Here is a 106652-nt window from a genome sequence, read left to right as displayed (position 1 = left end):
TCCAGTAAAAAAATGCTTCAAGGAAAGGCAATTTGCAATGACTCACACCGCTATTGTCGCCCTAGCGTTCCACCTGTACCCAAGCTCCTTTTTATAGTTTCCGAACAAACGGCATACTTGAAAGGGGGGGAGCCAGTGCCAAAATCAGGCCTATTCACCCAAACAAATGCCCATCGCAGCATCAGTTAGGCAATTTCCATGGTTTGTTCTTCAGCTCAGCAGTCTAGTCCTCTTGATCAATTTGGAACCCTGGCATCCTTTGAGACGAAACTTTAACAATAACCCAAAAAAGAGAGACCCTTTCCACCCTTTTTTCTCTGCCTGCCCTGGTTCCTTCCATTCAATGAAACCAGAATGGGACACCTGTTTGTCAAGCTGTGTTTTTCAGCAGTTGGACCATTATGGACACTCTGTGTGTGTGTCTCTGTGTTAAAAGGAACTAGAGAGAAGAACAAGAAAGTCACTCCAGTATGGGCAGGTAAAGATCTTTTTTAAAAAGGAAAAGGAAAACTTGGAATGAATCAGGCATTTAATGAGACCAGAGGGAGATGAGCAGCTTCCTGACAGATTTCAAGCTACTAATGAGCCGGACAGTCATTAATGTCATTTCACGCTTCCCATAATCCTCCCCTTCACTCAGCATGATTTTAAAGTTCATTTTAAATGGCCACCAATTTCCCCAAAGACAGAAAGAGGGGACTAAATCTCAAGCCACAGACTCAATCAGACATTGGTGTTTTTTTTAGCAGAACGATGCAAATGACCTCAGTCACACAATCCGGGATTGTTATTCACACTATAGAACTATGTCTATGTGCATCTCTAGGAGTTCAGCTGATCACATGTGCCAGCACTTGAATAAACAAGGAGTTGACAATGCAAATGTATTTGGAACACATTCAAGGCGTGCAGAGTTTAATCCCTAATTATCCCGGTTCTGTTCACATCAGTGGAGATTATCGCACTGCGTTCTGAGAACGTTCTCATCACGTGATGAGAACGGAACACATTTGAGTATACCGCACGTATGTGTTCCAATCGGGTTCTCAGAACGTTTAAATGTGTTCGAAATGTGTTCCAGGAGGGTACAGATATGAATGTGTTCCCAGAGAGCTGAAACGTGATGAGAACGTTCCAACAGAGGTGTGTGCGATATTCTTATCTGTTCTCAAATCCGTTCTCTCATTCCTCCGTCTCCTGATTGGCTGAAAGAATGACAGGCAGGGAGGGAGGCAGGCAGGTGAGCGACTGCAGTGAGGGAAGGTGTGTGTGTGTGAGGGGGGAAAGAAGGAGGGAGGGAAGGGAGGAAAGTTGGGACAAGTGAGAGAAGAGGAAAGAAGGGAAAGAGAGAGAAAGAGAGAGGGAAACAGGGGGGCCAGAGCAGAGAGCAAGAGGGAGAGGGTCTGGCTGCTTCTGCAGGGGCCTCTAGTGTCATGTCCAGCGGGGCTCCTGTGCTGGCAGCCTGCAGGAGGCAAGGATGGCAGGGATGCCCAGGACCTTCTCCTCCTTCCCTCCAGGAAGGAACCCACAAAAGCTCCTCTGTTTGGAGGAACACACAAAAGCAAGCAAACAACTCCCAGAATTCCATAGCAAAGAGCCAGACAAGAATTAAAGCGGGGAGGGAAGCTCACAGGCCCCACCTGGAATATTGTGTCCAGTTCTGGGCACCACAATTCAAAAAGGACATTGAGAAACTGGAGCGTGTCCAAAGGAGGGTGACTAAAATGGTGAAAGGTCTGGAAACCATGCCCTACAAGGAACGACTTAGGGAGCTGGGGATGTTTAGCCTGGAGAAGAGAAGATTAAGAGGTGATATGATAGCCCTGTTTAAATATTTGAAGGGATGTCACATTGATGAGGGAGCAAGCTTGTTTTCTGCTGCTCCAGAGACTAGGACCCGGAGCAATGGATGCAAGCTCCAGGAAAAGAGATCCCACTTCAATATTAGGAGGAACTTCCTGAGAGTAAGGGCTGTTCGACAGTGGAACACACTCTTTCCTCAGAGTGTAGTGGAGTCTCCTTCCTTGGAGGTCTTTAAGCAGAGGCTGGATGGCCATCTGTTGGGGATGCTTTGATTGTGATTTCCTGCATGGCAGAATGGGGTTGGACTGGATGGCCCTTGTGGTCTCTTCCAACTCTATGATTCTATGATTCTATGAAGGCACACATTACATGCGCACACACACAGGAGGCAAAAGGCTGACAAGCAGCCAAAATGGGGAATTGGGATGACAGCAGAGGACTCTTCTTTTCTAACCGGTTTAAAGAGCTGCTATGGCTGCCGGGGCTCTGCCCTTGGCCCAGTCCCCTCCCTGGCAACTTGCTTTTCTTCAGCTTGAAGAGACCTGCATGGAGCTCCTCCTTCTTCCCAACCTTGCAAAGGAGGTTTGGGATGTAACTTGCAAGGCTCATCTCTCCCCATTTCTCTTTCTCCCTGCCTTCCTCCCGATCCCTCCTTCTTCCCTCCCTTCCCTCCCTCCTCCTTTCCCCCCTCTCTCTCACACACAACACCCCTTCCCTCACTGCAGTCGCTCGCCTGCCTGCTTCCCTGCCTCCCTGCCTGTCATTCTTTCAGCCAATCAGGAGACGGAGGCGGCCTTGGTGGAATATGTTCTCGGAACGGTTTCAGGAATCGCTGTGCGGTAAAATGCAGTTCTGATCACGTTCTGATCACGTTCTAGTTTACTAATGCAGTAATATCTGTTCCAGGAATGTTCTCATCACGTGATGATATGGAACGTTCTCAGAACGCAGTGCGATAATCTCCAGTTATTCACACTGCCGACAATGCAAATCTTTTTTTAAAAAAACTTTGGGGAAAACCTGGTATGAATTATCCCGGATTAAGTAGGTTTTTGAGGGCAACTCCCCAAATAATGTAATTGGGTGCATTCAGGATGCACGTGAACAATACAGGGGTTATTCACACTGTGAAAATAATTCAGGATGAATCTGGGTTAAATCTCCATTGTTCACACACATCCGAATGCACCCAAATTAAATATGCGGGAACTGCCAAAAAAACTACTTAATCCTGGATAATTGATATCAGGGTTTCCCCCAAGTTTTTGTTAAAAGATCCGTATAATCAGTAGTGTGATGTGAATAAACCCGAGATAAAATACTGCATACCAAAATAGGACTCCATTTGCACTGTCAACTCCATCTTTATTCAAATGTTTGCATGTGTGAGCAACTGAATTTGCAGAGATGTGGATCGATGCAGTTTCACAGTGTGAATAACAAACCCAAAATGTGTGAGTGAGATGATTCGCATCACTGCTCTAAAAAAAACGATGGAGCTTATTGCTTGGTGTTTTAAATCGGCTCCAGCCTTCCAGGCTGCAGCCACAATGCGGGATGGAGGCAGGAATTATCGCACACTAAATTGCTGCTGAATCGCCAGCCACCATAAGCCCAGGTCCAAGCCATGTTCCACCAATACTTTTCAGAAGTCGGAAAGCTTTCTGACTTCTAAGACGTGCTGGCAGAGCATGGCTTGGACCCAGCTGGGACCCGGGCTGATGGTGGCCAGCGATTCAGCTGCGATTTAGTATGCAATAATCCCTGTCTCCATCCCACATCACACTCTCTCACCCTAAGGAAGTCAAGGATAACCCCCCTCTGAACAAATTCGGCCAAGAAAACTCCATAATAGGTTCACCTTAAGGCCACCATCGGTCAGAAATGACTTTTAGGCACACAACAACAACACAATCCCTTTTGCATTTGATGTGGCTGGAGCCGTGGCTTAATCTCCCACTTTGAACAAATCAGACTCCATTTCCTAGCTAGCTAGCTTTCTCCATCTTTGGAAAACAAAGCATTTCACCACCTCTGAAACACAAAGAATCCCCTCCAGTAACAAACACACTCTGGTTATCTCCATTTTATCATATCTCCCAGCCCACTACACTCCCTGCCGCAAATTCTGCCCCAGAGAAGTGAGGAAGTTCTGATATTTCCTGCTCCTCCCTTTCCTTGCTGAATCACAACAGAAGAAGAAAGCACCCCATCCCACCCTAGGCATGTTATGGCTGGTCCTTTCTCCATGCTTTCCTTTCCAAAATAGGAAGATACCAAAGAAATGCAGTCCTGCCAAGAAAGGGGTCAAGTCATCTGACCCCTGAGTCTAACCACTTTTGCAGATCACAACGAAGATGCTGTGGCTTATTCAGCATTGAGGGAAATGCACTCTGCATGTGCTCAGAGGAGAGTTTGGAAGTCACTTTTAAAAAGTATAGTCAGCCCTCAGTATCCACAGACTCTGCATCCATGGATTCAACTATCCACAGCTGGAAAATATTCAAACATTTAATGAAGAAATTTAGACAGCAAACCTTGATTTTGCTATTTCATACATGGGACACCATTTTATTATGCCATTGTATATATTGGAATATTAGCAACCATGGATTTTGGTATCCATGGGAGGTCCTGGCACCAAACCCCAGCAGATACCAAGGGTCTACTGTAAATAGTTCTTTTTGCATTGTTTGAAAAATCATCCATTGTAACATTACAGTGTTGTAAAAGGAATAACCTACGTCACTTGTTCCACTGCTCATACATTTTCTGTTTCCATTATCTATTAGGAAACCAAAAGCCTTCGGATAGATACGAGAACCGCCATCACTCAAAAATGGGCTCTAAGTCTGCATCTGTACGGCAGAAATAATCCAGGTTGACCCCAGTTTAACTGCCATAGCTCAGTGCTACGGGATTCTGAGAACTTTAGCTTGTTGTGGCACTAGAGGTCTTTGATAGGGAAGACTAAATATCTCACAAAACTACAATTCCCAGAATTCCACCACATTCAGCCATGACAGTGACATCAAAGTAGATTATTTTTGCTGTGTGGACGCAGCCCAGAAAAGCAATATCCTTAGAAAGTAATCAGAAAATGACAATACTCATTTGTCCAGGATTCTCCTCTTTGGAGTTTCCTGGCACCTGCGGCCCCATTCACACTACAAAAATAATCTGGGATGAATCCAGCTTGACTCCTTGGTATTCACACATGCCCAGAATCCACTCGGTGCACTTTGGGGGGGAGGCTACCCAAAAAACCACTTAATCTGGTTTATTGGATACTATTTTTCTCCCGAGTTTTCCTGAAAGATCTGCATCATCGACAATGTGAATAAGTTCTTGAATCAATTCAGATCACTCTGTATCGTTCAAATGAAGGGAGGGGTTCCATTTTATCCCAAAGTGATGGCATGTGTGGATAACACAAGAGTTAAAATGACTCAGAGAGATTTAGAAACCCAATGTGAACAACAATCCTGATATGCATCAACGCAGCAATCCACATCTCCTTGAGTAAAAAAAAAGATTGCGAATGCCCCCCAAGAAACACATTTTTCCAACCATTTGTCAGATGTTTCTGGATAGTTTTCCCATCCCCAAACCACATCTGATAGCCTAAGAAGCACTGTTTAAATTAGAAGAGATCAAAAATGTCAGTTACGAATATGAGAACCTTTATAATAGGAATAGAATTCAAAGATGTAGCCGGATTAGTCTGTAGAATCAGTACATAGAGAGTTCTTGTAGCACCTTTGAGACTAACTGAAAGAAAGAAATTGGCAACATGAGCTTTCGTAAACTTCAGTCTACTTCCTCAGATGCATTAGTCTACGAAAGCTCATGCTGACAATTTTTTTCTTTCAGTTAGTCTCAAAGGTGCTACAAGATCTCTCTACATACTTTAAAATAGGGGTGGGCAAAGCACTTGGGATCCCTAAGTGTGACCCTTGAAGACTGCCAGAAGCCCCCAATCCCTCAAACCACCACCACCCCAAAAGTTGAGAGAATCTGAGGAAATGGGGCTGGCAGATGATGCCAAAATCCATGCTACTCAAAATCCATGGGGCTTCAGTCCTATGGCCCCTGGCTGCACTACACCATGGAGGATCCAATACCATAATCTGTTTATGTGTCATGAACTCCTTTGAGTCCACAAAAAAGCATCATGGATTGACTAGTCTCTATGTAGCCAGAGGACTCTATGGTGTTCATGCTGAAACCTTAAGTGATGCCATTCCCCAATGGTCTGAGTGGTTTGACGGATGGCTAAAGTGAGATCCTGTGTAGTGTATTGGTTTGAGCATTGGACTATGACTCTGGAGACCAGGGTTCAATTCCCTGCTCGGCCATGAAACCCATTGGGTGGTCTTGGGCAAGTCACATTCTCTCAGCCTTTAGGGGAAGCCAATGGCAAACCTCCTCTGAACAAATCTCGGCAAGACAAGCCCATGATGGGTTTGTGTTAGGGTCACCATAAATTGGAAAGGACTTGAAGGCACACAACAACAACCACCACCATTCCTGGAGTAGTAATAGTAAACGGTTGTGGGAACAGAGAGGCAGTGTAGTGTGGTGGTGTGAGTGCTGGACTTTAAATCTGGAAACCAAGGTTCAGTTCCCAGCTTGGCCATGAAACCCCCTGGGTAACCTTGGGCTAATCACATGCTCTCAGCCTCAGAGGAAAGCATTGGCGAACCTGCCTTGAACAAATCATGCCAAGAAATCCTCGTGCCTTAGGGCCAAGGCAGACGACACACACCCAAAGTCGAGGGAGAAGCTTGGTGGCAGAAGTCTAAGATCTACTGGAGAATGGTCTTACAAGGAAAGAAGGTAACCCAGTGTCTGTTCCCGGTGCATATTCATACCTTCCACCTCCATGTTCCAGCCCTCCCCCACCATACTTCTATATTCACCTAATGCTCAATTCTTTGTCTTTGCCTGTTCCCTCACTTGCCATTCCGATATATATACGCACATACACTATAAGCTCAGCACAGTCCATAAACACAGGCATTTGCACAAATGCCATTAGGAGCTTGGCAGAGACCCAGCAAACTCATTATTCTCTTAGCTCCAAGAAAGTCCTAGAGGAGCAGCTCAGGCTGCAAAAGATATCTGCTCTTAGCTGGAGACTCTGGAGAAGTTGGCCTGGAGGCAATAGAGAAAGTGGAGGGGGCACTGGACAAATGTACAAAAGAGGTTGATGGGAAAGGTACTACCTTGGGGAATTCTGTAACAGAACAAGGTGTTGTTTCCTTCTCCTCCTCTTTTTTTTCCGACCTACAGGATAGGGGAGCAATTGGCCCAGCAACATCTGAGTGTGAACAATTTTGCAAAAAAAATATTAACTATTATTATTATTATTATTATTATTATTTCCCACCCTTCTCCCAAGACTGGGACTCAGGGTGGCTTACAACATTAAAAAACATTAACAAGGAAGAACACACACCTAAGAGAGGCTGCAGCATACTCTCCAACCATCTCAGGTCTGATCTGCACTGCAGAAATAATGTGGTTTGATCTTGCTTTAGCTGCCATGGCTCAATGCTATGGAATCTGGGATTTGCAGTTTGTGGTGGCATTAGACTCTCTGACAGGGGCTGCATTCGCACTGCGGAAATAATCCAGTTTGATCTTGCTTTAACTGCCATGGCTCAATGCCCTGGAATTCTGGGAATTGTAGTTTATTGCAGCACCAGAGTTCCCTGACAGAGAAGGTTAAACGGCTCACAAAGCTACAGTTTCCAGAATTCCATAGCATCAAGCCATGGCAGTTAAAGTGGGGTCAAACTGGATTGTTTCTGCAGTGCAGATGCAGTCAGCGAAGGTTAAATATCACACAAAGCTACAAATCCTAGAATTCCATAGCACTGAGCCATGGCAGTTAAAGCAGTGTCAAACTGCATCAGTTCTGCAGTATAGATGCACTCTAGATCAGCTTACATGAACACTTCACACTGCATTTTGAGCTGACGGTAACCAGGGCAGGTTGGAATACAAGATTCTCCTTTCTTCCGAATTTTAGCAGAACTCTTTCGTTTTGGGCCCTGCCAAGACATTTTGCTGCTTGAAGCAAATAAGGATCATATGCTTCCCAACCTCCCATTCTTGATGGTTGAATCTACTTCAGCGCTGGAAATGAGGCAGCGTCCTCCATCAACTGGAGAGTAACAAATTTGTTAAAGTGTTTCAGTTGTGGTAACTAAGCATAGCAGTAAGGGGCAGTGGTAGAGCAGTGACTGAAGCCAAGCAAAATAAGGACTGCTGCCACACTGCAGAAATCAAGCAGTTTAACACCACTTTAACTTCCATGGCTCAAAGGGGTGCTATTCTGGGATTTGTAGTTTGGTGGGGCACCAGACTTCTCTGACCAGGAAGGCTATATATCTCACAAAACTACAAATCCAAGAATTCTATAGAGATTTCAGAGATTCCAGAATTGATTTTTTAAAAAAATATATATTTATTTTTCAAGAATTTTTAAAGAATTTAAAAATTTGTTTGTTTTAAATTTTCTTTAAACAATCATATCTTACCAGATTTTCACTTTAACCACATGTAAATCCATTTAGGCTGTGTGTTTCATATTGTAATGTAAAGGTAAAATTTTAATTTTGCTAGTTGTTTATGTCACAACTATTGCCATTACATTCAGTGATATAAAGCAATTATGCTTTATGAGGAACATTAGTACAAAAAACATTGCTAAGGATTCTGCATGGTGTGGTATGCGATGAAATCAGTGCGCAGGGGGTGACACCTTGAATTACTGCACTGAACACAAAACCTAGTGACGCCACCGAGTTGGTCGCAGATTACCATTCAAACACACACACACACACAGACACACAGACACACAAACACACGAACACACATTTTGCTGTTTGGAAATTAAGACAGAAATCTTAGCTAAATGGGCTGTTCCTGAGTTAAGATGAAATGAGGACATTATTCCTTCTTACCTACTAAGTCTAGTAGGAATGGGGCAATACAGACTGGCATTTTGTGCCAGCCTGTAGGCAGAGCCATGGCACAGCATCCACACATTGGACACCATGGCTCCACCCCTTCACACCATGACACCACGCACTCTTCTAGAAGGCACGCTGCATCATGGCACAGCCCTGGCACTGCATCTAGACGATGCAGCACTGAAAGGGCATCAAAAAGCCACCATGGCTATGATGCCCTTTCTGGGGCAGAAAAAGAGCCTGCCATTTGCAAACTAACCAAGGGTGCATCTACACTGTAGAAATAATACTGTTTGATGCTACTTTAACTGCCATTCTAAAGAATCCTTGGATTTATAGCTTTGTGAGGCATCAGCCCACTTTGGCAGAGAAGGCTAAAGACCTCCTAAAACCACTGATCCCTGGATTCGATCAGAGAGTGCTGCAATACTGAAAGTAGTGTCAATCAATCAATCAATCAATCAACTTTATTTCAGCCAACAGGCCATTAGCAGCAAAATATATGAAACATATAAAACATTTAAAACATTTAAAACATTAAAATACGTGAACTTGTTAAGATAAGCCCATGAGAAAGATGTTCATGTCGTGCTCATAGAGTAAACATTTATATATAAACTAAAACATTCTCAAATATATTGGATAATACTAAACCTTGGATACAAAATCTAGGTGAGTATTTATTTAGATGCACCAAGAGCAAAAGGCAAAACAAAACTGTTCATTTAGATTAACTCATGATCTTACGTGTTTTAACAGCGGAGAAAAGAAACTTAGCCACTGTTTCCGTTTTGCTTTTCTTAGCATCATTCAACAAATATTCCATGTACCAACTGTATGATCTACCCAGGAACTTGCACAGGAGGGGAGAAATTAATCTTAACCTCTCATCTTTATAAAAAATACAAAAAAAATAAAACATGTTCTAAGGACTCAACGGATCCTTCACCACCAGGACAAACCCATTCATGGTAGGGGGTTCCCTTGAAACGACCCTCAAGGAGCGCTGAGGGAATTACATTAAATCTAGCTTTTGAAAACACAGCTCGGTACTTTGGAATGGTCAAATTTTGCAAGTAAGAAGCCTCCCTCACTAAATTAAACTGCAGCCCTAAACTAATAGGAGAACAGGTGGTGCAGGCTAGAGATAAGGAATGTTGGATATCGATATCTTTTATGCGACGTACCATAAACTGCTGGGCTCTCGATAGATCTTGTGTCATTAAAAAATTACTTGAGAAACCCATTCTCAGCAATTTCTCCTGATTGCTTTTAGACCAGAGAGTAGTGTAGTTATCTTTCCTTACAAGGTACCAAAGTCCTGAATCAGAGCCCGCATGAAAGTAGTGTCAAACTGCATTATTTCGACAGTGCAGATGCACCTTGAGTAAATCCACAGGACACCCCTCCCTGCACCAGAGTCGTTGCAAGTTGTAACACCAAATCAATCAAACCACTAAAATTGTAGCAAGTTACTGCTCTGCTACTGAGCTGGAGGTTTGGACACAGACCTTTTCCTCTTGCCCAGAGCTAAGACCTCCAAAACTGAAGAATTTGCTCCCACCAGATTACCTATAAAAACTGGAAAATCCAGCTCAGGCCCTGAGATCTGGCAACCCTACTCCCACCCCACTTCAACAGAATCCTCCTCTCAAAAAAAAAAAAAAAAACCCAACAAGCCACCCTCAATCCACCTTCTCACCTTCCGGTCCAGCTTGGTATTTCCACTGGGAATGTAGGAGGACTCCTTGAGGCCACCTAATATAATCGTCCCATTCCCTTTCATCCCTCCTTCTCCACCTTTGTCCACAACAGCATTCCTTCTCTTCTTGTCCCTCTGTGACCGACCTTGATTCATCCAAGCTAGACAACACAAAATACATGTTCCAGCAAGCAAGGACTAGGAAACAGGGGGAAAGTTTCCGCATTGACGTACTCCCCCAGCCTGCCTTTGCCCCTAATTGTAGGAAGTACCAAGGAGGCCCAAAGTTCTGCAGATCCTGTTTGACCAGTTACAGTCATAATGGACAAAGGCTGGAGGGTTCCTACACAAAGGAAAACCTCCCCTCCCCACAGTCACAAGACTGGGCAATTTCGTCTCAAGGCAGAGTTTAAAAGATGCCTGGTGTAGCGACTCAACTGAAACTATGTAGGTTTCTCACACCCTACAGCACTTCACAGATAAAAACCAGGACATGTCTTTGGCAAAGCCACATCAGAGGGTGGTCAACATGTTATTTGGCAACATCCTTTTATTGTGTTGTTGGTGTGTATTTTTTAGTTTTGTGTATGTGTGTGTATGTTTTTCTAGGGATATAGTATGTTTCATGTTGATTAATTGTTTCCTACTAAATATGGGACCTTATCGCACTCACAATTTTAAATGTTCTGGGGACTGGAGGATGTGCGCGCGCGTCCGGCAGAAAACGGAGTTTATTGCACACGAAGACGTCCTCCAAGAGGCCCCGTTCCGTCCCCCGGCACGCACCCATTCGCGTCCAGTCCTGACGGGTGTGATTTTTGCCTGACGGATTACCTTCCGTTAGCAAAAAATGGCGCCCGTCAGGACTGGACGCAAACGGGTGCACCCCAGGGGACGGAACGGGGCCTCTTGGAGGACGTCTTCATGTGCAATAAACTGCGTTTTCTGCCGGACGCGCGCGCACACAAGCCTCCTCCTCCAGTCCCCAGAACTTTAAAATTGTGAGTGCGATAAGGTCCTATGTTCTATGTGTTTTATGTGTGTGATAAATCAAGAGATATTATATATAAAAAGATGGCAAAGGGTCTACACTAGCCAGAATACTCCAGGCTGCTCCTGGAGTATTCAGGAATTTTGGCAGCATTGGGATCAGAATACTCAACATAGTATATGAACAAAAATATTTTTCGTTATTTAGTATGTATATTTTCCTTTGCACATTCATGTATAATCATATTTAACACTTTATAAGGAAAGAATATTGTTCAAATGAGAGCAGTTTTATTTAAGTAAATTCAGTTATTTAAATCAATGCATATGTGAATTCTACAAGTAAAAAAGTTTGGGAAGAGGCGGAGGAAGAGGAGGGATCAGAGACTCCAAGTCTTGCACCCCCTTGAGAAACTCTCATGCCCCCCAAGGGGTCCCATCCCACCATTTGAGAACCACTGGTTTAACAAATGGTGTGACTGTTAATGGTTTAGTGTTGAGGTGATGGTGGTGATGGTATTATTATTATTATTATTATTATTATTATTATTATTATTATTTGTTTTCAATCTTGAGTTAAGTCTTGGGAGGCTGTGGCAACATAAAATAATTAAAGGGGGTCCCTAGTAAAGAAAAGGTTAAGAACCAATAAGGCAGAGCACTCCCACTTAGGTGGACTCATCTCAAACCAAAGCCGTGAGGAGCTTTGTGGAAGAGAAAGAAAAGATATACAACTTTCCTGCAGTCCAGGACAACTGCCCTAATTGTATTTGGTCATTTTTTAAAATTCACACTAAAACCTAGAACAGAGTCACTATCCCACTGACATGGAAGCCCCCCACTGGCATGGCATTTCTTCCATCTTATTGCTTTTGCCACCAGCACCCCTCTATTCAACTCTAGATTTGAAAATAAGGAAACCCAAAACTATTGGAGAGGGGGGAATAGCAGTGTATCCATTGCTACTACCAGCTGAAGGTCTAGTAACCTTTCCCACTTCTTAGCCTTTGCCACTCATTAATTGATGATTTCTGCCTGAAGGAGTGACCTCACATACGAGGAAATAATCCTTGTGTGATTAGAACGATGCAATCAAACCCCAGGTTCCGGATGGATAAGCTTCATAAAGATTAGATTTATCGAGATTTATTAAGCCGCATGTCAGTTTCACCTCCTTTATGGAATCACTCTGAAGCTGAACGAAACTGACAAGAAGCTGTTTTCCACCACTGCATTTCCATTCCAGCTCCTATGCAAAACCTCTCTTTATTGTTGCCATTGTTGTCTGCTTGCAAGTTGTTTCTGACTTATGGTGACCCTAAGGCCATGGTACTTTCTTGGCAAACTTGTTGAGACAGTTGTCGTCACCTCCCTCTGAGGCTGAGAAAGTGTGACATGCCTAAGGTCATCCAGTCCAGGGCTGAGTGGGGATTCAAACCCTAGTCTCCAAAGTCATAGTCCAATGCTCAAGACACTATACCACACAGACCACAGGCAGGCATTAAAATACTGGTGAGGAACATGTGTTCCTCTCAGTATCACTGGGCTTCAGGGCCTTTGTTCCCTTACTGTTGGCTCTGCTGGCCAGGACTGCTAGGAGCTGCAGTACAAGTCCATTCCTTCATTTAAAAGCCACAGCATTACACAGACAGAGGAAAGGCTGCTGTATCATGATCAATGTCACAAGCACTGTCCAATAGATACCCAGCCCAGCCTCATCCAAAACCACATTTCCAATTGCTACTTTAGCCTCACTAAAATGGAAAAAAGGACCACATTTTCCCAGTATTGCTGACTTTCCCTTCACTCTTGCACTCTCAGAATGTTGTTGGGGATTCTGGGAGTAGTAGTCCAAACCAGAAACTTTGCTAGGTTCTGCTGTGCAAAAACAGATTATCAGAAGAGGAAAAGGATGTCCTTGTCCCATCCTTTTCCTGTCCTTATAGCACAATTGTGAAAAGATTTTCATATACCATCACGCTTATCCTGTCAGTGTCCCATCTCTGAACTGCAATTCACCACTATCACACAAAAGATTTTCATACAGCATCATGCTTATTCTGTCATTGCCCATCACTGAAGTGGAATTGTCATGTCATTTTGTATTAGCAGGAGTGTACGTTAATACAATTCCACTTCAATGACAAGATAATGACAGAATAAGTGTAGCGTCTATGAAATGCTTTCGCGTGATTGCGATGGGGATGGGAGAGCAATCTCATCCCTATCTGATCATCTCTGGAGAACAAAGAAAGAACATGCTAACGGATCTGGCCCAGAACTATGGGAAGGTATATTTCTTCTAATAAATCATGCAAATAAGGCACACGTTTGTGAAGAAGGGAAGCTGTGGAGGGTGGGGTGCTGGAGGTGGCTATGTTGTACAACCCCCTGCCTCTTTCTTTCCTTCCTTCTCTCCACCCACGCTCCCTCTTTCCCATCAATCACCCGTCTACCAACATGGCTAATTGGCTTCCTTTCTGCCCACACAGAGACTCCAGAGAGTTCCCCTTGCCTGCCCTTCCATGGGCTAATGAGCCTTGCTAATGAACAGCCTTTCACTGGCTGGCAGATATTGCCAAATCAGCCACAGGGAGCCCAGCCAACTCAGGAGTTAACCATCTAATTGCTGCAAAACCTTCCAATATTTCACAGATGAAAACCAAGACAGGTGTGGACAAGTAACATCAGAGCATGGTCAAGTTGGCTGTTGTTGTTTTTTTAACGAGGAAGAACAAGCAAGCTAGGAGAGGCTGCAGCAGTTTGCTTTTGCAAGGGACTGCAGGAAAGGGCCAGATTCTACCACCTCTTCTCCTCTCCTTCCTGCGGCATTAAGCACAAACCATGTTTGCATTTTGGACTGATTTTGCAGGAACTGAAGTGAGCTGAAGACAAAGGGGGAACATGGGAAGAGGGAAGACAAGGGGACAAGTAGAATAAACAAATGCTGGGCTGAATGGCAAGCAGGAACCGGTAGACATCAATGTGATGTATGGAGAACATATAGGGAGCATGTCTCCATATATATATATATATATATATATATATATATATATACACCTGTAAGTGAAGTCTGTTGGAGGGGCACTCCTCTGCAATGTTGTTGTGTTCCTTCCTTCAAGTTGTTTCCGACCAATGGTAATCCTAAGGCAAACCTGGCACAGATTTTTCTGAGGCTGAAAGTGTATGACTTGTCCAAGGTCACCCAGTGAGTTTCCAAGGCCAAGCAGGGATTCGAAACCTGGTCTCCAGAGTCATAGCCCAATACTCAAACCATGTTGACTCCTCTTCTACCCTCCAACATTCCACAGATGCAAACTGGGACAAACATGGCCAAGCAACATCAGAGTGTGGTCAAGGAAGCCAAATGGATTAACAAGGAAGAACAGAGATATGATTTGCACCAACACTGGAAAAATATGACTTTTCGCTAGAGGCCTTAGTACTTGAACTAAATGGTCTTGAACCATTCTAACTGGCTTTAAACCATTTTCTGTGAACATCTCAGATTGCTTAATATGTTTTTCATCGATTTAATTATGTTTCCTGTTTTACACTGTTAAAATTGGTATTATCTTACACCATACTGAAATACTTAGATACAGGTTAGAAAATACATAAGTAAGTATTCATTTATTGCCCAGTACAAGAAAATCATGAAACAGGAGCAGACTCTTCCTTCGTGTCAGTATAGTGAAGGGTAATCTATACCTGTTGAATTCCTGCCTGCAAGGCAATTGAAGCTTTCCACTTTGAGGTACAACATTGGAATTGGAGTGAATTTCTCTGTTTCCATTGGTGTGTGCTTTCAAGACATTTCTGACTTCTGCTGAAACTTAGGTGACGCTATCAAAGGCTTTTCCTGGCAGGATTTGTTCAGAGAGGATTCATCTTTGCTCTCCTCCAAGGCTGAGAGAGTGTGACCTGCCCAAGGTCACCCACAGGCTTTGCATGGCCAAGCGGTCATCTGATCCCTGATCTCCCAGGGATCTTAGTCCAATGCTCAAACCACTACACCACGCTGGCTCTCTTTGCTCTATCCTTCTGCAAAATTCATTGGGTTGAGATTCACTGTCACAGCAAACACATGTGCATTCTTCCTCACCGCATCCTGCACTTCCATCACAGGAAAAGGCCCAGTCGGGTGATAAGGCCACTCTCTCCCTTCTGTGCAATGTTGGTGCAAAGAAGGCTTTGGTGATGTAGACCGAAGGCTCCACAGTTCCTTCCTGTGGCCCAGCCCAACACAAGCTGCAGGCTGACCCAGACCCTGAGCCGAGAAGCCAAGACAATAAATGCTTTCCGGTCTGCACAGCCAAAGTGTCGCTGAAGCAGCCAAGAAGAACCCCCCCAGCCCAAACCATGCAAGGCAGGCGTTCCAAAAGACAACAAGTGCATTTCCCCTGTCCTCTCTTCTGTTCACCGGGTCAGATCCTTATAAAGTATCACACTGGCTCCACACTGAGGCATAAGTGCTAAGATGGCCAGATCAAATCCTTAGAGGTCAGATCCAAAATATAAAGGGTTATTCACACTGTGAAAATAATCCAGGATGAATCTAGGTTGAATCTCCATTGTTCACATGCATCCTGAATACACCCAATTAAGTTGGGAAAGGGCTGTCAAAAATCTCACTTATTTCTGGATAATCAGTATTGGGGTTTGTCATGAGTTTTTAAAGAAGATCCACATTTAGTCAGTAGTGTGAATAACCAATGCAAATAGACCCGGGACAAAATGCTGCATGCATTGTACATGTTCCAAATGCATTCGCAATGTCAACTCCATCTTTATTCAAATGTTTGTACATGTGAGCAACAGAACTTGCAGAGATGTGCATCATGCCGTTTCATAGTGTGAATAACAAACTTGAAATGCGTGAGTGAGATGGTTCATATAGTTTGGCTAAAAAAAAACATCTAAATTACCCCTAAAACTTGGGGTTGAGCTCTTGGGATGTCACAGAAGGTGGATCCTGTTGATGTTTGAAGGGTGACATGACAAGACGCATCCCCTGGGGATCATGCTAAGCCTTTTGCATTAAGTATCATCCATGATTTAATGGCATGAAGTCTGCAGCAACTGAAGTACACTAAAGACTGAAGGTGAAGTAGAAGGAGAACAAACTGGGACCCTTTAAAAAGCAGCATAGATTATGCCATTGACATAATAAAAAGACCAAAGCTGTATCTGCACTGCAAAAATGACCCAGTTTGACAATACTTTAACTACCATGGATCAATGCTATAGAATTCTGGAGTCTGTAGTTTTATTAGTCATTTAGCCTTCTCTATCAGAGAGCTTTGGTGCCACAACAAACTTAGGCCCATTACAAACGGGCCTTAAAGTACGTGACAAGCGCGTACTAGGGTTAGGAAGGGGTGGTGCTTCCACACACCCCTAACTCTAGTACGTGCTCTGCGCGTAGAAAATGGCAGCGGCCGTTCCACATGGCCGCTGCCATCACTACGTCACGACCATGCCACCTCCAAACGAGGCGGCGCGGTTGTGACGTATTGGGGCTGCGACAGGGCGCCTAGGGTGCCCTTTCCACGACCCTGGAAGGAGCTCCGTTTCAGAGCTCCTTCTGGGTTTGCATCGCTGGGCGCAGTCTTCAGACGGCTGCGCCAGTGATGCAGAGGAGAAAGGGGCCAAGCGGCCCCTTTCTCCTCCTCCCCGCCGTTGCCGGGTGTCCTTGGGGCTTGAAGCCCCAAGGACACCCCTTTCCAGGCCACAGGGAAGCAGCCGTTTGCAGCTTCCCCGCAGCCTGGAAAGCGGCAGATCGGGGCCTCAAAGGCTGCCGGTCTGGCAGCTGAGGCCCCGATACAGCGGGGAAAGGGGCAGGTGCATGCCACCCCAAACGGGCAGTCTGTAACCCGCCAATAATTCCCAGAATTGCATTGAGCCATGGCAGTTAAAGGTTAAAGTGGTGTCAAACTGGATTATTTCTGTGGTGTGGATGAAGGCAGAAGTTTTTTCACAGCTTTTAAGTTTCCCTCTCCTTCTTCCATTTTCACCCTCAGTCTTCAGCTTACTTCAGTTGCTGCAGACTTCGTGGAATTAAGTCTACAGTGCATGGGGGGGGGGGGGGGAGGATCTTGCCCTTCTCAGTAGATTCAGGCAAAAACAAGATGCTGCAGTCTCTGGATGTTAATAACTTTTAATATTTTTTTCATCTTAACCATGCTCTGATGTTGTTTGGTCACAGTTTTCATCTGTGAAATGTTAGAGGCTAGACAGACAGACAGACAGACAGACAGACATATATATGTGTGTGTGTGTGTGTGTGTGTGTGTGTGTGTATGTATTACGATACACACACAAACATGTGCGAGAGAGAAAGAGAGCGCGCACCAGCACCATGGATTCAATTCTCAGCTCAGTCATGAAATCCACTAGGTAACCTTGGGCAAGTCACATGCTCTCAGCTTCAGAGGAAGGCAATGGTAAACCTCCTCTGAACAAATCTTGCTACAAAACCCCCAATGATAGGTTCTCTTTTGACTCTAAGGAGAATTTATCATGGAAGTTTTGTAGCAAGATTTCGTAGCAAGATCACCATAAGTCAGAAATGACTTGAAGGCACACAACACACACACATATGTATATTCTTCACATTTTCCAAGGTAGCACCTCAATCTCACCCTGAGAACCAGACAAGAGGAAGCATGAAATCTAAGAACTGTAATAGGGATCTCCTGACAAAGGAGCGGACACCCCCTGGCACCATCATTTCCATGCTCCCCTCCAGCCTCCTTCAATGTTACACAGAAATTTGAGGAACTTTACCAAATAAGGTGAACTTTGATGTGTGTGTGAGTTCCAGAAAACTAGCCAGATGTCCCTCCTATGAACAGAGCCTTTTGCTCACAGGGTCCAACCTAAGACCATTGGAGGGGAAATGACAGCAGCCAGGTACAAGCCCTCCTATACCTACCAATACTTCATGCGCACTCCACAGGCTCACACTTCATTTGGCAGGCAGTTGAAGGTGAAACTGCATGCTATGTGGGTTAATGATGTTAACCAGCAGGTAAAGGTCCCATCTTTCCTTTCTTGTTTACACAGAAGCAGTGCACAGCCTGTATTTTCCATTTCAGCGAATCTGTGTGGGATTTAAGTATGTATTTGAAAAGGAGCTATCTAAGGTGCTGAATTTTATGTTTTTTAAGGAGGGTAAAATTTGTGTCCCATGGATAGCAGTTTTTAATGTATGGACTGAAACCCACCATACATTTGCCACACATTCTTGCTTCCTAGGGCATCACTTGATCAATGGCCAGTGGGACATTACTTATGATCCATTCAGCTGGTTATGTATCAGAAAGCCATGTTAACGTTATTCAGATGCCTGGATTCTTAAAAAGAGACCCTTTGGTGCATATCAGTCTCAAATACATAGGTACATGGACATATTTAATGAATGCAAAGCTTTGGAATGCTTCTGCATGTCCACTCGCAGATCCTAGGTTCCCTGACCTTTGACCATGATGGCCAAGGCTTCTAGGAGATGAAGTCCAAAACATTTGTATTTGGACCAAATGTCCACCCAAGCCAAAGAAAGGGAATTGTCCATTAAAAAAAAGAAAATTCATCCACACTCTGCAGATGTTGGTTATTGCTTTTTCCCAGGTTTCTTCTCAACAGTATGTACAACATGCATATAATTATTGTCTCCAAATTGGACTCCTGAGATGTCATGACCATGGATATGGATGCCACCACCTGGGGAAAAGAGAAGAAATTGTTCTCAGTATTCTACATAACAGGGAAAGGTAACTTCAGCTGAGGATGGGGTAGAAAATCTATCTTCAAACAAAGCCAGTATTTTTTTAAATAAACTGGGTCTATATTATCCCATAACTCGCTAACATGGCTAACAGCTCTTGTTTCCAGGACAGATTCAACAGAGATCAAGCAAGGGAATGAGAAAAGTTTGTACACACACACAAAAAGGTGATCCTATTCTTTAACTAGTATAATATTGCTAAAGCACTTTAGCATTGACTAATGCTGGATAATATTAAATTGTCACAATCAATTTCTGAGATGTTACATTAGACTGGATGTGACAAATAATTGGGGGGGAGGGGTAGGAAACACAAGAGAGGCTCAGAAGGGAAACCCAGAACCTGGTAGAACCAGTTCAGATGACATATGACTAGTTTTGCACCAAAACCACTTCCTTTAGCCTTTAAGCCAACTTAAGAAAACCCACAGGTTACTCCAGAGCTTCAAGGAATCTCCAGTGTGACCTTTATGTTTTAGAAGCATAGACAGCTGGATCAGATTGAATTTGGGACAATCCAGTTGACGGCATGTCACAAACACTCATCAGGACAGATTGGTGCAGGCAGGCATCACCATTCCCCCCCTCCCCCCCCCCCCCCACACACAACTGATTAGTACTGGAAAGGCTCCTCGGGCCTGCCACTACCTTGACAGCCAAGCAACCATGATGTCTTGTCACTTCAGGTATGTCAAAATGTGCTGGAATGTCCCATCTGGAATGCACAGGGAGCAAAAATGGCCCTGACCCTCCTGCACAGTTGTCCACCCCAATCTAGAACTACATTGTTCTATTTCTAGAATTGTATTGTTTTAGATCAGTTGTGCCAATGAATGTGGTGCCTAATTTGTTTTTCGGCAAGATACTCACGTGAAGCCCTATGGCCGAACTGTGGCAGGAGGGAGTGATCCGGGGCTGTCAAGCCAAAATCCCTTTGGTGGTGAGGCCCATAGAAATACTGTAAAAGTATGGTGGGGAGGGGATGAAGAAAGGACAAGAATAAACAGATAGACACTTATAGAGGAAAATCAGAAAACTATATTCCATGCAGCCATATCTATTTAGGCATATACTCCAATTGTTCCAATCTGACAGAGACTGTCCTGATAAATTCCCTGTCATCCTACTTTTTCAGCTGTTTTAAAATGCCCCAATTTCTCTTTCCTCCTCCCATTTTCCTGCTTCATTTTCTGTGTACAACAACTGCTTCAAACTCAGTTCCAAGTGCAAAAGTAGCAACTGGACTCAATTAACTCAGCAGCGAAAAGAGTAAAAGAGGAGGGAGAGTAATGCCCTTCCTGGTAGATTCTGGCAAAAGCAAAATGCTGTAGCCTCTCTTACCTTGCATCCTTAATAACCTTTGCCCTCTTGACCAAACTCAGATGTTGCTGGCCCAAACATGCCCCAGTATTCATCTCTGGTATATTGGAGAGTATGCACAAGGTCATGCTTACATTTGAAACTGAATCCAGCATGAAAATACAGTTTTGACTCACTGTGAGTGAGCAACTATGTAGGTGCTGGCAAATGATTACTGTATTGCTGTCTCAAGCATCTTTGGGAAAGCATCAGAAGGCCCATTGCCAATCTTGATTTATTGATGAGCTCTTTCAAGAATACATCCATTCTTCCTGCTCCTCCTCCTCTTCCTCCTCTGCCCCACTCTCCCTTCCTGGATCCTATCAGTGACCTAACATCTATCAAGTACATGATGATGAACTCCATATCTCTCAGAGATTTTGTTTCTAAGTGATGCTAACTTTGGTATGTTACAGACCGCCGAGAAGCGGCAGTCTGCCGCCGCAGCCGGTTACAGCATCCGGGAACCGCAGTAGCCAAACGGCGTGGTTCCCGGATGCTGCAAGAAGGAGCGCGAAAATTGCGCTCCTTCTTGCGGCCTGGAAGAGATGCCGTGAGGCGCTAGTCGCGCACTCGCGGCGTCACTTCCACCACGTGACATGCGGATGCACAGCGTCCACTACGTCAAAATGGTGGCGGCCGTGTGGAACAGCCGCTGCCATTTGTTACAGACTCTATCCGTAATAGGAGTAGGGGCGCCTAGAAGAGATGCCCCTTTTTCAAACTGGGACGTCCTGAGGACGTCCGAAATGGCGGTCTGTAACCCACCTTTATGACACAGCCTGACCAGCCAGAAGCCAAAATGTTCTGCCCCTGGTCTTCTGCTGGAAGAAAATATTAACCTCTGAGAATACAGACGTTGGACATCCTGAGCTAACTAAACAATCTTTGCCTGTGCATAACAGTATGAATCAGGAATGGAGAATATAAGGGAATATGTGCAGATAGTCTGAAGTTCACACCCTTGTCGAATTTAAAAGCAATAACAGTGTGATGTAGTGGTTTTAGCGTTGGACTATGATGCTGGAGACCAGGATTCAGTTCCCCTCTTGGCCATGGAAACCCATTCGATGATCTTGGGCAAGTCACATTCTCTTGGCCTCACGGGAAGGCAATGGCAAACTCCCTTGGAACAAATCTTGCCAAGAAAACCCCATAATAGGATTGCCTTAGAGTATCCATGAGTTGGAAATGACATGAAGGCACACAACAACTACAACAATAAAACAACAACAAACAGAGGCCTTATCTACATGGGTAATTCAACCTGAATTCCCCCCGGATTTGCTGCATCTTGTTTACATGTCACAGGATCCTGAATCAGATCCAGACTATTCTCATGATGCCCACACCCAGTTTGGGGCTTCCTTCCCCTAACTTGCATTTGATAACACATTTTTGATTTGTGTTTTTGGCCCTCTTTGCAGCAATAATGGCTGCTGCCTTTTTATTTGCAGTACCTGAAAGCTGCACAGCTGCTGTGGGTGCAAGTCATTCTGAGATCTTGTTTTGACCTTAGCAGTAGTACCAAATGGAGACCATGTGGGAAGGCAACATGCAAGAACTTAAAACCCACAGCAAAAGAGAGCAAGTAAGGGGCAAACACAGGGGGAATTTGGGGCCAGAATACTCCAAGGGCAGCCTGGAGTATTCTAGCAAGTTTAGACCATAGATGGGAAAAGGCTGGCTGGATGGTACCACTCCAGGCAAAAAAAAAAAAAAAGCTCTGGATGAGAAGACTAAACATGTGTGCCATCATGCTGCTGTTGTCATTCTGCAACTCCAACCTAGGGCAGTATAACAATATCTGGAGACCTATAGCTTGACTTGAATCCCTAGAATAAATGCATCAGTAATTAAAGGACACCAGCCAGGTCTGCACCACTAAGAGAAATATGGCTCACAAACTATGCATAGTAGATTAGTGTGGGCTTGATCCAACTTCTGGTTTTGCTGCCTTGATAAATTGTTCATCAAGAATACATGAGCAGCAATACCCAGTGATGAGGTGGGGGAGAGTTTAACTTTTGCTATTGTGCTTAATAAGTCAAATGTTGCAAGAGAGCCAGATAAGTGTGGTGGGAAGACTGCTGGAATGGGACCTGGGAGATCAAGATTCCCACTCAGTCATGAAACTTCTTGGGTGGCTTTGGGACTTGCTCAACCTGTCTTAGCTCACAGGGCTGTTGCAAGGATAAAGTGGGAAGAGGAAAGACATGTATGCAGCTTTCAGTTCTCTAAAAGAAATACAGGAATTTGTGATGTAGTGGTTTGAGCATTGGACTGGAGACCAGGATTCGATTCCTGGTTCACCCAAGGTGACTGGCCAAACCACACACTCTGAGCCCCAGAAAACCCTGTTATAGATTTGCCTTAGGGTCACTGTAAGTCAGAAACAACTTGAAGGCACAAAACAAGAACAATTAAGAGCATAGCTCAATCCCAGTTTTGTCTTCTTATCTGCCAAAATGTTATAAATTTTATTTGCCCAAAATCTCAGGTTTGCAGTCCTTGGGAGGTTCATCTTCCCTCCCTCTGTCCCCAGACATTACATCCCAAGAGTGAAGAACAGAGAGTGTTTGAAGGCATTTGTTTCCCAACAGGCTTTTGCTCTTGTTTTAGACACAGATGCTTTTAATTCTGTCTCTCTGGTTGCTTTTTAATGCAATTGTGTTTTGTTGCTAATTTGTTGCACTTGTGCTTGCAGTGATCGGACTGCTATTTCTTGGCTTATATTATCTGGCTAACCACTTTGAATGTCTCCTTCCTGAGAAGACAGTGAGAGATAGACCCCTTGCAAGTGCCTAATCAAATTTGTTTCAGTGCAATAAATGTGCATTGTTCCAGCAATCCTGAGCCCTCAGGTTTGATATGACATACATTCATTCATTCATTCATTCATTCATTCATTCATTCAATGCATATCCCACCTGCCTCCCAAGACAGGATTCAGGGTAGCTGATTGGTTACATAACTCTGTAATAGAGAATGGTGATACAATATAATGTAATTCTGTAACAGAGAATGGAACCAGGGACAGGGCCTGCTCAGTGGCTGCTCCTAAACTCTGGAACTCCCCCGCCTCTAGAGAGACCACAATGGCCCCATCCTTACTCTCCTTTCAATAGCAGGTAAAACAAAATTGTGTCACCAGGCTTCTTCAAACTGACAAGGCTTAGGCTTTTAAATGATGTGCATTTTAAAAGCCCAGATTCATGGGCCAAGGTTTGTACATGGTTGTTAATACATATTAATAGTTTTAAATGTGTAATGCTTTTAACTTTTCAAATTGTTTGTTTTTAAAAATACAATGTGCCCACATCATACATGGGTGCATTATACGGAAAAAGCAATGCCACACACCAGAAGGAACAATGGCGCGTCTGCCCATGGCACGTGCGCGCTGCCGCACCACCACACCACCGCAAGCACGAGCCCCATTACTTTTAATGGGGCTCAAGCATACATGCAATTTCATTTACACAGGGGAGTCTGAAACAGATCCCCCACGTAAAAGAAGGGCACACAGTATATATTTTACCATTTTAATGCTTTTATATTGTTTTTAATTTGTACTATTATAAATTTCTCATTAGATGCCAAATTGAGTCTCTATATCGGGCGAAAGGTGGGATGTGAATAAATAAATAATATCGAAAATGATGAAAAGCATTTTCTGTAAATAAAAAGCAGGCTAGAATTCCTCACTATTCACGGAATGATTGTGGGACACTCATGACGTTGGGTGACGTCGTGTGATAATCATAGCATCATTGCATGATATTTATGGGAGCATTTCACTATCTTTTTTGTCGGTGTGATAATCTCCAAGGTTTGAGCCAATAGATTAGTGGTGGGCTACTGTAAGAGACTAGTGGGGACACATTAGCCACCTAGGAGATATTGGGGGACCATACCTATCCACCACATCACCCCTGAAAACCCCCAATTGTTTGCTCCCAAATGCTCCCCAGTGCCTCCTAAGGGCTGGTGGGGGACATTTTGCTATTTAAAAAAAACTCCAGCCATTTTAGGCCCAAGAGAGACTTTTTTCAAAACAGGAAGTGACTTCAGATGTACTTCCTGTTTTTTAAAAAGTTCTTTGTTGGGACTAAAATAGCCTGGGGGAGGTGAGGGAGCTAAACTTGTTGTGAAAATGTCTTTCATAAGCCCTAGAGGACATTTGGGGACACCTGACGTCAAAAATTTGACACACACACACACCCAGGAGACCTTGGTTTACCACAAAAATGGCTCAAGGGGCTACATATGTCCCACGGGGTGCGCTATGCCCACCTGCAGCTTAGATGATGAACTTGGCAACTGGTCTCCGTCTCCATAAATGACTCTGTGAGAACACTGAAACATCATTCAATGAATAACCTCCCAATTCCCATGCCACAACTATTACCATCTGTCTCTGTATTTGCCTCTGCATGTGGGTGCTGAAGGTATGGTCAGAAGACTACCTGTGGCCTCCAGCTCCATTTTATACAAGTCCTAAATGTCTTTAGAAACCATTACACACACATTTAAGTTTTTTTTCCCCCCAAGATGATTTTCAGGAAATTTTAGGCTCCCCTAATTACCCAAAATACATAAACATCTCCCACAAATGTGCTGGTTTGTCTCTCCCCCCACCCACCCACCAACAACCTCCCCAATCCTCCAATAAGTCTCCAAAAACCCCAACTAAGAAATAGAAGTGGTGCCACATCACTTCCAGTTGGTCACTAGCATGCTGATGTGGCCTGTCAGAGCTGCAGAGAGGTGAAAATTGGTCCATATCATCATATCTTTACCCACCCTTTATCTATTTGTTGTTCGTGTTGCATGCCTTCAAGTCGTTTCTGACTTATGGAGACCCTAAGGGCTATCACAGGGTTTTCTAAGGGCTGAGAATGTGTGATTTGCCCATGATCATCCAGTGGGTTTCCGTGGCTGAGTGGGAATTTGAACCAATAACTCCTGATCTACAGAGTCATTCCACACTCAAGCCATTATGTCACACTGGCTCTCACACTTGATCTATATATACTGTCTATCCTGCTGTCGATAATCTGAACTAGTGATGGCCAATTTTCCATCAGGAGGAGGATGGGAGGAAAAGGAAGAGGTGGATGGGGTGGGGTGGGGGTTAAAATCTGGCTTAGGCATCATGGTGGCAAGGTGGAAACTGGAGAGATGGGTAGGAGAAGAGACCGAGAGGAGAAGGGGGAACAGAAGAAGTGGGACAACAAAGTGGGTTGGCCGGGTGCATCTTGAAAAGGTGGCTGAGGCACTGAGGTAGCAAGATGGGAAAGTGAGGGACTTTGATGGAAAAGGAAACTGTAACATTCATATTGGGGGGTGTATGATATTTGCAGTTTTTCCAATTTTATGGGGATCCACTCCTAAACCATGTAAATGTTGAATGCCAACAGTATTTCATGCTGTACCAGGGACCGAACCCCACTCCAATAAGAACACTTGGGCAGTCTTTCACAATGATCACCCAGTCTTCTGCTGTTCTCCTAACCTTGTTAACCCTGATATTCATAGAATCATAGAGTTGGAAGAGACCACAAGGGCCATCCAATCCAACCCCCTGCCATGCAGGAACATATTGTACCCCAAAGTACTCTTACCTGTGGATAGGGCAGGTATCCAGGGGGATAGTGCGGGAATGGTGGAAAGATGTAAGTGTCTGAATAGGGACGACGTGGTTTGCCATCTTTAAGATGCAAGTAAGAGAGAAGAGGAAAGAATTACAATTCCTCTCCCAAACTGACATTTCACATGCTAGAATCTTCAACATTAGCCCTTGGAGCAACGTCCTTGCTAAGAATTCAAAGATACAGCCATGTTAGTCTGTAGAATCAATATGTAGAGAGATCTTATGGCACTGTTGAAACTAACTATAAGAAAGAAGAAAGCTCATGCTGTCACTTCTTTCCTTCAGTTAGTCTCAAAGTTGCTACAAGAGTTGACTATAGCACAGGGATAGGCAAGAGGTAGCCTTTGGGCTACTTTTAGCTCTTGGCTTGATTTTACGGGGTAAGATTCTGTTAAGTTGTGGCAGAACAATATGTCTGACCTTCTTTGCTGGCACATACCATCTTGATGCATACTTGAGGACGTTTTTTCCCCCCGGGAAGTCAAACTGGCTGACAGATTGAATCGGTAATGGACTGGATGAGGGAAAACAAACTCAAGTTGAATCCAGGTAAGACAGAGGTACTAGTAATAGGGACTCCCAATCCGGGAATGGAGTTATGTCAGCCAGTTCTGGATGGGGTCACACTTCCCCTGAAGGTCTCTGTCCGCAGTTTGGGGGTGCTCCTAGACTCGTCTCTCCATCTGACGGCTCAGGTGGATGCAATGGTCAGGAGCACTTGCTTTCAGCTTCGGCTGATACGCCAACTGTGCCCCTTTCTGGAGCAGGAAGACCTTGAAACAGTAGTATATGAACTGGTAGCCTCTCGGCTTGACTTTTGTAGTGCGCTCTACATGGGGCTACCTCTGTGTCAAGTTCGGAAACTTCAACTGGTACAGAATATGGCAGCCAGGCTGGTTACTGGCACATCTAGATTTGCCCACATTACACCAGTTTTAAAATCGCTTCGCTGGCTGCCTGTTAGTTTCCAGGCAAGATACAAAGTGTTGGTTTTAACCTTGAAAGCCCTACATGGCTTGGGTCCTGGCTTCTTGCGGGAATGCCTTCTCCCATATCATCCTCCCCGCACTCTTCGTTCTGCTGGGAAGAATCTGCTTCAACCAAAGAGGACTAGACTTTTGGCAGTGACCCAGCGCTCCTTTTCAGCAGTTGCTCCTAAACTCTGGAACGACCTGCTGGATGAGATCCATCAGATTACCACCTTGGAAACCTTTAAGAAGGCTATTAAGATGGATCTCTTCCAGCAGGCCTTTCCAGACTAGGTCCACCTCTATTTTCCTGCCTCCCTCCCCCCCCACTTCTCTCACCTTTTCACCATCCCTTTTTCCATCCTATCTGGTCCATGCTATACATTTCTTTCTTTCTTTCTTTCTTTCTTTCTTTCTTTCTTTCTTTCTTTTACAAATCTTCCATTGATTTTAACTGTGATTTTATACTACTGTTTTAATATCTGTCTGGTTTAATCTCTTTTTAATATTACTGTTTTTATACTGGGGGGGGGGGGGGATAGGGGTTTTAGAATTTTAACTGTATTCTCTTTTATTGTTGTAATCCGCTTGGATTCCAAGAGATTAAGCGGAATATAAATTATTATTATTATTATTATTATTATTATTATTATTATTATTATTATTAGATTGGGTCCAAAACCTTACTTCATTCTTCATTTAGGTCCCAATAGACAACACACCAAGTTCAGTGACCCTGTGATCAAGTATGTGGATTTGCACAGCTTAACAAACTAACAAAACAGACTGGCACACCAATTCTATGAAAAATGTGCTTCTCTTTCACCTTCTCCCCCCCCCCCATTTTTCCCTTTCTTTTGGTACTTGCAATGAAAATAGCCCCCTAAATGTTCATCCCACATCTGTTCATCTCCTGGCCCTCCAAGTCATGGGAATGCCCATCACACTGCCCTCGCCTCCAATTTCATAGCCTCTGAAAGGTGTGCAGGGAAGGGAATTTTGTCCCTGGTCTAAAACTGACATTTTAATTATGGCATTACTGTACCCAAAAAGAAAAGAAAACCTCCTTTCCAGCAATCTCAGTCCATTTTTTGTTTGAAATCCTTTTTGTTTTTTAAAACATGGAAATGTTCAGATGCACTTAATTTTATGAAAGAGATCAAAAAACAACAATGAAAAAGGCTTTACTGTCAGGCAGTGATGTCCTGGAGACTGCAGTGATAATTGAAAGGAGAACAGCTAGCCAGCCTATGGTGATGACAGATAGCCTTGCCACTAGAAGAAGAAAATGTGTTTTCCCCCCTTCTGTTCTGAGTGGATGCCTGCTTCCCTTTATTTCTTTAATGGCTCCCCAATTTCAGAAGACATTTTTAACCCTGTTTCCAGCTTCATTGTAAGTTTTGACTTTCTTTTGTTCAACCTTTTTTTCCTTTCAGGCAGCTAGAATGTTTATCTATTGAAGTATTTATCTGGAACTTTTTAATGGTATTCTGCGTGTTGGCTTCTTGCTAGGGCTTTATTTTTAAGCATGCTGGCAAATTGTGTATGTCACACAATTGCAAAAAAAAAAAATGTGCCTGTATGCCTTTATCCATCAGAGTACCATGAAGGTGAAACAGAGGCTGAATCTACACTGCAGAATTATTGCAGTTTGACACCACTTTAACTGCCACAGCTCAATGGTATGGAATTCTGGATTTGTAGTTCTGTGAGATATTTAAACTTCTCTATCAGCAAGATTTTGACATTACTCACTCATTGCCACTATATACATACATACACATACTCCTACAGATCCCAGGATTCCATAGGATGGAACCATGACAGTTGCAGTCGTGTCAAACTGCATTAACTCTGTAGTATGGCAGCAGCCACAGACATCTTACACTTGACATGAGGAAACCTTGATTGTGTTTCAATGCATCTTGGGATTACTTTCTTTTTAAATTTGTCTAAATTAATTGTAGTTAATTAAAATCTCTCTGTTGCCTGCAGGGCCCACCATGAAAAGATAATCTATTCCCCACTGGAGAGAGGCATGAAATACCTGTGGGCTTAAGCCGATTCCGGATTTTCACCTCTGACTGCTGAAACTCTTCATTGCATGCCTCCTCGGTTCCCTTGAATAATAAAACATTAGTTTCAATGGCTATTCTAACTACAGAGGTTATCACACCAGGGCTAACTGCACAACAATCACGCTATTTGAAGATAATGGAAGCATAGCACAACAGCAATATTTTCACACAGTCACACATTCTGTACATCTACAGCACTTCATAAATAAAGTTTAATAATAATAATAATAATTCAAGTGATAATAATGATATAAAAACAAAGGAGAAACGCAATTGCATTCCGCTTACGTCCATTCTTGCATCATTAGTAGGTTATTATTGAATGTTTCATGCATGCTCCACTTTCATGCTACTGTCCATGTCTGAAAATCATTGTTCCATCAACAACAGAAGAACATAAAACTTACATATAGTGCACTCTTTCCTTATGCAAGGGATTGGTTCTGGACCCCCATGTAAGGCAAATACTGCATATGCTCGAGCCCCAATGAAAACAAGGGGGCTCATGCATGCGGCATGATGTGCACGCCATTGCTTCTTCTGTCATGCAGCTTTCATCATAAGCTGAAAGCCACGTATTGTGCACCCACATATGACACGGGAGCACTGTATTTAACAACATTATTTTTATTCATTTGAAATAAGATCATGCCCTTAAAATAAGAGAGAAATCCACCCTAAAAACAATGCTAGCAATAAGAATGGATTGTCAGTACCAAAATGCACTCTCAGAAAAGGTCCTAGATTGCTTCGTGATAGTGAGAATGAAATGTTGTTGGCTTCCTCATCTTTGCAATAGCGCAAATTGAGCTTATTTGTCATTCATCTTTTCTTATGGCAATTCGGATCAGTCGCTTCTCACTGAGATCCCCATCATATTGCCCTTTCTCTCTCAGAACTATCCTCATCTTCAAAGACTGATGTTATCATGATCCTGTCTCTTTGCATGTGAGGATGGATAATGGTAGTAGTTTTCTCCCAGCTGACGGAGAAAACGAGTATAAGAAATGCAACATTTTCTCTGTATTCAGATGCTCTGAAGTGTTGTCAAGGAATTATGCTGTGTAGAAAAACATGGGATTCTCTGTACAGAAAACAGTTTCTGTTCAACTCTGACATGTTTCTCTATGCAGAATAATTTTTCCACAATACCTCATAGAGTTTCAGTATCACCAGAAAATTGCTCAAAATCTTTGCTAGCCTTCTGTTCTTTCAGATGGGTTTTCCAACTTTTGAGAAACACACTTTTTGGCCTAAGGGGATATAGTAATAATTACAAATATTCTTTCCCTCCGTAGTTTGTAATTACCGTATTTTCCGGCATATAAGACGACTGGGTGTATAAGACGACCCCCAACTTTTCCAGTTAAAATATACAGTTTGGGATATACTCACTGTATAAGACTACCCCTCTTCCAACGCACACCGAATTAAAAAAAACATCAGATTTGATTTCAATATGGAATTTTAATTAAATTTTAATTCAAATGCTTATGACATACAGGTATTTAGCAGGAAACTTTGTCAGCTCTCCCTGCCTGCCCTGCTCTCCCTGTCTCCAAGACTATCAGAGCAGTAGCTGCTTTCATACGATCGCCGCATACGGCAGGGATGTGCCCACGGCCATTTTTGAGCTCCCCCCACCATATGCGGCGACCACAGATTCTCCAGTCTGCCCTATAAGATGACACCCGGCGTATAAGATGACCCCCGACTTTTGAGAAGATTTTCCTGGGTTGAAAAGTAGTCTTATATGCCAGAAAATACAGTACTCATGTTCTTACTTTTTCGATGTATGCACTTTGACTACGCTGAAGAGTAATCGGTGGTGAAGATTTCTCTTGAACGTTTGTTTTGGAAAAAACCTCTGGGGGCACAGCCTCTGAAAGGAAAGAAAGGAGAGGGGAAGCTCAGTGTATACATTTTGAGAGATCTTGGAAACACTACTTTTTTGGACTACAAGTCCCATGAACCCCATTTTCTTTGAAGAGAATGTGGCATTGTTCCATGTATATATGTTCCCTATATTCTGCTGTTGTGTGCCTTCAAGGCCTTTCTGACTTCTGATGATCATAAAATGGCCCTATTGCAGTGTTTCCTTGGCAAGATTTGTTCAGAGGAGGTTTTCCACTGCCTTCCTCTGAGGCTGAGAGTGTGTGACTTAGACAAGGAAGATTATCGCACTGCGTTCTGAGAACGTTCTCATCACGTGATGAGAACGGAACGCATTTGAGTATACCACACGTATGTGTTCCAATCGGGTTCTCAGAACGTTTAAATGTGTTCGAAATGTGTTCCAGGAGGGTACAGATTGAATGTGTTCCCAGAGAGCTGAAACGTGATGAGAACGTTCCAACAGAGGTGTGTGCGGTATTCTTATCTGTTCTCAAATCCGTTCTCTCATTCCTCCGTCTCCTGATTGGCTGAAAGAATGACAGGCAGGGAGGGAGGCAGGCAGGCGAGCAACTGCAGTGAGGGAAGGGGTGTGTGTGTGAGGGGGGAAAGAAGGAGGGAGGGAAGGGAGGAAAGTTGGGACAAGTGAGAGAAGAGGAAAGAAGGGAAAGAGAGAGAAAGAGAGAGGGAAACAGGGGGGCCAGAGCAGAGAGCAAGAGGGAGAGGGTCTGGCTGCTTCTGCAGGGGCCTCTAGTGTCATGTCCAGCGGGGCTCCTGTGCTGGCAGCCTGCAGGAGGCAAGGATGGCAGGGATGCCCAGGACCTTCTCCTCCTTCCCTCCAGGAAGGAACCCACAAAAGCTCCTCTGTTTGGAGCAACACACAAAAGCAAGCAAACAACTCCCAGAATTCCATAGCAAAGAGCCAGACACCACAATTCAAAAAGGACATTGAGAAACTGGAGCGTGTCCAAAGGAGGGCGACTAAAATGGTGAATGGTCTGGAAACCATGCCCTACAAGGAACAACTTAGGGAGCTGGGGATGTTTAGCCTGGAGAAGAGAAGATTAAGAGGTGATATGATAGCCCTGTTTAAATATTTGAAGGGATGTCACATTGATGAGGGAGCAAGCTTGTTTTCTGCTGCTCCAGAGACTAGGACCCGGAGCAATGGATGCAAGCTCCAGGAAAAGAGATCCCACCTCAATATTAGGAGGAACTTCCTGAGAGTAAGGGCTGTTCGACAGTGGAACACACTCCTTCCTCAGAGTGTAGTGGAGTCTCCTTCCTTGGAGGTCTTTAAGCAGAGGCTGGATGGCCATCTCTTGGGAATGCTTTGATTGTGATTTCCTGCATGGCAGAATGGGGTTGGACTGGATGGCCCTTGTGGTCTCTTCCAACTCTATGATTCTATGATTCTATGAAGGCACACATTACATGCGCACACACACAGGAGGCAAAAGGCTGACAAGCAGCCAAAATGGGGAATTGGGATGACAGCAGAGGACTCTTCTTTTCTAACCGGTTTAAAGAGCTGCTATGGCTGCCGGGGCTCTGCCATTGGCCCAGTCCCTCCCTGGCAACTTGCTTTCCTTCGGCTTGAAGAGACCTGCATGGAGCTCCTCCTTCTTCCCAGCCTTGCAAAGGAGGTTTGGGATGTAACTTGCAAGGCTCATCTCTCCCCATTTCTCTTTCTCCCTGCCTTCCTCCCGATCCCTCCTTCTTCCCTCCCTTCCCTCCCTCCTCCTTTCCCCCCTCTCTCTCACACACAACACCCCTTCCCTCACTGCAGTCGCTCGCCTGCCTGCTTCCCTGCCTCCCTGCCTGTCATTTTTTCAGCCAATCAGGAGACGGAGGCGGCCTTGGTGGAATATGTTCTCGGAACGGTTTCAGGAATCGCTGTGCGGTAAAATGCAGTTCTGATCACGTTCTGATCACGTTCTAGTTTACTAATGCAGTAATATCTGTTCCAGGAACGTTCTCATCACGTGATGATACGGAACGTTCTCAGAACGCAGTGCGATAATCTCCATGGTCACCCAGTAGGCTCCCACAGTGAAGCAGGGATTCGAACCCTGGCCTCTAGTGTCATAATCCAATGTTCATACCACTACACCTGGTGGATTATAGAAGAGGAAATTTCAGTGGGTGTTGCTTGCTACCTGGTTATGTGGATGGTTGGTTAGTTACAGGAGCCCTCTCTAGTTTTCAAGATGGGAACACTTTCCATCCATCCCAAAAAACTCAAGACCCTAGTCAACTTACACATTCAGTCAAATACAATATAGCTAAAAGACACAAATGAGTGACATTGAAGTGTAATATGGTTGCATTAAAATATAACTAAACTGTCAGTGACATTAAGAGTACATCTATACTGTAGAAATAATGCAGTTTGACACCAGTAAGGGCTCATTCCCACTGCAGTTTGCTCCAAAGCAGGATTCAGGGTAATTGACTCTCATTCCCATTTGAAACCACTTCTGGTCCTCATTGGACAGATTCCAGGAGGAAAGAAGTGGGGCAAACATAAATAACCCGGGGTTTCCTGACACTAATTTTAAAGTGGATTTTTTGAGAAAAATTGATTCTGAACCATGCCCAATAAGTGGGAATGCTAGATCAGAAGTGATTTTTTTAAACAATAGAACTGATAAAAAAATCAATCTATTGCTAAAGCAACTACTTGCTTTAGCAATAGATTGATTTTTCATAGAATCATAGAGTTGGAAGAGACCACAAGGGCCATCCAGTCCAACCCCCTGCCATGCAGGAACTGTCAGTCAAAGCATCCCCAACAGATAGCTATCCAACCTCTGTTTATATTCTGGCCTCAAAAAGAAGAGCCCTGCCTCCACCCCAACTGTCATCATCAGACCTAGGAAGGAGTGAAAAAGACAGGTCCAATTTCCATCAGGCCTAACTGCAAATTTACTGTAACTCATGTTGCTCTGTTTTATTTTACTGTATTTTATTTATTTTTGTATTTTATTGTCTTTATTTTTATTGTTGTAACCCACCCAGATTCTTTGTGATTGGGTGGGCTATAATTAAATCATCATCATCATCATCATCATCATCATCATCATCATCAGTTTAGCAACTCTAGGAAAGGAATTCCACCATTTGGGAGCAGCCTCCAAGAAGGCCCTATCTTCCATCCCCACCAGTAGTGCCAGTCAGGTTGGTGAGACAGAAAGATTGCCCTCTCCTAAGGATTTCAGGGCCTGGGCAGTTCATACACGAAGATGAGATCTTTCAGATGTGAAATGCTGCATCTGCACTGCAGAAATAATGCAGTTTTACATCACTCGCTTTAACTGCCATGACTCAATGCTGTGTAATTCTGTGGTCTGTAGCTTTGCAAGGTATTTAGCTTTCTCTATCAGAGAGCTCTTGTGTTACAACAAATTACACATCCCAGGATTCTATAAGATGGAGCCATGTAAATTTACAGTGCTATATAAATAAAGTATAATAATGATAACATGCAGTTGAAGAGGTATCAAACTGGATTATTTCTGCAGTGTAGATTCTGTACTTAAAACTAGAAAATAAACTTTCCCCTTTGCAGTGTTTTCATTCAGTTAGATACAGTTTGGACTAAAGTTACCTTCTGATCATTACATCCCCAGAAACAGTGGCATTGGGAAGAACTCTGCATTCCCCTGCCCCACAACTTACTCACCATTTTGTTTTGATGGAGAGTCTTCAAACCGCCAAGTTTTGAAACGCTCTTCTAATTCAGAAGATGCGGTGACCATTTGCTGGTTTTCTACCTTCTCCAATCTCAGAGGAGCTGCACTGGCTCTCTTGAAGGTTGTATATGAGGGGGATGAGTTTTCCTTTAAAGGAGAACTCTTCCTCTGCACCTTTTAGGAAAAATAAAAAGTATTATGTGCGCAAAAGGCTGAAAGGAGGAGTAAGATGTTAAGATGGTTTTTGTTGACTCAAGCAGGCTTTAACAGGTGAAGGATAAAATCAATATCTGTGCTGTAAAATGATAAAGAAGGGCGCCTTACAGACGGGCCTAAGCGGCACCGTCGTTGCGCCAGGAATATGCGCGAGGGGCGGCGCTTCCGGACGCGCCTTGCCCCTCGCGCGTATTCCGTATGGCAAGATGGCGGTGCCCTATACAGACGGCCGCGGCCATCTTGACGTAACGGACGCGCAGCGTCCGGATGTCTAAATCCGGAAGAGCCATCGCGAGTGCGTGCTTTGGCACTTGTGGCGGCTCTTCCGGGTTGCCGGAAGGAGTGCGATTTCTGCACTCCTTTTTTGCAGCGCGGAGGAGTCGCACGGTTTGGCTGCTGCGGCTCTTCCGCGCTGCAACCGGCAGCGACCCAAGACCGCCCCTTTTGGGTGGTCTGTAACGGGCCAAGGTGCCCTTTTTCTTGACCTCTTTTGTTTCTTGTTTGGCCTTAAACATCTTGGGCATTGAAAGAAGACAGCTGTATTGGCATTGGATGTCAAGGATCATTCAGACTAAGTTGTCCTTTTATGGCTATACAAAAAATCTCACTCACATAGGTTTGTTATTCACTATGTAACTGCATCTATGAACATCTCTGCAAGTTCTGCTGCTCACACATGCCAGCACTCCAATAAAGATTGAGTCAACGATATGAATGTATTTCAAGCACATTCAAGGCATGCAATTTGCATCAGTTACTCACATTGCCGACAATACAATTAAAAAAAAGTCAAGAAAAATCCCAATATTGATTTTTCTGGATCAAGTGGTTTTTTGGCACACACGCCCAAGCTTAATTGGGTGCATTCAAAATTAACAACAGAGATTCAACCTGGATTCATCCTGGATTATTTTCTCCCTCTGAATTGGGCCTCAGTTGCTATGCTAAAACAACTGGAAAGGAACAATAGTTTCTTGTCACACTACACATATTCCAACTATTTAAGACCACAGCCTTATGAGAATGGTCTTAGACAGTTTGTCACATCTCCTTTCTGGCTCCCAGCTTACATACACCTCATTCAAAACTCTCTTCACCATTCTGTCCACCCTGGTCTTTGGCAGGATCTTGAAGAAACTACTTTAACCAAAAAGGCTATTCCCCCTGGAGTAGGTCATTTATTTGTATGGATTGTTTTAAAAGACATTACATACAGATATGTTGTAAAACCATTGCCCCACTGATGCTAAATAACAGGAAAGGAAAACTAACACTTCTGTGAAAAGGGATAGTTAGAGGACTCCTACCACCTGGTGGCTGGCTATAAAAGTACACATGAAATTTCAGTTGCTTTTCTTCACCTTACCAAAATATCTTGAACTTTGCGGACAGCAGTGTTTATCTGCTCTCGATGACAGGAAAATACACTCTCCATTTCTTGGCTGCAATCTGAGCAAAATGGGGAGGAAAGAAGAATGGGTACATAGCACATCCATCTTCCCGCACAATCCTCAGTCAATTTTCCGATGGAAGTTTTGTATGTTCCAAATTGCCCCACAGTTATGAATGATGCAAACTCTCATTCACATGGGCAAACAAACAACAATACAATGCAAGGAAAGCTACAAAGTACAAGGCCACTCAGAACAGCACCATTTCACATGTGTTTTGAATCTCTTGAAGCCATTAGATAAAATTGGGTTGTTGCCTCAAATGGCACATGGTTACAGCTGGCAGCTAAGTAGCCTAACTCCTAACTCCTCTCAGCTGGCCTGCTGTCCTCAAATATGGTAAAGGATAGATGTCAGAGCTGAAATAGATTCAGTTTCCAGCCTAGTTGGATTTTCTGCATGGAAATGGAGGGGATGAGAGCCAGCGTGGTGCAGTGGTTTGAGCGTCATTTCCCTCTAAAGATTTTTTTTATATGTCTGAAAACCTTGGTATTTTCCCATGCCTTTTATACTTGCTCTTTGAGAGCCATTTTGACTATATAAGATTCAGTACTTATTCAGAGAATGCGTTAGCTAATAATATATGCCAGTATACATCATGGATGGAAAACCTGTGTCTCTCCAGATGTTTTGGGATTCCAACACCCATCAGTCCCAGCCATTCCAATATCTTGGGGTGATGGGAGGTACCAATCAAAACCAACCTGCAGATTTCTAGATTTATGACCCCTACTGTACAGGATCCTTATAGAACTGTTTTATAAGAGCACATCCTCAAAAGTTTGCTTTATTGGGATTTGCAATAATGATCAGTAATAGTATGGCTGCATCCACACTGCAGAAATAATCCAGTTTGATAGTACTTCAACTGACATGCTCAGTGCTATGGAATTCTGGGAACCATAGTTTTGTGAAACATTTAGCCTTCTCTGTCAGAGAACTCTGGTGCCATAACAAAAAACAATTCCCAGAATTCCATAGTATTGAGCAATGTCAGTTAAAGCGGTTTCAACCTGGAATATTTCTGCAGTGTGGATGTAGACTAAAATGGAGTGGAATAAACAGCCAGTAAGCCAAACTTCCCAGCAAACTGAGAATGCCCCAGAATTAAGGAGGATCAGAGAAACCTGCAGAACAATATAGGAATTAATGGAGAAAACACATGTTTATCCATTTGGGTCTTAGATGAAACTGCTTCTCCCTGGCTCAGAAAGTTTTAAGTTCTAGAACAATGCAAACTCCTTTCACTTTTTGGACAGGGGGAAATGCTGTTGCCTCTGCTTGGAAAAGTGTCACTTCCATTACCTCGAAAGGAAGGCCTTTGGAGTTTTTCATTATGCCAGCACCGTTTCATGAGCCTGATCCCATCATCCAGCTTTGGCACATTATCTGTCTTCTCTAGATCTTCTGTACTTGGCCTTTGGCCTTGAGGAATGAGCCTACTGATGAGAGAACTCATATTGCTGGGTGGGAGATCTGGATAGGAACAGATAGGTCATCAGTAAAATGAACAAGCAGCCTGGTGTAGTGGTTTGACTATAGAACTTTGATTCTGGAGATCAGGGTTCAAGTTCCCATTTGATCATGGAAACCCTCTTGGTGACCTTGGGTGAGTCACACACTCTCAGTCCCAGAAAACTCCATAGTTGGGTCACCATAAGTCAGAAAAGGCTTGAAGGCGCACAGCAGTAACAACAACAATCCACAGAAGCACACAGATTTGTACATTCCTAGGCTTGTATATTGGTATATCCCTAAAAGCCAGTGTGGTATACTGGTTTGAGCATTGGACTACAACTCTGGAGATTTGATTCCCGCCTTGACCATGGAAACCCACTGAGTGACCTTGAGCTAGTCACATACTCTCAGCCCCAGCTTTGCCCTGCTTTCCTCCCACCAAGGCAGCCAAGGCAGCTTACAAAACATAAAATAGAAGCTGGCTAAGATGTACATTACAAAAGTAAAAAACAACAACAAAACTATTAAAAGCAGATAGTTAAAACCCATTTAAAATACATTTAAAACACAATTAAAAACAAATGGGACAAAAATACATCACACCTCTGTCAACACTATTTCACCATATGATTTAAAATTCAATCAAATGCCTGCCCAAATAAGAAGGTCTTAAGGTGCTATGGGAAAGAGTAGAAAGACTATTCTATATTGCACAAAGAACATTTATTCAATTTAGTTGAGGAAAGAAACTTGGGGAAGCTATTCCCAGTATCCCCAGTGAAATACATTTCCCGGGACTCTTGAAGAAAATAATATCCATGACCATTGAATGATGCAAAAACAGTCTAAGAGCACCTCTGGACTGTCTGAAAGGTCCATAGTTTTGTTCTTGTTCTTTCCAATTTTACACTGGGTTACAATAAACTGACCTGGGCAGCTGGTATAAATATATATATAATTTTTAGAAAAAATCTCTGACTGTACCAGGAGCTTGCAGAAAATATTATGGGATAAACAAAACATGTATGGATCTCCAAAACAAAATTGGAAAGAACGGGAACAAAATCTGGGATTTTCTGATCTTTTTAATCAGCCTGGATGTGCCTTCAATTTTCAGTGCACTATACACTGTGTATCCTAGGTAATCCTACATGGTCACTAGATAGTCATGATCATGGTTCTCTTCTCAGGCCTCAATGGGGTACATTTGAAAGTGCAACAACAACTATTTCTTCCCAACAACTATACTCTCAGGCCTGTCTGATTGTGGAAACTAAGCAGGGTCAGCCCTGATTAATAATAATAATAATAATAATAATAATAATAATAATAAATTTTATTTGTATACCGCTTTTCCGTAGATCAAAGCAGTTTACAGACCATATAAAAACCATTTAAAACATCTCATAAAATAGATAAAATCCACTAATACAAATTATACAAAATCTGAACACAATCATTCAACAGGGTAAGGCAGAGAATCAATGGGAACGGGAATACACAGCTTCATTTTACAGGGGGGAAGGCTTAACAGAAGAGGAAGGTTTTGAGCCTCTTTTTAAATGTTACCAGGGAGGTCACAAGACAGAGCTCCTCGGGGAGACCATTCCAAATTTGTGGGGCTGCCACTGAATAGGCCATCCGGGATGTAGAAACATGTTTGGAAGATGGAATTTCCAACAAGTTCTTCCCGGACGTCCTGAGTGTGCAGGGCGGATTATATGGGGAGTGCGGTCCCTCAAGTAACTCAGGCCCAAGTCATTAGTACTTGGATGGGAGACTGCCAATGAATAATAGGTGCCATAGGCTATATTTCAGAGGAAGAAACTGGCAAAATCACCTCTGAGGATTCCTTGTGAAAGAAATCCCTATGAAAGGAATGGGGTCACCATAAATCAACAGGCAACTTGAAGACATGTACATACATGCTTTATGAATAACACTCCTACCAGGAAGAAAGGAACCACAAGGGAAGGAGCAAACTCACTTGAATAAGGTTCTTGGCCTGATAACAATGACCACATGAGGATCCCATAACTGAAAGAGGGAGAAAAAATGGATTAGAGACAGAAGAGAATACCTCACCCTCAGTAAGGGTCTCTCTTTTCTTCCAGAATGCCATTATCAATGGTTTCACCAACTGAGCTTCTAAAGTGTTCAAAGAGGTAGGGAGACCCAATGCTACAGGTTGTGCACAAAGGAAGACCCAACCCTTGGAGTAGAGTTGACAATTGTGAGGCAAATAGAATGGGGCTGTTTGCTGATATGGTGATTTTTACTGGATCTACCTTGTGGATCTTCTGCTCCTTAGTGGTGGCCTTTGAGTGGGAGGTGACATTAAGGACTTTTTTACATCAACCTGTTGTCTCGCCACTATCATACTAATTAAAGAATGGAAGCATACTGGTTTGGCATAATTTCTTATCACACTTTTCCCCACAATAGCTCTTTCACACTTCATGGTCATGTGATCTGTTTTCTACACTGCTAAATGACACCTTCTGGGAAGAATGGATGGACAAATGATTGTGACGCCAACCATCTCCTAAAGCTGGCTGCAGTATGAATGTGCACACAGTGGCCAGCTTCGTGAAGGTGTTGGCCATCACAATCACTGCAAGAGGGAGAGGGACAGTGGGAGAAAAGCAGAATCATGCCCACTCACAGCCTATTGCATTAAAGCAATGACATTGAAAGTCCATCGACCAGTTTTCCTGTCAATGAAAAAGTGCACTATAGTAACAAATGGAATGCAAGGCAGCAGCAATATGGACACAACATTGTATGATAAGTACCTGCCAAGATGCTTTTATCCTGTTAAATTTCCACTATTCTACCCTTGTTTGATAAAGTCCTTAGGTTGCCAGAGAGGACTCCTGTACCTTTATTATTTATGCAGAAGAGATAATTTTAGCAGCTGTTACTTGTTATCTGCTTGTATGACACACTATGCCTGCTGAAATCCCCTCTCCCACACAATCAATAAAGTTACAGGAGCCCTCTCCAGTTTTCAGTCTGGCAACCCTAGGTGGGACTATCCCTAGATTAATGGTACAGTGCGGCCACCTCATATGCAAACGCATATGCTGAAAGCCACGCTGGAAGAAGCCTCGGCACACCCCAAAAAGGGGTAATGGTGCACGCGCCGTACCACCAGCACAAGCCCCATTATTTTTAATGGGTCTCAAGCATACAAAGAATTCCCCTTATGTGGAGAGGTCCGGAAAGGATCCCCCACATAAAGGAAGGGCCCATTGTACTAAGGATAAATGTACCTACAGTCGGCCCTCCTTATAGGTGGGCTTGCCTTCCGCAGCTTTGAGCTCACAGAGAAGGTATGCCAAGGCAGAAATAATGGGGCGCATACTCAGCCTGTGCACCGCTGTGAGCATTATTTCCTATGGTGCTTGAGCATACGCTCTTTTCCCCATACGCGTAGAGGTCCAGAACGGATCCCCCGTGTATGGGAAGGGCAGACTGTATAACTAAATAAACCTATAACTAGCAGCCTCAGTGCAGAACACAGTCCTCCTCTCACCTGTACACATCTGTACCAGGCGTTGGCCTATAGTTGAGATCAGCAAAAGCCTCAGGTGGCAGGTATTCCAATGTCCCACCATATCCATCTTTTTCCCCAGAGACATGACTGGCACGCTGAGTTGTTCCACGTTTGAACTTGGATAGTCCAAAATCAGCCACCTGAATGGAGGAGGAGGAGGTTAGGATATAAGCAGCAGTTAGAGAATGAAAGATACCTGTTATACAAGCTTAATTATAAGTCACATTGAGTCTCAGTTTGGGGGAAAAGGTAAGCTATAAATAATGATCACAGCAATGATGATATAGGGACAATGCCCTCTGCTGCTCCCCCACATATAGCTACACCCCTTCCTGACTTAAGGAAAAGGGGTGAAGCAGCTCACCTTGGCATGCAGATCTGCATCCAGTAAGATGTTGCTCAGTTTGAGGTCGAGATGTAATAACGGAGGGCTGAGGCTGTGCAGGAAATTCATTCCCAGTGCCACTTCATAGAGGATGCGAAACCGGAGGGCCCAAGGTATAGAGCTGACTTGGCCTATTAGGGTTGATAGGCTACCGTTTTCCATGTATTCCATCACAAGGCCTAGACTAGGACCATCTGGCTGCAATTTGTCTACAAAGAGGCCAAAGAGACGCAGAACGTAGAGGAAACGTGCTTCATCCATGGCCCGAGCTTCGTTCAGAAGTTCCTCTCGAGTGAAGCAAGTGCTGCTGCAGGACAGTATAAAAAGAAAAATGTGAACAAATGGTAAAAGCACTGGACAGTCTTGAGACTGCACTGTCTCTGATGCTGACTTCAAGTTGGGGCTCTCCGCCTGACCAATCTGATGACCCTGAACCTGCTCAAACGGTAGTTCCACAAGGGGGAACTTTCACTGACTATAACAAGGATGAACACACCCAAGACTTTGGTGTTTTAGGCCCGATACAAACGGGCATGAAGCTCTGTGCTCGCTCCGATTTTAGGGTTAGGGACCGTGCACCAACCTCACGGTCCCTAACCCTAGTACAGCGCAGTGGCGCAATAATGGTGGCGTCCTGTCCATATGGGCATCGCCAATTTGATGTAAGCAATGTGTGGTGTCTACACGTTGCGGCAAGTCACTTACGTCACAAGTGCACCACTGGCGCACTCGCTATGTCACTCTGGCACCACAAAAAGAACCCGGAAATACCGGGTTCTTTTTACTCTGGAGTGACAGCGAACAGTTTGTAAAAATGAGCGCCGGCAGGCCGTCGTTTCTTGGCGGTCTGTACTACACCTTAGATGCCAAGTCCATGACTGACTATTACCCAAGATTATCCACTTGCTGACATCATGTTTGTGGTCCATTCCTTGATCCAGGTCAAGTTTTTTTAGAATGCCCTGGTCTAAGGATAGACAGCTCACCCCAAGTTTTCTCTTGGGTTTCTAGGAAGACTAGGGTTCTGTCCATATGGGCCAAGTAAAATGTCCTTCATCTGTTCCCGCAGCAAGTAGTCTTGACAAAGTAAACTCAACCCATGGTTCTGGTGAACTGTCTCAATGACATCTGGCCAGCTCAGCATGAAACTCGCCATATATCCCCTCTTAAAAATAGTGTAAAACCTTCACTGTTTGCTCTGGAGCTTCCTTGAAATTCTGGAGCCTTTCATTGGCCCCATACAGACAGGCCAAAATAAAGCTGCTTCGGGAAACTTTGGGGATATGCTGTTTAAATGATGCATGCGTCCTAAGAGGCCGGAAGTTGCACCGAAGCTGTGCTCCTGTCCTTATGACTGGATTGTGGCTTTGGCATGGCTTCCGGACTCTTAGGACACATGCATCATTTAAACAGCACATCTCCAAAGTGGCCCGAAGCAGCTTTATTTTGGCCTGTCTGTATGGGGTGATGCTGGGCAACTGTTTACAACACTTCCCACTGTGCCACCCAGTGCTGCCACTGCTGTTGCAAGTTGTTCACTATAAGGTCAGAACAAGGTGCCCACAAAACGAGTGACTAAAGGCAACAGTGACAGCATCATGTGGCACAGCAAGACACACGTGTGAACAGCTGCCTAATGTTTAAGAGAAGTGCCCAAGGTAACAAGGGGATGTCAAGGTAGCTCCAGAGCCAGAATGCTCTGGGCTGCTCCAAGAATTACCATGGAAATGAGAAACTGTGGATAATAGCAAACCCTACTGAAATAAATGATTTCTGGTAGAAATTAACCATAGAGTTGCACTGGAGGACCTTGAGATTCCTAGATAGAACACCCCTCTAGGTATTTCTAGGTCCCCCTGCGTAACTCTGTGGTCACCTTCTGCCAAAAGCATAGCATAGAATCACACACACCTAGAAAATGTCTAGAGAGAATATATATATTTTTAGACATGAGTAAGTGAAACCATGAGTACCAGTCCTGCAGATATGGGGGGAAGTCAAACTATAATTTACTCTTTTCTGTACAGATGGTGCTGTTTCTGCTACATAAGGACTGGCACTTTAAAAAGGGTTTCCTAGTTGCCCTGGTGGAGCAGTGGTTAAATGCCAGTCATACAGCCACAACATTGTAAGTTTGATCCTGGAGGGCTCCAAAGACAACTCAGCCTCCCATCCTTTCATAGGTCAGTGGGGGCAATTGGCTTACACATTGTAAACCACTTAGGATGTGCTAGTTCGCTGATAAGTGGTATAGAAATGTACTTGCTATTGTTATTAATATATAGAATTCTCAGTAGTGATTGGTGGCTCCAATGCCAATAGGGTGATGAATCTGCTCTGGATTTTAGTCTCAATTTTAGTGGCAGAACGCTAACCTCAAAATGAGTTCCTCACATTGGATATAGTCCCAAAAACACAAAGCAGATTTCTTACTCTATTGATATGGGAGCCATTGGCTATTACCAAGGAAGTCAAGCCCTCTCATTGTTGCAGAATTCAGCTATGGCTGGAACAAAGAATGCAACATTTAGCTAATTCTTTCTCAGCTAACCCACCCAACCCTCCAACCCTTGCCACTACCGGCTAAGAATCTTTACTGCCACATCAATCCCCCAGTCTTGGTGCCGAGCCCGGTAGATGTCACCAAAGGCCCCTCGACCGATGAAGTAGAAGTCCTTCATGCGCTCGCAGCTGATCTCCTCATAGAACTTATTGGGAGCTGCCATCTTTCCAAATAGCCCTCTGCCAGCAGTGAGGGATGTCTCAGTTTTAAATCATGCTGAAACCTGTCTCAAAAGAAAAGAGGTAGCTTTGGTGTCACTAGGAAGAGAGAAATCACCTGTGAAAGTGAAATGCAGAGGCTGACAAACATGACAAGATATAGAGAAGATATGTCTGGGTTAAGATCCCTTTCTCAAGTCAACCCTGAAGATCATTCAGGAGCCACCCCTAGTAGATTTGGCATCATGTACCTCAAGTATGGGTACAGCTCTGCAGAAACAATTAATTTGTGTTTAGTGACATTGCCTGCATCTGCACTGCAGAAATTATGCAGTTTTGCCCCTTTAATAGCCATGGCTCAATGTGGTGGAATTCTAGGATTTGTAGTTTTATGAGATGTTTTGCCTTTCCTGTCAGAGAGCTCTGGTGCCACAGCAAACTACAAATCTCAGAATTTCAAAGCCACAGCAGTTAAAGTATTGTCAAACTGTGTTATTTCTGTAGTTCAGATGCAGCCCATAATGCAGAAGAAGAAAATTAGTGACAACAATGTTGAAGCTCCATTCTCTGCCTGGCTCAAAATGGCACAAGCACACACATCTTCACTCTCTCCTGGTATTTTTGTGTGCTGACATTTCACAAGGACAAAGCACTTCACATTTGTGAAGATCCAGTGAACCCCAGTGCCAGTTAGGAATGGATGCACAGGCTTCAAAACCACCACATTACTTAGAGTTGGCAGATCTCCAGTTTTCATGGGTCATCTCCAAGGAGGAGATGAGGGATCAAATTCTCCCGTTTTGGTGGACTCGACTCTGAGCAAGAAGAAAGGGCTGTGTGCAGAACTCCAGTTCACCTAGTGCACAACAGCTTGCTATACTGTAATTTTGCAAGGCACCATCAATTTCTTGCTGCAATGAGCAAAGACTCTACAGTGAGTTCAATGTATTTACCTAACTTTTTCTCCTCCCCACCCCTCATAATTGTTGTGGTGCCAGGGCTCATCCTCTACTCTGCTCTGTATCCACTTTTAGGCTATAAATAAGTAAGCAAATTAAACAATCCTTATCCTGTCTCCTCAAGCAGGCAAGCATTGGCAGGTGGTATTTAATGCATAATGCTTAATGGCATGACAGGAGGCATCCCTAGGTGTCAGATTTTGCCTCTGAAAACTCAGGGCCTAGGACAGTCATGAACTGGCAATCCTATTCTCTCTCACACACACAAATAAATCAAGCTTTCTCCTTTGACAGGGCTGCTCAGCTTGGGATTTGTCCCCCACCCTGGGAGAAACATAGCCATTTTCTGACACATACACTGGTCCCCTTAGACCTGGCTACCCTAGCAGGACAGTCTGCTCAAACCTGTTGCCATTCAGATGCCGCTAGAACTAGCTGAGGATGATGGGAGTTGTAGCCCAAACCATCTGGGGGATGTTATGTTAAGTAAGGTGTGACTAACCCATCTGAAGCTTTGAAGGCTTTATTTATTCCTTGCACCCTGAAAATAGCAGATTTCATCTCATTTTGGATGGTAAGCAGAATCACGCCTGATTAGTACTTGGATGCCAGACTATTAGGGAATACCAGGTAGATGTGGTGGTAGGGAGGATTCTGCTTAAACCATGGAGAGAAATTGCTGCCATTGAAAATTGATTATACTAGTCTAGATAAACCAATGGTTTGACCCAACAGAAGGCAGTCTCTTATGCTCTTATATTTTGGTGGGTGGAGGAGAGGTGGAGATGATAAGTTATGCGTGATAAGGAGTAAAAGTAGAGGAATTTTGGGGTTTCAGAGGTTTTGGAGCTCAACTCCTAGAAGTCCCAGTTAGCATATCCAATGGTCAGGGGGGTTGTCCAAAACATCTAGAGGGCCTAATTTTGGTATGTAAAGGAGGGTAGTCTTAAGTTGGTCTATTTTCCTCCTAATATTGGGGGGGGGGGCGCTCAATCAGATTCTTCCCTACAACATCATAGCATTTTGGCTGAAGGGCGGAGTATAAATAAATAAATAAAATAATACCTGTCAAGCAACCCAGTTTGGTAGGGACAGGCCTCATTAGTCCTCTGCCATCCCACTTTGTCAGATGCTTTTAAAATGTCCCAGTTTCTCTCCCCTCCCCTGTTGCACCCTTGTCCTCAGCTTACTTCAGTTTACTGATGCAAACTGAGTTCAAAGTGCAAAAGTAGTCTGCACTCAATTAATTCAGCAGGGAAGAAAGGAGAGGAGGGGACCATGTTGCCTTTCCCAGGTGGCTGAAACAAAAGCAAACTGCAGCTGCCCCTCCTAGTATTTCTGTTATTCCTCATTAAAAATGTCTGCCATCTTGACCACCTCTGATGTTGTTGGCCACATGTCCCCTGGCTTTCATCTGTGAAATACTGGGTCATCTGCCAGCATACAATTCATGAGATGTCGGTGATGGCTGGTGACTAGCTTGGGTAACAATTAGATCAAGGATGGGCAGATGTGAAGCTTGTAGCATCCACTTTGTTTTTCACTCCAATCCCAAAGGTTATCCCAGTTGGAGCCACGGGAAAATTAGTGACTCAGCAAGTCAGGCTGAGAAGGGAGACAGAAATTGCCTCTTGCAAAACAGAAATTGCTTCTCTGAGCTCTTCCACAATTCAGGAATGTGTTTTGAGGACAAGAAATGGAGCATGCAGTCTAATCCTTTTATGTGCACATGGTTTTCAGAACCCTGGAGCCATCTTGATTTCACCATCTAATTTAGAAGGGGGGTGCTATTCTTAATAGAAATGGGATGAATAATAATTATTTTTTGCATTGTTGGTGGGGGGGAAAGGGTGTCCCAGGACAGGAAACCCATCCAGATAAAGGATAACAGCTGTGAGTTATTCCACAATTTTGCAGTTTGCGGCTTCTTTCAGGACAATTCATTGGCCTGGAAATTCATGTGGTTTCTTGCATGCAGAGAAAAATGTTTATTATGCAGAAACCAGTGTGCTTTATACAAAACAAAACTCCCAAACAAACACCAATTTCTGAAATTCTGCAGCAAAACCACATGTATTTCTGCACAAATAATGAGTCCCAAAGGTGTCTCAAAGTGTAAACAGTGAGATCGATCAGTGCATACAATCACCAGTATTCTCTTTCAGTGGGGAGAAAGCAACAGGAGTTTTTCAGACCTGCATGCAAGGGTGAAATAAAAGGAAGATTTGCAGCCCATATTAAGCAATTGGAAATCACAGGAGCCTAAATACCTTTAAAGCCCCAGTTCCTGTCTGATCTTGGAAGCTTAGCAGGGTTGACCCTAGTTAGTACTTGCATTAGAGAATGCCAATGAATGCCAAATTCTATAAGTTATATTTCATAGGAAGGAACTGGCAAAACCACCTCTGAGTATTCCTTGCCAAAGAAAACCCTAAGAAATAAAGGGGGTTGCCATAAGTTGATGGGTGACTTGAAGATATATACATCTACAAGCAAATCAGAAATCCTTGTGGATCTACTGAAAATCATCTGTATATGGAGCAGTAGTTCTCAATCTCATTACCCAACCCCATGATTGATTAAACAAATTAATGGAGAAGAAAAGGACCTCCTCCAATCCACAATAGATTCCACCTAAACAATAAGAACTTCCTGATGGTGACAATGGAATATGCTGCCTTGGACTCATGTGGTGGAGTCTCCTTCTTTGGTGGTTTTAAACAGAGGCTGGATGGCCCTCTATCAGAGGTGCTTTGATTTTGAGTTCCTGCATGGTCGGGGTTGGACTGGATGGCTCTTGGGGTCTCTTCCAATTCTATGATTCTATGATAACTGAATTAAATATAAGTGTTTTGAAGCAGTCTACCAATCATTCTTAACACACACCGTTCCAGATGTGTTGTACTACAACGTCCATAATCCCTACCAAGCAGGTTCATTGTCATGAGGGGAACTGTGGCCACAACAGATCTGGAGAGAAGCAGATTGGATTGAAAAATTCTGCAGGATATAATTTATTTCAACCTGCTCTATTAATTGATTTTATACATGGCTTTCCTTATCCTTGCTTCAGCATCACAACTGTCCTGTAAGGTAGATCAAGCTCAGAGAGTACAACTAGTTCACAGGCAACTTGAAGGCACATATGTACACAAACATAACAGTAAATAGTTACTCAGATTGTAGGGTTGCCAGGCCAGGACTATTCCCCATCAAAACCTAAGATCTGGACTGGCTTGCTATGATGTCACAGGGGGAATGCCCTGGTAATGTCATATGGTTGATATTATAAGATGGGGCCCCAGAGAGAGCCACCATGGTGTAGTGGTTTGAGCGGCAGACTGACTGTGGGTAGCAGGTTCAAATCCTCGCTCAGCCATGGAAACCCACTGGGTAACCCTTGGGCAAGTCACACTTGCTCAGCCACAGAAGATGGCAATGGCAAAACCTGTCTGACGGAAAAAAAAACCTCTGTCGAGAAACCCTGTGATAGGTTCATCCTAGGGTGGCCATAAATCAGAAACAACTTGAAGGCACACCATCACCACCATCACAACAACAACAGTCTGGGTGAGATCATTAAGCATCATCCACAGTTACACAGAGTATAAAATTCAAGTTACACAGAGTCTCAAATTCAATTAAAACACCACCACTAAGAACTGAGGAACACACACACACACACACACACACACTTACATACACAAGTGTGTATGTGGGAACCTTGTCTTGAGAGGACTCAGCTTCACCCAGTGAACCATTGAAAAGTGTTCAAGCCCTGACAATCAGCACCAGGCCTGTAGATCTGGCAATACTCATGCAGCACCTTAATATTAACTAATTTGAAGTCGAAGGCTTTCACAGCTTGCATCCGTAGTTTTTTGTGGGGTTTTCGGGCTATGTGGTCATGTTCTGGAACAGTTTATTCCTGATGTTTCACGAGCATAAACTCTTCCAGAACATGTCCACATAGCCTGAAAAGCAAGCAAAAAATGATTAATTACTTCTAAGAGTAACTTCCCAAACTCTGCTTGGAGCCCCGACTGATCATGATGGAAAAGAGAAGACAGGGCAAGAGAGGGGCAGGAAAAGCAGCTGGCTCCTTCATTCCCTGGCCTACTAGAGCAACGAATCTTGGAAACGCTCTTTCCTTTCTGATTTCTAAATCTGGCCACCGCAGATGCCCATGACTTTCCCAAAGTGACATGGGCCACCACTGTCAGAAACCCTGATGTGGTGAGATTTCCGGCGCCAATGGCAATTATGATGCGCCTGAGCTATGTGGGGAGAAAGCCAATAGATGAAGTTAAGGCTGCCAACACTCTTTCCCTCCTTCTCACCCATCCATACACTTTCCCCATAGTTCTACACCACACTGTCAATACCTCTCTTTTTCTCTCTCTCACAGTCTTCTTTTCAGGGCACCAGAGTTTTGACTTCAGGCCTGGGAGAGCATGGCTGTCTTTTTCTCAAATTCCGCTTCTCTTCCTGCTGAAACACCCTCCAACACTGCCAGGAGTTTCCTCCCATGGCTTGGTTTCTCTTTCACAACCTCTTTGTATTTTTTTTAATGGTTTCCTCCCTTCCCAGCCAGTTGTAGAAGATAAGGCTGAGCACATATTCTTTCCACAAAGCTTTGAGCCAGTTAAATGCCTTCAACTCCAATCTGTGGTGACCCATCCTCAATTAGATTGATTGAGAGCCATAACTTTCTCTGCAACACTCTGTCGCTGAGCTTGGAAATACTACTTTTGACCGGGCTAAAACTCCCAGCCTGTACCAAAGATTCTGGGGACTTCACTCCACAAAGAGGATCCCCTGTCCCTACTAATATCTCAAATAAATCGTAAGTCACAGTTCTATAGGCATTCATCTTGGGGTTTCCTCACAAGCTTGGTGGGAAATTCCTTGTGTAAAGGGATGGTGTTGTTTTGGCTGCAAAAAAGGAGCACTGTTCAAAACAAAAGCAGTAGAGAGATGGCCAGCCGATTTCCACATTTTCTACATTTTTTGAACTTCCCTTTCTTTGAGCTCTCTCCAGCAACCAAAAATGAACACACACGCACAAATACACAAACAGTTGCACAAGACACACCATTTCCTTTACGCCTTTTATGCATTTAATTACAAAAGAACATTCCCACCACTCCATCAAATACATATAAAAATATACATATACACATTTTTATATATATATATACTGTATATATAAAACACCAACCATCCCTCCCTTCAAGAAAACATTTTGGAGCGTTTTGATAACCCAGTTTCCCAGCCCTACGGCTTCAGTCCAGAGCTTGGAAAAAATCCTGGTTTTGGACTACAACTCCCAGAAGGCCTCAGCCAGCTGTGTCAGTGAGGCTGGGGGATAATGGGAGTTATAGTTCAAAGGGGATTCTTCTTTGTCCCCTACAGACCTTGGAAGCACTGATTGACAACTAACATTGTCACCTTTGTGCTGAAGTTACGTTTCAAAAGTAATGGTAATATAATTCCCTGTACCAAGTTATTACCTGGAATGTATGTATAAGGGTCTAAAAGTCATGTCAAAAATAAAGCAAGGAATGCAAGCAAAGTTGCCTTATTGGTGTAATGGTTTCTAGTTACTTTCCAATGCTCCTTTTAAAGGGCATTTTAGAATTTTTCATGGTTTACGTCATTTTATTGCCGATCCTGTTGTAGTAGCTTTCTCCAGCTATGGCCCCTGCCCTGCCACATGAGTCAACTAGTAGTTATTTTCAAAAGTAACAGAAAAGTAACAAGCAGTACAAAGTAACACAACAGGTTACTTCTTCAACACTGCCACAAGCAATGAAGTTATTATTAATTATTGCAACGTATAATGAGAATTAGGTACTTTTCAAAGGTAACTTTCCAAGTTCTGAAGGGTTTTTCTCTCTCTAAGCTCTGTTCCTATCACCATTCCAAGGGCCAAGATCCTGGGAGGTGCATTCCCCAACTTCAAAGCACCTTCTTCCATAGCGTGGCACATTTCATTCCCTTCTTTAGGGTTCCCTCATCTTTGCCAGCCTCATCCCAAGATGTTCATTTAAAAAGAGCAAGCAAGATTAATATCTTTAGTTCAGGTAGAATCATAGGGTTGGAAGAGACCCCAAAGGCCGCCCAGTCCAACCCCTGCTATGCAGGAACCCACATTCAAGGCACTCCTGACTCATGGCCATCCAGCCTCCCCAAAAGGAGACTCCACATTTTCTTTTGATTTGATGGTGATTTTGCAGCTTTAGCTATGAGGCGCAAAACAAGTGTTGATTTCCAACAATTCCTCTTCTCCAAGATAAATCCAGAGGGTGAATCAATCTTCCACCCTGCCCTGGAATTCTGAAACCATTCACACTATACAGTTAATAGCACTTTGATCCCACTTTTTACCATTCTTGCTGCATCCTGGGGAATCTTGAGGCTTGTAGTATGGTAAGGGGCTAAGAGCCAGCATGGTGTACTAGTTTGAGCATGACTTTGGAGAGCAGGGTTCCAATCTCCATTTGGCTATGGAAACCTTGGAATCTCTCAGCCTCAGAGGATGGCAATGGCAAACTCCCTCTGAGGAAAGTTGCCAAGAAAACCCTGTGATAGGGTCACCTATCATAAATTGTCATAAGCTGGAAATGACTTGGAAGTACACAACAAAAACAACAGGCTAAAGCTCTCTGGGTGTGAATTCTAAATGCCCCTTCTTAAACTGCTAATCCCAGGATTCCATAATTGCCATGGGAATTAGAGAGGAATCATAGTGCCATTACAGTGTAGTGTGAAAAGATGCAGCCATAAACAGTTAGAAAATGATATTTCAAGCCATTCAGTCAAGGCACCAGAAATATGGTGGTGATTGGAGGTCCGTATGTCAATGAGGTGGTGAATCTGCTCCAGCTTTTAGTCTGAACTTGAAAGTGAGGTGCTCAAAAGCTATTCTGGGGAATAGGGTCAGCATTTGGATAGCTCCTTTAAAGTTTGCCCAAAGATGCAGAGGATTACACACTCCACTGACATGGTGTTTGCCAGAATACTATATTCCTGGAGTATTGTGGTCTCTTCCCCCAACAACAGTGTTAGTTGCCTTCCCACACATGGTCCCCATTCAGCACCTGGTGCCACCGCTGAGGTCAAAACAAGGCACCTAACCATGGTATTGGCACTGGGCACCTTGTTCTGACCTCAGAGTGACTCGCACCCACAATAGCAGCACCAGGTGATGAACAAGGACCACAAGTAGAGAGGCAGCCACCCATTGTTGCTGAAACTCCTCTGAAAACCTTCAGCAAAGGGGGAGTTATTAAAATATGGCTTATGGGGAGGAGGCCCCAAATTAGGTGCAGACATCGTGAAGACAGCCCAGACCTGATTTGGGGGTTTGATCCTGCATCTTGTAAGCAGGATGCAGCAAACCTGGGGGGAACACAGGTTAAGTTGTACTAAAAAAAAAAAAAAAAAGTAAGTCTTGGTAGCCACTGGGGGTTGGTTTTAGGACCCCTGTGGATACCAAAATCCATGGATGCTCAATCCCATTAAATACAATGGCATAATAAATTGGTGTCCCTTATGTAAAATGACAAAATCAAGGTTTGCTTTTTTGGAATTTATATAAATATTTTTATAGATATGGAGGGCTGACTGTAACAGTTTTGTGCTACCAGATGGTGATAAAATTCCACCCACTTACATGCTTGTATGCCTAAACAAAAAGCCAAAAATGTTGGTCCAGTTCCTTTCCTTCTGGTGTCAAATCTTTCTTTTACTGACCAACAGATTATCTTAGAAAGAACACCCTCATGTCAAGGCGACTCAAGCACATCTGGAACAGTGAGACTGGCAAGGATGAGGACAGGAGACTAACTGCAATTGTTTTTCAGAAGGATCAATGCACCACAAAAGATGGCACAGTAGAAGGGATCTGTCAGGGTGAAAGTGCTGTATGAAGTGAAAAACAGAGGTTTAAGCAATCATTTCCAAACAGAATCGCTACCTAGCAGTTTCAAGGTATCAGCCAAGGAACACAAGCAAGAAAAAGATGCCAAGATGTGTTCCAGTGTGTATGCTTCGTCAACATAAGTCACTTAATGTGGGAAAAGAGAAATGCAAGAAGAATTAAAGGGTTCTTCCAGTCTATTGTAAATTTCAAAGCACTGTCCAAGGGGCTGAACCAAACCACCTCAAAAGCTTCAGTACCTGGGACAGTGCCCTTAAAATTTGGACTAAAAATCAGATCAAATTCTTTGTCCTGCGGGCATGGAGACACAATCCCAAAGCAACTCACCTGATTTGCTTCTCTCGAGTTCATGCATGAATCGATTAGGAGCAACTTTGCTATGTGCACCTCTCAGGTTGCCGAAAAGATGGCCCAGTGGCCCACACACTGAATTTCTCTTTCAATTTTATGGTTATTACTACAGGCTGAGTTTTCTTCATCTGAAATGTGTGAGACCAGACGTATTTTGGATGGGAGTGGATGGGTTGGATTTTGGAGTACCTGTATTTGCATATACGTACATAATGAGATATCTTGGAGATGGGACCCAAGTCTGAATGCAAAATTCATGTATGTTTCCAGTACACCTTATCCACATAGCATGAAGGTAATTTTTAAAAAGTATTTTGAATAATTTTGTGCATGAAACAAAGCTTGTGTACACTGAACAATCAAAAGGCAAAGGTGTCACTACCTCAGCCACCAATTAAGAAGTTTTGGTTTGGGGGGGATTTCAGATTTTGGAATTCTGGATGCGGGAGACTCAGCTTGTATTTACCTTCACAAGGTGTTAACCTAATGTGGTGTGGTGACCCTGGATTCTCAAAGGTTATGCTAGTGGAGCACAAACTATTCCAGATTCTGCCAAGCTGGCAAGGCTGGCAAGATTTTTGACTAGTGCAGGGATACACTGATAGACTGCATGTCTGCCATCTGAGGACCATCCTAGCTAAGCATGGAGAGGCTTCCAACAGAAATCTGGCTATGGTGACTCACTGGCCACAGCAACCACTAACACATGATCACAGTGGGAACGGTTGCAATGTACATGGTTGGAGGGACCATGTGCACAGATGAAATCACACATCTTTGAGGTATTATCTTTTACAGAAATGGGCTGCTGAAGCAGGTAGAAAGTACTGTCCAAATCCTCCAGAAACCATATACAAGCTATCAGAAAAGTGACAGACCTTCAGAGACATATCAATATTTTCAACATGTGTACTAGGAGCTGTGCTTTCTACTTGCATTGGTGGCTAGTTTCTGTTTTTAAAAACTAGAAGAAACTCAGCTGTCAGAGTAATCTTGTAAACCTTTTTCTTTTTTTAAAAAAAAGTTGCTAAATTTGTACTTACATTTAGGGCAATTTCCTATAATCTGCACAAACAAGAGAACATATTCAGCAATGGTGGCCATGACTACTCATTATTGTTCTATGTAGGGATGCAATTCTTTCTGCTGAAGTTTTTGAAAACCATTTACAGTTTGGAACTTGTTCTGTGCAAATTTAGCACATGGGATTCTTGCACAGAAAATAACATCCCTGTGCATGAAACAGAATTGTCCGTGCAGAAAATGCTATAGTTATGATCATATTCTGGGAAAAATTCACCTTTTTTTAAGCAGAAAAGCTATTTTCTGTACAAAAAACCCCAACATTAATTTTGTGCAGAATAAAACTTATGATAGTTGATCATTTTCTCAGCAGAGCTTCTCAATGTGTCAACACACTTTTTGTCACTGGGGGCTAGAAATTTTGCAAATATTCTCAACATTCTTATCAAGGAGCCAACATTGCAAAGACCCCAAGGGCCCCACCATTTGAAACACAGCTTTTAGGCACAATGGCTTACACCACCAAGAAGAACTTGCCAAGCTATGATAGTGGAAGATGAAACCCTCAATATTACAGAAAAGGCCAAATAAAAATGAAAGGTGGTTTGGATGGAAGGACACAGTGGATGGCATGGTGATAATGTGTGGGAAAGGATAGAAAAAGGGAGTAGCAGAGAAAAGGCCCGATAGTTATACAGATAGATGCAACAATCCTGTGGATGGAAGGTTTTACTCAGGCAACCATGCTGGGAATGGTTAGCACTTGAATCCACTGTCATATGATATAGAAGGATTTAAAGGGGATGATGACTGAAGGGGTTGGAATAAAGACTCAGGTACCATAAGAGTCAGTTGTGCAAACCCACTTTTGGTCCAGAAACCAGCATCTCTCTTGATGCTCAGATGCTGTAGAGTGACAACGGGTGAAAAATATGGAACAGAACAATGGTGGCTCTTAAGAGCTCTGTTGATGGAGGACAGAAGATTTGGCAAAGGGAGCCCCTGCTTTTATCCATCCTGGTTATTCTGAGATATGCTACATTTTATGAAAGCACCAGCAGAAACAAAAAAGAAGAACACATGAAAGAATAAGTAGAAAACTCATGTATAAATATCAGGGTCCCCATAAACCAGCATGATAGTTGTTTAGGGTAATCTCTCGATGTCGCTGACTTTCCTCTGGCAAGACAAGCTTCCAATTCATTTGAAGATATGAGAGTCCTGGGATGCAGTGGTTTTTCAACTCCGGCCTCCTTCACAGGGCGGCTCGGGGAAGTCGCTCAAGTCCCTGCCGATGATCTCGGTTACTGTGAAGAAAAAGCAAGGCAACCAGCCATGAGACGGAGATTCTGAAAGAAATCTCATTATGTTGGTGCAAAGTGTGGCCACTCAGGGCTCAAAGTTTTGGACTCAAACTGCACCTGAGATCTGAACTTGCTAGGTGGTTTTAGATAAGGAGTTCATAATTATAAAGCCTTTGCCCCAACACTTGGAATTGCAAGATTTTCCTACTAGTAATATTGCTGAAGGCATATAACTCAGGGAGCACTTGATGTCTGGCAGTCTCAGAACTTGGAAGGAATTAGTTACATATAACAAGTTAATTATGACTACAAATTGTTTGCCATCATCTTAGCAAAAAGACTAAAGAATATACTAATCTCCATTATCCATAAAGACCAAAAGGGGTTTATCCTGAAAAGACAACTGAAAGACAACATCAGGAACATTCTGAATCTAATTGACTATCACAAACAGCACAATGAAAAGAAACTAGCTTTGTTTTTTTTATATATTGAAAAAGCTTTCGATACTGTAAACTGGAATTTAATATTTAAAATCTTAGAAAAAATGGAGATGGGTGAAAAATCTGTAGAATGGGTCAAAACAATTTACACAAATCAAACCGCTCAGATACTTATTAATTATTCAAAGATTTAAAAAATAGATATTAATAAAGGAACGAGACAAGGGTGCCCATTGTCACCATTACTTTTCATAATAGCATTTGAAATATTACTACAAAATATAAAAGTGAATACTAAGATCAAAGGCATAAAAATTAAGGGCACTGAATACAATACTCTGGAAATCTATCAACTCTCACTTGACCCTCGCCACCCATGATGGGCTAGGCAAAGTATGACCTCCAGTACCTCTATGTCCTCTCCCAATGTTAAAATACAAGTCTAAAAACTCTATCTCAAGTCAAATTTGGGAAACTGGAAGGGTATTGGTGGCAATTTCTTCCTCCCTCAAAATGAAACTTGTAGGGAAGGGGGTTTAGAAATCTTCACACTCCTAGCTTTACCTTCCTCCAGCGTGATCCCATGGATGGGCAAATTATTCTGGAAACCACCGCCAAACCCTGACTTCTCCTTGGTGCCATGTTCCTCAGACCTTGGTTCTGGATCTGTCCATTCTGAAGTCCTCTCCCTGCCACATGTTTCTGCCTGCCCTGGTGGTTGAGGGGCAAGCTGTGAGCTGGGGGGCTGGAAGTGAGGTGGGCGGCAATCCAGAGCATGGAAGTGGGGCAGGCTTGGTGGAGCGAGGAGGGGAACAGAAAGATTAGGCCCCCTGTAGGCCTCATTGGCGGGGAAACGGAAGGTAGGGCTGTAGCGAGGTGGTGCTGGGAATGAGCATGAACTCCACTCAGAACCATAAGGAGAACAGGGTGGAGAATGGTCAGGGCCATAAGGGAAGGGTGGCCCAGAGGGGGCAAAATCCATAGGTCCCTGGCCTGACTGTGGTGGGAAATGAGCGCTTGGAGAGACATGGGAGAAACTACGGTGTGCGGAGTCTTGCAGAGGTTCTTCTTTGAAGATCACTGGAGAAGAGAGAGAAAAGAGTGGGGTATGAAAGGTGAAAACAGCAATGGGACACCTGATCCTCACCACACTCTGCATTCTCCTTTATCTTCCATATGTGCATCCACTTACCAGGTAAGTATTTGAATGCCTGAGCTGGGCTCCTTTTCCGGCGTCCATTGGAAACGTAAAAATACGCCTGAACAGGTCGTGACACTCGCTTGTTGTTGTATTCCGGGACTGTGAGGGTCAGAGAGGCCTATGGGAGCAGAGGAGGTTGAAAAAGAATAACTGAAAATCATCACATTAACCTTTTGTTTATCTGGAGAAGAGACTATGTATACTCCTCAGCTGTGTTGCCCAGGTAATGGGACAGCCTATTATCACAAAAGTTCAAGCTGGAAACCAGAGCAGATTAACCACCTTATTAATATATTTCCTATGTCGAAGATATGTTCCAAAACCTTGGATTGCTCTTTTAAAGTTTGACTTAACCCAGGAATAGATTCACGTCTCACTAACACGGAAATCACCAATCACCACTCTCTTTCCATCATCCCCCTTAACTAAAAGGCATTCCCTTTTCTCCATTCAATACTCCACACTGAAAGCCTCTCAATCACATTCCTAATAGGTAAATCTCGACCATAGTTTTCCTGTCAGCATCTTGCTTTCATGGAAATGCCCCAGTCCAGAATTCTCACCTCTGTACTTTTCAACCGATTCACATTTGCCTCCTCTTCCCATTGGAGTTTTCCATCTAAAACAAGCAAACAAAAATGACTGGTTCACTGCCATAGATGGGAAGGGGCTAGAAATGAGACCTCAGACAGCAATGTTGAGATGGGAAAAGGCTTAGATCAACTTAGTACATAGATCTCCATCTTCTATACATGCTTCTACCTACCAGGAAAGTATTTGAAAACCTGAAACACGCTCTTGTATTTAGTACAAAGAGACTACTGCGGGAAGCTTACAACTGCTGGAGATCAGGAATGTATAGGTTTTCCTTGTTTTGTTCTGGCATGTGAAATGAAAAACATTTTCCCCCAAGCAAGATTACAAGCATTTTTGCACATTTTTCATCAATCTTTTGCATTTTTGTCCCCCCCCACCACCCCACACTTTTTTCGGAAAAAGGATTTTTGTGTATGCTCGTTCTTGTTGTTGTGTCTCTTGTGGGAAGACCCACAGTTTGGGGGCAAAGTACATACTGTATTTTCTGGCATATAAGACTCCCCCCAACTTTTCCAGGTAAAGTTTCCAACGCACACCAAATAAAAAAACATCAGATTTAATTTCAATATGGTAATTTTAATTCAAATGCTTATGACATGCAGGTACTTAGCAGGAAAACCTATTGTATACAAAGCCTGCTTGGATTGGATTGTATACAAAGCCCGCAGATGCTCCAATCTGGCTCAGTCATTCCAGCACCCGCCCTATAAGACGAAAGCCGGCGTATAAGATAACCCCTGACTTTTGAGAAATTTTTCGTGGGTTAAAAAGTAGTCTTATACGCCAGAAAATACAGTATATTTTTTCATACCAAACCATTTCCTGAAACAGTTAAGGATTTGTAAATATTAAGCAAAAAAAAAAAAAAAAACCTTTTGCAAAATTCTCCTATCTGTGTTATTCTTCCCAGTTGGGTTTCCAGAGTGTCAGGGAAACCATTTCTCAACTGGGAAATGAACAGTGAATATTCCTAACAGCTACCAGCAGGCCACATACCTACAGTTTCAAAGCAATCAAGGTTCCAAAGTGAGCCAAAGGCAAGTCGGAAGGGTAAATTATAATTATACATTGCTTACCGGGGCCTCGTTCAATGAAGACAACCTTGGATTCAGGCAGGAAATTTGCACCGGTGACCACCATCTCCTCCCCACCGTGGACAGTGCAGGCACTAAGGTTGTAGTTTTCCACTTGAGGGAGCTCTTGAGCTGAGCGCTGGGCTATAAGGAAAAAGCAGAGGAGGCAGCAGGTGAGGACAAAGGGAGCACCTTGTCTCAGGAAGACCCAAAACATTATGCTGCCTGAAGTAGAGTTGTCAGGTTTCCAAAGAAGCAATAAGAGACAGTCAAAAGTCATGATGAAAGAGCTTATCCAGGTGATTTTTAAACTGTGAATTTTAAATGATGAATTTTAGATGTGGATTTCTTTAATGCATGTACATCCTATTTGTCCTTTTAAATTGATTTGTGTTTTAACTGATATTGTTTGTTTGTTAATTATTGATGCTCTTGACCTTGATCCATGGAGAGAGGTGCATAAGAAATAATAATAATAATAATAATTATTATTATTATTATTATTATTATTATTATTATTGCTACTAGTAGTAGTACTACATGCAGGGTTGACAGTAGGGAAGCAGCAAATCTGTGTTCTTCAGTATCAGATGGAAGTATTGACTTTGAATTAAATTAGCCATGTGTGTTGCTGTAAAAGTTAAGATATTGCTTTCAGTGAGCCTGCCACATTCGCTGGGGTTAGGGATGCAGAACTCCCATGAAAATGGGAAAACAGCAAATAAAAAACAAGAAACACTGTTTCTTTTAACCTGAGAGAACACTACTCTAGGAACCTTTAGGTCCTCTAGTACAACTCTCTGCTCAACATCCACCAGAAGTTAGCTAGAGAAATGTGCTGGAGGACCAACAGATGCATAGAGAAGTATTCTCTGTAGGAATCTCTCATAGATCCTCCAGCACAACTTCTGTTGAAAGTTGGCCATACAGTTGTGCTGGAAGACCTAGAGATTTCTAGAGGAAACATTAATCAAATTGGTGAATAATCAAATCTGAAAATGTCAAAGCCACAAATGTGGAGGGCTGTATATTCAAAAATTACGTGAGGCACACTTTTCTGTCTTTGTGAAAGACCACACCCCAAAATACAGTGGGGTTTGCAGGGGTTGGGAGGAATCTTGTTAAATCTTCATAAAAGGAAAAGCTTTCCAACATTTCAGTCTTCATGAGGGGGACTGTATCCCTAAATATGGGACTTTTTAATTTAGAGGAAGGAAATCTTGCTTAGCTTTTGAACCTTCACAACCCTTAGGATACCTCCCAGGCCTGCAAAGAGACTAGCTTTCTGACTATAGTTGGCTAGATTAAACCAAGTTGGTTTAAACTAAGTGACACTCAAGGGCTTTTTAAAATTTATTTTATTTCAAAGTTTGGCTATTTTTACTATTTTCCAACCTTCCTACTTCGACAACAATGACTGTTTGAATTTAAACATTTTAACCTTAACAGTTTATTGGCAGTTGTTCATTGTGAGACCAGTATCTGGTGTCAGTTGCTTCTTTTTAATCACTTTAATTTTTTTAGTGCAAGAAATACCATTCAGAAACAAATCCTAATGAGCTAATGAGCATAAGTTCAACCAAAACAATGTGCTTTAAAAGAGCATTTTTAAAAGAACAGTTATTATTTAAACTAGTGGCCATAACATCTGAACTGAATTTTGCTACTTAATTTTCTGATTTAGTCATATATTAGTGTGGTCCCACACGTTACTGCAAAAAGAAAAAACTGGTTTAACCAAAAACAGGTTTTTGATTTGATTTTGTTTTTAACTGTTATATTCCAGCCCTCTTTCTCACTCTCAAATAAGAGACATCCCTTAAAATAAGGGAAACCTGGACCCCATAATTTCTAGCAAATAATAGTGTTAGCTCTCTCAATCCCTCAATTCCTAGTATTTTTTAAAGTTGACTGTACTGGTTGTTAAATCTCATTTCCATACTAGAGACAAGAACATCTTTCCTTGCAACTTTCACAATTCTCAGATCTAGCACCTGTGAAAATTGCCCTATAGTGCCCAATGGTTGAGCACAACAACATTTTGTTTTGCTGAGGTCTTTGGAAAATTAGTTTATTCATTCAAATTATATCCCAACAGTTGCCCTTTGCAAGATCCAAAGTTTTTTGTTCTTCCTTTTTTAACTACAGTACATCACAGGTCTAACTGGAGCAGTCTGGTAACCGTGGCCCAAAAAAAGTGATTCTTTGCAAGCATTATGGATTTGGCAGGCTAGCAGTATGTCGGACGAGGAATTGGGTCCAGTGTGATCACTGGCTGCATGGTATGTGAGCAATGTCTTTCACAAAGCTTCGTTCATGGTGCCCCCTTCCACTTTTTCCTTCAAAACCTATCTTTCCTATGATACTATGAACCCTCATCCACTGTTGAAACCAAGCCTAAATACACATACCTGAACAAATTGCACACCATGAAAGTGCATATACACTGTAGAAACAATGAAGTTTGACACCACTTTCACTGCCATGACTCCATCCTACAGCATCCAGGGATTTGGATGCTGTATCGCTCCTAGACTATGAAATGGCCTGCCGGATGAGATCCGTCATATAACCTACCTCAGGCGCAGTACAGACTGCCCCTTCAGAGGCAGCCTGCATCCGCCCATTTCCACGCTGGATTGGGAGCAGGGCAGCCTCACTGGCAGCCCTGCGGCCCCAATCCAGAGTTTTTTGGGACCACAGAGAAGCGGCAAAATGCAGAAAAGGGGTGTCCTTCGGGCTTCATGCCCCCAGACACCCCAGGAGCCATAGCCATGGGAGAAAGGGGCCACCCGGCCCCTTTCTCCTCGGCATTGTTCATGCAGCCGTTTGGTTGCTGCAGGAACAATATGAATGTGCCAAAAAGGACCTGTCTAGAGCAGCTCCTTCTTTGCGGCGCCGTAATCAGGAAGTGGCACCCTTATGATGCCACTTCCTGTGCGCGACGTATAGTTGCTGTGTGGCACTGCCGGCATCGTGGCAGCCCCAGTGTGGACAGGAGGCCATTATGAAGATGGTGCGGTCACATTCTAGGGTTAGGTACCATGCGATTGCTGCACGGTCCCTAACCCTAGAACTGGCACCGGTACGCTGCATTTTGGCAGCTTGTACCACACCTTAGACAACTTTTAAAAAGCTGTTAAGATGGATTTCTTCAGGCAGGCCTTTCCTGAATAGATGCCCGGTCACCAAAGAGAGAACGTAATGGACTGATCCTGTTGCTGTTTGCCTGTCCATTGTTGTTTGTTTGCTTGGGTTTTTTTTCTTAAACTGTTATTGAACTTTTTAACATGTTTTAATTGTAAAGCATTTAATTCTATTTTAAGGAAGGGAAGGTTGGGAGATATATGTATAACTCTTAATCCTGTAAGTTGCCCCGATTGTCTGGGTGCAGAGGGGGCGGGATATAAATAAATTTTATTCTTATTACTATTATTTGTAGCTTTGTAAAGTAGCAGCACTCTTTGGCAGAGAAGGCAGAAGACCCTGTAAAACTACAGATAATCCCAGGATTCCGTAGGATGGAGCTACAGCACAGTTGCATTATTTCTACAGTGTAGATGCAACCTACATTATTGGTATGCTGGGACACAAAAACTCACTGGGTGATCTTGGGCTAGCCTGACCTACCTGACGGGATTTTTGCAAAGATGGAGAGAAAGAAAACCATATTCATTGGAGAAATGCCAGGATATAAATTTAGCTCACTGAGCAATCAGGTAATACCCGTAGGTGGTACAACAAGGCAACTCTTTCCTGATAAGTATTTCACCACTTCATCCACTTCAACCATTGGGATCTTATAAGGTGAGGCTGGAGCCACCATCTCTGATCCGGGCATTTGTCTACCTAATACAAAGCCTTCCTCACTCCCTGTTATATTCCCACTGGCTACTCACAGCACTCGATGGGCACTGAGGCCGTCTGGATAGAGACCACCTTGCCATTCCCTTGTGGCACATGGACCCGGAAGACCAAGCGCACTCGTGTGTTTTTTCGCCCAATGTCCGTCTCGCCCTTGCGCAACTCGATGTCTGAATTCCGCAACTTCAAGATCCCGGCACAGTCGATGCTGCCATGAGACAAAGAAAAGGCCAAAGGATTTATCAAAAGAAGAAGAATAAAACCAAGGGGGAAGATTTTTCAAGATAGATTTGTGGGACTAAGAAAAACGTACCTTCTTCCTAGAGTGCTTTACTTTTATTCTTCTCTGCTATGACGAAAGCTCTCCTTCCCTTCAATTTTATTCCCCAAGTCTGCATCTGAACTGTAAAAATAATCAAGTTTAACACCACTTTAACTGCCATGGCTCAATGTTATGGAATTCTGGGAAGTGTAGTTTTGTGAGACATTTTTCTTTCTCTCTGAGAGCTCTAGTGCCACAAATGACAGTTCCCAGAAATCCATAGCATTGAGCCATGGGAATTTTAAACAGTGTCAAACTGGATTATTTCTGCAGTGCGGATGTAGCCCTAGAATATGTATACTTGGCTCTGGTTACACTATAGATTGTTATTCTTTTCCCTGCATGCCTTAAGGGAGTATTTTTCCTCCCTTTTTCTTTCTGCTTTCCACCATTATCAGAGGAGATGGCTCTTTTTACCATTTAGGTCAGGGGATATTTGGGGATGTCTGCATAAGTCAGGGCCTGGACAGCCCTTTCCCCACTCCTATTGTAGTGGTATATCTGCGCTACATAGTTATAGCAGTATGATGCTGCTTTTAACTATCATGTTGCCATTCTTATAGAATCTTGGGAGATGTAAATTACTTTAAATTCCCTGCTAGAGGGCTCTAGTGCTATAGTTCAGGGGAGTAGGTGCTAAAACACTCCAGCAGAGATTCCTAACCAACATTGTCATTGTTGTGCACCTTCAGATCATTTCCAATTTATGGTGACCCTAAGATAAACCCAGTGGGTTTTACCAAACTACAGATCATAAGATTTTGCAATAAGGAACCATGGCAGTTAAAGTGATATCTAATTACTTTACCTTATATACTATAGACAGATCCAACACATGCTATACTAACAACAGTAACACACTACACTGTTATAGCACTATTCTTCCATTTTAACTGCTATGGCTTCCTCCTGTGGAATTCTGGGATTTGCAATTTAGGAAGGGGAATTTAGAATTATCAGCCAGAGAGCTCTTAAGCCTTGCTAAACTACAAAGCCCAGAATCCACAGGGGGGAGGCATAGCAGTTGAAGTCAAATAATAGTGCTATAACAGTGTGGTGTAATGAACACTATCAAGGGTCCTGCAGTCCTCCTCCTTTTTTGCCACTAACTAAGGCCTGTTACAGACAGCCCAAATAAAGCTGCTTCGAGTCACAGTGGAGCTATGGTGTTTCAATGATGCATGCGTCCTAAGAGTCCAGAAGCCACACCAAAGCCACGCTCCAGTCTGGAGCGTGGCTTTGGTGTGACTTCTGGACTCTTAGGACGCATGCATCATTGAAACACCATAGCTCCACTGTGACTCGAAGCAGCTTTATTTGGGCTGTCTGTAACAGGCCTAAGAATCAAAGAATGTTTCATTTCATTTTAGTTAGTGATTAAACTGTTTGTTAGCTTTTACTGATGCTCTTATAATATGTTCGTTATGAAACTGCTATTTTGTCTTGTTTTGTTACAAACCACTTTGAGAATTGTATTTATGGAAAAACGCTACAGGAATAAAGTGATTGATCAAGTGAGTCACCCACCCAGGACTCAGGATGTGGGTAGGGAGAGTTGTGTTCACTGCCTCCTGCATTTATTCATTTCTTAATTTAAAAATCTGGAGAGCTTCATGTTGTGCCTGTGTGTCAGGAAAAAAGGGGGGAATGGTGGTAGCAACTCTAATGCAGAACCACAAATATAGATGGGTTTGTTGTTGTTGTGTGCATTCAAGTCGTTTCTGACTTATGGCAATCCTATCATGGGGTTTTCTTGGCAAGATTTGTTCAGAGGAGGTTTGCCATTGCCTTCCCCTGAGGCTGAGAGAGTGTGACTTGTTCAAGGTCACCCAGTGCGTTTCATGATTGAGTGGGGAATCAAACCCTGGTCACCATAGTCATAGTCCAACACTCAAACCACTATGCCATAGATGAGTACATGAGGATTAAAAACCAGGCTTCGCCAAGTTACAGTAAATATACTCGTCCCTCAACATTCATTCGGGTTGGGGCACAGGACCCCCACAAATGTGAAAAAGCCGCAAATAACAAAAACACTATGTTTTTACCTGAGAGAATACCTCTCTAGGAATCTCTAAGATGCTCCTCAAGTGCAACTCTGTGGTCAACATCTGCCAGACATTGACATTAGAATTGTGCAATTCTCTCCAGGAATTGCTAGGTCCTTCAGTGCAACTTTTGGTTAAAGTTGACCATATAGTTGCAATGGAGGATCTTGATATTCCTAGAGAAAACATATTAATAAAATCTGTGAATAATCAAATCTGCAAAAGTGAAAGCCGCAAAAGTGGAAGGACGAATGTACTCCAAACCCTCTGCCTGGATGGATGACTCTGTCAGCTTCACTTTTTTCCTCCACACTGGGCAGATTCCACCTCATTCCAGTTTGTGAATTTTGGAAAGTTCTCATCACGTCCCCCTCCCAATAAAACTGAATTCTCATCCATCCCTACCAGTGCAGTGTGTACATGTGTGTATGTGTAGACATATATACAGTTGGCCCTTAATATCCACAGATTCTACACCCACGGATCCAACCATCCAATGTTTGAAAAACATAAATTCCTAAAAGCAAACCTTGATTTTGCTATAAGGTACAACATTATGCTACACCACTGAATTTAATGGGACTTGAGCATCCACAGATTTTGGTATCCATGCAACCAAATTCTAGCAAATAAGGGCCTAGTGTACATATACATATATGATCCAGCATGGCATACTGGTCTGATGTTGGACTAGGATCCTGGGAGATTAGTGTTCAAAGCCCTGCTCTTTCATGGAAACCTTCTGGGTATCCTTGGGAAAGTTACACTCTCTCAACTTAAGAAGAAGGCAATGGCCACTGAATAAATCTTGACAAGTAAAGCAGTGCTAAAGGAAGGAAGGAAGGAAGGAAGGAAGGAAGGAAGGAAGGAAGGAAGGAAATATGACATTTTTCTTTCCCTTTTCCCAGGACCCTTTTGTATGTTTGGCAGATGTGGATGTATAAGATGTATATGAAACATACATTAATTTCATACTTAAACTTGGGTTCCATCTCCAAGACCATCTCATTATGTATGTGCAAATATTCCAAAATCTTCCCCCCCCCCTCCAAAATCCAAAGCTTCTGATCCCAAGGGAGACTCAACCTTATGTATGTATGAATGCATGATCCCTGTCTTTTCCCTAACACAAGATTCAAGGTGGTGTTCAACCCTTTAAAACAAAGTACCAAAAAACCCCACAAAAAACCAACCTATTAATATAAAAGTTAAAAAAAGAATTCTACTCCAATTTTTTTTAAATTAATTAAAAGAAAATTAAAACATGACAACATACAGGCACAACACATCCCATTAAAAGTTCCATCTGCCCCAGAAGGTTAAAAACCAAAACCTTGGCCTGATACAGACAGCCAAAATAAAGCTGCTTCGAGTCACTTTGCAAGTATGCTATTTAAATGATACATGCGTCCTAAGCGTCCAGAAGCCGCACCAAAGCCACACTCCAATCCTAAGGACTGGAGTGCGGCTTTGGTGCAACTTCCAGACTCTTAGGACGCATGCATCATTGAAACACCATACCTCCAAAGTGACTCGAAGCAGCTTTATTTTGGCTGTCTGTATAAGGCCCTTGGCTACTTAAAAAAGGCCTTGCATATCCAGACATATTTGCCAGGCTTCAAACAGCCAGAGGAAGACCAGCTCACTCTTTGTGTTTGCAAAACAACAACTCACTTGGCAGCCATGTTGTTCTCGGGCAGCAGGGACATCTCGAGGACCTTGGTACCACTGATGATGGATTCATAACTGGTGGTAGCCACCATCTTGCCCGTGATGCGGTGCACCTGGTAGAAGGCGTGGGGACGCAGGTTCCGCTCATCTGCTGTTCCGATGAACATTTGCAAGGTAAGAGGTTTCTCATCGTAGCCTGTAAGCTTTGATGAGAGAAGAAAAGATATCAATATGATTCCAGTCCCCCCATGTTTTAAAATCTCTTTATCCCTCTACCTCAAACACAGATTGATTCTCAAGTTAATTTGTAAAATGATCATTGCTACGTTTGGGGATTTGTTTTTTAAATCTGTCATTTTCATGTGTTCAATGTTTCTTGAGTCAGTGCTACCAAGATCTGACAGCCATCCACAGCCAATGCATTTGTAAACTTAATGTTCTATGACTGAACTTTCTCCTCCAACTATTAATGGATGTTTCTGAACATTCTGTGATATGACAGTACAGCCAAGACTCTACATAGAACAAAAGGGTAGTCCAACTCATTCCATTGCAAACAAAATCAAGACACAAGGAAGTTACTTTTTTGGACTACAGCTCCCAGAACTCCCCAGCCAGCATGGGCAATACATATCCCAGAATCTCACCAGCTATCATAGGCACTGAGACAAATGGCACATCTGTACTGTAAAAATAATGCCATTTGACACCACTTTAACTGCTTTGGCTCCATTCTACAGAATCCTAGAATTTGTAGTTTTTGTGGAATACCAGCACTCTGGCAGAGAAGACCTTGTAAAACTACATATTCCAGGATTCCATAGGATGGAGCTACAGCACTTCAAATGGCATCAAACTGCATTATTTCAACAGTGCAGACGTATCCTAAAACTCTGGAAGTCCAGAAAGGAACTTCTGCGGCAACTAGGCAGAACATGGACCTATGTTAAGTCATCTCAAGTTTAATTTGTAGCTAACCATTCTTCAAAGAGGTTTCTAACCACAGGAACCATGTTTGCTCCAGGCCATACAGCACTGACGTAAGAGAACATTCATAAATACTAACAGTTTAGGAGAAAGGTTTGTTAAGCTGTGGCATGTTGCGGTCTGCATTTTTTAAAAATTCCTGCAGTATATTCTGATAGGAACATGCCATTATCCTCACTTCAGTTTCCACTCAGGGATAGTTTAGATAGTTTAAGACAGAGTTCTGTGGGCTAATCTTTGCTTAAAATAAAACCTGCATTAGCCGGTTTGCAAACTGGATCTCCATTCTGTGGAAGGGGAAACTTTATAACAGGACATCCAGTGTAACAATCCACTCCCTGTCTCCACCGCGATTGCCCCTTAACCAGTCACCCACTTCAGCACTTGCCACCCTAGCTAGAGACATCAGCCATTTGGTGGTCTTGCCTCAGGGGCTGCCCAGATGTTTTTAATAAGAAGCCAAGACTTACAGCTGCAGTCAATTTGAGCCTTAAAGGAAACACTCTCTTTTTTTTTACTTCTTTCCTTCCTTCCTCCCATGTCATGCAAGATGGAACATCTCAAGAAGTTAAGGGGAGTAGTCTTGCTACCCACACAGATATCTGCCAACTTCTCAGGAAGGGGTGAGGAACATGGGGAAAAGGGGACAGGGTGGGTAGGACACAGCTTAGCAAGATATCCTCTAAGGAAGACCAAGATTTGTATATTCAGGGAAGAAAAATAGAACTCATCAAAAAAGTAATCTGGGGAGGTATTTTCCCGGGCATGCACCTCTCCCTTGCTGCACCAACTTGTTATCCCTATCCTTCAGCAAGAGTGACGCAGAGGGATGGATGCAGAAGGAGACCAATGCTACAATTCTGAAATTAGAGCGTGGGAAAGGCCAGACCCAAGATCCTGGTTACAGGGGAATGTGCTCGGGAAAGGAAGATTGAAGCATACACAAAACTAAAGTTTTGCAAGAGAGGGTGGGAATACAAGCAAGCGAGGGGGAGTTTCTGGGTTTGGAAGTCTGAAAACCTCTGTAAAAGACCCCACATATAAAGAGCACAAAAGTCAAACCTTATTAAACTTGGAGACAAACTGGCTGTTGTGATAAAATATAGGAAAGGTTTCATTCAAGACTTAACTGCCACCCTCCCTCCTCTTCTTATTACAGCAAGCTGGGTAAACATGACCCACTCTTTCCCATTATTTTTTTTAAAATCAACCTTTTCTCTTACTTAACCTAAATTTAGCGGGCATCTGTTTCCCAATTTGTTCTAAACAAAATCTGTGACATTTGCTGTGTTTTTTTCTTTTCTTTTCAGCCTTTTTTGTACAAGCACAGTAGGGAAACACTTTGAAGTGGGAATCGTTTTTGTTTTTCACATTGCTGGACAGATGCTTTGAAACCAGTCCCACCCCACCCTATGAAAAGAAAAAGAAAAGAAAAAGGGGAGGAAGGGAGGAAGAATAAGGAAGAAAGAAAAAGCTTCCCCTTTCCTTCCGGATTGCTGAAAATCTCCAATTAAAATATAAATACTACATGAGTTTTTAAAAACCTACTGAAGGTAGTGAACAAAAGAGAGGGTGGTTTTTTTTTTTTTTTAAATGGACAAAGTTGGAAACAAATCCTTGTAAGAACCCTAACTCAGTCAAGCAATGCTGACTCAGTCTTCTGAATTCTGGCAAAATCTTAAAGAATGGTGTGTCGAAAAGATACTGCCCACCCTTTAACCTGAGATTTCCCTACAGTTCTTTTTTTAAAGAGAGGGTTGGGATTACGCAATAGCAACAAAAAGCATTCTGCAGATGCCCAGAGGTACTTGCAGCACATATTCAACTCATGATACATAAGGTTTGCATTTCGCTCTCTGGCCACAAGGAGGCACACTTGGCTAGTACGTGGTGAAATGGAGTTAGGAGGTCTAACAATGGTTGCTATGTGGTTTAAAGCATTGCCAACTTATATAAACTCTCAGGAACCTAACATGGGATTTTCTTGGAAAGATTTGCTCAGAGGGATTTTGCCACTGCCTGCCTCCAAGGCTGAGAGTGTGTGACTGGCTCAAGGTCACCCAGTGGTTTTCCATGGCTGGTCTCCTGGAGTTTAGTCAGACATCCAAACCACTAACACCCCACTGGCTCCTACTTGAGCCTTTTTCATTCATTGGCTGGCATTCCATTGGTTAATTCCAATTAGAGTAGATGCATTCACTCAGTTGTTGAATTGTGAGTCAAAGCACAGATAAACGTCCTGAATTCAATGGCCCTACTCTAATCAAGACTAAAAGAGAGTTTAAACCATTACATGCTAGCCCAGAGCTACTCAAAGTGTGATTCCCCATCTTCTGCCTTTACTATTCCAAGCACTTCAGGATGCTGCTGAATGAGGCCTTCCATCATTACTGACCAGAGGTGGGAAGGAGAGAAAGGAAGGATGGGTTGACAAAGGTATAGATGGGGGCCTATGATCCTCCAGCTAATGGCGGCTGGTGGTTTCAACATTGATGAGGCAATTAATATCCTCTGAGTTCTCATCTGAATGAGTCCAAAATGTTGAATCCCATCCTGAAAATAAGCCCAGTACCCTGGATATTTCCTTTAAAGTTGAGATTAAAATCCCAACTCAAATCACTGTCCCATTGACATGAGTCACCAGTTGCTGTCTTCTCTGGCTCCTAGCATTGCTGAACATAGATAATTTTGGTTTAGGGACATAGGAATTGGAGTCCTGTTACTTAGCCTGCAATTTGCACTGCAGAATTAATGCAATTTGACACCACTTTAACTGCCACAGCTCAATGGTATGAAACCCTGGGAGTTAAATTTTGTTGTGGCACCAGAGCTCTCCAAGAGAGAAAGCTAAATATCTCACAAAATGACAAGTCCCAGAATTCCATAGCATTGAGTCATGGCAGTTAAAGTATGTCAAACTGCTTAGTTTCTGCAGTGCAGATGCAGCCCTAGAGACATGTTCTCCAACTTTGGTGGCAGTGAGAGTTGAAGGAGATAACCCCCCCCCCTTCAACATCCTACACATCATTTTCATTTTATTAGTTAGCACATTGCCCACTTTTCCTCCAAAGAGATAGAAGCAAAGTACATGGTTCTCTGAGACAGGGATTGGCCCAAGGCCACCAAGTGAACCTCATGGGAATTTGAATCTGGCTGTTTCCCATTCCAGCAATGCAACCGCTACACCACACAGGGTCTTACACCAGCTCTTGTGATCACTCTTCCTGCCACTGGTTTACCTTCACCACCGGATGTCCTCCAGGCGCAGCCTTCACTGCACCCCTGCTACCCTCCGTCTCATAATGGGCTCGGTGGTGAGTTCGGGGCTGCACTTCAATCTTCAGTTCATACTGTTCGTATTGACTGGGGAGAGGCCAATCCAGAGGTGGGAGAGCAGAAGACCTGAGGAATGTACAAAGAGGATGATGAAAATCATTTAGACATTGAGTGTGATCTTGCTAAGCCTCCTTAGCCATTCCTACCCAAAATGACAGGATGCAGAGACATGGACTGCATCTGCATTACAGAAACAATGCAGTTTGACACCACTTAAACTGTCATGACTTAATGCTATGGAATTCTGGGATTTGTAGTTTTGTGAGATTTTTAGCCTTCTCTACCAGAGAGAGTTCTGGTGCCAGAACAAACTGCAAAGTTTAATGTGGTTTACAATAAAGGGAAAACAAACAAACTCACAAATAGAAAATTTAAAAAGTGATTGTTGTTGTTGTGTGCCTTCAAGTCGTTTCTGACTTATGGCAACCCTAAGGCCTAAACCCTTGGCAAGTTTCTTCAGAGGAGGGGTTGCCACTGTCATCCTCTGAGGCTGAGAGAGTATGACTTGTCAAAGGTCACCCAATGTGTTTCCATGGCTCAGCTGGAATTCAAACCCTCATCTGCAGAGTCATAATCCAGGGCTCAAACTACACACCATGCTGGCTGTCAAGAGCCAAACTAGATCAGACCAAAGACCTAGGACTTTATCATGTGAGTCTGATAAAATGCAATCACAGCAGGTTTATAGCATCTTTAGCCAGTACTATTTATCACAAGACATCATGTCTCTCCTGGTGCCGATTTGCATTTCAATCACTGATGGAGTGCACCTATTCATTGATAGGAAAACCCCATCAATGGCTCTAAATATTGCTGCTTTTCTGCTACTGCCTCTGGTGCAATAGGTCCCTTCCGCTGCAATTCTGATATTCTGGCAGTCACATGGCCTGTGAGTGGGCATGAGTCGCCTCCTTGCACCCTCCCCCTTGCTATTCCCAAACAGGCTGAGATGGTTTTTTACTTTGTTTTCCTTTTCTTTTTTATATACAGTATTTTCTTTTAATTTTAAAAATCATTTTTCTGCAATCATGGCAAAATAATAAAAATAATAATTAATAAAACTAAACAAGTCAAAAGGCACACATGCACTGGGTGTGACATATACCAGGAGGAAGACAGGGCTAGCTTGTTGGTGCAGAAGAGTGAACACAGGACCATGGATCATCACCAAAGCAGCATAATAGCACAATTGCAGAGAAGTGTGACAGTGATTGCTTTCAAACCATATGTGTTACCCCAAAGTCTGGCCCTCTGCACACCTCCTCTTTTCAGATATCAAAGTGATATCAAAAAGATGTTTTAGGCAGGAACCTTTTAGCTGCCCAAAGCCCTCTCAGCAGCTTTACTTGAGCTAATAGAATTCCCCCTATTAAATATTGGCTGTGGGTACCCTCGGGGACCCTGGCATTTTGGGTAACACATGTTCCCATTTGCATCAACAATGCAATTGCTGTAAGGCAACAGGCAGGTGTGGTAAAGTCCACCATACTTTTTTTTTTTAAATAAAGTACCCAAAAACATGCTCCTGGTCTCAACTCGACTTTATTCCCAGGCCTTATTGATTCAGAAATATAATGCTTCTGAACACAGAGGCTTTTTAATTTTAGCCATCATGGCTCAGAACCATGACTAGATCTCAGAGTGTTAAAATATTTCAGTTAATGCTAAAACAATACCATTGAGTTGGCAAAGAATTTATCTGTTAACGTTATAATGATAAGGGACATTTTAAAAATGAATTGCTGTTCTCAAAAGATGAGAGCTTCAGGATAAAATATTGTGGTCTCACTTTTTTATCTTTGGTCCTGTCCACCAATACAATATTGGTTGTGACCTATAAAGCCCTCTGCAATCCAGATCCAGGTTATTTGAATTGCCATATATCCTCCTTTACAAACTTGTCCATGTTTTTAGATTATTATTAGTAGTAGTATTATGCTTTATGCTGTAGATTTACACATATTAAATGTAGATCTAATGGGAATCCCTTCTCTGTGTCCCACCAATCTCTAAGGTCCATCTGGTGGGAACCCAGGAGAGGGCCTTCTCAGTGGCTGTCCCCCAACTGGCATCCTCTCTATTCTTTTTCATAGATACATGAAGACCTTTCTTTATTGACAGGCCTTCAACGACTGATCATATAAGGCCTGTCCCACCTAAATAATGTTCCAGAGTTTCTATTTTTTTTTTTTTTTTGTTATTGTTGTTGTGCTGGGTGTTGTTTTTTTAAAATAGTTTATGCTTTTAATTGATTTGATTATTGATTTTTTTTAAAAAAATAGTGTAGCGGTTTGATCATTGGACTATGATTCTGGAGAAGAGAATTCAGACTTCTGCTTGGCCATTAAACACACTGGGTGACCCTGGGCAAATCACACTCTCAGCCTTAGAGGATGGCAACGACAAACCCTCTCTGGAGAAAACTGCAAAGAAAATCCCGTGATGGGTTCGCCTTAGGGTTGCCATAAATCACATTTTAACTTTTCTATTTGTGATTTTTTTTTTTTTAATTTTGTAAACCACCTTGAATTCTAAACTGGGGAAAAGTTGGGATGACAATGATAGAATGGAGCTCTCTAAAACTCTTCTGAACCTAAATGTGCATTTGGGCTAAAAGGTGTTCCCCACTTGTGCTTTTGATTGGGATGGGCAGAGCACAGCTCTCTACCTGTTGTTGGGTTGGAATGCCCATAATCCTTCACCACTGGGTATGCTAACTAGGTATGTGGGAGCTGCAGTCCAAGATTGGGAAGGCTATACTTTGTCCATCTTGTTTTAGACGTGTCTCTCCTAACAGGTGCTCCTTTCCCTGATCTGTTGTTCTCCTCTGCAACTTTTCTAGTTCGGTGGTATCCACTTCGGTTCCAAAATTGTGCTCAGTTGTTGTTGTTGTTGTTTTAAAAAAGTGGACACAGATATCATAGATTTAATATTTAAAAGATGCTACTGTACACCACTGTCTTGTGAATCCATGGATATGGAGGGCCAATCGTACTGCTGACAATGAATTTTGGAATTGCAAATGCAGCTGGGGTGGCCAAAGAGAGAGACAGAAAAGCTACCCCAAACTCAAAGGTCATCATCAAGCGGATCCACCACCATGCAAGAGGAATTCTTTGACCCAGTTGGTTACCTTAACAGGGAAGGAGCTATGGCATGTTTATGCCAGCTCCCACCCCCACCCTGGTCCCCACCTCCCTCCTCAGCATGCCTGCAGAGCCAGGGTCTGGGATGTGTAACTAGAGACACCAGCCCTTCTGCCTGGGCTGGCTTGACAAGTTGTTTTTATACAACAGAACTTCTGGCAGCCAGACCAAAGAGTGGAAAGTGCAGCTGGCAAATTCAGACCGGCTGGCTTAGAGGGTGGGTGGAAGAATGGGGATCCAAGCCTTTGCCTTCCTCCCCAGGAACTCCACTGCTGTCAGGCCAGGCATAGAGCAAAAGAGTGGGGCTGAAATGCTTCCTTGGAAGCAGACTTTGGATGATGGGGATGATGGATGGGATCTGCGCACAAGCTAGTACTTTGGTGCTATGTGCCTTCCAGTCATTTCTGACTTATGGCAACCCTAAGGAAAACCTATCATGGGGTTTTCTTGGCAAATTTCTTGAAAGGGGGGTGCCCTTGCCATCCTCTGAGGCTGAAAGAGTGTGACTTCTCCAAGACCACCCAGTGGGTTTCAGAGATGCAAACCCTGGCCTCCAGAGTCATAATCCAGCACTCAGACCACAACATCGCACTGGAGTCTAAACAAGAAATTCATTTATATTTCATATACACTTTATACAGATAGCCTGAAGTCTGTTTTATACACAGTATTTGTTGTGTAAACCATACAAATAATAGTTGATGTGTGCCTTCAAGTCATTTCCGACTTAGGGCGACACTAAGGCAAATCTATCACGGGGTTTTCTTGCCAAGTTTCCTATAGCCATCCTCTGAGGCTGAGAGAGTGTGACTTGCCTAAAGCCCTGGTTTCCAGAGTCATAGTCCAATGCTCAAATCACTATGTCATGCTGGCTCTCATAGGGGAGAAGAAATGGAACAAACAGGATTTTCTTTAGATTAGAAAGTTACTTTAAAAAAAAAAGATTTTCCATTCTCATTACAGGTTGAGTCTCACTTATCTGAAATGCTTGGGACCAGAAATGTTTGGGAGTTTGGAGTTTTTCAGATTTTGGAATTTGCATATACATAATGAGATGTTGTGTGCCTTCAAGTTGTTTCTGTTTTATGGCAATCCTAAACTGAACCTATCACGTGGTTTTCTTGGCAAGTTAATACAGGGGGGGTTGCCATTGCTGTCCTCTGAGACTGAGAAAGTGTGACTTGCTCAAAGTCACCCAGTGGGGTTCCATGTGGAGATTCGAATCCTGGCCTCCAGAGTCATAGTCCAACATTCAAACCACTACACCACACTTGGACTCAAGTCTAAACATGAAATTAATTTATATTTCATATATACATAGCCTGAGAGTAATTTTATACACACTATTTTAATAATTTTGTGCATGAAATAAAGTACATGTACACTGAACCATCTGAAAGCAAGGTGTCACTATCTCAGCCACCCATGTGGACACCTTTGGAATGTTTTGGATTCCGGATAAGAGAGCCTCAATCTGTACAGGTAGACCTCAGTTAATGAAGTGGATGTATCCCTATAGTTAGGGTGCTCAGCTGTCCCTTACTATAAGGGATGCCACTTATTCGAGGACTGGAAAGCTTGTCCCTTATAGTACTGCCAAATGTTCCATTTGTTGTTGTTGTTGTGCGTCTTCAAGTCATTTCCAACGTATGACAACCCTAAGGTTTTCTTGGCAAGTTTCTTCAGAGGGGTATTGCCATTGCCATCCTACGAAGCTGAGAGAGTGTGATGTGTCCAAGATCACCCAACAGATTTCATTACCAAGCCAGGATTCAAATCCTGGTGTCTAGCTGTAGTCTAATGCTCAAACCACAACACCATGCCGGCTCCCCATATTGAGGGATATTCCTTGTTTGAGGGTTGCAAAGCTTTAACTTTTATATAGACTGGGCAAGATTCCACCCATATTTTGGGATATGGCACCTTCATGAAGGCAGAAATGTGTACCTCATGTAATTTATGAATGTCCAAAATATGTTAATTTTTACAGAGAAATGCATGGCTTAATTTAACTGAAATCATTTGCAGGTGGAATCTCCCTTATGAGGAGTTTCAAAATCTGAAATATTCCAAAATCTAAAACTTTCCACATTGGGTGGCTGAAATAGTGACACTTTTGCTTCCTGATGGTTCAAAGTACACAAACATTGTTTCATGTGCAAAATTATTTAAAATATTGTGTATAAAAATTACCTTCAAGGTATGGGTGTAAGGTGTATAGGAAACATAAATAAATTCCATGCTTAGACTTGAGTCCCAACTCCAAGACATCACATTATGTATAGGCAAGCATTCCATAATTCACGCCAACTTCCACCTATTGCAGGGATAAGCAAAAGCCCGTCTACATGCAAAATAAGGGTTCTCTATCTGACCTGCACATTTCTTCAGCTGTTGTCTCTGAGCATCAATGGGAGATAAAGAGAGTTTTTAAAGCCCAGGAAGTTGTTGCACAGAACTAAGCTGTGCTTTTGCAAGCCTGAAAGCAGGTTACTCCAGTACAGATATACAGATGACTGAGCCATGCTGTGTGTGCTTGATGGTCTCCACATGTTGGTAGACAAGAGGGTGGGGGAATAATCAGTCCAGAGGAAATGGGATGTTGCAAATCACAATTAAAATCTGCAATTAAAATGCTGGAACATATCCTCTATATACTTCTCAGAATTTAGCCTGCTGGCTGAAAACGTTCCCCCTAGATATGTGGGAATAACTATCAGGAAAAGGGATATTACCATCATGCCTTGCACCAGCATTTCCCAGGGGTTATTGACTGCTCCCACAAGGCCTTTGCCACTAGACATTGTTCTGATCCCCAATGTTCATTTCACAGGTGGGAATCAGATGATTCTGTATTGAAATTCCCGGCATTCTTCATCACTGGCTGTAGTGGTTAGGATTGCTGGGAGTTGCAGTCCCACAACATCCACAGGGCCTTGTGATTCCTACCCATGGCTTCCATTCCGAAGGAGAAATTCTTCGGCAGTTTTTTCAACCTTTCTCTATAAGGGGGAGGTACAGTCAGCCTTCCATATCCATTGATTTTTTTATCCTTGGGTTCACCTCAATTTGAAAATATTTTTTAAATATACAGATTCCAAAAAGCAAGTCTTGATTTTGCCATTTTATTACAAGTTTAAGGGTTAGACTGTGACTCTGGGGATCAGAATTGAATTCTCCTCTCAGCCACTGGGCAAGTCATACACTCTCAGCCTCAGAGGATGGCAATGCCAAACCCTCTTTGAAGAAACCTGCCAAGAAAAACCTATGATAGGTTCACCTTTGGGTCACTACAAGTTGGAAATGATTTCAAGGCACACAACGCACGCACATGCACACCATCCTACTGTACATTGTATTTAATGGGACTACAGCATCCATGGATTTTGGTATCCATGGGGGTGTCCTGGAACCAAACCCCAGTGGAGACTAAGGGCCCACTGTACTTCTTACCTGAATATGGGGCTGTGGCCTCCAATACGAGCCTTAGACCAGGCCAATGGTGAAGGTACAGCGAGGTAATCCATCCCTTCTTTCCGGGCCACTCCAAGTCCAAAGCCGGTGCCTCCATCCTCTCCATTACAATTCCCTTCCTCTTTCCGGGTCAGGGCCACCGTCTGCTCCGTCGAAGTCTTCCGAGCTTTCTGGGGTATGCTTTCAACGAGTCGGGCTCCATTAGAGTTGAAGGTAGCTACATCACCACTTGACTCTACGCATTCTCCTGGGACATCCTCACCAAGGCTGCCTCTCCGGGACAAGCATGGAGATGTAGAGGAGTGCGTTTCAGAGCTGGAGTAGCGCCGTTTGCCACATGGTGAAGCCGGTCGAGGGCCCAGAAGCATCCACCCATCCTCTGCTCCCCGGCTTGGAGAGTAGTTGACCCCGTAGCCCGGCCAAGATTCATCAGCAGATGACCATGGTTTAGGAGATCCCCGTGGAGAACCTAAAGGAGAACTAAGGGCAAAACGGGCAGCTGCTTCATTTAGCTCATGCTCCACATCATCTCCAGCGGGGGCCTCGTCGTCTGAAAAAAAGCTCCAGGGAGAGACACTACCACTGCTGGCTGGACTCGGTGTGAAGAAACCAGATGATGGAGATGTTTCCCGGTAGCCTCCAAAAGCCTCCAAGAGGAGATAATCTCGAGGGGAAGAGTCCCAGTCATCTTCCTCACCCCGTCGGCTTGGGGAAATGGTTGTGATCTGAATGCTGGGGCACTCCAGCACCCGGGAACCTCCTAGCCGTACTCTCCGGGCTGGCTGGCTTTCAAAAGTGTCACCATCCAAATCAGCCGGACGGGGAGGAGGAGAATGCATGCCAGCACGGTTCCCACCAAGATGCAGTGGACATGGGATGTTTAGAGGAGAGGCATAGGGTGGTGGGTCTCCCAGAGTAAGTGAACAATAGACAGGGAGGTTGTCCGCATCCAGGTCTAGAAAAGAAGATGGAAGCATAGAATGAGCATCACTACACTGGATTAAATCTAAAGCTCAACCATTTCTGTATCCCCTCTAACAACAAGCAGGCAGAATGGTGAAGCCAGACTTAATGTAATCTTGGGGTGCAGCTACACTGTAGAAACAATTCAGTTTGACACCACTTTAAGTATTGTCGCTCCATCCTATGGAATCCTGGGATTTGTACTTTTACAGGATCTTCAGCCTTCTCTGACAATGAGAGCTGGTGCTTCACAAAGCTACCAATCCCTGGATGCTGTAGCATAGAGCCTGTGGCCATTAAAGTGGTGTCAACATGCATAATTTCTACCATGCAGATGCACTCATGATTAATGTACTGCTCTTTTGTAACAGAAATATGTTCTATTCTAATAATTTAAAGACATCTGTTGTGAATTTAAAGCCTTTTTTTGATTGTCCTAATACTGACTGCTGTCACACTGCAGAATCAATGAAATCTGATACCACTTTAGCCGTCATGGTTCCATCCAATGGAATCCTGGGATTTGTAGTTTGCTGTGGCACCATAGAAGGCTGACAGAGGACTACCTCAGAAAACTCCCAGAATTCCATAGCATTGAGCCAGGGCAGTTAAAAATGAGAACCTGCATTCACAGGTAGAACATATAGAAATATTTGATACTTATTAAAGATGGATGTCTTTGGGAAAAAGAGATGGGGAAGGGGAGAGAGAAAGAATAAAATGTATGCATGAGTGTAGAATTATATAGTAAGGAGGCATGTGCACTGCAGAAATAATCCAGTTTGACACCACTGTAACTGCCAAGGCTCAGTGCTGTGAAATTCTGGGAACTGTAGATTGTTGTGGCACCAGAGCTTTCTGGGAGAGAATGCTAAATATCTTGCAAAACTACAAATTCGAGACTTTCATAGCCTTGAACAATGACAGTTAAAGTGGTGTCAAAATGGATTGTTTCTGCAGTGCAGAGGCTGCTTGAACATCCAATGAAGAGTGAAACCCAAGCAGTGGAGGGAGGATAAAGGGAGGGCACTTTGTTCACCATCTTCACCATCAATTTTATTTATATGCCACCTTTTCCTCAAAACTGGAACTACAAATTAAAATGACTATGTTACAGTTCAATACATCTAAAAAGGTCAATATTAAAACAGAACTAAAGGACAGTCAGTCGTCCATATCCACAGATTCTGCACCTACAGATTTAACCATCCTTGGCTTGGAAATTTTTTAAAAAACATAAAAAAGCAAAATTTGATTTTGCAATTTTATAAAAGGGAACCCATTTTATTACCCCACCACTGTATATATTATGAGACGTGAGCATCCCTGGATTTTGATATCCACAGGGGATCCTGGAAACCAAACTCCAGCAGATACTAAGGGCCCACTGTATTACAGTGATTTGAAATATACACTTTAAATAGATCAAAAGTACTTCAAAATCAGCACTCTCCTAATCCACTCTTCTCAGCTGGCAGTGGTTGAATCTTGTTAGATCCATGTTCTTATCGCCACTATGATGCCCAATATGTGAACTAACGTTTGTGAGTGGGACTGAGCATGAGTGATCAAGCTGAATCACTAGAAAAATGAGATGGGAAGGACATTTCTGGATTTCACATGATGAACCTTGGAAGGATCCAGCCTTTGCATGCTCTGCCTTTTCTCCATGTCAGAAAACACACACATAGAGCTGGGGAAACTGACGCCTGTCAGATGGATATAAATAGTAGGTTTTATTTTTTAAAAACCCACCAACAGCGCACATACAACACATGTCAAATGAAGAAAGCAGAGATTCATTCTCCTGGAACAAACAAATGTTTAGATGAACATGAAGAAGAGAGACACAGAGACTGAGGTTGATTAATCCTTTGCCATCCCACTTCTTCAGCTTCTTTTAAAATGTCCTAGTTTCTATTTCCTCCTCCCGCTTTGTCCTCAGCTTACTTGAATTCCTGAAAAATGAGTTCAAAGTGCAAAAGCAGTTTGTATTCAATAAATTCAGTGGGAAGAAAGGAGGCAGAATCTCAGGCAAAAGCAAACTGCTACAGTCTCTCCTAGTTTGTGTGTTCTTCCCCATTAATAACTTTTGCCATTTTGACCACACTCTGAGGTTACTTGGCCCAAGAGGATCAGTGAAATATTGGTGGGTATGCCATCAAGGGCCACACTGCCACTATTCAGTGTAAGCACGTGCCAACTTTTCTGACCACACTTACTAAACACATGTGGTATTTATAGGGCTACAACTTATTTTGTGTTTTGGGGAAATTATGGGGGGGGGGGGAAGGTGCTGAGAGCAGGTAACAGGTAAAGAAAAGAAGGAGCTTACCAGACTATGTTTCCCCTTTTATAGTGAAAAGCGAGCGTAGTGTGGCATAGTGGTTTGAATGTGGACTATGGCTCTGGTAGCCAGAGTTCAATTTTATGCTCATCCATGAAAACCCACTGGGTGACTTTGGGCAGGTTACACTCTCTCAGCCTTAGGGGAAGGCCATGGCAAACCTCTTCTGAACCTATCTTGCCAAGAAAGCCCCATGATAAGTTTGATGTAGGGCCACCATGTATTGGAAATGAAGGCACACAACCACAACAATAGTGGAAAGCACTGAGAGACACTAAGGCCACAAACACTGTTGCATTTGTGGCTGAAGTTAGAACCAAACCTAAGACAACGTAGTTTGGAACTGTTCTGATAATTCCAAGGAATGGTTTGGGTTTGGATTTTGACATCCATTGCTAGAAACAAAAGGAGTTGAGATCCCCACTTCCATTCCTTGTCATGGTCAGCTGGTACAGTGTAATGGTTACAGCTGCCTTCCCCTCTTCCTAAAATCTTTAAGATATGTAGGACTACAGTTCCCATCATCCCAATACTTGGCTGGAGGGGGATCAGGGTTGTCCTTAAAAACAATTGGAGGCCATTAGATTGAAGACTTGTGCCAGACTAAGGTATTATAAACTTTTTATAAATAAATTGAAGATATCAATCTCCATTATTTCTGCAGTGCAGATGCAGCCTCAGTTTGCCTTGAGTTCACTGGGGGGGGGGGGGAGCAGGATGTGCATGTTTAGGCCATAAATAGCAATCAATAACAAATGCCTTTTGCTCCCCACGGTGGGAGAATTTGTAACTTTATGGAATGGGAGAATCTGTAACTCTATGGAGTGGGAGAACCTATAACTCTATGGGATGGGAGAACTTCTAACTCCATGGGGTGGAAGAATTTGTAACTCTATGGGGTGAGAGAATCTGCAACTCTTTGGGGTGTGAGAATTGGGAACTTCACAAGGTGGGAGAATTGGTAACTCCACCGGGTGGGAGAACCTGTAACCCAACTGCAAGGGGGTTGCAATTCCCATCACCCTGGTTGTTCCTGATGAAAGCTGGACTCCAACATCCAGAAAGCCCTAATGCGGCTGCAGTGCCTCGCGTGAGGAAGGGGAAGGCCACCTTCTCTCCATTCCAGCCTCGTGCTTCCAACTGGCATCCTTCCTCAGCCCAGTGAGGGGGAGCTGGCGGGGATGGGGGGCAGGAAGAAGGCCAGACCCCCCTCCTTCCCTCCCCACATCTTTTAGAGGAATACTTTTGGACAACATTTTGGCAAGGGAACAGGGGTTTAGAAAACTTCCCCTGACCTTGGCCCAGGCCTTTCGAGGCCTCCACCCTGCTTTGTGGGCCAGAGACAACCCCAGGATGGAGTTAGGGGGTGGAGGAGAGGAAGAAAAAAGGGGGGAAAGCGAGACCGCCAGGGAGGGGTTGCCATCTGAACCCAATTATAGGGCCATTTCCCAAAGCCCCAGGCTCCACTGGCAGGGACCCCCGTTGCTGAGGAAACCTGGCATCTCAGCCAAAAAGACAAAAAGGAAAAATTGCACTGTTGCAAGAAGCTAGTTGGAACCGTATGGGGGGAGAGGGACATAGGGGGAAGGCATCTCCCCTTCCCCACTTGCTGCCATTTCTTTTTCACTCTCCCCCCCTCCTTTTCCATCTCTGCTTCCTTCTTGCAGAGGATCTGGAGGCCTTGGATGGAGGCCAGCCTTGGTGGAAGGACTAAATGCAATGGGATCCTGAGCCCCCACTTCCCCACAACTCCTTTCAGCCCCCATCTGGATTTCATTTGAACCAGACGTTGCTTGCCCAGAGACAGTGTGACCTTTCTGGTTGGAAAAAAAACAGACCCAAATTTCCTACCTCCACCTCTATGGCGGGTTGGCACTGCCAGCTTCCTCCCAGCAGTGCCCTGAGCCAAACTGGGGAGATCTTTTGGGGGACACAGACTCGGATTTAAGGGAACCTCCCTATTCTTTGCCCAGCCACATCCACACAAAACCAAAAAGGATGCAGAGATCTCCAGAGAGGGCTGGAAGGTGGCAAGGAAATTTGTAACTGGGGAGAAATTTGTAACTGTAAATGCTCGAATTACAAATTTCATCTCAGGGGCAAAAAAAGAAAGAAAGTCAGCTAAAGAAACAAAAGGGAAATATATAGTACTCGCTTTGCCACTGTTTTTTCCCACCTACCCACCCTTGGCTCCCATTCTCATTTTTCTAAGATGCAAGTGGAAATTCATGTCACACAAGCCACATTTTTTTTTTCCATTTTGGAAAGCAAAGCCTGGCTTTCCAAACGTGATATTTGGAGTTTTCAGTTCTTTTTCTGACGGATCCGACAGAGCGGAGGTTTGGCCCTACATGGCTCACGTCCCAATCAAGTTGTTAAAGGTGCCGCAAGACTCTGAAAAGTCTGTCGCAGCAGCAAAACTAACCCAAATAACAAACCCATTGCAAGTTCTTATGGAATTAAATTTTGTGGGGGTGGGAGAGGAGTTTGGGTTTTAAAGAGGGAGAAACAGTCGGAACAAATGTTCCCTGTAAGACAGCTAAAAAAAGGAAAGTAGAAAAAGATGGAGCCAGCATGCTTGGAGCTTTGGACTATGATCCTGGAGACCAGGGTTTGAATCCTTGCTTGGCCATGTAAACCTTGTGCAAGTCACACACTCTCAGCCTCAACCCCTTCCAATGAAACTAGCCAAGAAATCCCCATGATAGGGTCACCGTAAGTTGGAAGCAACTTGAAGGCAAGCAGCACACACATGCACAGATGCTTTGGAAAATTCAATCATTTCTCCAAAGCCTGATGCAAAGACACCATTGTGATTTGGATGCTTGTCTGTAAAAATATAACTTTGGTTGTAATTTGGGCACTACAAAAATCCAGAGATTCCAGCATTCTCAGACAATCTATTCCACTGTTGAACAGCTCTTACAATAAAACAGTGTTTCCTAATATTTAGATGGAATCTCTTGTAATATAAACCTATTGGTTCATTTTCTGGTCTCTGGAGCAGGTTAGGTCTGATCACTGTTGTTGTGCGCCTTCAAATCATTTCCAACTCGGGGCAACCCTAAAGTGAACCTATCATGGGTTTTTCTTGATAAGATTTGCTCATAGAGGGCTTACAACTGCTTTCCTCTGAGGCTGAGAGAGTGTGATTGGCAAAGATCACCTAACAGGTTTCCATGCCTGAACTGGGATTCAAACCCTGGTCTCCAGGGTTGTAATCCAAAACTCAAATCATGGTGGCTCTCATACATCTGGGACTATCTAACCACAATCTAAAATGCCTTATTGCACCACTTGTAGACATGACTGAACAACAATAATGAAGTTTTGAATGTCGACGCCTACTTCACAAAGCATTTAAAGGTCCTGGAAATGCTGCCCGTGTAGTATAATAATCTAGTTGCAATTTTTGCATCACCAACGCAAGACCTGCTCTTCCTCTCCACCACTAAACATTATTCGTACCTACTTTCCAGACAAGCCAAGACTTCTGGGAGGCAGAGGGCCAAGGTATTTTCTCTCTCGGCACACTCAAGATACTTTACAACAACCCAGTAGAGTAGGCAAGAACCAAACCACGAGAGACCGGGTGACCAAGGCTTAATAGATCACGGATTACCCAAACCCAACCAACAAGTTGGTAGCAAAGTTATTTGAACCTGAGAGAATTACAGTCTCCACTCACAACCATTACACAACATGATTTCTCTCTATATGCAATGAGTTTTATCAGTCGTATGAATCTCAACTCATGCAGTTCTGTCTGACTGAAACCTAATTGTTGGCTGTATTTGTTGTGTTTTTTAATTGTGTTTTGTATTTGTGACATGTTGTACCCCGCCTCAAGCCTTGAGTAGAGGTGGGAAAGAAATAAATTTTTTTATTAATAATTATTAATATTATTATTACCACCATCTTGCCTCTGTTTGGGTGTCTATATCCCCCTGTCAAAATACAAGATGCCTATGAAACTCTTCTCTTGTACACTTTTTTTTAACATACACACACACACCATTTTTCCCTCATGGCACAACCCAGGAGGAAACACAACACTCATCTTTATGAAACGCCTGCAAACATCAATTAGCCATCAGCGTGGGTTGTGTATCATTTCAGATTTCAACTCCGCACGCAGACAGAAAGACACAAGTTGTGTAGGAAGATGGGAGTGTTCATACCAACATCTCTTCCCAGGCTGACCAATGTCCTCCTTTTCCAGGACATGTCCTCCATACATCTCAACCTTCATTCCCAAAAGTCCTCCATTAAAAACCATGAATTTATACTTCTAGGAGGCTATGTAGCTGTCCTTTGGGAATGTCCTCCATTCTTTTTCAATGCCCTACATTTTGCACCGCCTTGTCCTCCTTTGCAGTTAGGACACCTGGTCACCCTGTTCCTTACCAAATAAGAAAAGAGAGGGACACAATTTTCTAGATGTATACAAAATCACATATACAGATATAGGAAAGCCAGGGTGGCATAGTGGTTTCAGGATTGGAATGGGACTCTGGAGACCAGGCTTCAAATCCTAACTCAGCCATAGGAAGCCACTGGGTGACCTTTTGCAAGTCCCACTCTCTCAGCCTCAGAGGATGGCAATGGCAAATGAAGAAGCTTGCCAACAAGCGAGTCGGAGAGGTAGGGCTTCCAAAGACAGCCAACAAGGGATTTGAGTGTTTCGCTATGACTCTGAAGACCAGGGTTCGAATCCCTGTTCAACCATGGGACCTTGGTCAAGGCACACTCTCTCAGTTCAGAGGATGGCAATGACCAACAAATTTTACTAACAGATCTTACTAAGAAAACCCTATGAGAGGATCACCTTAAAGTTGGAAATGACTTGAAGGCACACAACAGAGGGAAACAAAAGCCAAACCCTCTCTGAACAAATCTTGCAAGAAAACACTGGGAGGCCACATCAACCGGACAGCCAAAATTGTGTTGAATCAGAAAGACCCCCCTTTTCTTACCTTCCAAGGGGACCCCCATAGCCGGAGTGTCTTTCTCTTCCTCTCCAAAGATGAGCTTGAACTCTAAGTCTTCATCTTCACAGTTTGCAGCACCCATTGCAATTGCAATTTGGTTTTTTCCTTTGCCCCTGAATGGGACTTAATAGGGTCCCCACCCTTATAAAATAAATACAGACAAATTGGGGGATCAGAAGGAGGGGAGAAGCTCTCCCCTCCTTTTACTCCAATCTCTTCTTCTGCCTCTTCTTCCCCCCCTGAATTTCTCCCCAAAAACATATATTTAAATCAAAGCTGAAGTTGGGTGGAAACTTTTTTCCTCCCCAAACAAACTTTTCCCTCTCCTCCCAGGGCTCCCCTCCCTCCCACTGTCCTTCTCCCTCCTGATTGGCTGGGTTGGAAATTAAAAAGGAAAACCACGCCCCCAAATGTCAGATTAAGCCCTGCCCACTAAGGGAGGGAGGGAAGGGGAAAGAATGCAGACTGGGCTGTTCTAAATCAACCTTCTCTCCTCCCTCCTCCCTTTTTCTGAGCGTTCCAATGGAACAGTCTACCTGGATCCTGATTGGGAGAGGTGTGGCTCAAAGCTCCACCCACTTCTGGCTGTATCTATATAAAGGCTGGGAGGCAGCCCCATGCAGGCATTTGAAGGTAGAGTGTTTAGTCAGCTGTAGCTGCAAAGGGGTTGCTGTAACACCTACTTTTATAGGTTCTGTGCAGAGGATGAGTTAGGTTTCCTAAGCTCCTAAAAGAGGACAAGGCAACTGCAAGATGTGGGGTGATCCAGAAAAATTGTAATACATTAAGGCTAAAAAAATGTAAATTTAAAAAATGTAAGCCTTTACCAAATAAAAGCTTAAAAATGTAAATTAAAGAAATGTAAGGCATTACCCAATAAAAGCTAAAAACAAAACACCCCCATATGTCAATTCATGCTCCTTAGTTCTGCTCACAACTGGTGGATGTTTTGGAGTTCCTTCTGGGCAGAAGGTTGGAATGGAGGGCATGTCCTGGAAAAGGAGGATATATGGTCACCTTCACTATAATTCCCATCCTGACCCATGTGTTCCAGGAGGATGGGGTTTGTAGTCCAAAGACATCTGGAAAGGCAGCTGTCTGGGCATTTTGACATTCCTCCTGGACAGATGGTTGGAATGGAGGACATGTCCTGGAAAAGGAGGAGGTCTGGTCACCCTGGTTGTGGGATGCTGAAGCAATGTTCCTCCATGCAGGGTTTCATATTTCCATGTAGGGTAGGAGTGGGGTGATGGTGGAAGAGGAAGAGGAAAACTTTTTCCTTGTATGCTCAGGAATGGGAGAAAGTTTCTGATCATTTCATGCAAACTCAGGGTGCATCTACTCAAGTGGTTCCCAAATTTTCATCCTCCAGATCTTTTGGACTTTGGAGTTTATCAAATGGGGTGGGAGGCTCTCAATTTTGAAAGAGAAGATAGAAAATTCACGCAATTACGTGAATACTTATAACACCTTAAATTCGCTGTAATGGCCCTCCCAAAGACGACCCAGATTCTGTGCAAAGTAAGCCATCACATCGGTGGGTTCTTAATTGCGAATTGGCACCCTTGCGCATGCTCAGTGAGACTCCAGATGACTGGAGCATAGCATATTTAGGTAAGTGAGAGAGAGGAACCAAAGATCCCCAAAATTTACAAAAGAGGTTGGAGAGGGGGTGGGAAGAATGGTTGAAAGAACATGCTCTATTCACGTTAAAATGAGCATATATTCACTCTTGTCACGTTAAAATGTGAATATAATGGTTATCCAATAGGTCCGGGTCCATGCCTCTTCATTCACAGGCAGCAATGCTGAAGGACAAGCAGAAGCAAAATTGAAGCAGAATTGCAGCATGGCTTCATGGGAAACCCCCCCTTCCAGATGGGGGGGGGGGGAACTAGGACCAAAGGAGACATGCACATCACACCAAACAACAACGCACTGAGTGCAAAGTTGCCTAGGAACAGGGTTTGTGACTTCACTAGTTCACCAAAAGTACTTAACTGTGGATTGATGCGTGACTGTGTTCAGAGTGCGTTCCGACTGCCAGCAATAGCGTATGGTAACTTTTTGCGCAATAATGTGAATACACATGATTGATTTCAGGATGACACTGGATTATACTTCCAATTTCAGTCATGTGATATCTTCCTTTAGCTTCCGGAGTTCCTGACCTACTGGTCAAGCTAGCTAAGGCTCCTGGGAGTTGAAGTCCAAAATACCAGGAGGACTAAAGTTTTGGAATTGCTGATTACACTGGAGCAATAATGCAGTTGGACAGCTCTTCAACTGCCATGGCTTCATTCTGGGATTTGTAGTTTGGTGAGGTGTGTGCATATGCTGGTGCCTCCTAGTTGTTTTCAATGTATGGCATTTTCTTGGCAAGATTTGTTCAGAGAAGGTTTGCCATTGCCTTCTCCTGAAGCTGAGAGCATGTGACTTGCCCCAGGTCACTCAGTGCATTTCATGGCTGAGCTGGGAATCTAATGTTCAGACCACTACAGCACACTGGCACCAGCGCTCTTTGGGTTGTTATTGTGTGCCTTCAGGTCATTTCCCTTTTAGGATGATCCTAAGATGAACCTATCATGGGGTTTTCTCAGGCTGCAAAGAGTGTGACTTGCCCAAGTTCACCCAGTGGGTTTCAATGACCAAGTGGGGAACTGAACTTTGATTTCTAAAGTTCTAGTTCTATGTTTAAACAACTACAGCACGTGGACTCTAATCTTTGATAGAGAAGGTTAAAAACCGTACAAAACTACAGATTCTAGGATTCCATAAGAATTTGTCTGAAGGCCTGTGGTGGGTAGCAAAATTAAATAATTAAAGAAAGAAAGAAAGAAAGGTAGCCAATCTTCCACCTAAAGCTATTGCATCTGCATAGAACTGTTCATCAGAGCTGTTCCAAGTAGTCAATGATCTGTTACAATCTGGTACAAAGGAGAATACAGTTGCCCCTCTTTTCTCATGGACTTAAGGTCTGCGGTCTTGAATATATGCGAGTCTCCATTTTTGCAGCAGGGTCCGGAACTATAGAAGCCACTCAACAGCCTGCTGCAAATAATATGCCTACCATTTTGCAAATAAAATCATTCAGTACCACTCTGACTTGGACACCAGTGTTGATCCACTTCAGTGGATGTAATCATGGCTCCTACTTCTCCACTGTTGATGGATACTTTTGAATTGGTACAGCCTGAGGACATGGACAATAACCTTGGAGCAGTGAAAGCCATCACATGTGTACTATAATCTTACTCTTCTTGGCTAAACAGGCTACAGAAGGACTAGCTGTGTAAAGGACATGATTGCCATTGCCTTCAACTGAGGCTGAGAGCAAGTGACTTCCCCAAGGTCACCCATTGGGTTTTATGACCAAGTAAATAAGACTGTATGATGTTAAATATGAAGAAGAAGGGGCTGAAAAATAATGAGGAAAATGCAGTTAAATGTATATTAAAAGCTGATTGTGTGGTAATTGGTTTAGGATGGAAAGAGATAGCAACTTGGGAAATGGTTAAGGTGGATAAGGATTTAGCAGAATTTTTATTGTTTGATTTTCTTGGCTCAGGAAAATTAAATTACATGGAAAGAAAGCATAGTGCTTGAATTGGGAAATTTTGATAGAAAAGGTTAAAGAGGAGAAGGGATATAAAGAAGTAAATAAAGTAATTAAATTCATGACCCACATTTTTCAAGAAGGTTTCTGATTTGGTAGGAACATTGCTGACCTCCGGAAAGCTGTTGGCAGGGAGGACAAGGGAATAATGTGTAATTTTTTGAGCAATATTATGCAATATCACGTATTGAAGAATTAAAGCAGTAAATCATTATTATTTTTTTAAAAAAATTGATGGCCACCAGATCAGACACATTCATGGAATAGATGGCTAACACTGCCATAAGATATGACTTGTGATCGTCCTCGTTATCAATTTCTGGGGAACACTGTGAGTACAACAAGGCTCATATCGTCCTGGACTAAATAGACTTTTGGTTTGATCCAATTCAGCTCTTTTAATCGTAAATCTCATAAAGGAGGGTGCCAAGGATTTTGGACAACACTACTTATTCTTCCCAAGTGTTGAAAGATTCTGGGCTATCACAGAAAAGTTCAGATTTCCTTTGACAGATGCTGCATCTACACTGTAGAATTAATGCAGTTTGACACTGCTCTAGCTACCATGACTCAGTGCTATGGAATTCCGGGATTTGTAATTTGGTTGTAATTTGAGAGGTTTAGCCATTTCAAATACAGAGCTTTGGTGCTACAGTAAACTACAAAACCCAGGATTCCATAACATGGAGCAACGACAATTAAAGCAGTGTCAAACTGCATTAATTCTGCAGTGTGACAACAGCCAGTGAAAGATGAATAGATACTTAGGGAAGGACATACCAGCATGACCTAGGGGTTTGAGTGTTGACCTATGATTCAGGAGACCAGGATTTGATTACAACACTTGGCCATGAAACCTACTGGGTGACCTCAGGCAAGTCACACTCTCTCAGCCTCAGAGAAAGGCAAAGGCAAACCACCTCTGAACAAATCTTGCCAAGAAAACCCCATGATAGATTTGCCTTAGGGCTGCCATAAGTCAGAAATGTCTTGAAGGCACACAACAAGAACGTAGTGAAGCAAACACAACTTCTATCTGCAAATATGCAAGTAAAGCCTGTGCAAAGCAAAAGAGTTCCCATGTATAGCAGTTAGCAGGTTTGATATTAGCAGGAAAATATTAAAAAGAGCCACTGCTTGGATCGCCCTAGCATGGATGGTCAGAGGATCTGTTAGAGAGGCAGCACATCTATGGCGCGTTACAGACCATCCAAAAGCGGACGGTCTGGCGCCGGCTCCATTAGCTATGCCAAGAAGCCCCAGTGGCCAGACTGCGAGGCTTCCCAGTGCAGCTAAAAAGAAGTGCCGAAATGGCGCTCCTTTTTGGCCCCTGGAATTGGCGCCGTGAGGCACGCACCCGCGGCGTCACTTCCGCCGCGCACGTCTGGACACTGTGAGTCCAAGACATAAATATGGCAGCGCTCATGTGGACAGGCGTTGCTTTTTAGTACCCACTCCGCGCGTCCTAGGGAGAGGGGCAGTTAGGAAGGTGAGAACCTTCCTAACCCTAGCATGCTCCTTCCTAACCCTAGGACGCGCAGAGCGCGTACTAAATGGTGGTGTGTAACCCGCCTAAGTTCATTTTTAAGACCACTCTTCCCACAGCTATTCCAGGTTGTACTGGAGCTTTCCCAGTGCTGAACCTCGGTTAGGAATAGAATACAAAACCCAAGGAGTCCCTGTAAAGCCCAGAGCAGCAGTGAAAGTGGATACACTTTTAGACCACCAGCTCCCCCTACACCACTGTTTACCCCCCACTCCAACTTGACTTGCAGCCACTTATCTCAGGGGTTATTCAGACAGTGTTCACATGCATTTCCAGTGCATCTGATTAAACGTGGGGGAGGCCTGCCAAACCCCCCACAAAATCTGGGATAATCAATACCGTTCCCCCCCCCACAAGTTTTCCTAAAAGATTCACATTGTTGGCTGTGTGAATAACTGATGTAAATAGACCAGGGATAAATCAGGATGAAGCTCTTCATGCCTTTAACAGGACTCAGCCTTCCATCCTTTCCTAGGTCTGTAAAATGAATATCTAGCTTGTTGTGGCCAATTGGCTTACAGATTATAAACCGCTAAAAGAGTGCTTAGTTCACTATAAAACAGTATAGAAATGTAAATGCCATTGGTATTGAACCTATTCCGAATACATGAGCATCATCGACTCCATCCTTATTCGCAGTGCTGACACATGTGAGCAACCAAACTCACAGAGATGCTGTTCCGATTAAAAAACAGTGTGAACAATAGAACCGAAATGCATGTGTTATTATTTACATAGTCATGCAAACAAAAGCAATGTCTTAATAACCCCTCTCTCAGTCATTCCCTAGATTCTAAACTGGCATATAAAACATTTCATGGACACTTCTCACCAGCTCCTGTCAGTAGCTCCTTCTGAAACCAAGGAGAGCAAAGCTTTCCAGGCAAAGAAAAACATCCCAGGTCATTAAGGGTCCTTGACATTCTTCTCTTAAATCCCTTCTGACTCATTCATCTGTTACTACATCCTACAGAATCCTTAGTAATGTATTTTGTACCAATGTTACTCATAAGTCGTAATTCCAGTATACTTCCCTGAATTTAGTGGTAACAGTTGTGGCGTGAACAACTAGCAAAATTAAAATTATACCTTTAAATTTCGGTATCGTACACACAGCCTAAATACTTTTCCATATGCATAGTTTCATGTGGTTAAAGTGCAAATTTGGTAAAATGTGATGTTTTAAAAGATAATTTTATAGAAATAAAAATTTTACTTTTAAAAAAAGATTAAATTTTTTTGATAATTCTGACATTTTAAATTTTACTTTAAAAAAAATTGGGGCCGCTCCTTTTTCTTCCTATTGAGCCTCACCCCACTCTGCTCATCTCTTACAACATTTTAAACAGAAACACAGAAATGCCACAGCATGATTCTGCCAAAATGTAGATGTTTGAGGAACAGTGGTGTCACCCCCTTAGGATGTCACAACCTGGTGCGGTCCGTACCCCCCTAGTTACACCACTGAACCGAAATGGTACCATTTGCAACCTGTCTGGCCACCTTGCCTGCAACCCTTTGCTTTGAGGAAGGATGCTCCAGAACAAGGCTTGCTTCACTCTCTGGAGAGCTACGTGCCTGGTGTTTCTCTACTGCAACACATGCAGGAAAGTGGATGATGTGTCTCTCTAGAGCTTGCAACCAGTGACCCACACTGGGGAGCCAGGCTGGCTCCTTTCGTGATGTGGCATTTGCCACAGCCGGGAGGCAGACAGTGGGACTCTCCAAAGAGCCAGTCTGGCTATGCGGCACTTGACACAGACAGAAAGCAGTCAGCCTCTTTCTCTGGAAGAGAAAGAGGGGTGTCTAGACTCCTTGGAGACCTCATCCAGCTGTTTCCCAGCTTCAGAGAAGCCACCAGGGTAATAGAGGCCTTCCTAATGAGGAAGGACATGTTACTGCCCCTCAGGTTCTTCTGCCTGAGGCAGGATTGGTGCCTTGCCTTACTTTGGGTGCATCCATACTGTAGAAATAATGCAGTTTGATACCACTTCAACTGCCATGGCTCTATCCTACAGAATGTTGGGATCTGTAGTTTCATGAGGCAACAGAACTCTTTGGAAGAGAAGGCTAAAGAAATTGTGAAACTATAAATCCCATAAGATGGAGATGTGAGAGGTGCCTTCAAGTCCTAGCCAACGTATCACAGGGTTTTCCTGGCAATATTTGTTCAGAGGAGGTTTACCATTGCCTTCCTATGAAGCTGAGAACATGTGACTTACCCAAGGTAATCCATTGGGTTTCATGACTGAGTGGAAATTGAATCCTGGTCTCCAGAGTCATAGTCAAACCACTACACCACACTGGCTGTCAGGATGGAGCTGCAACACTTTAAATGGTCAAACAGCATTATTTCTACAGTGTAGATGCATCCTTCATGGGAATTAACGCTGAAGCTTGAGCTTCAAGTACCAACATTCACATTATGGTTTTTCTTTTGGGCTTCACTAGAGAAATCTGCCATCTTGTGATGTAATTCGGTTTCATCCCACCCCACTGAAAACCTTGAGGCTGTATTGTATTGTTGGCGAGAATTATAGAATTCAGAATCTGCATCAATTTTCCACCAGAGAATTTATTTATTTATGGTGTTTCTAGGCCACAGGGAGTCTGGAGCCGATGAACAATAAAAGCAATTAAAACAGTACAAAGATACAACATTTTTAAAACACATTAAAATACTCTTTAAAAACTTTTGAAAAGCAGTTCCAAAAACAGTCCTAAAATGCAATTTTAGAACAGTTAAAACAGAGCAATTCCAAACATTAAAGGCGAACAATAAATGCCTGGCTGCACACCAGAAGTTCAACAGCGTCTGGATCTAGGAAAATTAATATGGTTTGACACAACTTTAACTGACATGCGTCAGTGTTATGAAATTCTGGGATTTGCAGTTTTGTGAGAGATTTAGCCACCTCTGTCAGATGTCACAATAAACTACAAATCCCAGGATTCCATAGGACGGAACCAGGACAGTTAAAATGGTGTCAAACTGCATTAATTTTGCAGTGTGGCAGCAGCCAGTGATGGGACCTAACTTCCTTGGCTAAGGAGTTCCAAAGTTGGGATGATGCTACAGAGAAAACTCTGTTACATACCAACATGAGCTATTGGGACACACAATAGTGCATGAGGTATGGGACAGAGTATAGTCACTGTTCTGTCTTAAGAGGTATACTGTACACATACTTAGAAGAGGTGATGGTGGTGGTATCATCCTCATCATTCTTAAAGTTTCCAGACAACTTGATTAGGGATGGGTTTGATAAGAGCCTGAGAATATCCGTTGCCTTTGAAATGAGACATGGAGTGGGAGTAAGAGCACAGATCACTGACATTAGCTGCATCCTCCTGGAGAAATAACCCAGTTTGACTCCACTTTAGCTGCCACGACTCAGTGGTGTGGAGTTCGGTCTGCTACCTAGATGCCATCCCATTGGATGTCTGCCCCCTTTGATTGTGCACACAGTTGCACCCTCCATCGGTACGGGCCATCAGAGTAGAGGTGTGCCCACATGCCCAGTAAAACACTGGCAATGTACAATCATATCCCCCTACATGCCCCCTTCACCCCATGCCCTGTCTTGGACTGTCTGCTGTATGTTGTACTTATAGCCATTGGAGGTGTCACCCTTTCACATTTTTGCATTGCCGCACCAGCCACTGTGTCTATCTTTTTTAAATGTGCACCTGCACTGGTGCATTTGTAGGGTGCTTTAAGATTAGGATGAAGCACTCCTTTGGGACCCGTCTCGCATCAGGATGTTTATATACACGGTCGAAGGTGCACACTTTCCAGGCTAGAGCAGTTTTTCCCCACTTCTTTTCAGTCCAGGTTTTCCTCCTTTAGAGCTGCCATGGCACAGTTTCTGGTCACTTCAGGGGCCTGTGTCATCTAAATGCCACACCTCCAAAGCAGCCTGAAACCGCTTCTTTTGGCCCGTCTGTTTGAGGCCCATGACTCTGCAGACTAGGATTTGAATCCCAGCTCAGCCATGAAAACCCACTGGGTCAGCTTGGGCAAGTCACACACTCTCACCCTCAGAGGATGGCAATGGCAAGACCCCTGTGAAGAAGTGTGCCAAGAAAGCTCAGTGAAAGTGACCCACCAGAAGTAAAAAATGACTTGAAGGCACACAACAAGAACAATAAAGACCCTGTGATAGTTGCACATTAGGGTTGCCATAAGTTGGAAATGACTTCAAGACATGCAACAACTATAAAGTCCTGGCCTTGTGCTCACATGCATTGTGTTAAAGCCACTTGGTTTTTCCAAATGGCGACGAGTGAGATGCTCTTACCTACCCCTGCCATTCCACCCTCTATATAGAAGGACCTCTGGTCCTGCTGGCAATTCCTATCCAGGCCTGCTCTCCAGGTTTCCCAGCACTCCCAAACCCAAAGGGTTAATCTTCCCCCCCATTCACAGTTTCTCCTTTCCATGGCCCACGAGGGAGAGTGACGCATGTGCCCTTTTTGCAAAACCAGAGCTCCATCCCAGGCCGAAGCACGCCTTCTCTTTCTTTTTCATTAACTTAATCAAAACCACCCGTCTTTTAACATGCAGGGCTGTGGAGGCGGGATGTGGGCCTCCTTTGAAATCCTTTCCTGGGGGGGTGGGGGAACCTGGGGGCTTGAGCCAGGCATTTGGGGTCTTTTGAAAATTTCATGGCTCCGTCTCCAACCAGGATGTCTGAAGGACTCTCCCTTCTCTTTCTTTGGCCCAGTCAGCCGAACCTCAGTCTGCCCTTCCAACTCTCCCCAATTTTCAATGTCTCTTTCCGAGTCCAACATCTGTCTGGCTTCTCTATTTTTTTTTTTTAAAGAACCATGTTGCCAGCAATCTGACATGGAAATTACTTCTCAGTAAGTCTCTCCCCACACCCTCATTTTCCCCCCTTTCTTTCTTTCTTTCTTTCTTTCTTTCTTTCTTTCTTTACGAGCCAGGCAATCCCAGGGCTTCCACCATGTGTCGCATAAATAGACGGAAAGAAACAAAGATCGGCAGAATCTATATATAAAGATCATGGTCCATTGCTGAAAGAGGTCCCTCTGTGGAATTGGGGACTACAAATTTCAAAGCCCCTAGCCTCTTGATCCCTCATTCTTTCCCCCAACACTTTCCCTTTGATCGTGCCAGGAAGAAAAGTATGCACTATCCCTTCTTCACAAAAGCCAAAGCAGTGTAACCCCTTATTTTAGGTTGCTTTCCCCAAGTTCATCCTTTCAATAGCTCCTCAGTTGATCTGTCCAATTTCCTGTAAATCAGATTAAAGCAAGCTCTCATGCCCCTCTCTGCTACCTATCTTCCCTCCTTTTTAGGTTTAGCTCTTCTTCCTTTAGGGATCCATTCCAAGCACCCCTTCAGAGTAGTTAGTTACCATTGTTGCATCACTACTTGTATTTGGGGGTAGTTGTGTTGGCATTTTGGAAGTTGCCTTTCACCAATTTCCACTGAGACCTTTTTAATTATTCAGCAGTTACAGGCTGCATCTGCACTGCAGAAATAGTGCAGCTTGACACCACATTAATTGTCATGGCTCCATCCTATGGAAATCTGGGAACTGTAGCCCTAGAGCTCTCTGATAGAGAAGGCTAAATGTCTCATAAAACTATAGTTCCCAAAATTTCATAGCATTGAGCCATCACAGTTACAGTGATGTCAACCTGGATTATTTCGGCAGTGTGGATGCTGTGCTAGTCAAAGTGTTAAAAGTGCTTTAGCACTAATTAAGCATTGGAATAATTTTTTCTTTTAATGTTAGCATTCATCTTTCCATCACTTGGTCTCTGTTGACTGTGTTGACTCTGCTGTCCTGGGAACAGTCATCATGTTTCTTGACAGTAGCCATCTCAAACTGGTGCCACACTGCAGAATTAATGCAGTTTGACACCCCTTCAACTCCATCCTATGAAAATCCTGGGATTTGTAGTTTATGTTGGCACCAGTGCTCTCTGGCAAAACTACAAATCCCAGAATTCCATAGCATTGAGCCATCACAGTTAAAGTGGTGTCAAACTTCATTAATTCTGCAAGGCAGATGCAGCCTTAACTGGGTCTGGGACAACCCAGAGAAAAAGGATTGGGGGGAGGATCAGAAAGGACAGGAATATAACTCAGGACTTTCTGGCTTTTCCATTCTATCCAGATGAGCCCTAAGAGCGTTATACTAGCTTACCATGATGGCTGAAGGCTAGCTGTGCGGACACTAGGCCAACTGAGGCTACACTGAATTCCCTCCCAGCCCAGGAATGTTGGAAATTGCTTAGGTCTACCTTGTTCCTGGCCTGACATTTTGCTGGCATGGTGGTGGTGTCCCTGAACTGGAGGCGGTTTGGATCTGGGATAATCTAGTTCCCTGGCTCCGGCCCTTTTCTGCACTTTGTTAAAGGTGCTTGCACTGAATGATCCCAACTGACAAATCCTTCTGCCAGTTGATCTCTAAAATCAGACAGCCAGCATTAGGGCAATTCATATTGGATGCATTGCAAAGAGGCATCTGTGCTTGTATAAAGTGATTAGTGAGAGAGGGGTAGAATTCAAAACCACAGCTGTGTTAGTCTGGAAATTTAGTATGCAAAGGGACTTGCAGCACCTTTGAGACTAACTGAAAGATAGAAGCTGCTATCATGCGCTTTCGTAGATTAGAGCCTGTTTCCTCAAATGCATCTGGTGGAAGGAAAGCCCAGAGACACAGCAGTCTGTATGTGAAAATGGCCATAGGAATGCAAAACTTTGTGAGTGTGGAGATGAGGTGACAAGGGGGACAAGGCAAGGATGTTGCCTAAAGCCAAGGTTAGTAGATAACCATGTAGTGTGCCAGGAAACCATTGTCTCTGTTCAACCCGCAGCTGATGCATTGCAGTTCGTTGATATGCTTCATGATTCTCTTTCCAGTCTTCCTTAGTAGTCTTTTTGTTTAATGACCGCTGTTCTGAGATCCAAGATGGAATCCCCAGGAAGACTGAAGTGTTCTGCAATCAGTTTTTGTATATTCTCATTCCTAATGGACTCTTTCACATTGAGAAAAGTGACAGGAGCACAGCGGGATGCTCCTGTCGCGCAATTACTTGAGGATTATCAGATGACATCACACGACATCACCATAATTGTGGCATTATCCCATGAACAAAGAGTAATTTTAGCGCTGCTTTTCATTCTCGGGAAAGAATGAAAAGCAGTTCTAAAATTACTCTTAATTCTCAGGATAATGCTGTGATTATGGTGATATCATGCAATGTCATCTGATAATCTTCCTACTATGCTCCCATCACTTTTTGCCGTGTGAAAGAGTCCCTAATGTTTGTTATGTCCATTTAACCTCTGGTGCACGGACCAGCCTGTTTGCCCAATATAGAATGCAGAAGGGAATTGCTGACATACTGTGGTCTAAATCACATTGGAGGATGAGCAAGTGAAAGTCCCTCTAATATTGTGCCTGAGATGGCATTTCCTGAATAGATGTGTGGGCATATATGAGAGAGGAGAGGAAAGATAACACTTGACCTTTCTTTTTATCTCTCTGCATCTTTCTTTGGTGACCATACTTAAACTTTTTGTTTTCTTCTTACCTGCAAAGATTACTTCCCCTTCTCTCAAGAAGTTGTTCCGTTTGCAGTGTTGTATTCAAGTCTTTTACTCCACGTTTCAAGTCAAGTCTCAAGTCTCTACCTTCAAGTCTCAAGTCAAATCTCAAATCAGTGTCCTTAATTTCCAAGTCAGATCTCAGATTTGGGAGACAACTTTAGGAAAGCTTTAGAAGGAGCCCTCTGCTTCGATACTGTTGCCTAACACATTTGCTGTTCCCCTCCAAGAAACTTTATGAATGTATTCTGTCACTGAACCAAGACCAAAAGTTGGTCACTAAAAATATTCAAATCTCAGGTTGAGTCAAGTCGAGCCAGTATATTGCTGAGTCCAAGTCAAGTCACTGAAGCAACTTGAAACCGACTTAAATCTGAGTCAACTGACTCAGGTCGACATCACTTTCCTTTTGTTAGGGAAGGAAGTATCCCTGGGGCTCCAACACCAATAACAGACATTAACTTATACTCACACTCGAGAGTATCACAAGGGGCTCTTCTATCCAAGTTTAGGTCAACATCTTTTGAGACAATATATGTACACTTTCTCTTTTTTTAACCTTACCATACCAGAGCATCCTGAGTAGTTACACATGTTTATACCACAAGCTTATATTGCACTGGCTCTACTGCATTATGCTTGATATAGATATTGCTATAACTCCTTCATTAAGAGTGGTGGGCTTTCTATGGTGGTGATCTCCCCTTCACTGAAGGTTTTCAGAGTTTGGATGGCTAGCCTGTTGCACTCTGCTTAATAAGTGTGTGTATGTGCTTTCAAGTCACCCATGGACTTAAAACAACCCAAATTTCATAGGGTTGTTTTAGGCAAGCAATACTGAAGAGGTGGTTTTGCCAGTTCCTTCCTCTGAAATATAGCCTACAGCACCTGGTATTCATTGGTGGTCTCCCATTCAAGTAGTAGCTTCCAAGTTCAGATGTAGTCTAGTGCCTTTAGGGTATTTAGGATGTCCTGCTTAACATCAAATATTCCTACAGTTTAAACACCAGACCAATTCAACCAGCACAAGAAGCTTTTGCTGTTCCTAACCCCCTGAAGCCTCCATGGTTTGGAGTTAGGATTGCACTGTAAACAAAACAACTGACTCATGCATGCACAACCTTGGTGTCCTGGCCACAAGGCTGCAAATTGTAATTAACGTAATTAATGTGGGTGTTGTTGCTGTTGTTGTTGTATTGCCATGGATGTCACCTTGAGTTCCTTTAGGGGGAAATGGGATACAAATGTGACCAAGCAAAAAGTATGTGTATGAGAGAGATGGAGGGTGGGTCACATTTGGCATGCAGCCCCCAAAACAGCCTCCTCCATTGCCAGTCTGCTCAACCAAAACAAAAAACACAACCTCTGTTTTTATCCTTTTTGCTTGTGGAGATATTATAAAATGCCAGCAATATTCTCTCTCCATTAGGGTGTTGTTGTTGTTATGTGCCTTTAAGTTGACTCTGATTTATGGAAACCCGATCATGGGTTTTCTTGTCAGGATGCATTCTCTGATTCTATGCTTTTACAATTCTATGGTGTCATGAGGATGTCAGACAAAATGTGTGTGATACCAACAATTTTGGTGATGGAAAACCTACAGTAATATTCCACACCAGCTACTTAGTTGCGTATGCATTACTAAGTAATACTTACTGGCCCAACTAGGAGTTGAGTATGTTTAGCCTGGAGAAGAGAAGGTTAAAAGGTGACACGATAGCCATGTTTCAGTATTTGAGAGGATGCCATATTGAAGAAGAAGCAAGCTTGTTTTCTGTTGCTCCAGGGACAAGATCATGGAGCAATGGATTCAAGCTACAGCGAAAGAGATTCCTCCTAAACATTAGGATGAACTTCCTGACTATAAGCGCTGTTTGACAGTGGAAAAGGCTGCCTCGGAGTGTGGTGATATCTCCCTCTTTGGAGGTTTTTCAATCAGAAGTTGAATGGCCATCTGTCAGGAGTGCTTTGATTGTACCTTCCTGCATGACAAAGAGTTGGACTGGATAACCCTTGGGGTCCTTTCCAGCCCTTAGATTCTTCTCAGCATCAGTGTTCAGCTTGAAACAAAAAATAGTTTTGGACTACAGTTCCCAGAATCCCTCAGCCAAGATGTCCATTAGAGCTGTAGTCAAAAACAGTTAGCATCTCCAAGCTCAGGTAACTGTGGATATACAGGTAGTCTTTTCAATTTCCCATAATGCCCTGCAGCAATATTATATAGGGTGCTCCAGGGCACTGTGGGATATTCAAATGAATTTCTACTGGTGCTGGAACCATATCATAAGCCTATCACCAACAATCTCAGGCACTCAGTAATGCTCGGGCTCATAGTTGATTCCGGTCTTGGGTGCTAATAGGAGCACAACACAGCTGAGTCTTAGGTTCAGTGTTTCGTAGCATAGTTTGAAAGGCCCAGTCCACCTGCCTCAGTTAAAATTGTCTGCACACAGAATCTTTTGCAGTGCACAGAATGAGTTAACATGGAGATTCTTCTCCTGAAGGTATGAAGTCTGAAATAGAATGAATAGTAGTGCTGTTAACTGTATGGTTTACATTCAGGCACAGATAATTAACTGCAGACTGTCCCCTTAACTCCATCCAATCCAACCTCCGTCTCTTACCATCGGCCTAGAGCAGACTTGTGTTAGGAACCTTGCCAAAGGTCTGTATATATGACTGTTAAGAAACCATTTAGGCTACCCCACACCTGCGCAAGTCCAAATTTAGTAATGAGATGTTTAGACGACAACACTGATGTTTCTCATTTTGCTTGTTAACCACGTAATAGGAGCACTGCCACCCAAATGGAGACACAAACAGAGCACATATGGGCAGAAAGAGAGGCTGATACTTAATTTTATTTTTTATTCTTGGACGAAAGAATGTAAAAATGGGTTCACAACTGTGGGTTGAATCCAGGATTTTGCAGGTTTTCTGGGACAAATGGCAACTCTATGTTGATGGGAATTCATTGCAATGCATAAGCGGCAACTCTCTGCCCCAATAGTTGGCAACCTTGCATTAACTAGAATCTCTTGTAATAGAATTTTAGCCACAGTGAAATAAGAGTGTGTATTCATGCACAGAGATAGGCAGAAAGAGGCTAAGATCTAAAGAGAGGAGAGCTTGTATTGGAAATAGGATACTATCTCTCCTCTCTTTATATCTTAGCCTCTTTCTGCCCATCTCTGTGCATGAACACACACTCTTATTTCACTGTTGCTAAAATTCTATTAAAACTGTTGTCAGTCAGCTCTTTCCAAGAAGCTCATGAGGAAAGTATGAAGATAATAATCCTACTTTTCTACCTTATGCATGCAGCAATTGCTATTCAGCAATACATTGTCTCTGAACAAGGAAGTTTCACATAAATGTCATGGGAGCCTAATAACCATTGGTAGTCATCACTTTGCCATTGGAGAGCCAGCATGCTTTCGTGGTTTGAGTGTTGGACTAGGACTGTGGAGACCAAGTTTTGAATCCCCACTCAGTCATGTAACTCCATTGGGTGACCTTGGTCAAGTCACACTCTCTCAGCCTCACAAGATTGCAATGGCAAACTCCCTGAGTCCAACTACATCTAGGGCCTTATTCCCACTACATTTTAAACCAGTTTGCAAACTGGTCTGAAGTGGTTTGAATGACCCTTGTTCATACTTGAGCTGAATTGCTGAAGCGGTTTGGAGAGGGGGGACATGCACTAGACCCGCTTCTTTTTGACGTTCATTCTTTCCACATCTTTTGCAATAAATAGATTCAGCACAAGTGTGAACAGGATGCGGATAAGTATTGATTTTTTAATGACGTGATCAGATAATAATAATAATAATAATAATAATAATAATAACTGTTTATTTATATACCGCTTTTCCACACGATCAAAGCGGTTTACATCACAAGATTACGACCAAAGTCGTAGTACAGCAAAAGGCAATTAAAAATACAATACTATTACAATACGATAAAAGCAGGTCAATAAAATTATCTAAAAACATACAGTTAGTTAAAATAGAATTATATACAGATAGGTAAATCAGATTGGGGGGTGAATTCACTAAAGAGAGTCAGCAGGATAAGCTTGTTGAAAGAGGTAGGTTTTTAATGCCTTTTTGAAGGCTTCCAATGAGCCGCTAAGGCGGATGTCTTCCGGGAGGTCATTCCAGAGGGAGGGCGCTATGGCTGAATAAGCCCTTTGATGGGTTGACGCAAGCCTCACCTTAGGGTATTCAAGTAATAGCTTGCCTGTTGTTCTGAGGGTGCGGGGCGGATTATGTGGGGAGAGGCGCTCCCTCAAGTAACTCGGGCAAGAGCCATTTAGGGCTTTAAAGGTAATAACCAACACTTTGTATTGGGACCGGAAGCGAATTGGCAGCCAGTGGAGAGATTTTAACACAGGTGTGATATGATCTGATCTGGATGTTCCCGTGATTAATCTGGCTGTGGCATTCTGAACCAACTGAAGCTTCCGGACCTGATACAAAGGTAGCCCCATGTAGAGCGCATTACATAAATCCAAACGAGAGGTTACTAGCGCATGTACTACAGCAGTGATGCCGAACCTATGACACGCGTGCCAGAGGTGGCACTCAGAGCCCTCTCTGTGGGCATATGTGCCATTGCCCCAGCACAGAGTTTGCCAGAGTTTGTTACTAGAAACCCAGAGGGACACGGCATTTTGTAATAAATAAGTGGGTTTTGGGTTGCAGTTTGGGCACTCGGCCTCCAAAAGGTTCACCATCACTGTACTACAGTTTCTAGGTCCTTTCAATCCAGACAGGGACTCAGTTGGCGTATCAGCCGAAGCTGGTACCAAGCACTCCTGGCCATCACATCTACTTGAGATGATAACTGCAGAGATGGATCCAGGAGTACTCCCAAACTGCGAACTTTGTCCTTTAGGGGAAGTGTAACGCCATCCAGGACAGGATGACAAACTTCCCTATCTGGATTCGGAGCACCTATCATGAGTACCTCTGTTTTCTCTGGATTCAGTTTGAGATGATAATCCGCTGAAGAGGGTCCCTTTGGAATCAAATCATTGGTAAAGGTGAATTACAATTATTTTACAACAAGAAAATGTGATCGGGGCAAATGTAGTGTGAACCATGCTCCACTGTCGGATCGATCCATCAAGTCAGATTGCAAACTGATTTATTTGAAAAATGGGAATGAGGCCTAGAAGAGCCACCAGTTTTCCCACTTAAAACAACCAGGAAAAATGCTCCATTTCTCCTGATTGCTTATTCCTTGCTGCTCTCTAGTGGAAATAGTAGGGTATAGCTTTTCATCATGGATTCATTCACTTATGTATCAACGCACTTCTTAGAAGTTATTCAAACGGTGAAAATAATCCCAGTAGAATGTAGGTTGAATCTTTGTTGTTCACATTTATTCCAAATTCACCGAATGAAGGGGTTTTTTTTGGGGGGAGGGGGGGAAGAGGTGTTCAAAAAACACACTTAACCTGGGATAATCAATCTCAGGGTGTTTTCCCCCCCTGAGTTTTCCTAAAATATTCGCATGTCAGCTGTGTGAATAACTGATGCAAATAGACCCAAGATAAACTGAGATAAAACTCTGTATGCTTTGAATGTGTTTAAGAAAAATAAAAATAAAATGCACAAATATAGGATTGGGGACACTTGGCTGAATGAAACTACGTGTGAAAGGGATCTAGGAGTCCAAGTAGACCACAAGTTGAACATGAGTGAACAGTGTGATGCGGCAGCTAAAAAGGCCAATGCAATTTTAGGCTGCATCAATAAAAGTATAGTGTCTAGATCAAGAGAAGTAATAGTGCCACAGTATTCTGCTTTGGTCAGGCCCCACCTAGAATATTGTGTCCAGTTCTGGGTGCCACAATTCAGAAAGGACATTGAGAAACTGGAGCGTGTCCAAAGGAGGGCGACAAAAATGGTGAAGGGTCTGGAAACCATGTCCTATGAGGAACGACTTAGGGAGCTGGGGATGTTTAGCCTGGAGAAAAGAAGGTTAAGAGGTGATGTGATAGCCCTGTTTAAATATTTGAAGGGATATCATGTTGAGGAGGGAGCAAGCTTGTTTTCTGCTGCTCCAGAGAACAGAACCTGGAGCAATGGATGCAAGCTACAGGAAAAGAGATTCCACTTCAACATTAGGAGGAACCTCCTGACAGTAAGGGCTGTTCGACAGTGGAACTCACTCCTTCGGAGGGTGATAGAGTCCCCTTCCTTGGAGGTCTTTAAACAGAGGCTGGATGGCCATCTGTCGGGGATGCTTTGATTTGGATTTCCTGCATGGCAGGGGGTTGGACTGGATGGCCCTAGTGGTCTCTTCCAACTCTATGATTCTGTGATTCTAGGAATATATCTGCATCACTGACTCCATCTTTATTCTCAGTGCTGACACATGTGAGCAGCAAAACTCACAGAAAACTGCATAGATGCAGTTCAGGTGTTTGTTTTTTCCAATAGTGTGCTTTTTTCTGATTTTTACTGAAAAAGATGTGGAAGTATGGCAGTGGTGAACTTTAGGGAATAAATGAAATAAAAAAATAAAAGATATTAGTATTGTGAAAGGGAGGGGGAGAAATAAATTATTAAGAAAGGAAGATACATTGTGCAAAGAAAATATGTTTATATGTATATAAAAACAAAGTATGTCTTATAAATTTACAGGTGTTTATTTCATAAGTGTATATAGGTAAAGCAAGGTTACATATTAGAAACAATCAAGATACAAAATGAGATTAGATACATAAAGAGACAACAAAAGCAGCCTCTGTTGGGAAGGCATTGTATGTGTATGGAATTGTTACATTATGCTTTTGCATCTGTATATTTATGTTTTGCTTATGTTTTTGTATATTTGTGCTCATAAGTATTGTAAATGTCAATATATATTTTTATTTATAAAATATGGTGTTAGGCAACGGAAAATTAATTTTTTAAAAAAGAAATAAATGACAATAATGTTGGGAAAGGTAAAAGGTAGTAGAAAGAAAGGAAGACTGTATCTCTGTTGGATAGTTTTGTGAGAGATTTAGCCTTCTCTGTCAGCAGCAAACTATAAATCCCAGGCTTCCCCAGCATGGAGCCAGGGCAGTTTAAAGTGGTACCAACTCGTAGTATTTATGTAGTGCAGATGCAATCTTTAGGGGAAGTTGACTAGAA

General features: G+C 43.2%; 2 protein-coding genes across 3 annotated transcripts; both read right to left on the bottom strand.

Annotated features, from left to right (window-relative positions):
- Positions 1–17670: 17670 nt before the first annotated feature.
- RIPK3 (receptor interacting serine/threonine kinase 3) lies at positions 17671–50164 on the bottom strand. Its single transcript, XM_089480841.1, has 13 exons — positions 50051–50164; positions 44566–44771; positions 41965–42292; positions 41580–41740; positions 40029–40078; positions 37889–38059; positions 36499–36581; positions 34907–35090; positions 31113–31210; positions 29298–29370; positions 26254–26339; positions 20138–20225; positions 17671–19203 (listed from the first exon to the last, which is right to left on the bottom strand). The coding sequence occupies exons 2-13, from the start codon at positions 44709–44711 to the stop codon at positions 19094–19096; spliced, it is 1578 nt and encodes a 525-aa protein (XP_089336967.1). The 5' UTR covers positions 44712–44771; positions 50051–50164; the 3' UTR covers positions 17671–19093.
- Positions 50165–56090: 5926 nt separating this feature from the next.
- Positions 56091–86987, bottom strand: NFATC4 (nuclear factor of activated T cells 4). Of its 2 annotated transcripts, none has more exons than XM_089479827.1 (10): positions 86737–86987; positions 78430–79405; positions 71734–71896; positions 67511–67710; positions 63502–63674; positions 59606–59746; positions 58496–58551; positions 57924–58050; positions 57284–57811; positions 56091–56291 (listed from the first exon to the last, which is right to left on the bottom strand). In XM_089479827.1, exons 1-10 carry the CDS (start codon positions 86831–86833, stop codon positions 56224–56226), a joined length of 2529 nt encoding a protein of 842 aa, XP_089335953.1. In that variant the 5' UTR covers positions 86834–86987; the 3' UTR covers positions 56091–56223. The 2 variants fall into 2 exon arrangements, with proteins under 2 accessions (XP_089335953.1, XP_089335952.1); XM_089479826.1 differs by having other exon boundaries at positions 57296–57811.
- Between the last annotated feature and the right edge of the window lie 19665 nt (positions 86988–106652).

This window comes from Sceloporus occidentalis, unplaced genomic scaffold (genome assembly GCF_023333645.1).
Source record: "Sceloporus occidentalis isolate IW3139 unplaced genomic scaffold, rSceOcc1.0.p SCAF_14, whole genome shotgun sequence".
NCBI classification, from domain to species: Eukaryota; Metazoa; Chordata; class Lepidosauria; order Squamata; family Phrynosomatidae; genus Sceloporus; species Sceloporus occidentalis.
The sequence above is the reverse complement of the archived record's forward strand: the minus strand, read 5'-3'. Positions and strand labels throughout refer to the sequence as shown.

Excerpts from the sequence above, each read along its gene's own strand:
- RIPK3 (XM_089480841.1), bottom strand. The coding sequence starts at position 44,711 with ATGGCAGCTCCCAATAAGTTCTATGAGGAGATCAGCTGCGAGCGCATG. Across the intron at positions 29,371-31,112 it reads AAAGTGCATACATCGAAAAA|GGAACCGAGGAGGCATGCAA; the intron begins GTAAGAACATGA and ends TTATTATTCAAG. Across the intron at positions 20,226-26,253 it reads GATACCTGCCCTATCCACAG|TATTTCTATGGGCCTCACCA; the intron begins GTAAGAGTACTT and ends ATACTTTTACAG.
- NFATC4 (XM_089479827.1), bottom strand. The coding sequence starts at position 86,833 with ATGGGTGCTGCAAACTGTGAAGATGAAGACTTAGAGTTCAAGCTCATC. Across the intron at positions 63,675-67,510 it reads GAGAACAACATGGCTGCCAA|CATCGACTGTGCCGGGATCT; the intron begins GTGAGTTGTTGT and ends GTCTCATGGCAG. Across the intron at positions 58,051-58,495 it reads ATCGGTTGAAAAGTACAGAG|GCCTCTCTGACCCTCACAGT; the intron begins GTGAGAATTCTG and ends CTGCTCCCATAG.